This window comes from Talpa occidentalis, unplaced genomic scaffold, assembly GCF_014898055.3.
Source record: "Talpa occidentalis isolate TD23 unplaced genomic scaffold, MPIMG_talOcc4v2.1 talOcc4.9, whole genome shotgun sequence".
Classification (NCBI taxonomy): Eukaryota; Metazoa; Chordata; class Mammalia; order Eulipotyphla; family Talpidae; genus Talpa; species Talpa occidentalis.
The window spans coordinates 113,114,710-113,237,718 of record NW_023605305.1 but is presented as its reverse complement, the minus strand read 5'-3'; the positions used below and the strand labels follow the sequence as shown (position 1 = coordinate 113,237,718).

The following is a 123,009-nucleotide window of genomic DNA, read 5'->3' as shown; positions in this document are numbered from 1 at the left end:
AGTGGGAAAAATCTAATCCACCCACCCGCTTCCTCCCTCTGCTTTTTTCCTAGGTATGATTACTTTCTGTGTAAATGAATCTGCACAGTTGCGAGTGTATTTGTGCACACGTGTATCTGCACGGAAGCGTGCTATTGAAGCGTGCTCCTAAGGAAATTGCCCTAAGTCAGCCTTTTCTGGCATATGCATGGAAAAGAAATTCTTTGGTTGCAGGGTTTGTGATTCCCCAACTCCTTAGAAGGCTGCTAGAAGGGGAACCGGCTTTAGCGTGGAAAGCGTTATTTAAAAGGGATTTAGCACACTGCTTCTTAGCATTTCCCTCAAAGGTGGTAGGACTGGAAGTTGGAGCTCAAGGCTGTCCCTCCCCCTCTTCCACAACTGCACAGGAGGAAAAGTGTGAACTCCTAGGGTGCCCCTGGACTCATAACCACCTCTGGCACTGACCCAAAGTGCGTGTATATTGAGGTCTGAGTCCCATCACTGACGGCCCAGGGCTGCAAGCCTTACAGACCTGCTATGAAGTCATATCAGTTTGCTGGATGAATTCACACACACACGCACACGCACACTCACACACACACACACTTTTTTTTTTTTTACAAAGGAGAGCTTAGTAAAATGCCCTGCACGTGTTAGACATTCCATGATTATTTGTTGAGTGAATGAAAGAACTCCTGTGTATATTTATTCTGTCTCAGGCACTTTTTTAAAAACTAAATAAGCTTGCATAGGAAGATGTACATGTGACAAAGACCTGCAGGCCCAGAATCTAGGGGGAACTTTTTGTATCTGCTTCCCTTAAAGTCCAGTTTTCCTGAACCACCTCCTCCTGCAAGTCCCGCCTGAGGGCAGGACTCTGCAACTAGTTGGTAAACTTACCCGACCCCCACCAGAGCCTGTCAGTCAGCCAGCGAAAGCAAATGCATTAGTTTGGTCATGTCCTTGCTTCCTGTGCCGATCACACTCATGTTCCTGTAAAGGCTCTTCGCCTGACTTCATCCCGCACCCCCACATTCCTTTATGTTCTCTCTAGGTGGTTCCCTGCTTGAGTTTCACAGGCTGCAAGCAGACTAGCAAGTCGCTCCTGGTAACCGACCCCAGCTCAGTCAGCATTTTCACAGAGTGGCTGAAGTTCCCGGGAAAGCTTAGGGTCTTAAACTGGAGTGGACTTCCTACCCCCCACAACTGGAGAGAGTTTCCAGAAAGGATAGAAGCCACTGTGCTCTGTCCTGTTGAGGCTAAGTTCACACTCTAGTTTGTATGTAATCAAACAGGTTGTCACTGTAGAAATCACAAAGCTCAGAAGAGAGATCTGCTGGGTGCCAGGGACAGACCTTCCAGTTCAGTGGGTCCGGCTCTTACCAATCAGTCAGCCCCAAGTCCTCGTCCCAGTGAGGAAGTTCTTCTGGGCCCAAATTTGCTGGCTGCCCCCCAGGAAATGCTGATACGCTATTCCTCCTGCCTCTCCCAGACCCTTCCTGATGGGTAGTAGGCTGGAGGAGCAGCCAGCCAGGGCATTGGGCACCATCGGGAAGGAAACAAAGTCGTTTCTGCTCCAGCCTGAAAGACCCAAGAAAACTAGGACAAAGACTCTTTCCTTTCCTTTTCTTTCTGCTTCCCCTTCCTCATTTCCCAGACCTCCTCTCTCTCCACTCCGCTTGGGAGCGGGAGGTCCTTAAACTGTGCCTGTCTCTAAAGGAGGCCAAGCCCGTGGCTTCATCAGGACGGATGGGGTCAGGAGCAAGAAAGGAATATTTTTAAAGCTGAAAACTGCCAAAGAAACAGCGGTAGCTGTTTGGACCAACCTGGAATGTTTCAAACCCCACTCCCAGCCCCTCTGCACAGGCTTTCAATGAGGTGAACAGCGACCTGGACTCACTGGGGAGACAGGGACAGCAAGCTCGAGTGGCTGCCGGGGGGTGGAGGACAATCGAACTTGTTTCTAATCGAAAGGGCTAGAAAAGTATCAAACTGTGGCTGCCCCTGGAGCAGCTCAGTGGTGAGTAAGTTCTGGGGCCAGTCCTGTCCCAGAGCACAGTTCTCCAGGTGAGGTCTTGTATTGGGGGGGCAGGACACCTGTGATCCTCTGTTTCCTCACCTGTCGGCCCCATCCACATCAGTGGCTAAGGCCCAGAGGGGCTTTGCAATTTCCTCGCACTTTACAGTTTGTAAAGAATAAGAGTGGTGACAACCCAAAGGCGAGGCCAGTACGGGGACCTCGGCAGCCTGCTGCCTTCTTGAAGCTCTCCGGGGACTCCTTTCTGAATCACCTTTAAAAAACAAAACCAACCCCCAACTCAACAGTGTTGAATCAGCTGCTCAGGCTACCTGACCCGCCCCCATGTGATCTACAAGCCGCGATTGCTAATGGTCACCTGGGGACAAATTAAGGAATTGAAAATGCTGAGCTGGAGAAGCTGAATTCCTTGCACTACCTGGGGTCGTTAATCACCCGGCAGAAACTAGCCCAGCAGGCAGGGAAAGTTGCTACAGGGACAGAAAGTCGAGATCTGTGCACTGGCCTTCTCCAGGCGAGGCCGCGGGATTCAAGTGTGCACAGGGGTGGGATGTGCTCAGAAAGGGCGCCCGGGCTCACGTCGACCGGTCCCAGGAACCATCCATCTCTTGTAGGCTGCTCCAATCCTCCTAATTTTACAAATAAGCAACGTGGGCTTGATAATCACGAGGCTTGTGCAAGGCTAGCTCACGACTCCAGGGCCCAGTGAGTCAGTTCCACGCCCACTCCGGTTCCCCTAAAGAGGACTGATGTATTTTTACCCAATGAGGTGAGAAAAATAGAAGACTCGTGTCCAGAGTCCCTGGGCCTCTGGGGAATCCACCTCCAAGCATGAGGTGGGCTTAAAAGCAAGCTGCTGGAAGGCGCCGGCCAGGGCCAGGAAAACATGGCTGCTGGGGATTTGCAGAGATAAGAAAGCATTGTCTGGGGGGCTGGGGGGTAGTGAGGGGGGTGCCCCCTCAGTGCACAGACGAAGGGAAGCTTCATCACCCACCGCCCTGTGGGGTGGGGATCTGTAGACATTTATTATTCTGGAAACCGGCGGGGCGCTTGGGGGTCAGCAGCCTGGCACCTTCTCAGCAGAAGCCCATCGCGCCTAACGCTGGGAACCCACAGGTCCGGAACCCCCAGGTCCCGGCCTGGACACCCCTCGACGCCGGGTGCAAAGCTCCTTGACAGCTGCGCGCGGCAGCACCGGGGCGCAGGGTTCTTCCCTTCCCACCTGCGCGCACAGCTTGGAGAGCCTCGGGCCAAACTTCCCCGCGAGCCTGGCCTGGGCACCAGGCTCCTCCAAAACCTGCCCCTTTCTCCTTAATCCCCCCTACCCGCTCCTGGACGCGGTCCCCTAGTTACGGGACCGTTTGGAGAGTGAAACTCCTCAGACAATGGAAAGTTCTGAGGTTTCCTGGACGTTGTGTTAGGGAGGCGGGGCCGGGCCGGCTGACGGCGCTTTCCCGAGCCTCGTTCCACCCCCTACCCCTACTCTGCCCCCTCAGCCACCAGGCTCGGAAAGAGGCGGCCAGCTTTCTCCTGCCCTCGGCCGGACGAGCCGCGCTGCCGCGCCCACCGCCTCTGCACCTGCCCGGCTGAGGTGAGACGCCCGGCGCGCGCGGTGAGGGCGGCGCGCACAGGCCGAGCTGCTCCAGCCGCCGGGGCGGTGACCCCGAGGGAGGCGCGGAGCAGGGCGTGCGCGGCGGGTGGACTCGGCCCGGCGGGCGTGGGCAGGCCGAGAAGTGCTCGCTGGCCCGGGAGCGGGTCTCCCGCGGCCGCCCAGGAACCCAGCACCAGTCAACGAAGTTTTGGGAACCTCGGTGTCCTCGTTAGAAAGGAGACTCCGAGCACCGTGTCCCCGGGGCGCGCGCCGTCCCGGCCGAGAGGCGCCCCGCGGGCGGCGGGGGACGCGGGACCCGGGGGGAGAGCAGGCGCGCTCGGCGTCGGCGCGGCCCGGCCGCCCCGGCAAGAAACTCGGAAATGAACAACATCAGAAGTGGCCACGTAGGGACGGCTCGGTCAAGCGCCGGGGAGGTGACCTGGAGCAGGGGTTTCTCCAGGGGAGGCCGCCGCGGGCCGGGGGAAGCCGGGGATTCCGGCCCTCCCTGCGCTCAGCCCCAGAGCGCGCGCGGAGCGCAGGGGGCGCAGGCGGCTCCCCTGCGCCCCAGCCTGGGCAGGGTAGTGCCCCAAACGCGGGAGAAAAAGCCTCTTCTTTGCGGCTGTTCTCCACGGCAATCCCCCGCCCCCCGCCCCAAAGCAGAGGGGCCTCTGCCCTGGACTCAGCCCCACCCTGTGCTCAGCTTCCCCTTCCCCAGCCTCCAAGGCGTCCAAGCCCCGCGAACTCGGGGCGCACGCCTGGGCTGCCGGCGCCGGGGCCACACTTCCCAGCCGTCGGCGCTAGCCGGGCCCTGCGCCTCTGGACCGCGCTGGGCGCCCGGAGGGAGCCCCGGCCTTACCCACTAGGCCTACACAGTCGCCCAGCTAGCGGCCACCTAGAAACAAATCCATGACCACAACCCTCTCCACCGTCCGCCTGGAAAACCTGGGGCTGCCCTGGGTCCCCAGAATAAGCGCAGCCGTAACCTAGCGCTCCCCAGTCCTCGCGCGCAGCAGACGTGCCCGGCCCGCGTGGGCGCAGAGGCCGGCCGCGCGCCTCCAGCAGCGACTAGAATGGGCACAGGGCGGGGTGGTGGCATCTCCGCGGTTTGTTGGGGGATTTGGTGACTCGGCGACCTGTGGGGAGCCGCCCCCGCCCTCCAGCTCACCACGCCCCCGGCGGGCCCGGGGTGGGGGTGGCGGCGGGACCCTCCCGGCGGTGCGCCTAGTGCAGGCGCCAAATACCGCGGGGCTCGTCCGCGCGCGAGTCCCACTGTCCAGCCCCGACGCGCTGCCCTGCTGCGCAGGTGGAAGGTGGACGCGGGACGGCGCGTTGGCCAAACTCCTGTGCAGAGCGCTTTGAAGTTGGGCAGCGGGGACTGCGCGCCGCTCACCCCCAGCCCCCGCCCGCAGCCAGATGGACCCGAGAGCGGCACTTTGATCTTGCAAAGCAGCCATTTATATTTCTTTAATTTTTTTTTCTGTAAAAAGACGATTGGATCGGGGAGGAAACACTGTAATTTCGCGGGCCAGGGCCGAGGCGCGGCGTTCTGGGTCGGGCCAGGGCTGGGCCCGGGGCGCAGGCACATGTGTTCGCCCGGGTTTGCAGCGCATTCCTCTTCGCCAGGGTTGGGTTTTCTTTTTCTTTTTCTTTTTTCTTTTTTTTCCCTTCCCCTGCCCTGGCAGTCTGCGGGATTCTCCCCCCGCAGGAAGCGGGGCTTTATTTGTCTTTGACCTGGAAACGCTAGGAAGGGAAGGTGTGGGGAGGTGGGGTGTGTAGGGAAAGCCTGGAAGCGACTCCGGGTTCCAGGAAGTGAAGCTGCAGAAAGGGGAGCGAAGGGCAGAGAGAAAACACCCTCCTCCGAGGAAGAAGTCAGTGTCCTCCACCCTCTTCCAGGCCTGGAGGGGAGCAGGGGCGGCTGCAGGCTGAGCGCTGGGAGGCCCCCCGGCTGCTAATCCCCACCACGCATTTACTGAAACAAAACCCAAGTGCTGCCTTCCCAGCGTTTTGCTTAATCACCTCAAATTGGATTGAGCTTCAGAAGAATCTTGAACTTCCTAAAGCACCAAATATCACAGGCTTCTCCCTCCCGCCAGCGTCTCCCACCTTCCCACCCAGGTGGAGGTGATCCCTCTCTTAGGCCGAGCAGGCCAAATTCCCACACTGCAGCACCTACTGGAATCTCTGGTCCCCTGGGGTTCTCAGGCCCTTAGCCCTGGCGCCCCACACAGTGCTCGCTGCATGCGCTGCTCACTTGATCCCCTTCCCTCTCTGCACGAAGAGGAACTCTGTGCCCAGCAAAGCCAGAGCTTGAGGAAGCTGTGCAAGACACTCGCCCACCCCAGACCTTCTGCCTGCTGGCTGGTCTTGCTAAGCCACGGGGGTGTCTGTGGGAGGGTGGCCTGTGCAAACCCCTTCACTGGGGGCTTCAAGCCCAGGGCACTGGGCCGGCGGGCTCTGCTCTGCGGGAGAAGCTTGCTGTGAAGACCCATTCCAGGCCACCAACCTAGCCCTCTGTCCTGCCCCATCCCAAATCCTGCTTTGGGAGGACAGCCCCACACGGGGGAGACCCAATTTCTCGCTCAGCGGGGAGCAGGAGCGGGGCTGGCACTTCAGGAGGGGAGGGAGGGAGTGTTGGTCTCGTTCCTCTCATGTTTCTTTGCCTTTCCTTTTTCCTTTCCTTTTGTGATTTCTCCTTTTCTTTCTCTCTCTCCATCCTTCTTGCTCGTGTGCACCTGGTTTTTACTTTTTCTGGCCCCTCTCCATCCTGCAAAGCCACAGTGCAGGTATTTCAGCCTCCAGGAGGCCGCTGACTGCCTTTGCCACCCACATGGGGTCGAGATGGGGGCTGTGGCGTGGCTGGGAGGAAACCAGAGCTGATGTCTCGTGCTCAGGGGCCTCCAGGACAGGGTTCCCGGCCCTACCCATGCCTACCTTTCTCTCTCTTGTAACCCCCTGCTCCCCTCCCTGCTCACAACCTGGCTGGGGAGGTCCAAGGGATAAGGTGAAAATGGAAAGAGATGCATGCGAGGAGAGCAGGCAGGAGGCGCATCGCATGGCAGGTTGCTCGCGGGGGCCGAGGGCGCGAGGGGCAGCAACGGGGCCGCGCTCCCCCCCTGGACCGAGTCTCAGCACCCGGCTGCTGGGGCGAGGCTGCCAGGAGGCCGGGTTTGCCATCAGGGGGAGGGAGGACACTGCCCTGGAGAGGCTGCCAGCATTCCTGCGAGAACCCATATCGGGAAGAGGGGAAGGAGGAGGGGGGTCCCCCGCGTTCCACCGTCTTTCCTCTCCCCCTGGATTCCGCAGACGGGCCGCCCCGGGACTGGCTCGCTCTCCCCGGGCTGCCTGGCTGGGCAGCTCAGCCTCGGGCGCCGGGAGGAGGCTGCGGCCAGCCCGGGAACGGAAAGTGGAGAAAACTCAGCTCGAGCCACCTGGGACTCAGCGGGTCCCCAGGGAGGTGGGGGCGCTCCGGAGCGCGCCCAGGGGCCCCCTTGGAGAGGTGGAGGCCGCTGCTCGCTCGCCTTTGTCCCGCCCAGACCGCTGCCCCACGTTGCTGTGTGATTTCAGGGAACCCTCTTTGGGCGCAGGGGACCCCTGCTGTACACCCCTTTCCCACAAAACTGAGCCAAAATCCGTCTCTCCCGAGCTGAGGCTTTCCCCACCTCATCTTGGGTTTACACGTTTTGGCTGGACCCAGGACCTGCGGCTCCCCCCTCTCTCTTGCTCACCCGGCATTTCGGATGCCCAGTCCCCAATATTTTGAGGACTAAGGTGAGCTGGGCTCAGAGCTGCTGGACCTGTTTCTCACTCACGTTCCAATCAGATCTGAGCTAACGGAGGCGTCGCTCCAATGTTGGGGGACCTCGCAGTTGAGCCCCACGACTGTGCCCACCTGTGTATAAGAGAGGGGGGAGATTTGAAAACATTTGCGGGCCCACCAGAGCCGGCACCTCTGCTAGGGGCCTGAGCTGTGAAGATGGCTTCCGACCCGGGTAGTCACACCTCACCCCCAGAAAGCTCCCGTCCCGGGGCAGGGGTGGTGTTCCGGGCCTGGCTCCAGCCTCGACAGCCCCAGTTTCCACCAAGACGTCAGGTGCTGCCCACGGGTCTCGGGGTGGCCCCAAGACTGCTTCCTAACCACGCAGCTCCCAGCACTAAATGTGGCGTGGGGGTTCCTGAGTGGCGAAACCTTTTGGGGAATAGGTGGTTTGGGGGTTGACCTAATAAAAGCTTGGCACCTTGGAAAGCCAAGGCTTCTAAAGCAAAGCAGACGGGCTGGGTGAGGGGCCAGGAATCTCCTGGGAGAAGCTGGCTCCAGGCAGGTACCGGGAGATGTGGGAGCTGAAATCAGCCTGGCAGCTTGATTTTAGTACTGAGACCTGGTAGAGATGAGAGCTCCTGGGGTGTCACCCAGAAGGGACCCCTGAGGCTTGAGCTTGGAGCCCTGTTTTGCTGGGCACCTACCCTCCTTGACAAAACAGCACCTAGGAGCTTCTGCCTCTTTCTCTCTCTCCATGGGACGCTCTGCCCACTCTGGGCCTCCCCTGTGTGTTTTAGAAGGGGGTAGACTTTTGGGGGCATGCATAAGAACTCCACCAGTGCCCTCCTCCCGGCCTCACCCCCTTTCACCAGTCGCTTGCAGGTAGAGAGAACCTATGTGTGCAAACTGCAGGGATGTGCTTCTGGCCCCAGGGAGCCCGGGGGCCTAGGATTCAGAATTCTGGCCCTCTAGCTAGATTCCCTGCACTGTGGGACTCTCCCAAATTACTTAACCCCTCTGTACCTCAGTTTTCTTATGTGTAAAACCAGGCTGGAGACACTAATTTTGGGGTCACAGAACTTGAAGTCGGTAGAATGAGTCAGCGCATGCCAGGTGATGCGCACAGGACTTGGCACCAAATGAAAGGGTGAAGATGAACTCTTCCCCAGTGGTGCAGAACAGAGGGCGGGGAGACACACGGGAGAGTGGAGGGCAAGGGAGGAAGACTGTGGGCATAAACACGTACCTTTTCTCTGTTTGTCCTGGAAGCAGGGGCCTCGGCCTCGGGACAGCATTACTCCGGAAGGTTTTTTGAGCTGGGCCAAAGCTTCATGGCAGGCGAGGCAGCCATCAGAGCAGTATTAGGGCAGGTCATCGTGGTTCAGTTCCTGCCCAGCCCGGTGGTGCCACCCCCTCCCTTTCCCCTTCACTGTCCTCAGACCCCCTGGGGTGTGGGTGCTGCAGACACTACTGAGAATTCAGAGCGTGTGGATTTGTGTGGATTGTTCTGCCCTGGATCTGCCTTCATTGGCCGAGTTAGTTGACCGTCCTGTTAGGTCCTTGAAAAGCGTGTGAATGTCTTTCCCCGATTAGGGATAGACAGTTTTCTTGGCCCCTGTTTTTCTGGGGTATTTGGTTGTGGGCCAGTTTGCAGTGTCTCCTGGAGTGGCTTGAGTGTGACCAGCAATAGAACTGCGCCGTACCCCAACTCTTCTCTAGCAAAAGCCCTTCCACAGATACCCACCCAGGTGCATCTTCGTTCTGAAAGATCATCGAAGTTATAAAGCAATTATGTATACACACACACATATGCACACACACACATATACACACATAAGTGTATATGTACACAGTTGGTTTCTGTTATATGGTGTTATATATATTATATGTGGTTTTATATTTTCTGGCATTATTATGTAGAATACTGCTTTTCAAAATGTGTATGAAGGCTCATTGATCAGAACTGTGGGCTCTAGGTGCTGATAATCACCCTGGCTCATCCAGGTTCTGCACCATCAGATACATGATGGTTGTCACCCAAGACTTCAAGATTTATTCCCGCCCCCCGTGCATTTGGTTTCTTCCAAAAGTGTCATGGCCTGTGAATTATGAACTAATGAAAAGTCTCTCCTGAACCCCTGTGTTCTTGCCTTCTCCCCAGACCCTCAGCCCCAGTGAGGGCTTAGCAGGAGCACATTTGGACTCGGGAGCTACCTGGGCTTCTCCCAATACCTGAGGGTCTAATTCTACCACCCTCCTCAGGCTGTGCTGTGGAGGTGGCTTCCCTAGGCTTGTTTAATGCGCAGCCTGTTCTTGCTGAGGGAGAGGGAGCGATCTGCCTGTCAGGGCCTGGGAAACGACTTGGTGCCCTTGCAGGTGATGGGCTGCTCAAGGCCTAGCAGGTACTTGTAGTTCCATGGAGGGCACTTTGCTCCTGGGTGGCCAATTTTTATTAGTGACAAGTGAAATCCAAACTGCGGCTGGCAGAAATAGCCATCACGGCAAGGCCCTCATGCCTCAGATTGTTTGTCTTTGGCTGCAGGACCTACCTGGGCCTGCTGTCAGAGCTCCAGGTGTCCCTCTCCCTGCTTTATTTCTGCCGGCTGCAGCAACACCCCCCCCCCCCCTGCCAGGAACCCTGGGTGCCCTCTCTAGGTTTCAGGGTCCATCCGTTTTAGGCTGTGGGGACCGGTGGTCCCTCCACCCCCACAAGCTTTAGATAATCCTTCCTTTCAGTGCAAACACCAAAGGGAACTCTTAACCTTACTTAGCAAACACCTGCAAACCCAGCGGGAAGGGGGAAGTGGAGTCACATTTATGGCAACCCTGGAAGAGCCAGGAGTCCACCAGTCAGAAAGAACGGGAAGGAAGGCTCTGCCAAGGTAATGTCTGGCTCTTGGAGTCCAGTTTTCCGGCCAGAGGCAGGGGAGCTGGAGGGCGAAGTGCTGCAAGACATTCAGAACAAAAGCAAACCAAACCCTGCTGCCCTTGCTCGTTCCTGCCGTGCTTCAGGGCCGGGTCCTGCTGGGGCCTTGGAGAAGCCCTGGTCTTGCCCACCAAGGGGTCAGCTTTCCAGGCTGAGTGCTGCTCATTTTCCTCTTCTTTCTTTGCCTAAGGGAACTGGACCATCCAGGTAGCTTGTGCAAATGACAAAGAGGGGCCAGCGGGCAGGGGACAGCCCCAGGAGTAAGTTTCAGGGCGCAGGGAGAGCAAGAGGGCACTATGGCGTGGGGAGACGTGGGCCCCAGACTGCGCGCCGAGTCCTGCAGACTTGGGGGCCAGCAGAGTGTGTGACCAGGACGTCCCTTCATTGCCTGTGTGTGACCCTGTGCACCCAGCACGTGGTGTTTGCACTTGCATGTTTAACTCTGGCGGGGCCTGTCAGTGCAGGTGTGCAGCTGGGCTGCACGAGCACGCACTGCGGGCTGTAGGAGACAGACACCACCATGCAGCCGGGCAAAAGACATGCATGAACCCCGTCTGGAACCAGCTGCCTACACAAGCCTGTAGCTGTAGCTGAGGTACCCATATTTATTTCAAGGTGCAGGCTGGTGCCCTGGAAACCGCTGGTGTGAAGTCGGGTTCCCTAGGGTGACCAAGCCACCCTGAGGCCCCGAGGATCTATCTATCAATAGACTGTTGCCTCCAGCCCAGGCCTGGCCAGGCTGAGGGGTGGGGCGGGTGGGCCTTCCAAGAAATCCCAGGCCCAATTCTCCGCAGCACCTTGGCACCCAGAAGCCGGCTGCTCCCTCCCTCCCTGGTGCAGTGTTCTGCGCACAAGATCGAGTCTCGTTTCCAGCGAAGCCTGGAGAGGCCCGAGCAGGCGCGCTGCAGGGCGGGTGCAAACTGCAGGGGAGGGTTGGGCAGCCGGTTGCGCTGCACCCAAGGGAATGAGGACCTGGGGGAACAGGATTTCCTCACCTCCAGGGCCCGGCCGCGCGGGTGCGCCACACAAGGCCCCCTTTGTGGAGGGGGTCCAGCGCCTCCGCAGACAGCAGCCGGCGAACAATAGCGCAATGTTGCCGCCCGCCGGGCCAGCTCTGGCTGCACCGAGGCCGGCCGCCGAAGGCGAGGAAGCCGGGTGGCGCTTTTTTATAGTCACAAATATAAAATCGGGGCTTTCTCCCCTTTCGTTCGCCCCCTACCCCAACGCCTATAGAAAGCAGATAAATTTATGAAGGGCGAGCTAAGAGAATAATTACAGGGTGAAGGCCGTTAAATTTTATTTCCAGTCCCAAAGGCAAAACCTGCGATTTTATTGCAAACATCTGGAAGGACCAAGAGGTGGGCACGCTGCTGGTTTAAAATAAAAACAAAAGATTTTATTTCGCGAAAACAAAAAAACATCATTAAAGACCCTTTCGCCCCCGCGAACTTTTATTTTTTAAAAGCGTGAGAGGGAGGTTGGATTCAACGAGGCAGGACGGCCCCAGCTCCCGGCAACCCTGCGAAGCTGAGCTGGGGGGAAGCCGGCTTGCAGGAGCTGCCTGGCCCCGCTGGCATAGGGCACGCTTCTCCAGAAATCAACCTCCTCCCGCCACCCACCTGGGGCCTCTGGGGCAATGGTGCCACCCCTTCGATGGGTGCCACTGGGGGCAGCAGTTTGGGAAAGAAAGTGGACGGTGGGCGCACATTCCTGGAAGATTCAGTCATGTCAATAGTCCGGCCCCCTGTGGATTATCCTGCCTGCTCTGCTCCCGTGTGAAGTATTTAAAGACCCCTTGACTCTGTGAACAGGGAAACTGAGGCACAGGCCATTCACTGGCTGGCCTAAGGTCTCACCATTTGGAGCTGAAGGGGACCTGGCCGCCAGGCTCCACCTGTCCTGGAGTCCCAATAGGAAACCACCTCCCCTGTCGCCTCTTAATGTTTTTGCTAGACAGGCGAAATTCACTGAAATTTCTCCCCCCAAAATGTGTTCTGCCCCCTAGCCCCAGCCCTGTTTAAAGGCAGCCTGACTAGTAAGGGGGGGGCAACGATTTGAAACTTTGTTTTCAATTACTCTAACTGCAAAATCAGCACTTGCAGGGTCCCTTGGTATTGGGGCACTAGCCGGGGTGGTGTTTAGGGCGGAGAAACGGAAGGGAAAGACAGGAGTGTGGAGGATGTAGGGGCGCCAGCTGTGCAGATTCTGACCGCTCTGCTGCAGAGCTATCTTTACTTGAAAAGTCAAAGCATCTGGACACAGCTTAGGGGCGCAGTCACTATGGTGTCCCTTCTAGACCTTTCTGACGTCCAGGCTAGGCCTGGGCATCCATCACCTCCTGTGAGTCCCTATAGGTAGTTGGGGAGTTCCTTTTCACCCCACCGTGCCCCCTCCTACTTCTCTGGTGCTTACTAAGCTTTCCTTCCTCTGGTTGGGGGTGGGAGTGGGGTCTCCAGCTTGGTCATTTTCAATCAGCTTCAGGCCTGAAATCGATCTGAACTGGGCTCTCTATCTGTAAACCCTGCCCAGGGCCCAGGGTTGGAGTCTGTCACTGGGAAAACTGGAGACTGCCCGGTGAATTAGCCTCATATGTTGGGGATCCCACTCTTATCCCTAAAGGCGAAAGGTGAGAGAAACTGGGGTAATGAGAGATTCTGAAAGCCCTTTGATGTCGTAAGTGGAAGGAAACTGCACACCATGCTCCCAGATTTGTAACCCTCCCCAACCCTCTTCCTTAACCCTCCTGTCTTCCCCCCAAGCACATAAAAGTATTCACCTAAGTCACAAACATTAAACCACCCTGCTTAATCTTTCTCCACACTTTCTTCCCCGGTAGCACAGGGTCACACGCCAAGGAGAGCATGCCCCTGGGGTGAGGGGCGGGGGAGAACTTAGGTTAACCCCTACATGCCACAAAAACAGAAAATCTCTATCACAAAAAAGAAAATGTCCCTGCCAGTCCGTTTACCTAGAGGAAAACCCTTAGTGTTGACTTCCAAACCTGCCTGGCTTCATTGCAGTCTGATTTATTTTTGGTGGGCTACCCTACAATTCTAGGATAAGTGAGTGCGTAGGGTAGGAGTGGGGGCAACCTCTGTGACCTGACAGAAGGGTTAGGAGCTCTTGGGAGAACTCTGCGGAGCATTGCCTTGGGGTGGTGTGCAGCGCCTGCCTCTGAAGACGCTGATCTACTCTGCACGGTCCCCAGACGCACACATATGGACACCCACCGTGGGGGCCTGCATCTAGGTGCATGGGTCACCGAAAAATCCTTTTTTGGACATTGTCTTGGGTTAGGGAGAGCATGTGGCCTATGGCCCTGCTACTTCTCAATCCACACAAGGTCTGTGGGAGAAGACTAAGAGGAAAATCTGCCAGAGGGAGAGCCCAGATACAGGCGATGGGGACGAGGGGAAATCTGGGAAAGAATCAGGACCCACCCCACTGCTACCCCCATCCATCCTGGTCCTGGCGGACCCCAGCAGAGGAAGGTGCCACCACGTCTGAGCCTAAAGCCAGGTCTGAGCTGCGGGGGAAGGAGCTGAGCTCCTGGCCTGCTTTGTCTCCAGCTCTGCTGCAGCAGCCCAGCAGCCGTGAAGGCGCGCTCAGCTCACTTTCTCCAGGGCTCCTGGAAATAAGGCCGAGTGGTGAGTGAGGTGGGAGATCGCGCGCCTCGCCAAGGGCCGCTGGTGACAAAGCAATTCGGGGCTCCCGGAGACTTAATGTACGGGTTCTCGATCCCAGGGTTCTTGAAGTGCGACTCCGCAGGCCCCAGGCTTGCAGGCCGGCTCCTGGAAGGCCCTGCAGGTCAAGGCTGGCGAATCTCACGCAGCGGGTGGCCTTTTCATTTTCCTTCCTGCACTGGCTGCGCAGCTCCCTACCTGCACCCCTTCCGAGCTGGGCCCCGATTTGAGAGGCCTCCAAAAGTGCTCGCTCTTGCTCTGCTCGCAAAGGCCAAGGTACACGCACCACACTTTGTCTCTGCGCGCAGCACCCCAGCATTTCCAAGTCTAACAGCAAGCACTAGATTTCCCGAGTCGCTAGGCAGGCCGGTCCCGAGGCATTTCAGAGGTGGACCCCGCGGCGCCTTCTCGCCCAAGGTGGGAGGACCCTCGGGCGCTGGTTCTCGGAGTCTCCACGCGCGCGCAGCGGCTGCTCCCCGGCCTGGGCTTGCGAGTTCCGACCCCTTTCAAGGCCTGGCCGTGGGCTAGCCCTGCCCGCTGGGCCTCTTTCCCTCCTTCGGCGGGGACAGAAGCTCCCCAAGCTGGTGTGGCTGGGCTGTCCTCCGAGAAATTCGAGCCGCCTCTTAGGCTCTGCAGGACCGACTTCTCGGCCGAACTGAACTCTGCGCCCGGGCGCGCGGGGCGCGGGGTCTCCTGCGGCCCGGGACAGGGGGAGGATGTGGGGACCAGAAACGTTGGGTTTTAAGTGCCTTGGAAATCGCTGATGACCGAACTGGCCTGAAAGATTTTTTTTTTGAAGGGTGGAGGGCCGATCACGGGACGGGCAGAGCCGGCCTGTCGAGGCGATCCAATTCGAAGGGACTCTTGAAAAAGCTCCTTCTCGGCTGTCGAAGTTCCTGGCTGCCTTTGCCCACCCCCTCCCGTGGGCTCTCCGGACCCAGCTCCCCAAGCAGGCGAAGCCCGGCGCGGCGTCGGCGCGGAGGGGCAGGCGAGCATCCGCGCGCCCCGGCCCGGACCCGACCCGACCCGCCCGCAGAGCGCGCGGTAAGCCGGGCGCCGGCCGTCGGCCTCGCGCCTGGAGGGCGCCGGCCGCCCGGGCTCCGCCAGGTAGAGCTGTCAGGAGGAGGCGACGTCTAGCTCCTCAGGGACCACGACCCTGGATGGTAACGGGGCTTTTTGGTTTTGTTTCGTTTTGCCTTAACCAGAGCTGCCCAGACCTCGCTCTACAGGGAAATAAGAGCTCGCGCGCCCCAAGCCGGGCAGATCCATCAGCTCTGAGAGCGTGGAGGGGCCCAGCGCGAGCTTCTCAGAGCTGTTTTCTGGCGTTTTGAGACAGGTTGACATTTTGTCAGGGCCCCCAAATTCCAGTTCTGTCATGCAAAGGGCTGGGCTCGCAGCGTGTCGGAGACCTGGCGGCTTTGGGCGCAAAAGGCCCGATTTGGGGCTCGCAGGAGTTTGCCAGCGCGCAGAGCAGACCGTGCCTCTCCGCTTCCCCCCCTCCCCCGACGTGGAACCGACGGGGCACCGGAAAGCCAGGGGTTAAAGTTGACCCAAGAGCATCCCGGGGCCGGCCCGGCGCGCGGCCCTGGCCGGAGCCTCAGTCTCTCCCCGCCTCCCATTGGCCGGCGCGCGCCGGGTTTCTCCTGTTCCCTCGTCGCCATTGGTCGGGGGCCGGCTCTCCCCCCTCAGCCTTTCTCTAACTCCCCCTCCCTCTCCCTCGCCCCTCGGACAGGAGCGCACCGCCAGCCCCCCAGCTCCTCGGCGAGGGAGGAATTTAGAAAAAAAGTTTCCCAGAAGTTTGGATCAGAGGGCCGGGCAGGCCGAGCAGAGAGGAAGAGGCAGAGGGTGGAGAGGTGGGGCGAGGACCAAGAGAGCGAGGATAAAAAAAAGATGAAGTCCGCGGGGCGCAGCTCGTGAGCGCCGGCCCGGGCGGGTGGGGAGCGGGCTCCGGGGCTCATGCAGCCGGCGGGCAGCGCCGCGGCCGCGCGCACCTAGCTCGGGGCCGGCGGGGGCGCCGCTCCTCGGCGGCCGCGGAGGGAGGCGCAGCGCGCGGGGAGGGCGCAGGGCCCCGCGGAGCCGCCGCCGGAGACTCGGCCGCCCGCGCGCACCGCCTCTCCCGGGCTCGGCCGCGGCGCTGCCGGCGCGAGGGCGCGAGCGGCTCGCTCGGCGCGGGGCGGGCAGGGCCGGGGCGCGGGCGGCTAAGATGAGTGAACGGAGAAGATCTGCAGTCGCCCTGAGCTCGCGAGCACATGCCTTCTCCGTTGAAGCCCTGATCGGCTCAAATAAAAAGCGGAAACTCAGAGACTGGGAGGAGAAGGGGCTGGACCTGTCCATGGAGGCGCTGAGCCCCGCCGGCCCCCTCGGAGACGCGGAGGACGCGGCCGCGCACGGCCTGGAGCCCCACCCGGGTGAGTGCGCGCGGGCAGACCCCCCGGGCGGGCGGGCAGGCGCGCGCGGGGCTGCGGGAGGCCCTGGCCGCGGGCGCCCGACTTTTCTCCAAGGCGGGTTTCTTTTTCTTGGTTCCAATGCTACGAACGTCCCCCCGCCACCCACAGTTCGCCGGAATCAGTGTGGGGAGACTGGGCTGGCCTTGCGCTTTCCTCGCCAGCGCTCAACAAGTGGCCTCCTGTTGGCACCCCGTCTCTGGGAGCCGAGCGCTGGGCGCGCTCGCGGCTGGGGGGCTGCAGGCCCCTGGGCGGTCGGGAGCCGCGCGCGTGGAAGGCAACCGCGGGGGCGCACAGGACCCGGGACTCGCTCCCGAGAGCGCCCGAAGACGGGGCGGAGCGACACCCCAGTCTCGGGAATGCCCGGTTTGTCCCACTTCGCTTCCAGTCTTGGTCCCCACCCTTCCCCCACCGATTTTTCGGGGTCTCAAGCTGCGGTTACCCTACTCCCGTCGACGCGGGAGCGCGCGCGTACTCCGACTTCGTTGGCGTTTACGGAAGGGGGGGTGTGTGTTCGGCCCCTTACACGCTCTGCCACTTTTCAGGGCTCCCATCTCTGTTATTTGGGGGGCAGCGGTGCTATTAATTTGCTTCTGGGGTCTATGCACGTCATAGGCGCACAACAACACGTAAAACCCAGGGCGGATGTCAATGACTGTATTTTATCAGAACCCTCGGAGGGGGTAAAACGTTTTGCATTAAGTGCCAAGATTTCAACTGTGCAAAACAGCCCCGGGGAACAGCTGTTGTCAGAAGAATCATGCGCGCGCATACACACACACACACACACACACACACACACACACACACACACCCACACACACACCCCACTCGCAGCCTGGTTTAGCAGCTTCAGAAACTTTCCAACCTGGATTTCTAAAACCATTCCGGAGGTGCCCCTGCTGACCAACCAGCCTGCCTGGGGAGTGGACCTGGGTCAGCCCGCCGGCTGCTGAAATGGGGTGCGCATGAGGTGGGGTGGCTGCTCGGGGTGGGAGCAACAGCGGGCCGGGAGCTTGGGGAGGGAGCTTGAGGCCCTGGAGCTTGGGGGCTGGAGAGCTGGCCGAGCCAAGGAGGGACAGCTGTCGCTTACATTTTCTCTTTCGGCAGTGACAGTTCAATTTCCATGCTCCTGAGGCTAATAATAACGCGATTAGCGGGTGACCTGCAGAGACAGAGTTTTATGAATTCTCCGTGTTCTTGTGGCCCGTTACGGTATTTGGGTTTAGTGCTGGGGAATTATTTTTATTAGTCGATGAAAAGAAAATTAAAAGGAGATTTATTTCGGTCGCTCAAGTCTTTGCCTGCATGTGGATGCAGGTGTCTGTCCACGCAGGCCCCTGTGTGGGCAACCCAGAGAGGAACGCGTGGCTAATGTGCGTTTCCCATCTCTGGCCAGACCCTAGCTGGCAACGTATTTACTTGTCAAAATCTCGCTTGGCCTTCATACAGTTTAGTGAATTATTATTTTTTTAGCCTCGTGATAACTCACTATTTGAGAGCTTTATTATGTTATTCCCCACCCCACCCCCGTGGAAAAAGCAGATTTAAAAAAAAAAAAAGAAACAGTGCGTGGCAGATGCCTGTCCCTGGTTATTTTCTCTAGGGAGGGGCAGGTGGCCTGCAGCGGGTCTAGGTCTGCTCGCTCAAAAGGACCAACGTGCGGGGTCCTCATCAAAGCCTCAGCCTGCAATTTTCTCTTTCTGCAGTTTGTCCCACTCATGTGTGAGGAGAAGCAATTGAGGCGCTGGGACAAGGCAGCACCGGTGTAGGGGCCAGTCGCCAGGACCTGGTGTCCAGAAGCCATTTGCTTCCATCCCAGGATAGGGGTACAGGGTGAGACCCTAAAGTAGAATTTAATGTAACTGAGTGTTCAGGCCACCCAGTCACAGTCCCTTGTCACTGTTTCTAAAAAGAAAAAGATGGACGTTTGGATTCGAGAAACGAAAAACATCTTGGGAGCAAAAGTCCAGGAAGAGGAAGCAGCCTGAAGCCGAGAACACTCTGGAACCTTCTGGAAGCCAGGCTATCAGACAGGCGGGGTGGTGGACCAGGGGGATCTTCAAGTTGGACCCCGCAGTGGCCAAGCTTTTCCTTAGGAATCCGACAGGACTAGGAAAGAGCTAAAAAAAAAAAAAGTCACAGTGGCTCAGGGACTGGGCAGTGCAGGAGGCTGAGGGGGCTGAGCTGCAGCCTCTGGACTGGGATGGTAGTGAAAAGCGGAGGCCAGGAATTGGGGGGTCCCCTTTTGGCCTTTCTTTTTCCTTCTAATACAGCGCCCTTACAAACGCACACAGGATCGCATTTAAAAGTGTGTGCATGGTGGTGAGGGGTGTGTGTGTGTAGGGGGGGGTCCAGCATACTCCCCGGTGCCCAGATCTTGTCTCTGCCTGTTGGGGCCTCAAAATCCCTTTTCGGGGATCCGAATAAGAAGGGCCTGGATCTGCGACTTGCTTCATTCTCAGTAGGCCCCAAAGATCAGGAACAGGGTTTGTGTGTGCGCGAAAGCTGGACAGCAACAAACACCAAAGGCCACGGGCTGGGACGGGCTAAACAAACACCAACTCGTCCAGGGGACTCTCAGCCGAGCGACTGTGTTATTGTTTTACCAAACCCCCCTCCGACGGCCTCGCCGCGGCCCTCAGCCCTCTCTGTCCAAACCTCAAAACTCCCGAGCGCTCGGCTGGACCCACGGCCAGCATTTCATGTTGACGTTGTCTTCAAAGACGTGGCCTTTTGCTTTGCCACAGCCCGCTTTTCTTTCCGCGCCCCAACAGAGCTGGCTTTAGTTGGCACCGAGTGCCCGAGCCCGGGGCGCCAGCCTGCAGCGGCGGGGGGCCGCCTCAGCCCGCGCGCCCCGGCACTCACACACTGGGGGACCCCAAACCTGGCGGTCCCGAAAACTCCGAGGCCCGTAGGGCCTGGGAGGCGCCCTCTTTATCACCCCGGCCGGCGCTCCGCGTCCTTAGGAGAAGCTGCCAGGACTGGGCCGCCGCGTCTGGAGAGGGTCTCCAAGCCCGCCTGCGAGTCTCCAGCTCCCGGGCCTGCTCGCGCCCGCCTCCTGCAAAGCGCGAGCGCAGGAGCCGCCGAGCCGGGGCGCAGCTGCTGGGCCGGCGGCCTCGGGAGTGAATTTCAGGCACGCGGCGGCGCCATCTGCACTCGGACCCCAGCCCCGGCTCCATCCGGCTCCCCCGGCTCGGGTCGGGGCCTCCGGGCCCAGATCCACCTCGGCGAGCGCGGGCGACCCGGCCTCCCGCGGAGCCAAGTAACACAAACCGTGTGCGCCGGCGCCTGTGGCCGGAGAGCCGCGGGCCCGGGCGGCGCAGCCTGGGAGCCGAGGAGGGCCGCGGGGCGCGCGGGGCGCACGGGCCGGAGCGGGCACCCCCAGCGCGCGCGGGCACCCCCAGCGCGGCGCCCCGCGCCAAGTGCACCGGAGTCAGGCTCTCGCGCTGAGCCAGGGCACCCGCTTGCGCGAACCCTCGTAAAACCCGAGCAGAAAAGCCCCCGCGGCGCTCCAGGCGCCTGGCCTCGGTGGAGGGACCGCGCCGAGCTGGCCTGGCGAACGAGCCTTGCAGTTGATGGCGTTTTCCCCTCAAAGTTAAACGCCAAGATTGGAATCCTGACATCACCCCGCTCCGCACCCCTAGCCCCCAATAGGGAAACACAGGGTGAAGACAGAGGAAGTGACTCTTCACTGACGTTTAAGTAACAGAGAAAAAGCTGCGAGGTGCAAGTCAGGGGGGCAGAAAGCGCGCGCGCGGAGCCCCAGCGGGCAGCCGGCAGGCGGGACTCGGGCCCCGGGCGAGGTAGCGCGGCGCGAAGGCCCAGACGCTCTGGGGTCTTTCTGGGGTAACGTCCCTGGAGGGGAACCCTGTTTCTCGGTGGTGCCTGCGCCCCTGCAGCAGTGCAGGCCTCCCGGGTGCCCGGCTTGAAAGACGTGGCGGCTGAACCGAGGGCGCGGCCTGCAGGAGCAGCTCGAGTCTCCCCACACCAGGTCAGACGGCCGTGCGCAGTGGCTGTCCCTTGGGTAAGTGACCTTGCGAGATGGGGATATGGGGGGGGGGGGCAGACAGGACTGGAATTTGTTGTAGGCCACTGAGGACGGCTGTGCCCTCCACTGACTCCAAGGCCTTTTTCCAGTGCTGGTCTGAGGAAGGTTAAACCAGACGCTCTCTGGCTGCGCCACGCTGGCCCCGCGCGCCTCTGGGGCGCAGGGGCTCCGGTGCGCCGCTCAGGGGAGACGCTCCATGTCAAACACCCGGCCTGTACCCCGCCCAGGAACACACTAGGCAGAAATACTGCCCCACTGCACCCCACAGATGGAGCGATCGGCGGTGGGGAGGTAGGGGTTGGGGGAAACGCTGGCTCGCGCCTCCGCGGGTCATTGCGCCCACCCTGGCCGCGCTGCCGCTCTGATGGTGAAGGTGGGGGGCTCACGGGTAGTTCCCGATCGGTCCTGCGGGTGAATGTTCTCTCCCGTCGGGGCTGCCCGGAGAGGGGCCAGCCTCACCCCCTCCACCGCCGGCCTCGGAGAACCGAGTCGGATTAGCCTGCACAAAGCCCGAGGGGGGCAGAGGCCCTCCGAGACAGCAGCTCAGCACCCAGGGGTGCAGCGATTCTCAGCTCGCGTCTTCTGCATCCTACTCAACGCCTACTCTTTCTAACTCAAAGCTCTTGGGTCTGAGCTGACGGCTTTGGGGGGTTCTCTGCTTTCATAGGTAAAAACCCCAGAAAGGAAAGTGCACGCACGGGGTAGGTTCATGCAGGGAAAGGTGAATTAAATGTCTTGCAGTGGAGTTCGGATTGAAATTATGTTGACATAGACCTTTTTTTCCTTCTCCTGACCTTCCCCACCATGCCAGTAACTTCAAATGGTGTAAACATTTTTTAATTGTTAAAGCAAATGAGTTTAACTTGAGTTCATACAGCCTGCACTGGAGGAGTGAGTGAAGAAGGGTATGAAATGCTCAACCTGGGAGCCCAAACTAAAATTGGGGATTGGTGTGTGTTCTCCCATTTATTTGTATAGATTTCTTTGTGTGTGTGGACACGAGTCTAATGGCAGCAAAAGTCCCTCATCATTAACCCTTCGTATTTGGCCACAGGGGGAGCAGGACAAATATGTTTTGGCTCAGAAGACTGAGATATTTTGTTCAGTCAAGCCTCTCGGAGGGCATTGCTAGAATTAAAGAGTAAAATATTCCAGGTCTGTCACAATCAGCCTTTCTATTGCCAAAAAATCTAATATTAATAAATGAGAGCATTTTGGGGAGGCACTGATTATGGACTCTGGTAGAAGCTTATTTTTCACACTCGGGAGAAAAATGATTACTTCTTAAAACTGCAAGTTCCTTTTTCCAGGTTACTGTAAAGTAAAAAAAATAAATAAATAAAAAGGCAAGGCTGAACTTTGCAAATTCCACAGGGGTAAAGATCAGGCTGGCATTTCACTTTTCTTTCTGGAAATGCAGAAATCTATCCAGTGATTATTCTGGGGGTGTAGCTGGTTATTGCTTTCTTACGACAAAGTAGTTCAGCAGGAAAGAATATTTTAATGGCCTTCTTCTCGTTTTACGTTTTGGGATACTTTTCCATCGGGGGAAAAATAGGGAACTGGAGAAACGTGGAATATTTTTTCCTAATTTCTCTGATCTATGTAGTTTATTTTTTCTTTGCTTTTTTTTTTTTCTGGATTGTAGTGAACTTTGAATTTTATATGTGGGTGACTGAGATACTCAGGGGTCAGCATTTACCAAATTCATAAATTGGAGTCTGTTTACCCTTTTGGGGGCAAAGATAATCATTAGTTAATTTATGTGAGGCCGTTGGTCTAAGTGTCAGGGGTGGAAAATGACACTCAGTAGGGAGGATCAGAGGTGAAATGGGAAGAGGTGGGTAATTCAAGCAACTGGTGATGACAAATCAACATATATTCAGTGCTGTTAATAACTTAACTTGGAGGCCAGGCATTTTGCTGACTACAATCCGATGATGAGCTTTTGAGACCCTAAGTGACAATAGGCTTTGTAATCACTACTTTTAATTCTGTGCTTAAAAAAAAAATCAGTAAGTGTCTAACTTTGCTCTTTATAAGTGTATAAAAGCTTTGAAAATATATACACAAGGATATACAAATTTATATGTGAACACCACAGTTCTGACTAGTACATAGGCGATATTTCAGAGAAACTGCTTGTGTGTGTGTAGAGTCAGTTAATAAATTTCAGGACACCTAAAATTTGGGAGGCCGGAAATTTGGTTACTTCTAGGTATCATTTGACAATTCAAGAGAATTCCAGATTTGAAACTTCCAGCGATTGCTGTTTTCAGTTAATTCTCAAAACATGCATGGCTTTGACCAAAGTCCAAGAGAAAACAAAGAAAAGGAGACTGTACAGATGCGATTGAATAACAGGGAGAGTGGAAATTTTTCAATCTAGATCTGGCATTTAATTTAGTGAATAATGCCATCTGCATTTTAGATGGGCAGAATGCTGCCTTGTACTCTGGAGAGCAAATGCCCGTCCTCCCATGCAGAGAATTAATGGACTCGCTAAGAAAAATCTGTATACTAATGATGATTAATAGGAATAATAAGCAGAACATTGTGATTTGGGAAAAGTAATTTAAGAACATGGGAGATACAGGCACATTTGTCCCTTTATATTTTCTGCAAAGGAATTGTCGGCACTGCACTGAATTTACTCTTTCCAAATTGCCACACATTTTAGAGGATTAAAAAAAAAAACACTTTAAATCTGGATCACACCAATAATGTCCTACAACAGCCTTCCTTTACACACCCAGACACTGCAGGTAACTGCAGAGGTTCCCTGCAGGGGTCCTTGGAGTGCATCAGTGTGTACCTGGCACAACCCTGGGACTTTAGCGCCTGTTCCCAACTGGGTGCACCAGAACCCTCTCTCCCAGCACCCGCTGCCTCTCCTCAGCACCCCACCGCCCAAAGGTCTCGCCAGAGCCCCAAGGGGCCCCCCAAACAGTCTACTCCCTTACTTTCTTCTTCCTCCCCTCACATCCCTTCACCTCAGATCCTGTTCCTCTCCCCCCAGCCCCCCAACCTCCTGCGCTTGTTGAAAACGCCCAGTTCCCCCTGTTTTCAGAATATCTCGGGGAGCCTGGGGCCGCCGGGGTGACCTTCACAAGGCAGCGCCCGGGCGGCGGCGGGGCAGCTCGGGGTTCGGCCTCCGCGGCGGCGCTGCAGGCGGGTCTGGCCGGGGACTCCGCCTTGGGGCGCTCGGGCGTCCGCCTGCTCTGCGCCGGGGCGCCGGGCCGGGTCGCGCTGGGGTGCCCCGGGCCTCCGAAGCCAGCGCGCGGGGCGCCCCGAGCACGGCGGACGCGGTTCTCCGCGGTCTGGACACCCCGGGGCCTCGGGAGTCGGGGAGCTGGGGGGGTCATCGGGAAGGCCTTAGGAAGCCTTTCTTTTTTCCTCCCCCCCAAATCAGGAAAATAACCCCCCAAACCACCCAAACACGAAGGGAACCCAAGTCCCTTGCGCCTCGAGCCCTGGGGAGGTTGAGCTTTTGCTTTCATCAGCCTGAACAGAGTCCCGAGGAGTCCAACCGACTTCAAACATTAGCAATTAGAAACCAAGAATCCCCCTGTCTGAAGAACTTTTAATCCCTAACCATTTCCAAATGGGCACTGGGAGGGTCAGTCGGTGTGATCGCCGGCGCGTTAGGGGCAAGTCCGGCTTTCGCTGGACGCGCAGAAGCTCCCCGGGGCCTGGAGCATCCACGTGGGGCAGCGGCCCAGCCCACAGGCCGCCGGGCGATTGTCCTTCACGCTGCTCTTGGAGATGCAAATCAATGAAGTAGTTGGTTTTTTTTAAAAATAAATAAATAAAAAAAAGCGAAACCACCCAGTTTTACTAAGTGGATTGAGCCAGCGAGCAGCTCCCAAGCAGCCGGCGGGAGTGGCTTCCCTGCTGGAGCGCCTGAGCTGAGCTGCATCTGCTCCCCCGAACCCCACGCGTGGACCCCGGGGTCCAGAACTGCAGCCCAGCGGTTCGGTGACTTGGGTGGTTCAGGGCTTCTCCTTTAGCTCCTGAAAAGAAATTACTGATTTTCGCGGTGGGGTCGGGAAGCTTTTGTTCCAATAAATGATCACGGCAATGCTTTGCCTGGGTTTGAGGAAGCTCCCTCCATTCAGAAATGTAATGATACGATGTCTTTATTTTTTACAACAAAGTTGGGGAGAGTGAGTGATATTTTATATATATATTTATTTATATATATAATGCACACACATATGCGTTATTTAGAAAAAGGGTAGGTGGAAAATTATAAGCAAATTTGCTGAGGGGTGCTGAGCTGCGAAAACATTTCAGAAACCTTAAATACTATATGGCAAAGCTTTTTACACAGACTCTCATATTCTAGATTATGTCTGTGTTTCATGGGTAGAAAAAGCTAGACTAGATTAAATTAGAACTAGAGTCTCCAAAGAGCTTTGTTATTTATGTCACAACCAGGAATGTTTGTTTTAAAGGCAGACACATAAATGGTGAAGAAAATGTTTTAAAGTTGTTTCATAGCCACAGATGAGGCCTCAGTTCCTGGTTTGTAAAATGAGGGAAATAGTCAAGTGACCCCTGAGGCCCCTTTCAGTAGAGTCTGTAATCCTGTTACCTTTTTAAAAAAAAAAATTTAATATTTTCTCCTAATGCATCTTGGCCAACACTTGACTCATCCCTTACTTTGTTGAGATGAAGGAAATTTTACTGTCCAAGTTGTAGAAAGTAAGAGTAACAGCAACACAAGGCAAAAAAAAAAAAAAAAAGGATTTTTACAGCTAGAATTAAGAGCTTCCATAAAGCTCTTGAAAAGTTTTCAGATTAATATCACATGTTCAGAAACCCTGCATCAGTGATTTCTAGCCCTTAGCGTTTGATGTGACCTAGTGTTGCTCTTATGAATGCCCACGTCCCTCCTGACAAAAGAATTCCATGGCATTAGTGAACTTAAAGGAAATGTAAGCTATTTATATTTTGAATATGTTTTTGTGCCCTTCTCAGAAATAACTGTAAAAACTACACGGATTTGAAAAGGGAACACAGAGGAAAGCAACTTCATTACTGGTAAATTACAGCGGTGACCCTGCTCCCTGCCCTCCCCAAAGGAACAGTCCCCGCTCTTACTATTTGAGCTGATGGAAAGCACTAGTAACTATTTTCCATGTCTAGTCTGCTAAGCCGAGATCTTGATCTGGCAGAGATGTGAGAATGCTAAAAGGATGACTTTAGTAACAGGCAAAACGCTTGTCAACAAGATAGATCAGAAGACAGCTTAGCATTCAAGACCTCTATTCATAGCTGCTGAACTTCAGGACAGGGTCAGACCGAAAACTGGGCCCAGCACACACCTATGTGGGGGTTTGTCAGGTTTCTGTTTTGTGGGACTTCAAGCCCTGGGGACATCTCTCCCCTCTTAGAGGATATCCCTCATCTCTGCAGCCCCCAGCGCCCCGTGTAGACTTCTGTCGTTATGAAATTAATAGACTTACTGATTGATCATCCTTTCTCGCTATTACCCATAAACCACTATCGGCAGGGACTTTGTCTTCATCGCTTTTGTATCTCCCGGGGCAAACACAAGTGGCTAGCACGGGGCAAACACTTAGTAAATAGTAAATGTAATGATAACAAAAACAATGATAACTAACTGCAATGTTCGTTGAATACTGTGCCAGCCACTGTTCAAATTATATATATATATATAATATATATATATATGTGCATACTGTAATCGAATAGTCACTCACTGTAGCGTCTTGTCATTTCTGTTCCGTCTAAGAAACGAGTGAATGTTGTCATATGGTGGCTAAAAACTCAGGTTCTCGAGGTTAGATTTCCCCTGTTTGTGTCTGAGTCCTTGTTCCAACACTTGCCAGTTGTATGGTTTGGGGAAAGTGACTTAATCTCCCCCAAGCCCAGTTTCTGTATCTGTGAAATTGTAATAATAAACTTACTCATCCAAAGGTGGTTGTAAGTGTTCGTTGAGATGGTGCATAGAAAGGAACAAAGGATTCAGCCCGTGCCTCTTACTCCTACCAAGTGACTGGAGTGGGACTTCTCACCCTCAGTGACCTGCTTGTTGCAAATGGTGATCTATTGCAGCTCCCTCCCCTCTTCTCTCGCCTTTTGCTTTAACTAGGATGTTTAGGACGCAAAGTGGGCGCCACACTTGGTGTGTAGCCCATGGTGAGAAACAGAACACAGAATCTGAGCATGCGTGGCTAGTCAAGAGCTGTTTCTATTCAGGGTTCACTGAGGCAAAAAGCCAGCACCTGGGCGAGGGAGGGAGAAAGGACTTCCACAGTGAGGATCAGCATTTGCATTTGGTAGGAAGAGGGGTTGGGCGAGAAGGTGGGGGCTAAGGAGCTTCAGCTTTACCAGCTCCCCAGGAACTCCCCAGAAACTCAGCTCTGGCCGAGGACAGAGGGACCTTTCTGGATGCAGGGAAGTGGAATAACAAGCATGTTTCTCTTTGGCTACTTTCTGATGCTTTGACCCGGAGCCCAGAAATCCCCCCAAAGTCAGGTTTTTATGCTATAGGAATTCAGAAAAATTCATTTTCATAAGGCCTTTGTTTGTTAAGCCTGTACAGATGGTCCCCAGTGAGGATTTTCCAACTTTATGACAGTGCCAGAGTGATATGCATTCAGCAGAAAATGTATTTTGAATTTGAATCTTTTCCCAAGCTGGCGACGTGCAGGACAGTATTTTCTTGTGATGCTGGGCAGTGCAGGGAGCCGCCGCCCCTCCCGGCCAGCCATGCAGTCACAGGGTGACAAGCCAGCACTCTGCCCAGCCTCCCACCAGCCATTCTGGAATCTCATCAGAAGAGAGAAATTGATGTCCCTGGCACGGAGGCATTCCTGTCACCTAGCAATTAACTTTTGTTCAGTGCTTCAAATATTCCTCAGACCAGTGTGCTTTCTGCCGTGTACGTTATGGTGAAAGCTCACCCAGCCATTTTGTTTTCCACTTTCAGCACAGTCGTGAATAAACTGCTTGAGATAGTCAACATTTCATTACAAAATAGGCTTTGTGTTCGATGATGTTGTCCAACTGTTGGCTAATGCAAGTGTTCTGAGCACGTTTAAGACAGGGCAGGCTAAGCTATGGGGTCCTGGAGCTTAGGTGTATGAAATGCCTGTTTGACTTCTATTTTCAGTTTACAATGGATATATTAGGATGTCACCCCACTGGGAGGTGAGGAGGAGCTGTATTCTGGTAAACTGTTAGGATCTGGGCAAAATGAGCCACTTGCACCATCGCGTTGAGGCTGCTGAAAAGGTTTGTAGATATTGCTTGGTTGAATTTAAAAAGAAGTAAATGGACTAAAGGGTAACCTGTATCTCAGCTGACTGTCAGGGAAGACGAGGCTGGGAAGTTTCTCTGTGTTTCTGGGGAGTGGACTGAGCAGAAACGCTAGTAGCCATTGTGTTAGTTTTCGCATCTGGGTACATAGCTTTGCAGAATTTTTTCTTCCAGAAAACAGAAGCTTGGATTTGATCATTTACTTAAAAAAAATTACAGACTGGCGATGTGTGGTGACTTTGTTTATGTTGGTTCCTGGTGGAAGAGGGAGAAGGCGCATTCCCAGTTGAAGGGGAGCAGAGAACAGCCCCGCACACCCCCACCTTCGCTGGCCCTTCATCAGGAGCTCCCAAGCCCCGTGTGACCATCTAGAGGAGGCTGCTCTGTCTTGGCTGGAATTAAGGTCACAGTGTTCAAAACAGAGTCTTTGCCCCACATTTTATCTCTAAGACAGATGCTGCTGTACTTCTCGATCTCCCAAGGGCCCTCTTATCTCAGAGACCCCACACTCTAATCAGTAAGAGTGTTCATGGGCTGAGGGCACACCCTGTGCCAGGAACTGTGTCAAGGGCATATCTCTCATTGCTTCCACCCAATAGTCTTCAAGGAAGGTCATGTCACTGCCCTCCTATCCTACAGATCAGTAAACTGAGGCTCAGACTGATTGAATAATTTGTCTTTGGTCGGCCACACATCTCCAGTCCATATTAAAGTACCCAGGCAGAATTTTCTTAAATTTTTAAAAAAAGATTTATTTTTATTTATGCATACAAGAACTGGGGTGTAGGCCAGAGTTGTGGGGGGTGAGAGGATTCACCAGAGACAGAGTGGGGGGCAGAACAGGCAGGTCTACCGAAATACACTGCTGAGGGGAGCATTTAAACCCAGCTCCATGTGGCTCCAGAGTGAATGTCCTTAACCTCCAGGCCATGCCTCCCCATTGGTGTCCTAGGGGGGACTTTTGAGCTTTTGGAGATGGACATTCATGCTGTCCTCCCCCACAGAAACTGGTAAGAAACCGAGAGAGCTTGCTTACAGTTTCTGGGTCTCTGTCTTCCTCTTCTTGCTGTTAGTGCCTAAGGCACCTTCTCCATACCTGCTGGGAGAAGCCTCCTTGACAGCTATCCAGAGTCAAGCTTCTAAGCGTGGTCTTTAGGATGAGCCCAGCAGCCTGGTCTTTGCAGCACAACTTGCTTTCCTTTGACTTTAATGCACAGAAATCTCAGTGTCTGATATGCGGTGGCCACATAATGAATTCGATCTAAAACCTCTGCATCCTAAATCCCCTCGTGCAGTAAAATTCAAGGGAAACCTAACTGCTCTGTTTTACTCATCCCCTTCTCCATTCACAATGGGAGGGATGGAATCTTATTGGTAATTGATTCAAAATGGAACAGCTTAGAGACGTATCAGTTGCAGTGACGAACAATTCGTGCATTTCTAATACTGCTCATTTTTTCAAACTCAGCAATCACAGCTGAAATCCCTTTGCCATGGATTGAATTTACAAAGGAAGAGATTCTGATTTCCACAGTGGCTTCTTTTTAATGCCTGAGGATTAGGAAACCGCCTTGAGGACCCACAGCAAGTACACCCGCGCTCAGGCGTTAACCTCTGAGTGGCTGCTCTGATTCATTTATTTTGGAACAGCTCTATTTGCAGCAGCCTTGTTTGGTATGGAATCCATTATTTGCAGAGCTCCCTCATCCTGATGAACACTTGCACTGTGCTTTCACTCGCTGCAAGTGGGTGTGATTCCGGGAGCCAATGTCAGGGGACTTAACAATGGCTTTTAGGGCCCTTGGGTCCACCTGTTCTCCGTCTTTCCATCAGTTTCTTTGCACTTGAGGGACCCTTCCCCTCTTAGGAAGTCTGGTGTCTCCAGCAGGGATTTGGAGAAAAACGACACTCCCCCCAATTTCAGTGTCAAGTTTAGCCTCTCCCTGTTCCTCAGCTGTGTAACTGTAAGGTCAGCCATATTCCTGTCTGTTGTACCCAGTGATAGAAAAGTGTTCTGGAAGCTCAGGAGAGAAATAGGTGAGGTGTATCTCTGCTTTTTTTTTTTTTTTTTTTAAGATTTATTTATTTATTTATACAAGCACTGGGTACAGTCAGAAGCGCGGGAGGGTGAGAGGATTCACCAGAGCCAGAGCAGGGAACAGGCCAGGCAGACTGACGAAATACACTGCTGAGGGGAGCAGCAGGTAAGACAGGAGAGGTCTGTGCGCCATGTGGGACCCTCCCTGGCCACCTGGGATCGAACCTGCACTGAAGAGGCTGTGGACAGCTTCGCAGCCCAGCGCTCAACCGCTGCGCCACCAGGGGAGGCCCGTATCTCTGCCTGAAAACTTTCTTTTCTCCTATTGCCCGCCCTACCCTGCACAGCGACAATTTGTGGGATTTGAAATACTCCTGCGGCAGTAGAAGCATAGGGATCTCTGTCTCCTTTTCCTTTCCCAAGGAACGCAGGTGGAGTCAAATTCTTGAAATACAAAGGTGGCAGAGAATGGGATGAAGGCTGCCGTCTCTGGTGATTTGCTGGCTCTCCCCCGCGAGGTCTGTCCAGTCAGAAATGTAGATTCTGCAAGCTAGAGAACCAGTAAGCCTCGTCCTGTGCTCAGAGTCCGAGCTGTCTGACCAGCTTCCATCCTGGGGACATGAAAGCCCATCTGGAGCAATTGTGCGTTACCCAGCTGAGGCTGTGATGTCACAGAGATTTAAGGTGTCTCTGTGATGCTCTGACTGGGTGGTAGCTACCATAGGAGACACTCCCTAAAGACATAGGGCAATTTGACTTCTTATAGGGGTGAGCAACTAGTAAGCCAAGCCCTGATGTGTGTGTGTGTGTGTGTGTGTGTGTGTGTGTGTGTGTGTGTGTGTAGGGGAGGCCAGGGGCTGAGGGGTGTTATAGAGAGCTGGGTGTAACGGTTCCCCAGCCTGTGTGGGTGAATTGGTTCCGGATGTTAACATTTTTTCCTTGGGGCTTGACTACATTCTTCTTTTTCTTTGCCTGTCTGTTTTTCTGCCCAAATTGTTAGACCTCCGCAGCTGTGTGGCTCGTTGCTGGCGAGCGCTGAGAATGGCAGGTCTGGCTTTATTGCAAGGGCAATTTTTGGGCATGTGTGTAGGTAGACTTTTGAGACATTTTCACCTTGTATGGTTTCTGCATTTTGAGGAATTTTTTGTCTATCAGCTTGTCAGCCGAGTACCAACCCTATATTACTTTGGATGGCCTCTGATGGAGTGTGAGCATAAAATATTATAGAAAGCAGATGGCCTTTCAGATCCTAGAAGCAGAAGAAACTGGCTGGTGTGGGAAACTAAGACAATAGATAGAAGGCCAGGAAGATGCCGTACATGGAGAGTCCCGGATGCAAGCACATTATTTGGCTGTGTGACATTCGGCGAGTGACTTAACTCTGTGCCTCAGTTGCATATGTATAAAATGAGGCACTTCTGATGCTGAGATGTTGTGAGGATTAAGTATCTGACAAGGCAAAATGCTTGGCCTAGTGCCAGGCACCTAGAACGTGCTCAACATCATCATTCGTCTACCTTGCTCAGAATTAGACTTTGAGAAAACTCAGAAACTCTTCAGTGCTCTGTGAGAAACCTTTGGGTAAGTCTCAGACACCGGATTGTCCCAAACTACCCTTCTTAGCTCATCTCCACATCCCTCCACACAGGCCAACTTTAAACAATTGGCACGTGATTAACACTCAGCTGAAGTTTAAGGTCTATCACACATTGATCTGATACTTTTATATAGTGCAATGCCATTACCACTCTTTGTGGTGAGAACATTCGTGATGTAGTTTCTTAGTAACTGTAAGGTATGTAACGGTGTTACTGGGTGCAGCCACAGTGCTTTGCATTAGATTCCAGAACTTACTCAGCCTCGAAGTATGAGTTTGCTCCTTGACAACACACCCTTAGGCCCCCTAACACCATACTCTGTCTCTATGAGTTAAACTTTTTAAGAATCTGCATATAAGTGAGATATAAAGTATTTGTCTTTCTTTTTAAAAACATTTATTTATTTATGGATACAAGAACTGGGGTACAGGCCAGAGGTGTGGGGGGTGGTGAAAGGATTCACCAGAGACAGAGTGGGGAACAGAACTGGCAGATTGACCGAAACACACTGCTGAGGGGAGCAGCGGGCGAGTCAGGAGAGGTCTGCTGCACCATGTGGGTAGCTCCCTGGCTGGGGATCGAACTTGTGCTGCAGAGGCTGCAGATAACTTCATAGGTTGTGTCTTAACCCCTTGCACCACCAGGGAGGCCCTAAAGTATTTGTCTTTCTTGTCTAACTTATTTCATTAGGTACAAGGTACATCCATGTTGTTGGGGAAAAATCAGGATTTCCTTCTTATGTCAGAACAATATTCCCTCATATGTATCTTCTTTATTCATCTGCTGACCAACGTTGAGGTTGTCTAATATCTTGGCTATTTTTAATAATGTAACAGGCATGAGGGTGTAGATGGCTTTCTGAGATCGAGTTTTTCCTTTCCTCTAGACACAGGTTGACTTTTTATCCTGTTTTTCTGTTATTCCCTCTGTCTGAAGCACTTTTCTCCCTCTCCTTCCCTAAATTTCCATCTACGAAAAGTTTATCTTACTTTCAAGAGCTTTATGAAGTACCTGATGTGACAGAAATATTCCCAGATGGAAAAAGGCAATTTGACATGAGTGTTCCTTAACATGATGTGCAGGCTCAAACACGTGATGACCTCAGAAGAAAATGACATATATCTATCAGCTCACACATGTCTTGGGCATAGCCATAATGGAAGAAAGTTCCAGATACCATGACTTTATCTTCACTTCAAGTCCACTCTCATCAGCAATTCTTTTAGGGTCCCTACTATGGTTTCCTCTCAAAATGGTGCCAGTGTGCTTCTGTGATTTTATGGCCACAATAGTTTCAGCTGGGTGTCCTGCCAAGGTGAGAAAGATCAGGGGTCCCCACTGGCTAGCATCACGAGAGGAGTGTCCACTGGGTCCTCTGACTGGGCCATTTCTGAGCAAGCTTCTAAAAAGTCTTTGGCTTTTTAGAATCCCTGTGAGCTTTACACCACCAGCAGGACAGAAATTGGACTTTAGTCCTTTCTCTCCATGACAGGATGTTTTCCTGTTCTCTTCTAGAGTGACAGTAACCTTTCGACTCTTGGGCTATTAATGCCTATAGCCAAGGAGACAGTGACTTTAGCTTTCTCTTTGTTCTGTGGCCATCCTTGGGACAAGTACCCACCCGTACACACTCACACAGCGGTTTGGGTTGATCTTTTCTACATTTTGTAAGTGATCACAGAAGAAGGGATAAAATAAGAGCCTAGGAATTGAATGCTTTGTACTTTTTTTGTCATGTCCAAAACAGTTTGACTTGAAGGATGACTTTCTGTAGGGCATGTTTTGTGAGCCAGCTGAACTGGAAAACCCTGGAGAGCACTGTGTCTTACTCTGCCTGAATCCCTGTCAGCAATTTGTGAACATTTGTTAAATGGGATTGGTAGTTTTCAAACTTTAGTGATGGTTTCTGTAACCACTGCAGCCACTTTACAGATGAGTTGGCTTCAACACGGTCCTGAAGGCCCAGCATGAGGTGTCTGCCAGTTGCCTCTAGGTGTGATCTTGGACTTGTGAACTGATATCTTTATCCTCACAAGTCTCCAGCTCTAATGGAGATAGGATGCCTGGATTTTAGTAATAAGGAAAGGATATCGAATTGTATTATTAGCAAGAAATTTTTTGTAGCTAGAAATTGCTGACTACTCTCTGTATGCAGGCTGTTCCAGAACTCTCTCCATAAGACATTAGCATTCAGAGGCACGATTTGTTTGTGGGGGTAGCTCTGTCCCATCTTTCCTTATTTGTTTCAGGTCTTATGTCCATGGCAGCTGCTGCTTTCTGCCCAGCAAGGGAGAGAAATAAATAGAATGAAGGGCAATCTGAAAATCCCCAGTGTTAAACAGAAGTGCAAAAATATCTCTAAATGAAAGACAGATTGCATGAGTTTGCCTGAGAAAGTAGAGTTGGGTTAAGCAGAAGCAGAATGATAGAAATTCTTCTGACTGTTCTTTCCCATGAGTAGTAGGAATATGTGTGTGAACTGACAGGAGGTCCCAGCTCAGAGCTCAATCCCAGGACGGGGAGAAGGCAAGTTGTCAGGAGGAAAAAGGAGAGAATCCACTGTAACATAAGGTAATCTTTGAGCAAGATGGAGGGCCGAGGGATGCGAGATGGATCCATGAGAAAATGTCTCAGAGGGTCGTTCAGAATAAAGTCAGGGATAGAGACACATAAAGTGCCAGGCATGCTTACATATAAAATGCATAAAGCACTGCATATAAAATCCTTAGTTGTGTTCTGGGTCTGGCTCAGATTGGCAGGGAGCAAAAACAGACTCATTTTCAATTTCCATTCATCTTTTATGTCTTGAGACCTGCCTGATAGCTGTGCACCACCACGACTTGCTCTCGAGGAAAAGATTCTCCAAACTGGTCTTTGCTTGGGCTCTCGACCTTGTCCACGATGGCAGCTGCCTGCTGGGACCCACCACCCAGTGTCATTGTGGATTCCGCAGATGTGGTGGCTTCCAAGCCATCAGTATATCCTAAACACAACATAGTGGAGACATAATTCCTTGGAGGCTGATGGACTTGGGGTGAGTTGATGACTTGACCTCCAAGTTGTGGGAAAAAGGGCTTCTCTGCCTTTACATGTGAACCAGCAGGATGCAGCTGACTCTGTTTTTGTCTAGTTGCAGATCTTTGATGATGAATCATGATCTTCAAAGTTGAATTTGTGGGCCCCTAAATGTTAATAACCAACCGACTTAGGAATTGTTCAGCATACTAGTGTCTTTTGGGGAGTCCTCCATTCGGCATAGAGCTTATTCTGGATCCTTTTTAGAAAGATAATGTGACCTTGGAATTCAGACCTAGGTGGGGGCACAGCCTCACTCACCAGGATCTAGTGGCAGGTCATGAAGTGTCCCATCGGCATCTGTGAAGGAAAATGGGCTCTTCCAATAATGACGCCCACCCCGATGCATGTCTATTGTCTGTAAGGGACCTGAAAGTTCATCTTTCACTCATCAACATCCTGATCCTTACCTAATTAAACAAGGCTTCCTTGTAGGTCTCAAAGGGTCCAGAAGGTCAGGGTTGATAGTCATGGATAGTCACCCCAGAAGGGCACAACCTTGTGACCCCCATAATTTTCTTTTCTGTTTCACAAAGATGTGTCTTATTGAGCCGAAGGAAAGAAGGGATGATCTTGAATTACAGGGTACATCCTAGTCCTGTCCTTTTTGTTGCCCCTGGTACAAAGAGTAGGTTTCTCTGTCCAGGAGGGTGACTTGGTGCAGGTGCTCTGGGGAAAGACAGGCTCCGCCCTGTGCCTGAGCCTGTGTGTCCCATGGCTGACAAGATGGCTGCCCTTTAATCCAGACCCGCCTGCTGGTATTAATGCAGTTGTGACATCGGGACCACTCTGTCCTAGGGAAATTCCTGCCCGGTTTGAGTTTGAGAACTGGTATCTTTACCTATTTCTGCATAAACAGAAAAGCTCCCTGGGCCTGACTCAGGGACAAAGCTTATGTCAGACAGGACCCAGCATCCACAGCAAGGGCTTCTCTCTAGATGGGAAATGTGGTCCCAATATCCTTTTCCAGGAACCCAACCCAGAATTACTAGTGTATTTAACTAGTTCCCATGCTTAGAGTTTTTGGAAGAAAAAGAAAATAATTTTCATTTGGCAGCATCAACAAAAATGCCTCATATGTACAGTGTAAAATAGAGAAATACCAACTCTTCTGATGGCTGTTTGGTCTCTAGAAGTAAAATTTATACTTAATTTTAAACAGTGAAATGTGTAATTAGGTGCTACTATACCTTACTTATTGAAGTATGTGAATTTTCATCAATTTGTACACAGAATTTTTGGATGATAAACTTGCATTTCTTTTTTAAAAAAATTTATTTAGTTACTTGTGCATAGAAGAACTGGGGTGTAGGCCAGAGGCGTGGGGGGTGAGGGGATTCCCCAGAGACAGAGGGAAGCAGAACAGGAGGATCCACTGAAATTCACTGCTGAGGGGAGCAGCAGTTGAGACAGGAGAGGTCTGCTGCGCCATGTGGGTCACCTCCCTGGCCTGGGATCGAACTCAGGCTGCAGTTCTTAACCTCTAGTTTAAGAGACTTAACCTCTAGGCCACCAGGGAGGCCCACCACTGTCTTTTTTCAAAGGAATGTCCAGGAGAAAAGGGACAGGTTAATGGTGGTTTGGTATATGACCAGTGCTTTGGAATCTGCATTTTAGGAACTGTTGTAACAGTTCTACCATCACCCAAATAAATGTCATTAGCAGAACATTTGTTACTGTAGCAGGTCAGAAAATTACTTTTGTTTTAGTAGGAATGACTTGTGGCTATTGAAATAATGTGGGGTAGTAAGTAATATCTGATTACAGACTCCCTAGGCAAATGAGGATGTTTTTCTGGTTGTGGCAAATACAACTTGTTATTTTATAGAGGTCATGGAAAATGAAACTCCTTGAGGGTTTTAACATTGGCAACAGAATACCATCCTGGAAGTGAATTAAATTAGAATTAAATTTAATTTTATGCAGGTTAACTCAGGGAGCTCTGCCCAACATTTGCAACTCTTAGAACAATATTTAGACCTGAATGAAACACCAAATTGAATAAAATGCAAGTTCAGGGCCTCTCTGGTGGCTCAGCGGGTTGTGCACGGTGCTGTGAAGCTGTCCGCAGCCTCAGCAGTGCGGGTTCGATCCCGGCCAGCCGGCGAGGATCCCACATGGCATGGCTGACCTCGCCTGTCGTGCCCATTGCTCCTCTCATCGGTGTATTTTGTCAGTCTGCCTGTTCTGTTCCCCGCTTTGTCTCTGGTAGATCCTCTCAACCACGCCTCTGGCCTGTACCCCATCTCTTGTATGAAAAAAATTAATCTTAAAAAAAAAATGCAAGTTCAAAAGTGAAACATTTGGTTAAGCTGTCCTTCTGGCTACATGGCTTTAAACAACTGTTTTGTCTATTTTATTTTCCACTTGCCCTTCCTTGCCTTTCTTTAACCGATGGACCAAATCGGCAGAGGAGCTGCAGTTTTGATGAAAGACGGCTGATTGTCAGGCACCAGGAGGACATAAAACCTGGTGGTGAACATCATGCTTTCAATCACCTTGGTCGAAATATTGCCCAATAATACAGTGCTACTTACAGGTTATTTTATAAATTTTACCCAGTGTCCAGCCTAGCGTACAATCTGAAATGACCACCAATTATGAAGTTATTTGGTCCTTTAGTTTTGAAATTATTCAATGAGATGCTTGACTAATTCAAGACAATACTAAACAAATATGTTGATTAATATCCTGCTCCAAAAAAATTACAGCTAATCATTTGCAGATTCCTTAATAAATAAATGTGCAGCTTAATGAGCCGTTGTTACTAGTCTATGTGCCTTGGCAGTTGGTGGGCCAAACCTTTAGTTTTTCTCCCGTGGCATTTTGGTGTATCTCTAATAGAACACTGTGGTGATGGGACAGAAATTTATGTCAGAGTTCACATCATCCCTGGACGAGACCTGGCATTTCCTGTAGGTCAAAAGTCTGTCTTCTCTATCTCTCCGGCCCTTACACCACCCATCTTGCAATAAGTGCTCCCTAAGTATGTGTGGCAATTAACAAATTAGACCAATTAACAAATTAGCGTTGGGTTTTGTTTGTGGGTTATCAGATTGGCTGTGTCCTCTGAACCAACTGACTGGCCAATTTAGTCAAATTGCTGCCTATTCACCAAAAAGATCACTTGTGTAATACTGCTAACATTTTATATTTTGTTTTCTGAAAGCATTGTTTGTCTAGGATGGAAAGCTACCTTGATCACCTCGTTTCGTTTTCTCAAAGCCTCACCAAATGGAGCCATGAATCATCTTATTTTATTATTTATTTTAAGATTGATTTATTTATGCATATAAGAGCTGGGGTGTAGGCCAGAGGTGTTGGGGGTGAAAGGATCACCAGAGACAGGTGGGGAGCAGAACAGGCAGATCTCCTGAAATACACTGCTGAGGGGAGCAGTGGGGAGGCAGGAGAGGTCTGCTCCCTGACTGGGGATGGAACTTGTGCTGCAGTGGCTATGGAAAGCTTCATAGTGCTGAGACTTAACCCCTTGCACTACCAGGGAGGCCCCAAATAATCTTGTTTTAGAAGTGGGAAATAGATGGAGACAAATTTTGCAAGATCATGACTACATATGAGCAGAGTCCTAGGACAGATGGGTGGCTTCACCCCTCATACCTTCCTTCACCCCACTCAGTACACCCCACTCCCTTTCCTGAGCAATGGGTGCAAGGCTAGAGGGTGTGCTGGAGGCAGACAGCTCACCATGTAGACCCTGAAGGCCTCTGAATGTTCAGTGGGCTTCACTCTGGTTCCACATGGTCTGGCACATGCTGGTGATGTGGGGACTTTCTTTCATTCTTTTGAGGTATTTCTGTACCCAGAATGCCTACCTGTAGGTCTCCTCAGCTGCTGTCCAGTGGGCCCAGGAACACCTGCCCTGCACTATCTGTTTAAATCTCTGCTCAATGATGGTCCCCCCGGGTGTCTCCTGGGGAAGGACTTCTGGCTGCCTCCTTACCTGTTAAATCACTGTCTGCTTCGCAAAGTATGTTCTTAAGTTCTGCAGAAGGACTGGATCAGAGCCTCCAGCTCACCAGCAAGACCCTATTCTTCATTTCCTCTTAAAGTAACAGGCACATCTCTGTGTCTTAGAAGATCAGGTGGATGTCTCAGATTACAGTCTCTAGTAGGCTGTGGCAGTTATTACTTATTCTTCTCTGTTACTTTCGCGTTTAAAAAAATTCAGAGTTTGTACACATATGGAACATTTCACACAGCACAGAAAGTAATCACTTAAAAAGCATCAAGTGAAAAGTAATCTCCCAGTCCTAGTCTAGTAGTTTATCATTCCAAGATCACTACAGTTATCTTTCTTTTGCATCATTTCAGATACATGTGATATACATAATTATATTCACATCCATACATATGTGTGTATATCTGAACTTCTAAAATGAAAATAGGAGTTGTGACACAGTGTACCTAATTCTTGGGACTTCAAGGTTTAATTTTTTTTTGAAGATTTATTTATGCGTAGAGCTGGGGTACAGGCCAGAGATGTGGGGGGGGGGGTGAGAGGATTCACCAGAGACAGAGTGGGGAACAGAACAGGCGGATTGACCGAAGTACACTGCCGAGGGGAGCAGCAGGTGAGACAGGAGAGGTCTGCTGTGCCATGTGGGTTGCTCCCTGGCAGGCTGGGGATTGAACTCGTGCTGCAGAGGCTGCGGATTTCTTCATAGTGCGGTGCTCAATCCCTTGCACCATCAGGGTGGCCTTAAGGTTTAATTTTGGACTGTTACACTGGAGATAGTTAAAAGGTGCCCTCACAGGTTTTTTCTCTCCCTCTTTAAAAAGTCACAGACAATGTATTCCATTGTGCAGATCTGTCACAATTTTTGTGAAGCTTGCTCTAGTGGAAGTAGTTTAGGTTGTTTTCTGTCATTTGCTTCTATAAATAAAGCTCCATGATTGTTTCTGGAATTCTCATGATAACATCTATAGAATAAATTCTAGAAGGAGAGTTGCATAGTTGCAGTTGTATCATTTAATTTTTTGATGGATGTTCCAAATTCCCTCCTGCCCCCCCAAAAGGAAGAAGTCTGTCAGCCTGTTTTCCCACCCTCTTGCCAACAATATGCTAGAAAATGTTTTTGTCTTTGCTAACTAATATCGTTGTCTTTGGAAAATGGTTTCAAATGGATCTTGTCATAAATACTCTTCAGCTTCCATCCACTTTCCTGCTGCTGCTTGGTAAAGAACTTAAGTTTATAGGTCTGCTGGGCAACTCCTTCTTCCCTTTAAACAGGCATAGGGTTTTGTTTAATCTTTCAGACTTCCCTGCTCCTCCATTTATTACCAATCATTACTTTAACTTATTCTTTTAGGATCCTGGGGTGCAAGTCATCAGCGCCGGAGGCTTTCAAGGTGTCGAGTAAATAAGAAATGGCAGCAAACATTTCTTGTTAGTGAGAGAGAGAATAAAAGGAATGTCACTCAGGGTTTCTGAGTGCAACTTTGGTTCAATTATCTTCAGATGTTTAAAATCAAGGCTGTTTCCAGACCATTTCAAAGAACAGCAGGGCAACCTGCTGAGAACTGTGTGAAATGAACACCCTGTTACAACTAATTAGTGTTACTGTTTTCCTTGCAGTTGGGAGTGAGAGGAAATATATGAAGGGTGTTTATCCCTTCCTGTAGTAGGAAAGGATTGGAACCACTGGAAAAACCTGGAGGGGGACCCGTCGTATGATTCTTATAGGGTTATTCCCACCTCCCTCTAGTGAATGGCTGGAGCACTTAGGGACCATGTTCTTTTTTCAAGCTCAGTGCTTACTCCTTCTTGGACCCACACGTAGACACTTCAGTGGCTGGTTTTTTTTTTTTTTTAAAGATTTATTTATTTATGCATACAAGAGCTGCAGTACAGGCCAGAAATGTGGGGGCTGAGAGGATTCACCAGAGACAGAGTGGGGAGCAGAACAGGCAGATCGACTGAAATAACTGCTGAGGGGAGCAGCAGGCAAGACAGGAGAGGTCTGCAGCGACATGTGGGTTGCTCCCTGGCTGGCCGGGGATCGAACTCGTGCTGCAGAGGCTTCAGATTGCTTCATAGAATGGTGCTCAACCCCTTGCATCACCAGGGAGGCCCCTCTTCAGTGACTTTTACAGGAGACCTAAGTAAAAAGTCTATTCAATGAAGTCAACAACTATTTATTGAACACTTGCAGTATGTAGATGAGTAAGAAACTGTCCTGGGGACTTTGACTCTTGGCACAGCACTGAGGATAAACAAGTCAGTATTTGGAGCCCCGTGATATTTGAACGAGGAGAGTGGTCATGAAGTTAGATTGGGTTTAAAGAGTGATTTTATTCCTGGCAGGCTTTGAAAATGTGAGCAGGCTGTTTAACTTCTCTTGACCTCCATTTCCTTATCTATTGATGTTTGTTCAAAGAATCACCCAAAAGCATTCACAGCTAGTGGTCAATTCACGGTAGTACATGGGTGTTTCGTAATCAGGGCTGTGCCTAAAGAAGATTCATATGACAGTAGTAAAAAAGATGCTGACGTGAGGGGTGTAGGGAGATAATCAAGATGAGACTGAGATAGGTCAGGCTGCACCGCAGTGACCAGGACTCCCAGCACTGCTGCCTGGCCTGTCCAGCAGCCCAGCAGCATCCTCTGGGCGTCGGGGAAGGAACGACTTGGTCTTTTGTCGTAGCGCTAGTTTCTGCTTCTCACACAGCAAGCATTGACCTAATCAGACAGGAAACTAGATTCTGGGAGGCAGAAAGGTGAGCAGATACAAGCTGACCCTCAAGAAGACAGACGCATAAATAGATAAATGCGCTAGAGTGCTGGGCGCTCTGCCAGGGAGGCACAGAGTGTGGGGACGGAGGAGGGACAGCTGAGCTTGCCTGGGGTAGGAAGGGGCAGCCCGGAAGTCATTTTATTCTCTGGATTCCCACCAGTTTCCTGGCAGCAGGACGCCCTTGCCTGCAATTCCTAGTCCTCTTCCGCTGGCCCCAGAGCCTAGCACACGACCATCCCCTCTCCTGCTCCCTGGCCTCTCCCACCACTGATGCCCGCAGGTCTCAGTCGGGCTGCTTGGTGTCCAGCATGAGCAGCAGCAGAGGCTCCTCCCTCACACCAAGAGGACAGTGAGGACACACCCGGGGATGCTTGATTGCGCCAGCCCGGGCGCCTGCCTCCTCCTCCCTTCAGAGCAGCGAGGAGTGGACATTTGGTGTGGCTGAGTCAGAGCGGCCACTTGTCTGTTTCCTCACACCCACTCAGCCTCGGAACATGAAGGCCTGGTCCCAAGGGCGGTGCTGGGCGCACTTGCCTGCCCGGAGGCTGTGTCACACCCTGTCAGTGGCAGCCCCGGGCTTCTACCCTGCAGCATTCCTGCGGCCATGCCCTCATTTCCCCAGTTTGGCCTCCTGGCCACTCTAACCTGACTTGATGCACAGGCATCAGTGTTTTGGGGGGCTGGCTTCGTCCTCTGGGGCTCGGGGAAGCTGGCAGTGGTGATACCAAGGCCTGGGAACGCTCAGGTTGGTGTCTGGTCCTCCAGGTCAGCCACCTCGAAGGTTCTAGGGGCTGCGCACGGAGGAAGGTGCCGTGAAGCCCAGCTCGCATTCTCTAGATCTGATTCGCCTCCATGTTTCCATCCAGTTGCAAAAACGGCTCGAGCTCCCGAAACTAGAGCTTCCCAGTGTGAATTAGATGAAACCCGAACTGTGTGGAAGGCGACAAGTTTTCCAGCGAGCCTCGCCAGGGTAGCTGGGTGGAAATTCACGTCAAGGCCATAAACACGGCACCAGGGAGAGGCTGCCAAAGCAGAGGCTGAAAAACCTCAGGGGTCCCCGTCCTGCCTCCCCCAAGCCCACTAGTTCCTGCCAGACCCTCCTCTCCATTGCTCTGCCGTCCCTCCGTCTCGGGCTTGTTTTTCTTTCTTCAAGTTTTGTCTGCTCTGGGGACTCTTCAGCTAGTGTGGGGTTGCTGTGGTCTTGCCAGTGGGCTGCTGAGCCTTTTCTCGAGGGATGTAGAGCCGCTGGACACTCCCCAGCCCCCAAGGGCTTCTCTCTGGAAGCCACAGGAAACACACCTTCTGCTGCACCCCGAGACAGTATATCCCAGGTATCTGAACAAGGAGAAGTTGCCCCCTAATTCAATTTTTAGTCAGAGTGTTTGGAACATGTTGAATTTATTGCAGAAATTTGTGCTTGTTCTGGTTTTAAAGTCAGCTCATACCTCTTTCTCTTTTGGTCTCCTTGAACAACACAAGTTCGTTCTGGATTCCGTGGTGATGAACTAGGAGACTGGAATGGGACTGACACTGTTCCGGAGAACAAAGCTCTATTTTGTGCTCGGTGTTAAGGCCGGTTTAGGAGCCGGGTCACTCCTAGCAAAACCACAGTGTCCTACAGCAGTAGCCCCAGGAAGGGCTCAGCTCAGCTTGGCGGGCACAGCTATGGGAAATACCAAGGACTGTCACCTCTCAGGCACCTGAGACATCTTGCCCATTTCATATTCCGATAAAGAAGATTTGCACACCTTCCGAGAGAGAGAGCTGATGTGTGCGCTCTCTCACAGATGTCTGTAAATACATACTCGAATTCTCCTCAAAAGCTCCCTGGACACAGCGGCAGGGGGCATCCTCCATAGCCCAGCAGTCAGAATCGGAAGATTCAGTGAGGTCATGCGATGGCACCTTGCACTTCTTGGGGAGAGCACTTAATGTTGACCTTTCTTTCTTGATTTCACTTCCTTTTTCTTTCTTATTCTTACCTTCTCCCTCAAGGAAAGTCACCAGAGCATGTGTTTAATTTCCCATCTCATATGTGTATATATGCACAGGTATAAAATGGAAGATGTTACATCCTTTGGTGACTGATAAGGCATCTTTTCTCTGAGTTAGAGACTCCCTATTAAATAGTATTTACAAGCTGGGGCACTAGGCCATTGGAAATCAGAAGAAACAGGACTGGCCAGCTGCAGTTGGTGGGTGTTGGTGAGCACCCCAGCACGGCCTAAGTAGGCAAGACATTGGTGAAATGCAGGGTAGACACTGTAGGGATTTGGGCTACTTAGCTGTGAGGAGTGGAGGTGTGTTAGGCTGGTGGCTGCATGTGAGGAGATAGTGGTGTGAAAAGTCCGTGGTGCACTAGATATCAAAATAGCACAATGATATTGGAGCCTGCGACAAAAGGAAAAGTTACTAGTATTGCTGATTTGTCTGGATTAGTGACCTTCACTGGCATAACCAAATTTCATAGAATGGGCAACTTACGCGACAGAAATTTATTTCTCATAGTTCTGGATGCTGGGGAATCCAAGATCAAGGTCATTCAGAGTTGGCTTCTGGTGAGGATGCTTTCCTGGCTTGCAGGTGGCTGCCGTCTGCCTGCATCTTCACACTGGGGGTGGGGAGAGATGGAGATAGAGACAGGTAGACAGACAGAAGGGCAGTAGACAGACAGACAGATTGTTTTCTGTTTTCTGGTGACTCTTCTTGAAAGGGCACTAATCCCATTATGAGGGCCCCACCCTGATGATCTCATCCAACCTAATTACCTCCCAGAGGCCCCATTTCTAAATATCACTTTTGGGGGTAGAACTTCAACATACAGTTTCTTTTTTTGGAGGTAGTCACAGTCTATTTAATATTTATTTAATATTATTTAATATTTATTTAATATTTTGTTCATTGCAGATTTTGAATTAAAAATATTCTGTTAAGATACTATTTTGATGACAGAATTTTTTTATACCTCCTTAAATTTTGAGTTCCAAGCCAATGCCTTACTCACCTCATCTTAGTCCTGAATCTGCTTTAGGAAACCCCCAAGTCCTAGATCTGGGGTGAGGGCAGTGGGCCATGGCATCACCCTGAGATAAATGGTCAAAGTCTGACCATTCATTGAATTGATTCAATACTGATTCTACATTTCCTTTTCTTCTTTTGATTATTGTTAAGAGCATGCTTGCATTTTCAACACTTAATTATTTTTATTGTTCTTTAGTACTTTGCATTTCATCCAACTCTGCAATAACTAGCTAAAGGTAATATTCAATAATCAAATCTAATTGCCCAATTTTCTCATATGAATAGAAATAGACAAGAACCAGAGAACCCATTCTGAATCTTCAGCTTTGTTAGGCAAACTTTTGTGTTGTGTTTCACTAATTTATACTTTGCTTCAATTGCTTTCTTGGTATATGTGTATACACACGCACATACAGCACACATGTACGTAAACATACAATCACACATAGATACATATGTTATTGTTTTCAGAACCATTTGTTGGTAAATTGGAGACCTCATGCATGATGCAATCTGTTATATTCAATAGTCCAAATTCGTATTTCTTGATATGTTCTAATTTTTATTACAGAAAATCCTTTTTTTAATCTAAGAGCTAATCCATGATCATGCATTGAATTTGGTTGTCAGATTCCATCAATCTCCTTAAATCTGGAGCAGTTTCTCCTTTCTTTGTCTTGTAATTTTTTGAAGTGCATTGACCAGTTATTTTATAGACTGCCCTTAAATTTGAATTTGTCTGATGTTTCCTCATGTTCAATTCAGATTATCTCTTTTTGGCAAGAATATCACAGAAAGGATGTGCCTTTCTCAGTGCACTTTATCTGGAGCATGTTATATTGGGTTATCCCATTTTGGTGCTATTAACTTAAAATAGTTTTTTGAGAAGACGTCATACAGGTGCTTTTAAAATACATAGAATATAAATTATTCTCTCCAATCTTTTTGTTCCCAGTTTTATTGAGATATAATCAACATGTAACATTGTATGGGTTTAAGGTGTACAACGATGATGGTTTATTATATATAGATATTGTGAAATGACTACCACCATAAGGTCAGTTAGCACATCCATGTCAATGATGTTTACTCTATTCACTTATCCATAGGTATTAACCAATTTGCTTTAATATAAAGTTAGTTTTCTCCTAGTTCATGCCATTTGCAGCAACATGGATGGAGCTGGAAGGGATTATGCTAGCAGAAATGAGTCAGAAGGAAAAAGATAAATACTGGATTGTCTCACTTATATGTGGAATATAGAGAAACCAAACAAAATGGCAATAATTGGGGCCTCCCTGGTCGAACAGGCAGTGAGCGCAGTGCTGTGAAGCTGTCCACAGCCTCTGCAGCGTGGGTTTGATCCTGGCCGGCTGACGAAAAACCTACATGGCACAGCAGACCTTTCCTGTCTGGCCCGCTGCTCCCCTCAGCAGTGTATTTTGGTCAGTCTGCCTGTTTTGCTCCCCACTCTGTCTTTCTCACCCTCCCGCATGTCTGACCTGTGTCCCAGTTCTTGTATGTATGAATGGATAACTCTTAAAAAAAAATGTCGATAAAAAATCAAAATTAGCAAGTTGACCATAGAACTGATCCAAACAGCACAGGAGGGGGTGTGGGGGGCAGACAGTGGAGAGATGAACACAAAGGAATATGGTGATGGTTCGTGGGTGATATGGTGGAAGGAGAAACTATGGGGACTACAACAATGTCAGAAAAAAATTTAATTAATAAAAAAATAAAGTTGTGAAGTTAAATAATTTATGGAGATGCAGTTTGAAACTATAAATGTCTCTTGTTCCTGGTTGTATTTTCACTCAATTGTTTTTGCATCCATTGATAATTTTTATTCCATTTTTATTTAGTTCTAACCATTGAAAAATTTCACTTGAGATTTCTTTGCTGACCTGCGTTGTTGAGAAGTGTGTTGTTTAATCTCCAAGTATTTTGGAATTTTCCAGCTGTCTTTCTGTTGTTGATTTCTAGTTTAATTCCATTGTAATATGGGAGGAGGCATTCTATGATTTTTATCCTTTTGTGTTTGTTCAGGTGTGTTTTGTGGCCCACAAGTTGGTCTATCTTAGTGGCCATTCCTTGTGCACTGGAGAAGGATGTGTTGGATGGAATAGTCTATGCATATCAATTACATCCAGTTGATTAATGGTGGTGTTGAGTTCAGAGATGTCCTTATGGGTTTTTTGCTTGCTTATCTGGCTGCTTCTGCTAGATAGGTGTTGAGATTTCCAATTATTATAGCAGATTCATTTATTTCTCTTTATTCTACCAGTTTTGATCCTCTGTTGTTAGGTAATACACACTACCTAACATTAGATCTGCTTGAGATATTGAATCCCCTCTTACTATGTATTTATCCACTTCATCCATGATAACTTTCCTTGCTCTAGACTTTGCTGCATTGGAAATGAAAACAGCTCTTTCTGTCTTGTTTTGACTTGGGTTAGCATGATGTAGCTCTTCCTCCACCCTTTTACTTTAATCCATATGCATCATTATTTATTTAAAGGGGGTTACTTTTGGATAATATGTAGTTGAGTCCTATCTTTTGATCCACTCTGACAATTTCTATTTTTTTTCTTATTGAGGTAACATTGGCTTACAACACTGTATACGATTTAGGATTTAGGGGAATAGGATCACACCTGTTCACATGTATGTTCCTACCCCACACCCACCACCAAAGCATCCAGAGTCCCCCATCATAGTCCATCCTGGTCTCCCTGCCCCTTTCATCACCCACCTCTCCTGGATGCCTCAGATCTAGACCGTGGTGTTTATAGTGATTATTGACATATATGGATTATTACCTATCCATTATTGCTCATATCTCTTTCTTACCCTGTTCTTCCTATTTTTGGTTTTCCATGCTTTTGCTGCTATTTGTATTTAGTTGAGCATTTTATGTGATTCCATTGTTTCTTCTTTAAAAATACCAATTACAGTTGCTTGTTGATTTTGATTTTTTCTTTATAATCATTAGTCTTTTTCCTGGTTCCTTATTTAGGTTTTCTAAATTCCTGCTATGAGTGAGACCATTCGATAATTTTCTTTTTCTTTCTGGCTTATTTTGCTGAGCATGATCCCTTCCAGCTCCATCCATGTTGCTGCAAATCGCATGAGTTTATCTTCTTTGATTGCAACTATAAACCAGAGACACACTAATGGGGGATGGGAGGGGAGGCGGGGAGGAGAGGAGGGATTAGGGCCAAAATAAGGGTGGGTGGGAATTGTACGGGGAATATAACCAAAATGAAAATGCATACATTGTGCAAAAATGAAAAATGATGTAAGAATGATATAAAATAAAATAAAATATATAAAAAAGAATATTTTAAAAATACTAAAAAAAATCAGTTACACTGAAAAAGTTTTTAATGCTTGCAATATACATTTACAACTAATCCAAATATACTTTCAAATAATATTATACTGCTTTAAAGGTAGTATTAGAATCTTGTTACAACATAATATTCCTAATTCTTCCCTCTTTTCTTTCCCTTGTCTTATTCCTGGCATTCATTTCACTTATACATAAGCAAAATGTATCTATGGACACATGTATAAAAGCATACATAATCAAATATATGTCACCATTATTTTGAACAGATTATTATTGATTAATAAGAAAAATAAAATATAAAATGTTATCTTCACCTATTTATTCTCTAGTGTTCTTCCTTCCTTTATGTCAAGCTGAGCTTCTGACCCACATAATTTTCTTTTTCTCTGAAGAACTTCTTTGGCTATTTCTTACAAGGCAGCTCTATTGGCAACAAATTACCTCAATTTTTGTTTATTTGAGAAAATCTGTTTTTCCTTCACTTTTAAAGGATAAATTTGCAAGATTAGAATTCTATATTGTTCCCCACCCCCTGCCCCAACACTTTAAATATTTCAATCTACTCTTTTCTAGCTTGCATGGTTTCTGAGGAAAAGTCACAAATAATTCTTATTTTTTTAAGATTTATTTATTTATACATACAAGAACTGGGGTGTAAGCCAGAGGTGTGGGGGGTGAGAGGATTCACCAGAGAGAGCAGGGAGCAGAACAGGCGGATCGACTGAAATATACTGCTGAGGGGAGCAGCGGGGAGACAGGAGAGGTCTGCTGTGCCATGTGGACTGCTCCCTGGCCGTGGGGCTTCGAACTCGTGCTGCAGTATCTGGCCATACTTGATAGCACTGTCTTTAACCCCTGCACCACCAGGTAGGCCCAATAATTCTTATTTTTCTTTTTCTATCGGTAAGGCTTTTTTCCCTTCTGACTCCTTTCAAGATTAAAAATGATCTTTGATTTTCTGAAATTTAAAGACAATATAGCCAAGTGTTTGGCATAGATCATCCTTGGAGTTCTCTCGGCTTCCCAGATACATGGCTTGGTATCTGACATTATCTGGCATTAATTTGGGGAAATTCTCAGTCATTATTGCTTCAAATATTGCTTCTACTCGTTTCCCTCTTTTCCTTCAGTTATTCCCATTATGCACATGTTACACCTTTTATAGATGTTCTACAATTGTTGGATATTCTGTTCTGATATTTTCTGCCCTTTTGCTCTTTAAATTCTAGCTTTGGAATAGGCACCACCTTATCCTCAAATTTAGAGAATCTTTCCTCACTTGTATCCAGCCTACTGATATGCCCATCAAAGACATTCTTCATTTATGTAATTTTTTTAAATCTCTAACATTTATTTTTGATTCATTCTTTGAATTTCCGCCTCTCTGTGCACATTTTCTTGCATGCTGTCTACTTCTTCTTTAGAACCCTTAGTGTGTTAGTTGTAGTTGTTTTAAATTTCTGCTCTGATCATTTCAATATTCTTGCCATGTCTGATTTTGGTTTTAATGTTTGTTCAGTCTCTTCACACAGCGTTTCTGTTATTTATTTATTTTTTGTCATGGTATACCTTGTAATGCTTTGTTGACAGCTGGACATGATGTACTAAGTGAAAGGAATTGCAGTAAACAGACTTTTAGTGGTGAGGTGATAAAGTGTGAGGGGAGGAGAAAAATTAACTCCACCAGGGCTTCTTCCATCCTCTTAGGAGAGACAGGATTGCTGGAGGGCACTAGAGTTGGGTGTTTCCCACCTCCAAGATAGGTTAGGCTCTGATAAGACCTCAGGATGTTGGGATCTGGTCAGTAGCTTCTTCTGAGGACAGATCTCACTGAGAGGAGAACGTTCTGGCACATTTCAGAATGGTTCATTCTGCTTCTTCTTCCTGGAAGCGTGGGGGTAGTTCTCTGATCTTCACTAGGAATACATTTGGTGGAGCTCCTGGAGGTAAAGCTCATGAAAGTGTGGCAGTGCCCGTGACTGGGTCCTTTTCAATTTTTAAATCTCAGATTTGTCCCCACTCAGCCTCCAGTAAGTCATCAAGTATAGTTCAGGGTGACTATCTTGGCTCTGGTGCTTGTTTGTTTGTGCATATTGAATTTTCTCTCTGGTACATTGAAAGTCTCATTTTTCTCCTGCCTTTCTCTCCAATTTTGGAGTGAAATTTCAAGTGGTTTGCTCGGTCACATCTAAGAAGAGTTGTTGATTGTTTTCACTTTAATAAGGTTTGAATATGGAGTGATCTCTAGTTCTTTACCTGATAGACGAGAAATCAGGAGTCCATTGATGTTGATATTTGATTTTCATTGTTCTTTCTATATTTTCTAGTTGACCTTTTACTATAAGGAAGAGCTCTTCTTTTTAATTAATAAAATGTATTAATTTGCATCTATCTCTACTTTAATGGACTCATAAACTTATGAGCTTCTCTTTTATTTAATGGATTATAATCTGTTCCTATTGCTATTTATTTTGATAGGCAAATCATTCCTGACTTGATTAGTGGATATTCCTTCAAATTAGCACCTATGAGCTTTCATATGTTTTTATTTTTCTTACTTTCTGATGTAGCAAGATGTTCTAGGCTTGTCTAGTGCTTTTCCTGATCCATTCTTAGAGCAGTATGGATTTTCTTTTCAAGGGAGGTTTTTCTAGCTGAGTATGGAATTTGGTTTCCACGTGGAAAGCCAGCTGCCTGCATGTTATTTGTTATGTCCACCTTACACAGCATATTCTCTGTATGATGTCATCTGTATTTCCTATGAAAAAGTATCATCAGTAGAATCCTTTTCCTTTGTTCTACTTTGGTTTGGCAATCAAGCCTAGGTGTGATTCATCCAAATGCACTGATGTAGCATTTTGATTTAAGTCATTGATTCACTTGGGTATGACTGCATCAAACGTGGTCCCTCCTCCCAAGAACTTTATAGTCTAGTAGGGAAGACAAGAAGAATGTACATGAAGCATAGCAAATAGCAAATGAAATTATATAAATCTTCATCACATTATATGGTTACCAATAGTAGGTTTGTAACAGTTCTGAGGAGGAAATAATGGGTGAGGCTGGACAGGGCAGGTGTGAGTCCACACCTCATAACCATCAGGACAGGAAGCCTTTGCAGGCCCATTATGAACTCTATGCATATTTACTTTGTTTGGAATGATGAACTGTTTTTACATCTGGGTTATAAATCTCAATGGGACACACTTAAGGATAAGCAGGCTATTGTAATTAGCCTTGGTCTCACTAAATCTCCATACAATATTTCTTGGGAGCCTAGAACAGGTTCATGGATTTGAAGAGAAGAACATGACCTTATGTGCTCCTTTTGTGACTTTTTTTTTTCAACTTCTTGATTGTTCTAGAAAAGGGAGCTCTTACTCTTTGTAAAATTGCTCTGTGAGTTTCTCTAAATTTTAGCAGCACAAGTATCACCTCGCAGAGAGCATGCCTGCATTTTTCAGACCCAATGATTTTATATTTCTGCACATTCTAAATGCCTGTGGTCAAGGAACTGCATTATACTTACTGGCATCTCCCACTGTGTGCAGTAATTATTGGTTTTTCTGAAACAACCCCCATTGCTTTTAGATGTGTGAGATGGGAAATATAGTGGTGGAATTTGTTGGCTTGTGTAAATATAAATCTTCTGCTATATTATCTTAATCTCATGGCTCTGGAGTGGGTTAGACTTTCTGTTGTAGAAGCAAAATCACTGTAGCAGTTCTAGATCTCACTGTCCCCAAACAGCTTTTTAAAATGACACTGCCCCCTTTTAGAAAAGAAGATGGCCTTTTATAGAAAGGGGCACCTATATATTGAAAAGTCTCTTTTACATAAAAATAAAGTCATGGCTTAGATGATCTCCAATGTGTTGAGCTATAGACGAACTCAGGACAAAGGGGGACTTTGTGGTCACCCTAAAGTGATAAAATGTAGATAACATCTATGCTGCCTATGAAGACGGTTTCTGGCAAGATGGATTGTATTCTTCACAGTCTGTTCTTGGGGCTCACTCTTGGACCCACTGAATCCTGCAGCTTGGTGTCTTGTAATTCTTCCAACCAAGGCTATGCTTGGGATCCTAGGGGTGTGTTCCTATCCCCAAATAAATACTTGTCAAATCATGCAGCACTTCCAGATAGAATGCTGTGTGCTCCGTTGCAGAAACCAACAGTTGGATTAAGGAAATTCCCCAACCTGAAATGAATATCAGCTTGAGTTATTAAGCCCAGAAATATTTCCTGTCTTTGAGATTTACTGGTAGGCCATGCTTGCCTTAAGTTAAGGGGTCAGTTTTCCTGTAAGCACTTGAGCTCCCTTGCTATTTTGGGTAATCACCTCCTCACACACATATGCTTAGGAAGAAACCAGAGTGTAGTGAGTTGTGTTACTTTGTCCTGTGCTGCATGAGATCTCTCCCTTGGCCAAGTGATACTCTTGATGACCCTTCTGCAATCATGTTGTAGAGCTTTTGATTAGACCTTATTTTATGTAATCCACCCCCATGTTAACAGGAATTCCTCCAAGCGAGGACAAGATCTGACCCGTGGTGGCCGATGACTCTCTCTTGGGATCTCCTGGGGACAGGCTGCTGCTTTTGGAACAGCCGTGTGCCTTGATCTTAATTTATCTGTTGTATTCAATATCATTGGAAGCCAGGAAAAGGTTAAATAACTGACCTCTGTTCCAGGGCTGTGATATCACACCCACTCCAAGCTCCCTTTGATCCTTGCTCTGGCAGGCCAAGTAGGGGAACTCCTTGGTCTTCCTGGGTTCCCAAACATTCATCTGACTGTTGATTTGTGAATTTAGTCTTCAGATTACAGTGTGATTTGATTGCAGGGTAAAACAAAAGGTTTTGACGGTCTACTAGGAAGTAGCTGATCAGACTGATGCTTTCCAAGTGTCTATGTGAAGATTAGTGTTCCTTTCAGTCACCCCATGGCTGTCGTGTGACAATTCCTGAGGGACAGGACATTGGGCTTATACAGTCTTCCTGTTTATGAGAACTTAGAAGGGTAGGCAAGGGCCGCTACAGAGAGCTCACAGTATTCGTGTTCAACTCAATCCCAATCCCAAAAAGATAACTCCTTGGGCCTTTTAATTTTAGCCTGCTTAGGACAAATTCAGATCTGCTGAAATAATGTCTACCTTCATGGGAAGCTAGAAAATATTCCCCAATATTCATTAAAAATTTTCATGTAGGAAAGAGAATTGTTGACTTTCTTGAGGGTGAAAGCCAATAAACCTTGAAAAAAGGAAAAACATTTGCAACAACCCTATATGTAAATGATTAGTGCTGGCTTAGGAAGACATGGGTTCTAGATAATTCCCATGTGCACAACATCATGCATATTATACGTACACAACCTTTCCTGTGAATCTTCCATTCCCGTCTGAAATCTTATTGTGTGAACTCTAAAATAATGAAACTGCATTTAAAAACATGTTTTATAACTAGAATCAATGGCCATGGTGAGTTTTATCACAAAACCAAGTCTTAAAGACAGCATACTCAGCTGGTCACAGGCCAGAAACCAGTCCCTGGCAGTGAAAATAATACCAGTATTGGTTCTCTAGAGTAAGAAAAACGAAATGCTTTCCCTTCCTCCAGCTTCCTTCTGGGGCTGCCTCTGCTATTTCTTTTTTCTTTTTTTTTTTTTAATAGAGGCATGTTTTTATTTATTTATTTGTTTGTTTTGTTTATACAAGCACTGGGTACAGTCAGAAGTGTGGGAGGGTGAGAGAATTCACCAGAGCCAGAGCGGGGAGCAGAGCAGGCAGAAAGACCGAAGTACACTGCTGAGGGGAGCAGCGGGCGGCAGGAGAGGTCTACGTGCCATGTGGGACCCTCCTCTGGTGGCCGGGGAGCAGCCAGGGATCGAACCGGTGCCGCAGAGGCCGTGGGCATCTTCGCAACCCAGCGTTCAACCGCTGCACCACCTGGGACGCCCTGCCTCTGCTATTTCTATCCTGCTCTAAGAAGTCCAGGCTGAGGGTGGATCTAAAGATGGAGCGCGCCATCTTGCAAGTGTTAAAGGTCTTTGGCTGATAGCAGCCTTCCCTGGCAGTTCCTGCTCTTGGTTTTCTGAGAGAGCAGAATCTCAATGCAAAGGAGCTCTTGGTTTTTGTCTTTTGTAGGCTCCAGAGAAGGTTCTTGGTCAAGAAAAAAATTTCATTCAAACTTTTCAGAGGCAGGAGTACCCAAGATTCTATTTGCTGAGCCTCCTCTGGCCCACCCAATTTGAGAGTTCAGCCATTCTTTGCATAGGTGCCCAGTCTGGGCATCTGTGGCGTTTAAGGCTCTGCAGGGCAGGCTGCCTGGGAGAAAGAGAAGGACTAAACACCTGGGACTCATGGCTGCCTCCAGGATTGTAAAAAGTCTTATAAAAAGCGCACCTAAGACTGTGCTTCAGTGAAGGCTCTGGTGAGACGAGCACTCACATTTTAAATAATTAAGAGTTGAGAGTCTTGGTTTCAGTCGGAAGGCGTCGTTCATTTTGAACATTTTTAAAATGTTTTTTTAAAGAGTCACACACCTTGCTGGACACTTGCGTCATCCTCCGCCCCAGCCTCACCTTCCCGGAGTGGAAGGTTCTGCTGGAGTCCCAGGCAGATTGCCGTCGCCGGTGGGGACCGAGCCACCCCACTTGCAGCAGGGGTCACCCGGGGGCTGCAGGCATGGAGAAGCAGCCGGGCACCTCCTGGGACAAGGGACCCCGCATCACGCTGCAACCTTTGGAGAGTCGGCAGCAGCTCGGCAGGTGTGGGCGCAGGAAACCATGTGGGCCCAGCTCGGTGTGAGCTTGAAGTCTCACCCAGGACCGTCAACAATGGGTGTGCAAGGGAGGCCGTGAGGCGAAGCAGAAAATGGCACGCGGGGCCAGCAGGGGCACTGGGCTGACTGGAGGCAAGCTTGGGGCCCTGTGGAGACCCTGCCAGCCAGAGCGAGAGGACCAGGGCCTGGGGTTCCACCAATCTCCTGCCCTGGGCTCAGAGCCAGTGGCTGTTGTTATTGTTACTCAAACCCCCTCCGGGGGCCTTTCTCAGCTGGGGAGGCAGGAGCAGGCCGCCGCTGTTCCCTGGAAGGGCGACGACCCTGATGCTCTTCCCAGGAAAACAAGGTCCTCAGGGCTCTACGGTCGTCTCTGTGAGGACTTAGAGTTCCAGGCTGACGGGGATGGTGTCCCCGGCTACTGTCGGGAGATAAACTCCTTCCCACTCCTCTGCTATCCTTCTGACAGCTGGAATTTGGAGACTTCTGGTATCTTCTAGTATCCAGTGTTGAGGAAATTTATTCCAAACTAGATGTTCTGTGATGCTTCTGATGTTTTTTATTTCTCCCGGCCATTTGTCTTCCGGGGTGGTCTGCTCGTCTGGGCTCACAGCTCGATGGCTTCTGAAGTTTGTAATGATTCTTTCTGTTCGTCAACTTTAAGTTTGTTGGAGAATGAAAATTGCTCGTGGGCACCATGTCGGGAGGGGACAGCATCAATGCCAGTGTCTGTGCACAGTCACCGGGTGGACACGCTGCATTTTCCTGTCCTCTGCACCTCATTTGGCAAAGAAGGCGGCCGTGTGCTGCCATGGAGACTGGCCCGCCTGCTCCTCCCGCGAGGTGCGCTGTGCCTTGTGAAGAGCAAGCTCTATACCTGTGGCGGCTCCTACCCTGTCTCTCGTGGCTCTGCTGCGGGAGCCTGTCTGGTGGAAACTTGCCTGTTGGTGGATGGGGAGGGGCAGGCCCAGACTTAGCATAGTTACCCAGGTGTGAGTATTAGATATTCATTAAAAAATAACAAAAAGTAACAACAAAACTACACCAGATGTGGTGCGGCCCCAGGGCCTGCTAAAGAGCTTTCCAGGAAGGCCTCAGCTGGGCCTCTCTGGAGCTCGCTCAGAGGGAAGGTCCTTATGCTCTCTTCTGCTGCATGGGCAGGTACTGCAGCAGCCCGCTGCCTCTGGTCCTCATTTCAATGTTCAACATCACTTGTCATCAGGGAAATGCAAATCAAAACTACCATGAGATACCATCTCACACCAGTGAGAATGGCACATATTAAAAAAACTAGCAACAACAAATGTTGGCGAGGGTGTGGAGAAAAAGGAACTCCCCTGCACTGTTGGTGGGAGTGCAAACGGGTCCAACCGCTATGGAGAGCTGTGTGGAGATTTCTGGACCTACTAAACCTAGAGCTTCCATAGGATCCAGCAATTCCACTCCTAGGTATTTACCCAAAGGACACAGAAACATCCATTCCAAAGAGCACCTGCACCCCTATGTTTATAGCAGCACTGTTTACAATAGCTAAGCTTTGGAAACAACCCAAATGCCCAAAGATAGATGACTGGATCAACTATGTTTAAGACCAAAACGTGAGGCTATGTTATGTGGGCTCCCGCCCCCGGGCTGTGCGACTGTCACCTCTGAGGGTCTCTAGTCTCCAAGCGCAGCGGGTGATGTTTTTGGAAGTCACGATACTTCCTGCCTCACCTCTTCACTGCTCCTACTAGTGCCAAGAGGTCACAGTATTCCAAATTAAGAGCAAGGTGTTTTATTTTGCTCTTATGCTAAGGGATGGTTTTCCAAGCAAGATATGAGGGTACCATCTCCCAGGTGTACATCTAAAATGCAAATGTACTTCAAGGACCACAGAACGGAATAGTTGAAATTGGGACTGTCTTAGAGAATCTGGATTTGGTGATTGCTGTAAAAGAGAAGCTTAAGGGCATGAAAGAGAAGCTTAAGGCCTTTCTTGCCATGAGGTCGTTTGGAGATCTTGTGAAAGTCATTGAGAGACTTGGCAACAACCTGAATTGGGCGTCACGATTTCAAGGCATCTGTGTTTTCCTCCCATCTGCTCCCCGTTCTCAGGGTAGTGGTGATCTGGACAACCTCAAGCCCCTACACTCAGGACAGTCGAGGGGCAGAAAAGCAGCAGCTGTTACTGTTCTGTTCTCTCAGACTCGAAGGCTTCAGTTAAGGGCCTCAGGCCTCTGGCTTTCGTGAAGGACTTGCCCCCACATTGATGTTTCAAGTCTGGGTGCTCCCCAGCTGGAACCCTGAAATGCTTGTGTGGCATCCCTCAAGAAGGAAACTAACTTGAAAGAAACTCCCACAAAGTAAATCACCAGGACCGGATGGTTTTCATCCAAGAGTTGGGGAAGGAAATGAAGTGCGAAATAGCACAGATACTGATGAAGACATTAGTTCTCCATTAAAACCGCAACTGTGTCAGAGAGAGCGAGTTTGCTAACGGGATGACCTTATTGCTAAAGGGGTGAGATTAATGGCTTATCTGCTACTTTTGAAAAACCTGGTCCACTTGCAAAGAATGACGCGAACAGGAACAACAGCGCAGCTGCCTTTACCCGGAGTAGGTAGGTGGGGCAGCAACGTGGTTCGTGTATAATATCTTGGTAAAACCTTGCAAAGAATATGCGAGTGAATATGTGACATTAGGCTGCTGTCTCCTGCCCCTGGGTCCCTGGCACACACACTGATTGTCTTGGCACTCTTCCCTGTAAGCCTGGGTTGGCCTACGGACTCCCCAGTTTTGTGCTCTTGACTGCCAGCGTCAAGTGACCAGAGTTGACATCCATATCAAGACTCATGTGCCCTCCTTGCTACAAAGATGTGTTTTATTATGGCCCACATTGGCTGCTAAAGCAGTCGTGAATAATGACAAGAAGGAAGTCTTTCACAGGTAGTTTAGTTTAGGAGCATGACAAGAAATATTTCATGATCTTTCTTCTTAGGATAGAGTTCACAGAACATCGATCTCTAGGGATAAATCGTTTCGTGAGAACTGAATCCAGATGTGTAATCCCAATCCAAACCCTGGTAAGGTCTTTGTGGGGGCCAGGGGAGTCACTGCCTCCGAGGCAGCCTGTTTCAGAAGGTTCTTTTGAGAAATGAGGATCAGCAGCAATAGCCTCCATTAAGCATTTCCCTGCAGAATTGAAAGAAAGTTGGAAAGGCTGAATCCTGCAACAGCGGTGACTCTGGGAGCTACAGCAGTGAGGAAAGTTCCAAGGAAAGATCTACACTGAGGCCCAGAGAGAACAGAGACAAGAATGTTGGACCCTGGAGAAGCTCAGTTACTTTTCAGAATTTATGGAAAACCTGAGGTTTCTTGAGACTGGCCTTCATGTCACACTAAGACAGCAAGGGACCTGCTTGCAGGTCTGGGAACCCCATGATCTGTGCCTCAAACATTTTGCCGCTGGATTGAACCAAGCAGCCTGTTGCAGGTAACGATCAAAGCAGTTTGGCTGTAACACCTACCTCACTGCTAGTGGCCTCCTCATAAAGGGGGTGTGATAGGGCATACCCCCCAGAGTGGACTGTAATCTGTTTTGCTTAATCTGTAAAAAGATGCTACAGCCTTTGATTAACAGAGAATCAGGACACAATAAAATGCAACTCAGCAGGGGAGAGACCCTGATTATTCTGTGGTTTCTCATTAGTAACTCGGGGCCTTGCCCTACCACAGCTCATTGACTGGGGGCAGCAGGTGCTGGGCTTCAGAGGCCATGGCAGCCATGAGACAGAGAGGCCACGGATGCTCAGAGCTGAGCGCAGCTCCAACCATGCTGGGTCATCGCTGGCCATGGTTGCATCCGGCGGAAGGAGTTGTAGGTCATGGCATGGGGCCATTTTGTCCAGATCCTTTAGCGCGGGGTTATCACGTTCCTGCGAAGACCAGGTGGTGGCTGCTCAGTGGGCAGGTGCAGAGAAGGAGAGGCGGGCGTCCGGTCGGCTCACTCTGCTGCTCTGCTTCTGAGTTTCAGTTTCTTGTTTAATGGCTGCCGGCAAGTAAATTGGGGCTTAACATGGTCCTAGAGCACAGGGAGCGATCTCTGTGCATTTCACCCCGGCTGAGGATCGCTGAATCCAGCAAACAAAAGGATTCCTTATTCACGTTCCACAGATCAGTCAGCTGAAACTTAGCAGGGTTAAGTGGCTCCCTGAAGGTCAAACCAAGGTCAGAACCAGGCCTCAAACTTCTGCCTGCTGACTCCGAATCCAGGGTTCCTAGCGTTGGAGATGGTAGATAATGGACAGTTCACTTTATTTATCATTCACTTTAATGACAACAGTTTTCAGGGTCACTGGGCAGTGAAAATAGACCGCCAGGGCAAGGAGGTTCTCAGCAGCACGCCAGCTGAGCTCACCGCCATGTTCTCTCTTGGTAGGGTTCTGGTGCCCGGCCTTTGGGGAAGCCTGGGCAGGGAGCTGGCAGCGCCATGTCTGTGCTGGGTCCAGCTTTCCCTGGGCAGTTGGCTTCCCGTGAGGACACTGGACGGGGGTGGAGGGTGCAAGAGGATCTCTTCTGAGGTGTGAGGACCCCTGGCAACATGTATCCAGGGGAGCGACCTGGACATTTGTCCTGTAATAACAAACTTGCTGTGGTTTTGGCACCCAGAGGAGAAAAACAGCCTGAGGTTTTCAGGAGAGGCAGAGGGGAGGAGAGAGAGGATGAAAGAGTAAAAGAGGCAAGACCAAAAGAAAAGCCCCATTTTTCGTTCAACTTAAGATAATATATAATTGCCCTACATTTCATAGTGATTTGATATGGATTATAATACAGAAATTCCACTTATGCCATAGATATGCAGGTGAAATAAAGATAAATGGGAAATAAGGACTCACACCAAGGATGCTGGGGTGATCCCACAGGAGCAAGTTTCGGCAGCCCAGAAAAACAGAACAATTGTGTCTTTGTAAGGGAGACAGCGAAAGTATTTTTATTAAGATGCACCATTAATATCCTGTCGTATTCTTTGGAATATTTGGCCCATTGGAAATATCTGAGTAAGGGGAAATGTTTTACATGACAGCAGAAGTGAGTCTGGAAAATAGACATTTTTCCCACTTGAAGAAAACCTATCGAGCAAATAGTTTTTGTCCCTTTAAAATCGTAGACTCCCTTGAGAATTCCCAAAATACTACACATCCTCTTCCCAGAAAAATGCAAGTTCTTACAAAATCTCACTTATAATTTTAGGTTTCCTAAAAACACCCAAATCCTTACTTTAAGTTAATAACCTCTTCATTTAAACAATTAGAAATTAGATTTTGTGGAATAATTTTTCCTTTACAAGAAGATTCACTGCACGCAACTAAGATGATTGTAACGAAATCAAGGTATATAGCCGGTGTCACACAGAATATTCTGATTTCTGTGAAAGTCCCTGTGGTTAATTGCACATTTATTTTCTCTCAGTCTTTATTGGTTCTTTTAAAGATACTATACAGTGTATACGCTATTGTAGTTTGTAACCGATAGCACATGTAATATTTGATAAAATAAGGTAAATTTGCCCATAATGATAGATTGATTTGGATTAAATCTATATATAGAGAGAATAAATATGGTATATAAAGTAATACTTCCATTTATACAATAGCCCACACGCCATCAATAAACTCTCATCCTCTGGACTTGTGAATTCTTGGAAAAAAATTATTTCCACATGTTCTTAAAACTACTTAAGAGTTTTGACTGGTTGGTGGTCTGTTGATTCTAAATATCTGACCTGTCAAAATGCCGTCTTTAAACTCCGGTGATGCAGAGAGGCTTGGAATTAGCCGGGGCTGAATTTATTATAGAACAAAGGGAGGTGCTGATTAGCACAGCCGTCTGAGCACAGGGGCAGAATAATCCTTGAATGAATTAGATGCCATGAGTCTAAAACCACATTCTCTGAGTCTTGGGTCTTTGCCCAGAAGCGGAGAGAGGCCAAGCACTGATGCCATTTAAATGATGGGGCATCTCCACGGGGCCGTGGGCAGGGACACAGGGTCAGGGAGTTGAGGGTCAACCGGGAGGAAGTATTTTTCCCTGTGGTCCAGGAGAACTGAGGACTTAGACCCGCTCTGCGTGCGGTGAACGCCCAGACCGACAGCTCATCTGATCAGTTAAAGTTAGAGCTTGATCGGCCTGGCGCGGTGGAGAGCGCATTGAAGTGCCAACAAGTAAGATTGTAATTTTTTATCACTAACTAGGAGTAACACTATTTCTTTGCATTTTGGTGGGCTGCATTCAAGGCTAGCATAGAGGCTGCCAAGAAGACGAAGTGAATTAGGAAGCCCTGTCCCTCTAGCAGGCAGGAGTCATGGGCGGGCTCTGTTATTTCTTGGCAATATCCGGTAGAGCCTGATTATTCCCGGGATAGAATTCCAGGGAAATTGACCTTTGTGAGTCATCTATGGACAGGACACTAAACCCACTTTCTGATTGATTTCCCATTATGCTGTCTTTCCTCTCCGCTGGCTGGTAAGCTGTAGAAAAAGCGTGGATTTAAAAAACAGCATTATGTAATAGTGTTGATGGCGTCCCCCAGAAGAGCACCTTCCGGGAAGGAAAGCAACAGAAACACATCATTGTCACCCCCTATCCCTGGGAGCAGCAGCGCTTGAACCACAAGCCCAGGTGCTCAGGAAATCTCCCGTCACTCTGAGATGGGCCGGGACGTGGTGCCATGCCTGCAGCTTCTAAATACAGTTCAGGCTGGGTCATCACGACAGATGCTGTGCTGGCATGGCTTTGGGGTTCAAGTGGGAACTCTGACAGTGCTTAAATGCCACAGCCCCAGGCTCCGAGTCTTCCTGGGCCTGGAAGGGAGAGGCAGCGTAGAGTCTTGTGGGGACGAGGAGAGGAGCAAGCCTGGCAAGGAAATCTTGCTGCCTCGGCGACACCACCGCTCCTTCAGAGGCGACGCACACCCAGCAGCACCCCAGCTATTTTAGAAGCTGTCAGTTTCTGAGTTGCTGACACACTTGGAGGACACTGTCTCTTCAGGGGTCATTCTGACCTTTCAAGGTAAGCAGGCGTGGGACAAACAGAGCAGGCTGCGGCCAAGGTGTTGGCCGAGGAGCGAGCGGAGTTAAGTAACGTGGGCAGGATGACTCAAGGGTCAGGCACCGGGTCAGGGATGGCGTGTTGACTTTGGGATTCCCCAAAGTCTCCCCCCCAGGAGACAGTGTCCAGCAACGCCCTACCTCTCCACCTCTTCTTGTTCATCACCAAAAGTCTGCCCTGGGGTTCACATCTTCTGACAACTCATTCTCTTCCTGGGGAGAGTTTTAGAGGAAGGACAGAAGGCAAGAGAGGTTGGCCCTTTCCTGGAGGGGTCTGGGAACTTGGATTCTCAGTCTTGCAAGTGTCTCCAGCTGGGGTCATGAGTTGTGCATGGAAGGACACTGCCAGTAGGACGGTGTTTTATTTCCCTGCCACTGCTTGATGCCCTGTGCCCCCAAAGTGCATTCCCCTCTGCAACCATAGTGTTAGATTTGAGGTTTTTTGAAGGTGTGTGGGATGGCGGATGAGTCCAGACTTTGGTGAAAAAAGAGCTGGGTCCGTTTCTTCTCTCTGATACTTCTGGGTGAGGGGTGCAGGGCACCTCACTTCAGTCTCAGTGACCTCATTTGTCAGGCCGGGTTTTCATACCCAACTCTGGGCCTCTCCCTCATGTCCTTGGGAGATGCCTTTAGGCACTAAATCTTTTCTGCTCCAGAGTAAGTGCTCTGACAAGGTTGTCAATTTTGAGGCAGGCACCTGTAGCCTCCCAACTCATTTCTGCCTTCCCCACCTCTCCTGGGCCGTGCCCTTGGGATGCTTCTCCAGCCAGGACTGGTCTCTCTGCTTCTCTGTTCAAGGCAAGAGTCTGCTTACCTCATATCCTTACTCAAGAACCAGCCTAGGTTGTTTCTTAGTGGCCTGTCTTGTTCTCGCTTCTTTCAGATCCTGGTCATTTTCCCTCTCCAGTAACGTGGCAGTCATCACGTAGAGAAGAGCGCCCAAAATCAAGCTCTCTAATTTGGAACTTTTACCATGTCTCTGCTTTGCTTCTGCCTGTCTGTCATTTCTCCTGACAACATTCGCTTTTGACCTTTTAACTCCTCGATCTGAATGATACTCATTTTTATTATTTTCTGAACCGTGTTCTCTCCTATTCTACATTGAAATTTTCCTTTACGAGTGTGTACTCCAACTGAAAGAGTACACACCTCCGCGGTCTCAGGGATGGATGGGGAAGTGACTGGGAAAAGGTCTTACCCTTTAGGTCACTTCCCTTTTCAAATGATGGAAAGAGCTAGCATTTCAGATGCCCCCTGTGTGCCAGGAGTTTTACTGAGTGCCGCTGACATTTCTATTATTTTAGATGAAGAAATTGACTTTTAAAAGTTAAGTTGTTTGTCCAAAATCACATCTGGGTCCCTTTGATTCTAAATAAGAACTGCACCTTCTCTTTATCCTGCTGGCAGCATCTTTGGAAATCCTATGTCACTGCATGCAACAGGGGTGCTAGCTTTGTGGGGTGTGGAGGAGGGTCAGCCTCCATCTGTACAGAAGTCACCCTGGTCTGGAAGGAGAGCACATCCCTGCTGAATCCCACCTCTCCCCGGCATTGCCGGTGCCAGCACTTATTGAAAGCCTATTCCTTTCCCCATATTAGCCTCATGCCCAAGGGCACACTATTTTCCGAGTGTCATGTAGAGGAAAGTTAGTATCTGAGACGTTTCTAGATGCTGAACTCTGACTGCTTCTTATAGAAGTGACTGAACACATGCACTGCCAGAAGATAGCAGGCCAGGCCCTGCCAATTAGTTTTAACACAAACTGGGGACAAGCTAGTGGAATTTCAGTGGTTCAGATTATGTGTGGAAGTGACCCTGTTGGGCTTTCATTGGGAACATGGAATTCGATTATGATACCTCATGACTAGGGATTTGTTGGTCTCCTGAAGATCAGAGGATAGCATCCACAGTTCTTCATCTGGCTCCAGCCTGCCCTCCCAGAGCTTCTGTGGTCTCTTGTCTTCTCTTGCTTTGCTAACATATAACATTCATTCTTATTCATTCATTCATTCATTCATTCATTCATTCATTCATTCATTCAATAAAATGGCTTCTTATTGGGTGTATAATTGGTGCCAGACACTGTCCCAGGTGCTGAGGATACCAGAGGAGCAACGTAGATGTGGCCCGAACTACCTGATGTCTGTTGACCCAGTAAGGTCGGCTGACCCAGTAGGGTTGGCTTTGTCACCTTGCCTCTGCCTAGAGCTCCTACTCCTGGAAGATGTTTCCTTCTTCAGTCCCCTTCTCTGTCTTTTCATCTTGCAGACATCTCTTAATAAGGCAGGAAAGAATTACAGCCCAGAAAAACCCTTGGGCTGGAAGGGGGTCTTCTTACTTCTGAACTCATGTAGCATTTGGTTGGTATTTCCTTAGAGACTGAGGCATGAAAGTTAGCATCCATATACATGTCTTTTATTTTTTTAAAGATTTATTTATTTATACATAAAAGAACTGGGGTACAGGCCAGAGGTGGGGGGGGGTGAGAGGATTCACCAGAGACAGAGTGGGGAGCAGAACAGGCAGACTGACTGAAATCCACTGCTGAGGGGAGCAGCGGGTGAGTTAGGAGAGGCCTGCTGTGCCATGTGGGTTGCTCCCTGGCCGGCTGGGGATGCTGCAGAGGCTGCGGATTGCTTCATAGTGCGGTGCTTAACCCCTTGTGCCACCAGGAAGGCCCCATATATGTCTTTTAATAGTGACAAGGTGTTTATGTAAACACACAGCTATATTAGTAAATCATAAGATTTTAACAAAGCAGGTACTAATAATATCCTCATTTTACAAATGATTAAACTAAGGCTGAAGGAGGTTAAGGGAGTTGCTCAAGATCAGACAGCTAAAAAATAAGAAAAGAGCTTTGGAACTTGGTCTTTTGAATTGTCAGCCCCAGCGTGCCATGTGCCATGCTGGAGTTTGACTTTTCTACTTTCAGTTGGCACCCATTCTTCTGCCTCCTGAATGATTTTATAAGTTCCTGAGGACCCAGGTCATATCTTACCTAGCTTTGTACCCCTCAAAGTATCTAGGACATTGCCAGGCCTGGGCAAGATCATCAACAATTATTTGCTGAATAATTCTAAACAGATGAATTTAGAAGATGACCTGTCCAGTACTGTGCGTCAGCCTTGGAACGCTTACCCTCTTCCAACAGGATGGCTCTCTGTGTTTTGGCTTGATATGTTGGGTGCATTTTAAACCTAGTGTAGCTGGCTTGTGGTCTCCTGAGTGTAATTTGAAGGGCACTGCACAGCCCTGGCTACACTGAAACATCAGGCCTACTTATGTGTTTGAAATTGCCACCATCGAGGTACCGACACCCGAAGAAGTTATAATTGTTGCTTGGAAACTAGCTGTTTAGTCCTTTTCTCTGAGCACATGCTTGCGAATTTATTTAGTGGTCTTCAGTGGGAATATTTGAACAAGGTCTAAGACAAGTTCTAGGGCCTTGGGGGAAAGCCTCCTTTTCACCTTTTTCACTTCCTCAGAATTAAAAGACCGTGGTAGAGTCCAGGGTGGAGGGGTATGGTGGCAGAAGGTGGAAAGTAGTTGTGGTTGCAAAGAGCAAACAAACGCTGACTTGGGGATGATGTGTCACTTCATCCAGAAAAAATTCCAAGGCCTCAGGGAGGGGCCTGTGTTGACAGCTGCTGGCCTAAAATTGACTGCTAAATCTCGAAGACCACCCAGTCCATCAGGATCAACTTTTAGAGAAGCTCTGGTGCAAGAGGTATTTCAGGCTGAGTGTTGTCTTGTGGCTTGCAACCAAATTTTGCTTTTGCCATTTGTTCATTTTCATTTTCATCAGGGATATTTTCTGAACCAAAAGTGAAACTCACAAACTTTACTTGTATGGGGAGAATGAAATAAAATATCTGAAATTAGAAAATCCAGGACCCATAGAAAATCCAGGTCCTTTATTTTTTTCTTGGGTTTCCTGATTAACTTGATTATGGGCATATAAGCTGATTGTTAGTTTGATATTTTGCTATTTGAATAGTGCTTTCACATTCCTACTGATCAGATGAATTCTCCGTGGGCATAAATATCCATTTAGGGCTGCAGAGAGCTTTTGGACTTGGACCTCTGAGCAGAGCCAAATTCTGCACAAGTAGGAACTATTTCATCCGCCTCTCCCTGCCTTTTACTGCTGTCCTTGCACATTTCTCAATGTCCAAACATCTTCCAAGTACCTTCTAATGTTATTTTGCTTCTTCGTCAAAGCAAGAGTGCAACATGACAGTGATAGTGATGTTTAGTGATCTGTCTGTCACATTTGATGTTTCGTTCCTAGGGGACTGGAGACAGAATTAAATTACAACACAAAGGAAGCCCTTTTGTGATCCTGCTTATTTACTAAAGAATGGTACGTTGGTGAGGAGACCTAGAATATTCCGGAACATTCCCGATGTGCTGGTGACTAGGGAACACTTTCACCTCACCCTGCTTTGAAGGCTCCCCCTCTCCCAAAAGAACTTCAGACAAGGGTCTGTTTCCAACCGCTGTCTTCGACAGCACCCAGGGCGTTAGCTCTGCACTTCCGGAGGGATATGCACATTGCTCTGTGGTCTGATTCTGAAAACTGGGCCGCAGTCAAGAGTGGAAGGAATATTGACTCCAGAGCCAGACTAACTCAGATTCTACTCTGCTGCCTCCTGCTTATACATATGAGAAAGATCTCTTAATCTTGCCAAGTCTCAGTTTCCTCGTTTGTTATATTTCTTCCTTTTTTTTTTTTTCGCTTCTGCCCTCGAACCATACTGCCACTTGAGAGGCTGAAACTTGAATGACATTGAACCTTTGTCTGATCAACAAGGCATAAAAATGAGCCTCCTGCTTCTTTGCAAAGCCTCTCGAGCAGGGTGAGGTCTGGGGAATGGCTTTGGGACCATGCCCAGGGGGCTGCGGGGCACTGACAGAGGTGCTGCTTGTCAGGTGGAGACTGCTTGAGGCAGCTGAGAGAGATGAGCTCTTAGCCTCCTTAATTGGCTTATTGGCAGGAGAATTGCAGGCTTCAGGTTACCTCCCCCTTTCCCAAATAGAACTTGGAGGGCATGAGGAGCTCAGAGCCCTCATTCCACCACTGAAGTCATCTAACGGGCCCCTTGAGTGTTTGCTTCCATCGTAATTTTAGTTTAATCCAGCCCGGGTTATAGTGCATTCCCTTGAAGCTCTGGACTGGGTATCAAATGTGGGCTCAGCCCGTACTCAGGTTAGTGCCAACTACTGCTCCTGCCATATTTAGAATTACTCTATGAGAAGTTTCATCACCAGCTTTCACTAAGCTACCTGATAAAATCTGACATCCCAGAACCAGTTTCCACTGTAGAGGTCCTCTCGAAATAGGTATTTGCTTAAGCCTGGTACAGAAAGTGCTGCCTGGCTAGAAAAGCTGTGGTAGCTGCCCCAGTGTCTGAGGGAGGTTGAGGTGGCTGTGGGAGCCTTGATTTTACCGACTTAGGCAGTAGGCCCAGAAGTGGCATTGCCTGCCCAATGCCGGGTAGGAGGTACCTCTCAAGATGGTGCCATCCCTGTTGGCAGAGGAGACATGATAGATTGCTGATCATCTATCCAGGTTGGACTTTGCTCTTTTAATTTAGTTTCAATCTAATTTAATTTAATTTCAGACTATTTTCTCTCTTGGGGTGAAACGTGACACCTGTGGTCGGGTCTTAAGGAACTGGCATTTGCACCATCTCATCTCAGAAATGGCTCATCTCTTACCATACTTGACAGGAGTCTGCTCTCGCCTGTCCTCTGCACTGAAACCAGACAGTCTGAGCTCGCTTGCACAGGAGATGTGACAAAAGCACTCAACTCAGTTTTTCGATTTCATAGTCTGGAAATGCAAACAGAACTATTGTCATTTAAAAGAAAACTTTAGTATAAAGTTTCAACTACAAATTTGACATCAAAGTTCCACCTATAATATAAGCCCCTTGTGGTCAGGGATATTTGTGTTTTTGCTGATGTACCAATAATGTTAAAGAGGGGCCCTTACTAAATTTTAAAGAAATCGTCTTTCAAATGCGTTGGATCTGAGCCTCCACCTTCCCCTCCATTTCTTATGTAGCTTCTTCTGCCCACATATGTACTGAGCCCCAGCTATATCCATGTGCTGTTGATGCTCTAAACCCAGCAAATTCACTGCCTTAAATTCTGTCCTTTTAATTTCTGTGCTTTTTCATAGTCATATTTCAACTCCATTCTTAAATGTCACCTTGTGAAGTCTTCTTGACCCTCAAGTCTTGTTGAGTTTAGCTTACAGTTTGATTCATGCAATAATAAAATAGCTTCTTGATTTATATTTTACACATTGCCCAATATATCCTCCCTTCCTCCCTTTTGATGAGGTAGGTAGCATATATTCTCGTGCACATTTTGTGAACGAGAGATGGAGACAAAGAAAAATTGAGAATATCATGAAGTCTTCTTGACCCCCACACACTGGTCCACTTCCTCTTGTCATTGGCTTGCTTGCTCTTCAAAGATCCTTCATGCTTTGCTCCTGTAGTGCTGGAGAACCTATCACAGCGAGTCTCCTTTTGACAGTTGTGAGTCCGTCCTACCAGACTCTGAGCTGCTTTACAGCGAGTGCCTGTTCTAGCTTTACACACACACACACACACACACACACACATACACATCTTTATATTTACAATGTATATGTCATATATGTTAACGTATAACAGTCTATACAAAGTTAATGTCATATATGTTAATGTATAACCTGGTCTGTACAAAGTTAAATACATTCACAAATACGTGAAATTCATTGGAGACAGAACTGATGTAATCTGCATTTTGGTGTCAATAGTATATAAAATAGAGATAATGGTAATAGCACTTGTGTTTGTTCTATTAAATGATGTTATACATTTCAAGTCTTGGATAGTTGCTAACACACAGTGAGTGCTCAGGAGATATTGACCATCATCAACTCTTTGGTTGGGATGGTTTTTGTAAAGTGACCATCACCTCACTGTCCAAAGTCAGTAATGCTAAACAGAATCACAAGATTTTGTTTTATCATAAAGATATAAGCATACTTTTTTGAGCAATAAGTTATTTTCTCTGAGTCCCAAGGAAAGAGTAATAGATAATGATAAGCAAATAGTAAAGGTAGGAATCTAACACTGCTTGTTCATCTCCTCACTCATGAGTGTCAGGCTCCAGGAGTAAATGTTCTTTGTTTCGCTGTAGGAATGATTGACTCCTTAAATCATTAGTTAGGTGGAGGTGAAAATCAGCTGGCAGGCTCTGAAATATGCTTGAATAATGTCTAATTTTGTTACTAACTCAAGCATTTTCTATACATATCAGTCAAATCAACTTCTGGCTGGTTTGGTGTGTCACACTTGGTTGTCTTAAAGCTACGCTGCTAATCCATCCACTAAATAATAAACTTAAAAGGGGCTTGCTAGCACTGCTAATCAGATGTGCGTGTGCCTCGTTATAAAGATTAAGGAAAATGGTTATGTGATTTGACAAAGATCAACGACAGTTAACTTAACCCATTCCATTGTGAGGATGGTCTGCATAGTTGAGAATTGCTGCACTGCACAGCTGGACTTAGCGTGGTCGTGGGGATACCATCCTTGGATCAGTAGGTCATGATATTCTCGATTTTTCTTTGTCTCCATCTCCTCGTACACAAAATGTGCACGAGATTATATGCTACCTACCTCATCAACAGGGAGGATATATTGGGCAATGTGTAAAATATAAATCAAGAAGCTATTTTATTATTGTATGAATCGAACTGTAAGCTAAACTCAATTTCTTTCTGTGGGCACTTAGTGTTATAGATGAACTGAAATAGCTCAGAGTTAGAGAAAGAGTGACACTGTGAACCGATAGTCAGAACCTCTTTTCCTTAGGTTTTTTCCCTTTGGGGGCCGGAGAGGGAAGAGTTATGTTGATTTGACCCTGTGACTCACATGATGTTCTTCAGCGCCTTGTAACCGGCTCAGTGCGGGTTCCTTGTGTTTTCTCCTTTAATTTGCTTAGTTAAGTGTAATGTTATCACTTATGTTCCTGATTTACTGAAATTCCCCTGTTAAAATACTCTTCACAAGGGCTATTTGATAGTCAAGAAGTCTTTCCAGGTCATTCAAATGAGCTCCTAATGGTTACTTTTTGAAGGCAGGAAGTCACAAATTACCAAGAATAAAAGAACTTGAAAACACAGAGGTGTTTTCTGAGCTTCAAGGGGCTGGTTTTGTTTCTGAATGGATGACCTGATTTGGTTGAAATAATTTGCTATGTATTTATTACATTCATGACGTAGGGAACTAAACTCTATATCCTGGTCAGTAGCTGAAATGTTTCATTTGGTTAGCCTAAATATTATATATATAACCATGATTGAGAAATATGTTTTACAAAGGATGAAATTTCATTTTTACCTAGACTGTTGATCTTAACTGAGATTATTATTTTAAGTGTATCAAAGGTATTTTGCTTCATAGGTAGCCCTAGCTACTCTAGGAGTTTTTTTAAAACTGATTTTATAAAATATAATATTAATATTATTTCCAAATTATCATATCTAAGAAACAACGAAGAACAGAAAATGACGTAGTATATTCACGTTATTTGAAATGTGAGCTGGTACTTGGATTTCGTGCATCAAAGCCACTGGACTCTATTTTACCAGGGAGTGAGACTCTAGAAACAAACACAGAGTGTTTCCAGGGAAACAATAAAATCCTCTTCATGAACTAGAATGCCAAGACCCCCACACACTGGTCCACCTCCTTTGTAGTAACTCAGAACTCTGCCCCTCACAGCTGCCTCTCTTGTGGACTGCTGTGGGACACACAAGGCAATCTGCAATTGTATGCAAAACTGTGCAATGTATTTGCCTTGGTCTGTGACTATTTGTGACTGTAAATACCTCCAAAAAGAATCCTATTGTGTAGCTTGGCAGTTCCTAGATTCTGGCACAGTACTGGGCACATAGTAAGTACTCAATAAACACATAATTTATCAATGCTAACTGAGAGAAACTTCTCAAGGATTGGGATTCTGTTTCAAATTATCTCCATGGTACCTCATATGGCACCACATGCTGATAGGTGCTTATTGATTGATTTGATTGAAGCTATAAACAGAAAACCCACTCGATTCTTTAACTTCTATGATCATGTGAATCTGGATTCCCAGGTTTTTTCCTCATTTAACTTGTCTCACGGACTTTAGCTTTCTTCGTTGTCTTCCGCAAACAGTTTAAAGTTGATGCTTCCAATTGGTGTTTCCTGGCTTGTCGCTGAGAGTTGGGCTAGAAGGATTCTGACTGTCTTCAGGACATTAGGTCCTTTTAGTTGCAAGATGAGGAAATAGGTTCATTCTGTCGAGTAACTTGTCCAAGGCAATTACTCCATCCATTTCATGTTCTGTCTGAGTACCCATTTTATTCCAGATGGTAGCAAAATAAAAGTAGAGCCTCTTATTTCCTAGTTCTCCAGCCAGAGTCCCCATTCCAATTCCAACCCCAATTTGGTTATCATTAAACATTTATCACTTAGAGTCACAATACTCCCTCCCCTCCTTCCCTGAGCACACATTGAAGAAAGCACATGTTCAAAATATCTCCAGGGATTTGCTTAGCTTGTGTGTTTCCAGCTTTTTCAGAATGGCAGTTTTCTCTGGTCAGAATTTCGTAACACTTTGCTCCTGAAGGAAGAACAAGATTTTTTTTTTGGAAATCTTGCTTTGAGAAGTTTTTGGAAAACTCATGATATTTGTGCTACAGAGGAGGTCTTGTCATATCACATAAACAAAAGGGGATTTGTGAATCTGTGTCTTGGGGGCAGAAGTATTGTGTTTGGCCAAGTGTGTGATGATGTAATGGCTCTGCTACCACTAAGATGGGGATTTGTCACCCAACAGCAGCTCTCATGCTGGATAAGTAGCCACTTTTCTGTGCTTGAAGAAGACCACAATTAGCCCCTGTTTAACCTAAGGTATAAAATGATAGGCTTAGTCGTGTAAAGCTTAGTTATTCTGGTAAAGGTGGTGAGTGGGCCAGTGGTTGTGAATAAACCAAGGCTTTGGTCAATTACTTCCCTGTTATTTAGGAGTTTGGCTCAGTTCTGCAGTATCCTGAATGTTCTAGCATGAAGGGTGAAGGGTGAAGAATTGGGGAGGGTTGGGGAATGGCACTTTGTTCCCTATGGGTTTTGGAAAGTTATGGGAGATGCTTCCAGAAATGCTATTGGATTTGAGAGAGGAACACATTGGATAGAAGGAATGAAAATAAAAGCTTCTGTGGAAGGGGTTGCTCACAGGCCTCCGTGGAAGGGAGGATGGTCGTGAGAGTGGTAGCATATGGTTGGCCCTTCTGTTGCATCACTTTTTCATTGTGCTTGTGTCAAAGACTGATGCCCAAGAGTTCCTGACCCTTGACAGCACTGAAAAGTCAGTTGTCAGAGTCAAACATGCTGTTTTCCATTTTCATATGTGTCTGTATTTATTTATGGGGAAGCAATCGGATTTCGAGATGTGAAGGGTGGGTGAGCAAACTGGTTTCTTAGGCTTCTAGTAACATTTGGCCTAAGAAAATTGTACTAGTGATCTGAGTTTGGAAAATCTTAGGAGGTTCCGTTTTTGGCGTCCGGCCACTAAAAGTATAAAATGTGAAAACATTACAAAAAAGTCTTTTCTGGTAAATCTGACTCTGGTTTCTCTATCTACATGCCTTTCCCTCCCCCTTCATGAATACAGAAGACGCAGGAACGAAGGACCATCTGGCCCAGCATGCCAACTTTTTATTTGGTTGCTCTCAATCCTACCTTCCTGTTGGATCACCCCTCCCCTCTGCCCATACTTAAGAAACCAATCAAGGTGTCTCCTGAACTCATTTATTCCCTTTGTTTTAACCGCCTTCTTGGGTAACTTTTTCCATATGCTTACATCCTTGCTTCACAACATTTTTTTTTTTTTCATTCAAAATGGCCTGGTTGGGCTCTTAGGAAAAGCTATTTATTCAAATATATGACCAAGTGCTTCTAAAGGTCCCAAACAACTTTTTGTTACTTTTGATGGCCAGGATATATAAATGGAGAAAAAATTGCTTTCTAAAAATAGCTGGCTGGTGGGTAGGGGGTGGTGTGCAATTAGAGAACACACTGCTGTTAGCACTGGATCTTACCCCAAGTGCCATGTCTACTCTAGATTTGGAGCTATCGTCTCTAATTGCTCTTCTTATTATTTTAATTTGGCATTTATTTATTCTGTTGCCCCACTTTGGCTTCATTCCCTTCAACATGGTGACATTAGTGCTTTTTATGTTGCCTGTTGTGGACCAATTTTCTTCAGCTGTTACTAAAACTTACTAAAATGCCAGATGTCACGTTGGAAACATGAAACCTGAAAGAAGGTCATAAATCACAAAAACAAACCATAAAAAATATAATAAAATAGCCCGAGTGCTGTGCTCTGGAGCGTCCCAACTTTAAGTCTCCCCTGTTCACCTCCCCCAGCCGGCCCCATCTTCTGGGCCCAGAGGGGAGCTCCCCAGTGTCTCACCTGAGGTCTTATGTTTGTTTTGCAGATTCTGAGCAGAGCACTGGCTCTGACTCTGAGGTGCTCACTGAGCGGACCTCCTGCTCGTTTGACACCCACACTGACCTGGGTCCGGGTGCTGCGGGCCCCGTGCCTGCCACCATGTCATCCATGGAGGAGATCCAGGTGGAGCTGCAGTGCGCTGACCTCTGGAAGAGGTTCCATGACATTGGAACTGAAATGATCATCACCAAAGCAGGCAGGTAAGGTCAAGTGCCTTCAGATGCTCAGAGTCAAAGAACAGAGGATGAAAGTAGGAACTGTTACCTTTTTTTTTTTTTTTTGATGTATATGTGGTAGATAGCGTTGGTGAGCCAAAGCAACAATACTCACTTTTCTGCATCCGAAGATCTTGGCAAAGTGATCTTGTGTTCACTGTGATTTTTGTTTTTTTCTTCTTCCAAGAGCCACTCAATCCTCAATCATCTTTGCCTTCATACACATTTTCCATTTACAAATGTGTTTCAGCTAATACTGGGGACCCATGGTACACAGGTACCAAGTGGTAGGTTCCAACACCAAGTGTTACTTCATTAGATAATGCTTTCAAGAGAAAATGCTTGCTCCCCAAACAATAGCTTGTATCTTCTCAGGATACTAAAGCAGCTGGATGTTTTTGAATGAATTTTGTTTATGGTAAGAATGTGATTTGGCACGTCTTTTGACTCCTGCTTGTTGATCCATTGCATTTTATTGTTGACCTGAAATTATTGCAAAACTTTAATGGTGATTGGGTGTATACTCTTGCAAAGCTGTGTGGGATGATAAAAGTTTTAAAAGCACAGTTTCTCTTGAAATAAGCACGTTTAATCTTTATTGGTATCTTTCATTTCCATAGCCAGGTATCTGTTTTGGATTCATACTCAACATGAGGAGAGTTCTATGAGGTTAGGATATAATATTATATATAGGGATGAGAATGTAAGTTTCATGGGAACCCTATGAGGGAAAATATGATAATCCTAAATATGGGGCCTCCCCTGGTGGTGCATGCAGTTGAGCGCAGTGCTGCGAAGCTGTCCACAGACTCTGCAGTTCCAGTTCCATCCCGGCTGGCCGGCAAGGGTCCCACATGGTGAGGCAGACCTCTCCTGTCTCGCCCGCTGCTCTCTTTCAGCAGTGTATTTCATCAGTCTACCTGTTCTGCTCCCCACTCTGTCTCTGGTGAATCCTCTCACCCTCCCGCACGTCTGGCCTATACCACGGTTCTTGTATAATAAAAAAAGATAATCCTAAATATGGATGGATGGGGATGTAAACTAACTTGACTAAGACCACATGGGTAGTGAAGGCAGCTCCAGATTTCTACCCAAATCTATCTGACTCTAATGCAATGATCTTAACTATTTATAACACTGCACTGTTAAGAACTGGTTGTTTTGGCCTCTTGGATTCAAAATCAAAGTAACTCAGTAATGATAAATTGGAGTAAGCTTTTGAGTAAATATAAATAGCTCATGAAAATTACAACAATTATGTTACTTTCATATTTTCAAAGCACGTTACATAGCCTAATGTCACGCCTACCAGAAAGACCCACCTCATTGATCATCAGCTATTTTTGTGGACAAGGATTGTGAGTAAAAGAATATGTAGGTCAGTCCAGGTTATTTGAATGCAAATAGAAATGCTCTCTCCCCCAATAGAATAAAACACCGCAAAAGCAAGAGGCTAAAATGCATAGGAAATCTTGTTCATTTTCTTTCTTTTCTGGTGCTCTCTTCCTTCTATGAGATTTAGTAGGTGTCTGTGGGGAGCAACTTTGAAGGAGAATTGCTTTAGTTTTTGGCATTGGGATGGGTTTGGAGAAGAGGAATTTTTTTTAATAAGGTTTTCCCATTTTATTTTGGGCTTTTACTTACCATTATTGGTTCTCTATATCCCCATCATTTTTGTTCCTTATGTAATCCCCAGAATTCCTGCACTTCAAAGTGAATTCAGTTCACTTGCATAGCTCCTTGGCAATGCTTCCCTGACCTCATTTGTTTATCTCTTGCTGTGTTCTCTTTTTGTATTCTTACCTCTGAACTTTCATGCTGATACTTAAGTATATCCAGCTATTCCCACCGCAGATATACAGTTTGTTCTTTATTCATATCCTTTTATCTAGATTTAGAAACTACATCTATCACTTCTGTATTTGATAGCTTCAGTTGTAGCTATTGCTACAAGTAATTCTGCCCAAGTCATTCTGGGACAACTCGGAACCAGACAGAGAAGACTGTCTCTTCTGTGAATGTTTTTCATGTTCCTCCTCTTTTCCCCAGTTGACTTCTTCCTTTCACCTCATTTTCCTTCTTACTCAGTGTCCCTTTCAATTTTAATTCCAATTTCCATTTTCTTAGTCACACTATTTATGTGTGACTCTCTGATATTTTACCATTTTAGAAGCTCTCAGTCACTCTCTACTTCTTCTCACACCCAGATCATGATCCTGTTGGTTCAGAACCACTGTAGTCTACACAGCCCTCAATCTTTGAATGTACTGATGGAATCTGTGCAATCAGCACCATGGACAGAGTTGCTTCTAGGGATTAATGAACTGGAAGACAAAATAATTGACTTAAATTCAGTCATAAAATTAAAACCAAATGCATCTCATTTTGTGAATATAAAAGATTGATTTTCCTCTTGGATGTTATGACTTTAGTTGATATTCTGTACTAAACTACTGGCAAAAAGTAAGAAAAAAATTTTTTATAGCACATTCTTAAGAAGAGGTTCAAATAAAGTAAGAATTTTAAAGCATGAGGAAACCTTAGAGATTATCTAGTCCCTTTCCTTTGTTCTATATTTGGTGGGGCTAAAGTGACTTATTCCAGGTCATACAACTCATTCATTTTAGAATTTGGGTATTGGAAAGAGATGGGTATCTTCTTTACTCAAGATCATATAAGTATTAATTTTTATCTTTACTCAAGTAAAGTACTTATCTTTACTCAAGATCAATAAGCAGGTATTGAATTTACAAACATCTAATTTCTTTTCTGGAAGCCATCTCTTTCAATGTAGCACAGACCATATAGATGGTTGAGAGGAATTACATTTTCTTATCTCAGATAACAATGAGAGGACTTTCTCTTCATCCATGGCAAGAGGCTATCCTACCACTTATAAGGCAGTTATAAACCTTTGTTGTGAAGAATGTAATTATTGTCCTACATTTAAACATGTAGGCAAAGATTCACAAATTTTTGGAAATAATTAATGTGAATCAAAGTTTCTAATCTATGCTAAATTAGGAGTAGCCTACCACCAAATTTCTTTAGCTTACCATAAGACTAAAATATAAGATTTTCTAGTTAAACTTGGGTGGGAGGGAGAAAATATAAAATCATAACTGGTAGAAGCTTCTGGAAAGTTACAAAGTAGAAAAGAAGGAATGGTTATTATTTTTGAAAACATTTAAGAATTAACAATCAGAGGACGTTTGCTTTTTGAGTCACTTTTGACGAGTAGTGGGGTGTGAGATCAGCACAGAAAGCTCTTTATGTAAACAACCAGTGCACATTTGCAAGATGGCTGTCTGGGGTCAGAGTATGGTCTATGGCCATGAAATGAAGCAAAGCCAATTAGGCCATATGTGAATCAAGCCTGTGACCTTGACCTCATTAGCACTGTGCTCTGCCCTGCTCGACTAACTGGCCCCAGATGGTTAAGTTTAATGCAGCATTTTGTGTACAAGAACCCTAGAGCACATTTGGGGTAATCCAAAATTTTGAACTGAACACTTTTTATGTCTGGCTCCTAAATGAATGACATACAAAAGAGCTTGATGTTTTTTCTTCTTTCTTATGGTTAAAGAATAGTGAACTTTATTCTAGACTCCCTGAAATTCAATACCTCTTTTGGGCTGCTCTGTCTCCTCCTCTTCAATTATGAGACTAGTTGTGAAGTGCCACATCCTGACCTCACTTGCTTTGGCAAGTTTAACAAGCCATTGTGGTAGAAACAAGGTATTGCCCAGAGGCCACTAGAATTCATTTGGTATTTGCTCCCTGTTCTGCTGGGTCCTTCCTTTGACACACACGTTGACAGCCTGAGAACTTGCAGGAATTTTACTACAGTTTAATGCATTAAAAAAAAAAAAAACTTTGGTGGCCCTTTGTGTGCTAGTGGTACCTTTTTAAAATTCTTTTCTTGAGAAATTATTTTCAGAGTGGCCATTTTCAAAAACAATCAATAAGAACATTCTGATTACTGAGAATTAACTATGATGCATTCCTTAGATTAAAAGAGATGAGTATAAGGTAGTCAAGTACATTAAGTGTAAGAGTATAAATATAATCTTGAATGTTATAGTCTAATAGTGAATGTGTGTGTGGTTATACAAATTGTCTATCTATCTATCTATCTATCTATCTATCTATCTATCTATCTATCTATTGAATACTAGTAATACTAGGGATTAACAATTTTATAAAGCAGGGTCTGGTATGAGTCATTTAAGTGAATAAGTCACCAAACAGATCAATTTAAGTTAATATGAGCTGCTGTTTCAGCTGTATGTCTTTAATGTATTTTCTAGTGGTAACTTCCAAAGTGAAAAAAAAATAAATCAGTCAACTTTGAGAATTAGAGGCTGTTGGGCTTTGGCATCTCAGAGGTCCTAATAAGAACATCTCTAAGCTTTTGCTCCTGCTTCCTCTGACTACTGTGCTTACTCCACATTCCCCTTCCCAGGAGGATGTTTCCTGCCATGAGAGTGAAAATCACTGGCTTGGACCCTCACCAGCAGTACTACATAGCAATGGACATTGTGCCTGTGGACAATAAAAGATACAGGTAATGGTGACTCAGGATGTTGAATTGTGGGCCTCGGAAGCAATTTAGGGCAGTTCTTAAATTCATTAGATGATGCATTTTCAAAGCGTGCACAGTGCAGAGAAACGAGGGATGGAGCATAAACCAGTGGGCTATGAGAGAGCACTGGGCTGTGAGTAGTCATCAGAGGAGCAATCAAGGCTCAGTACTGGTTTGGTCTGGAACCCCTCCACCCCACCCTCCTGCAAAAATCCAAGTAAAATTTTAAGTCGATTAACATTGAAAGTGATTAACAAATTGTTGGATGATCTGGCGTATGACATGAGAAGTGAGTTGAGGGGGTTTATTTTGGAGAGGGGACAGAGAAGCGGGCCAGTGCAGCACATACGTGCTTATATGGGATGGATTACTCTGTGGATATGGAGATGAAGAAATGGAGAATTGGGTAAGTCTTCAAGAAAAACATCTAGTTAGAGAGAATTATTGCTCATTAATATGGGTTATGGGCAAGTTAAGTAACTTTCCTTCAAAATCATTAAAAGCCAACAGAGTCTCTGTGTCTCTTGGATGACTTTATACATTAGACAGAAAAGAGTTGTGACCTCACTGATTTCCGGAGATCTCAATCAAATCAGTGACTCATGGCTCATTTTCGAAGGGTTTAAAATCTGAGAACTTGGTCCTCAGCCCATGAATTTGGAAGTGAGAGCTGAATGGGCAAGACCAAGACTTGCCTGGTGGGGGGAAGGGAGCTGGGCAAGAGAAAAGTGGTCTGGACGTAGGACTTACAAGACCAGATAGTCTAGGGTCTGTCTTAGAGGATCTAGGAGTTGTGATTTGTGTTGTCTCTGTTTAGCTGGGGTCCAGGCCCCATGTAGTTGTTAGGCTTGAGAAGCAGGAATGTGTCAGATCCATGGAGAAAACTACAAGGCAATTGACATAGTGTGGAAATCTGGCCTCATTTGTGATCACAGCATATCACTGACAGTGGCCCTGTGGGAAAAGAATGTGGAAGATGATCATATTCAAAAGTAGGCTCATCTAGGACCACTGGAAAAAAAAGAGAAACTCAGCTTCAAGAATTGGTTTTTATTAATTTCTGATAACACAGTTGATTATGTAGTCCTTTAAAGTCTCTTTGGATCTAATTCATAACAGGACTTAGTAAATAAGTAAGCATGGTTTTATGGAGGCTAATGACTCCCAAGTTTCCAGGTTAGAGATTTATCTGTTTAAATTTTTATATAAATATACCTTGTTTTTACTAAAAATGTTCTTCTTCTTGAAAGAGAATAAAATAATATCCCTTAAAAAAAAAAAAGTAGGCTTATCAAAGACAACACTAGCTGGGAAGAACTGGTGATTATGCTTGCGCTAAGGCAGTAAGATCGAAATGCCTCACCATTCAGAGTCTCAGCAAGGAAATGGTTAACAAGTGAGAGGCGCGGAAGGTCTCCGCACATGGCTGTGTTTTATACGACGATATGGAAGATGTTTTTAATAAAGAACCGAATCCTGAACAAGTGGTCAGTGGATTATATGGTTCGCATTTGAAAGGTGAAAGGTTGCCGTAAAATACCTTTTCCACAGCTCGACACGTGGGTTCAGGATGCCTGCGTGCACGCAGGGGTGCAAGGCAAGGCGAGGGAGAAGAAAGAAAAAGTGTTGTGAGAATGTTTTCCTTGCGAGAGCTGCAGCTTTGATCATTAACCACAGCATTTTTCTGCCCTCCCCCACTCCATCATGCTCCACCTCCACTTCATTTTCCTTGGGTTTCTACCTTTCTTTTTCTCCTTTGCATTCTGCTCAACTTCTGCTCAACCCGAATACTCCGTTTCTGTCATCTGTTCATCTCTCCTGCCTCCCGCCTCTGTGTGTGTCCTGGATTCTGCTCCTTCCTGCATCTGTCTCTGAATTGCCCTCTCTTCCTGTCTCAGATATGTGTATCACAGCTCCAAGTGGATGGTGGCTGGCAATGCCGACTCCCCGGTGCCCCCGAGAGTCTATATACACCCCGATTCTCTAGCTTCTGGAGACACTTGGATGAGACAGGTGGTCAGTTTCGACAAACTCAAGCTGACCAACAACGAATTGGATGATCAAGGGCATGTGAGTCAAAGAATCCCTTTTCTCTTTTCTTCTTTCTTTTTGCTCCAAAGCTGGGTAGCCTCAACTTTTCCAGTGGGTAAAATAAGCATCTCTTACGTAAAGATTCTTTAAAGTAAGCATCGATGTCTAATTTTTCGCCTGTGAACTTCCATTTATTACCAATCTAGCATTTAGCAACTATCTGCTGCACATCAGGTTGTTATCAGGGTATGCTTCAGGGACTTACCGTCAAGGAGTAAAGAGAAATACAGAAAATTCAACAGAAGTGGAAAAAACCTCAGCATTCAGCAGAATAACACAGAGGGAAAAAACTCAGGGAAACAACTAAAGTGACAATTCTGACTAATTTGTCAAAACACAAAAAACCACACTCATTTATAGGAGAGGCCTATAGGACTTTCCAGGTATAACTGGAACCTGATGTTATCACTTCATCTTTGGTAGTAAATCCTACGCTGAGTTCTCGACAAAATCCAGGGAAAACTGAGGTAGCTAAAGCCATGGTTCCTATTTCGAAGGAAGCTGCAGGTTTTGAGGGCAGGAGAATGCACATTTACAGTCCCTTGCTCCTGGCCTAAGACAATGCCTGTGAGTTCAGCAACGGAGCCCTAGCCTGCAGGACTTAAAAACACCATGAGCTCATGCTGCAAACTTGAAGCAGGAGGCAACTGACACCTGTCTGAGATTGAGACATTGTAGTGGAGCGTTGTCTACTGGAGCCCAGACAGTCGTTCTGTCCTGACCCAGTGAGAGCAAACAGCCCACCCACCACTTGTGACCGGGACGCTCTGCTGCCTGGTTCACGTAACACGATCCGATCACGTAGCCCTTCCTGCCTTGAGCAAGGATGCTCATTTCCAGTTCCCTGCACATCCCGCCAACAATCCCTGCTCTCCTGATGCTTCTTTCCTGTGATTGATAGTGCACGAGAGCTTAAAAAGCTGCGTGGACCTTCGAGCCAGGCCTGGCATGGTGTCCCCTTGTCATTGCAGATCATCCTGCACTCAATGCACAAATACCAGCCTCGCGTTCACGTGATTCGCAAGGATTTCAGCAGTGACCTTTCACCCACCAAGCCTGTCCCTGTGGGGGATGGGGTGAAGACGTTCAACTTTCCTGAGACGGTGTTCACCACAGTCACAGCCTATCAGAACCAGCAGGTAAGGGGCTGCCCTTGAGTTTCCTGCTGCATTTTTTTTTTAGATTTATTTATTTATTTATACAAGCACCGGGTACAGTCAGAAGTGAGGGTTGGGAGGGTGAGAGAATTCACCAGAGCCAGAGGGGAGAGCAGAGCAGGCAGAGTGATGAACTGCACTGCTGAGGGGAGCAGCGGGCGGCAGGAGAGGTCTGCGCGCCATGTGGGACCCTCACCCGGCAGCCGGAGATCGAACCGGCGCTGCAGAGCTTCACAGCCCAGCGCTCAACCACTGCGCCACCGGGGAGACCCTGCATCTGCTTTTAAAGGAGCTTGTTTATGCTTTTGGTGAGAAATGCTTAGTCCTTGTACATGGCATTGAGGAGATGGAATAAGAGACACCTGTCTTGCAGTGCACACATGACTTTGGTGATGACAACATGGTAATGCCTAGAAGCTGCTGGCATCATCCAGATTTAGATCAGAGACAAGGTCTTTGACCAAGATGACAGAGCCTCCTAAGTCGATTTCATGTCCTTTTGTACTTGGGCTTTCGTGTATGGTCTCTGCTGCGTCCTAGTATGTGCTCATACCTGCAATTCATCTGTAAGTTCCGAGACTTGGAAGATCTTTTCCTCCTACCTACCATATTCTGCGTGGCCCCCACCAGGCCCCCTCAAAGTCATCCAGCTCCTCAAACTTTTTTTTTTTTTTAATCTTAAATTTTATTTTTATATTCCCCCATACAATTGCAAACGCCCCATTCTGACCCCAATTCTTCCCCTCCCGCCCCCCACCCCCCAAAAAGTGTCTCTGGTTCATAGTTTTTTGTTGATTTTGATTTTCACTTTCTTATATTCATTTTCCTGGTCCCTTATTTAAGTTTTCTAGATTCCTGCTATGAGTGAGACCATCCGGTATTTTTCTTTTTCTTTTTGGCTTATTTCGCTGAGCATGATCCCTTCCAGCGCCATCCATGTTGCTGCAAATTGCATGTGTTTATCTTTTTTGAATGCTGAGTAATATTCCATGGTGTATATGTACCACATCTTCTTGATCCAGTCATCTACTTTTGGGCATTTGGGTTGTTTCCAAAGCTTCAGCTCCTCAAACTTTAAGAGCCACGAATTTCAGACTAAATTGAACTTCATGTGATCACCAGCTACAGCCTAAGATCTGTATGTTTTTACGTCTATTATAAGTTCAGTCATGCCATCAGTATTGATTGGGAACTTAAAATGTTCCAAACCTAGTAGAGAAATAGAGCTGATTCACATATTTCTACTTTAAGAAAAAGTTTCAGTTGCGCAAAGACACATACTGATAATTCAGTAAAATAATTAAATGACAGAGGTATGGACAGTGTGTTTCAGAAAACTAGTCCTTTTCTGAAATAGAGATTTTGTTTATTTTTTTGAAAGTCTGCATCATTGTATTTGGGGTCTCCTTGGAACAAAATCAACTTTTATGACAATATTCAATACTTTTTGCATGGCATACTGTCTTTAGTACTCTGACCATGAAAGCATTAAAGGAAAAACATTGATTTAGCAAATAACTTATGAAGTACTGACAATGTTCCGGGCATAGAGAGGTATGGTACATAATCTTTGGTTCACAAGGAAAGGCTATTTCTATCTTTCATAGCAATTCTGGATAAAATTCCTTTCTTTTTATCTTCAGAAAGAAGATAGAACTTAAATGTTAAGTACTATATGGCTGTTGAGATTTCTCAACAACGGTAAAGAGTTCCCAACTTTAGATTTTCCTTGTGGCTGTTACATTTGCTTCAAAATAGAAAAGCTTTAGTTTCTTTTGGGTGCTAATTAAAAATAATTCAATCCTCCTAAACTCCCTAGATGGTAAAATTGCAGAGGCCTTGGAAGATTCCTACAGCAACTTTTAATAATTAAGATTTTTTTACTCTGATACAGGATAAAGCAGCAATATAGACATAGCCTTTGGGGCACCTGGAAATTTGGAATTAATTTTGGATCAGAAGAAGAAAATAAGAATCTAAGCTCTTTGGGTCACTGGCTGGCCTTCCCAAGACCACCCTAGCCTTTACTTTAATCATCAGTTTCTCATAAAGGCAGAATGTGGCATTAAATATTCCCACCTTGAAATTTAGTTAGTAGAGCAAACTAGAACACTGAAGAATACTCTATTTCCTCAGTGAGATAAGTTCTGGAGCCAGGAGAGCTGACGTGTTAACCCAAATTGAACCTAGAAATTTGTAAATCACAGTGAGAAGGAAATGTGGCTACTTGTAGTCCCTTCTCTGCTCCTATTTTATCTCATCCTTTGACATCATTTGAGTACATTCTACTCATCTAAATATTTCATACATCTGGACTGGGGTGGGGGACTGTGGTGGTTTGGTGGGAGTTGGAGACCATGATTTAAGGTCTTGGGATTTGACAGTGGACAAACCTGGTTTGCTTTCTCACATTCCCACACGTGAATTGTGTGCCTATACTTAAGTTTCTTAGCCCCTTCAACTCGTGTCTCCTGGCCTGAGGATGTCCTGGCCTTAGACCACACTTGGTTGCCATTGCTGTACCGCTGGGTCTCACGGGCACGAAGGAGAGTGGGACATCGTGGAAATTTTAAAGAGTAAATTCTTCTTTAAAGAGAAAGTGGATTATTGGGAATTGTGGGGATGCCTGGCTCACGGAGGAATTATACTCGAAAGGGAACACCTTTGATCTTTGTCTTCCTGTCCTGTTGGTGAGTTCATGTTATGCTGAAATTCAAAGTTGGTGAGGGCCTCCCCGGTGGCTCAATGGGTTGAGCGCAGTGTGGGGACCTGTCGGCAGCCTCAGCAGTGCCGGTTTGATTCCCAGCTGGCCAGAGAGAAACCCACATGGTGAGACAGACCTCCCCTGTCTCGCCTGCTGCTCCCCTCAGCAGTGTTTTCCTCAGTCTGCCTGTTCTGTTCCCCACTCTGTCTCTGGTGGGTTCTCTCACCCTCCTGCGACTCTGGCCTGTACTCCAGTTCTTGTATAAATAAATAAATCTTAAAAAAAAAAAGTAGCTGAGTCATCCTCAATTCTGTGCATTTTGAAATCAAGATAGCAGCTTTGCCTGTTTAACAAGTCCCTGGATAAATTAGCAGGCATGATTGCTTAACATTCCCTGTGGCTATGTAGATAAGGTTTAGTATAATACAGTGCTTTAGAATCATGTGTACTAACCCCAGGTCTTCCCCCGGGGATCCTGAAGTCTGTCCTGAGAGTGAGAGGTGTTACCTAACAATGGTTTTCATTCTTGGCATCATGAAGATGCCAAGTACCATAAACTGTTCTCTTTTGACAGCTCTATCCACCTATTCCTGTTCTCATTTCCCTCAACCTCCTAGAATGAAAATAATCAACACTTATGGCAAAATATTTTGCTTCATATATTTCTTTTCAAGGGAATGGTTCGGAGGCCTACGAAGGCATCTAAAGGAAAAAAGTCAGTGGTAAGTTCTCAGGAACTTGTTGGGAGAAATGCAGTGAAGGAAAGAATATGGAAGGAGTGAAGTTGAAACAAAATGTGCTGAGTCTTCCCAAGGAAAGGCAGTGTCTCGCTTCACCGAGAGCCAGGCGAGGTGTTCGGAGACTTGGGCTTTGGTCGTAATTTTTTCTGTGGTTATGTATGTCGCTGTAAGCAACTTATTTTGTTTTTCTGGGCTTCTGTTTCTTCTTCAAGGAAATGGGCCCCTGACCTATGCTTTCTAAGGTCTGTTAGCTCTGAAATTATGATTTCTCCCTCCTTTACTTCCTGCATGCTATTTAATGAGGGTTGGGAGCAGTTATTTTTAGCAAACAGAGGCAACTGACACATGATTTTCAAGGATTGAAACTGATTGGCTTGTTCATGTCTGTGAAAGATGTTTTAATGCCCACAACATTCAGATCAACACAGCGTTAGCAAGTCCACCCTTGAGAAGTGGGTATTTTGCGGCTGGTACACAAAGTACCCCAAACTTTGCTGTTTGTTTGTGACTCTTCCCAGACCTCTCCGTTGTTCAAATGTGTTTCCCGTTGACCTCAGTCTTGTCACCTAGGACAGACACCAGAATCTCTCCCCATCCAATCTGTCACTAAATTCCGTTGCTTCTACTGAAGGGATATTGTCTTCCTGATCCCCTTGCTTCTGCCTTGTTCTGGGCCTGCCTCCCCCATTCTGACCCATGAGCACTTAACACAGTCACGTGGACAGTAAGCCCTGTGTCTCGGGAGTCATTACATATGCTTATTTCTGGATGAATGTTCCCAAAGCATCATTTCTCTGTCCAAAATCATCATGAATCCTTGGTGCCCGGGGAATAAAAAAATCCAGGCTCCCAAGTCTTTGCATTGGGATTGTCTGTGGCTAATGACCAGCTGCATTTCTAGGCACATTTTCTGTTCATCTTCATTGCACAGCCACAAGAGCTGAGCAATCTAGTTCAGTTTTCACTATTGTTAGTACTTTAGCTTTTGCATGTTCTGTAGATGTTCTAGAAACCCTTTGTCTTTATCTGTCTGAATTCCTTCTATGCTTCAGGTTTAGTGCAAATTCCGACCCTGACAAGCTTCCTTGCAATTTTCAGCTGCCAATGAACATTCCCTTATTCTGTATATGTCTGTGTCTTATTGTCCTTTCCATATTTTGAGCTTTTTGAGGAGAATGTTTCATCTTCTATAACAATCAAATCAGTGAGCCATGGTAGAACACACCAGAGCACAAGTTAAGAGACTTGGGTTCTAGACCCACCTCCGTGTCCCTGCAGACCTGCCTCCACTACCTTTCACCACTCACTCACCTCATCTGCAAAATGGTGGCTTGGTGTGAATTGGTGCTTCTCAGTTCCCCATCTACAGAGAAGTTATTTTTCTGGTTCCCTGAGAGATGAGACAAATAGAGACAGTGGAGGAAGTTTTCATATATTAAGCATTTTCATAGACTGTACATTACTGTATTTTGAACTTTTAAACATTTTTTGATACTAAAATGTCATTTATTTATGAAATAATGATGATAGGACATAGTTGTTATCTCTCTTCACTTGGTAGAATAACACATTGGAGTACCAATTCTGATCTCTCCAATATTTGAGGGGGAGTTAAAGATAATCGATAAAATTCTGAAACTCAGAAACTAAGATGAAGGACACTTCATCTCCACAATTCTAAGATATCTGTGTCTGCCTCATAGTACATAACATTGAATCTATGGCTGGAACAGAGCTGAATAAATGGTTAGCCACCATACCTCTGCTAGCAAGCACCCCATCTGTCTGTGGTTTGCTTCTTTGGATAGAAGTAGTAGGAAAGTGTGAACAAAGAGTTTCTATTTTCATGAACTATTTTATTCTTTTATTTCTTCTTTTCCTATTCCTTCCTCCCACCCATGCTAACTGACCCCACGTTCCGTGCCTGCTAGCACACCGAAGCTATTGTTGCTATTATTTGCTCTCACAGTGCCAGCTTGGCAGGGTCCTGGCTCAGAAGGTATGTTGTGCCCAGAATCCCATCATGGAGAATAAGGTGGTAGAGGTGGGAATAAAGGTGACTCTACATTTCATGGTTTTTCTTGGAAAAACAGGTCCTTGTGAAATGCACAGGGAATTTTCATTGCAGTCTTTTCTTCTCTAAGGGAAAAGGCTGCTAAAATTAGTGTTTTTTCCAAACAGAAAGCTAATTAATTTCAAAAAGTCATAATCCTGTTACGCTCAGGTAATGCAGTCTTACTTCTTTTTTTTTTAAGATTTATTTATTTATACAAGAACTGGGGTACAGGTCAGAGGTGCGGGAGGGTGAGAGGATTCACCAGAGACAGAGGAGGGAGCAGAATAGGCAGACGGCTGAGGAAGACACTGCTGAGGACGATAATTGGCTACATGAACTAGATAGAAAGCCTGAAACCACAGCCAGTTCTGCGTCAGCAAATCCTATAGGATTTCTGACTCACTCATTATATCCTAAGCTACTGAGTCAGTTTTGCTCTAACTTTCCAATCAAATCAGTGCAGAATTTTTAAAAAAATATGGACTTTTAAAAATCCTGATGGAATACATTGCCAACAGTATGATAAAAAATAAAAACAAAATAATGAGGAGTGTTCCTAAGGGAAGGGCTCTTGGCCTAGGTGCTGTAAAACCATGGGTAGGATAGTTGAGTTTCATTGTCTTTGTAGGTCATGCTATTTCTATCTGCTATATCTATCTATGTGCATTGTGAAGTGTACCTCGTTTATTAACTGCTTTGTGTTACTAGGCAAAAAGCAGTGAAAATGATTAAGATGTTTATAGCAGCACTATTTACAATAGCTAAGCTTTGGAAACAACCCAAATGCCCAAAAATAGATGACTGGATCAAGAAGATGTGGTCCATATACACCATGGAATATTACTCAGCAATCAAAAAAGATAAACACATGCCATTTGCAGCAACATGGATGGCGCTGGAAGGGATCATGCTCAGCAAAATAAGCCAGAAAGAAAAAGAAAAATACCGGATGGTCTCACTCATAGCAGGAATCTAGAAAACTTAAATAAGGGATCAGGAAAATGAATAACTATAAGAAAGTGAAAATCAAAATCAACAAAAAACTATGAACCAGAGACACTTTTTGGGGGGTGGGGGGCGGGAGGGGAGGGATTGGGGTCAGAATGGGGGGGTTGCAATTGTATGGGGAATATAAAAATAAAATTTATTATTAAAAAAAAGATTAATAGTGGCAAGCCAACAGCCACCCCCTCGTGTGCTGTAGCCGTTAATAACTCTGATTACACTAATCACTACAATGTCATGGAAATAAAATCAGCGAGAATTGTGCTCATGATCTTGCATTTTCCATGTGTCCTCACTATCATTGGCCCCTGTTTGAACATGGCTGTTGTGGAACAGCTTTAGCTGCACAGGATAGTACAGATCTTGCTCTACCCGGACAGACAAAATTTAAGACTTTGTCTGTAGTGGCTTCAGGGAAACAAATAGGATCGAGGGAGTTGTTTGGTTTATATTCTTCAAGCCTTGTTATGGCTCTGGGATTCATCATCCTTGTTTCCCACATCATCATTCACTCATTCACTCACTCATTCATTGAACAGATATTGAGCAGGGACTGTGCGTGATAGCTTGCTCTGCTGAGTGAATGGCGTGTCAGGCAGACCTACGTCCTATCTAGGTCTTCCAGGGAGAGAGACAAAGAGTAAATTTGTAAACAATGAAATAAATATATAAGTATTAACTGAGTTAGGAGCAAAGAGAATTAAGGAGACTGCAGCTAAAGGGAGTAGCAGAATTATACTTGGGAGGGATGGTTAGACCTCTTTCAGGAGATAATATTTAAAGTGAGGAGATGAGGAATCAGCAAGATGATGATGTGAAGGGCAGAGGAGAGGACTATTGTCTGGGGGGACAGTGACTGTGGGGGGCCTGAGCCGGGAGAGTTTGGCCCCTTCCAGGCAAGGAGCAGCTCAGCTTGGCTGAGCCTGTGGACCGAGTGAGGAGCGTTGGCTGGCATGGAGAGGCAGGAACCAAGACTTGCTGGCCCCGCAGGGCCAAGCAGGAGTTTGGGTTCAATTCTGAGCCTGTTGGTCGTCACTGTAGAGGACAACGTGATCCAAGTATGTGTTAACAAAGACCATGTTGGTTGCTGTGTAGACACGATACTGGACAGGGCCAGGCGTGGACAAAGGAAGATCTGTTTGAAAGTTATTTAGAGTTGTTTGGTCAAGAGACATTGGTGATTGGACTACAATGGAGAAGTTATGCAGTTATATCAGGTCTAATTCATCGTCATGAATGTGGCGCAGGGTTGAAAATTGACTTCTCAAATGTGCCTGACATACGTAAATGTGGGCATGTGGCCTATGTGAATGTGTCTAACATCTACGTGATCTATAATGTAGAGCATGTAGAGAGCAGATATGCCATTATAGAATGTCGTCACGTTATCGTGACATTAACACATGTGACACAAATTAGATAATATGTAATTTTCTGTAGTTAATTTTTCAAAAATGTTTTTTATTGATGTAACCTTGGTTCACATCACTGTTGATGTTTCAGAAGAAGAGGATCCCCTCTCGGGCGCTGTGTTCCCACGGTGCTCCCACACCAGAGTCCACCACCAGAGTCCCGTGCTCCCTCCTCCCTTGTGTCTCCCTCCCCCTTCCTCTCTAGGTGCCTCCATTCAGTGGCTGATTTTCCTAAGAAGCTTTGACCTCTAGGTTGAGGTAGAGGGAATGTAAACTTTGCAGGTCTGTTTGGGTGAGATCTCATGTCATGCAACTTGACTTATTTGGGGTAAATGATCAGTTTTTGTTTTTTGTCCCCAGATTTCTTCCTCTCATCCACTAATCTCGATGGCTTCTGGATGTATGTGTGGGTGCAGGGGGGAGGTGTGGGCTTCTGTGTCCACCTTATGGCTGCTGCTGGTCTCTGCGCTGTTCTCCAGGCCTCTCTGGCCTCTGCAGTGGAGGTCTCGGCCGGGCAGGTCCTTGTGTCCGTATGTTCTACTACGAGCAGATCTGAGTGTGTGCTTTTAACTGTGTCTCCATCTTGAGCAACTGGCCCCCCTGGCTGGCTCAGTCTTGCCTTGGGTCTCGTTCAGGTGCCCTGCTTGACTCCTGCCCAGGCTACTCCTCCAGCATGTCAGGGTCACCCTGCCATCCCTGTGAAGGAAGGGGTGTGCCTCCGAGTCCCTGACACACCACAGAAGGGAAGTCTGGAGACATGAACTCACACCTCTTACTGCCTCGTATATAGATGCTATTTTCACTTTGATGCAGCCACCCCCAAGGATGCAGAGAAGCCCCCCCTGTCAGTCTCCCCACTCCCACCCTTGGATTTGGCTTGAATGGGGGTTGCTAAGGCACGTGCCAGTCTTACTGCTTCACTTCTTTTTTGTCTGTCTCCTCTTTTCTCATATTCCACTGGGACGAAAGGCGAGGACTTTTACTTTTTCCCCACCTGATGAGCCCTCACCTCATGTCACATCCTTATCTTGCACAGGAGTGAGTTTCATGGCTCTGCTATTATCATGGCTCAACTTTCTGTGCTCTAGAAGACTCTGGTAGGATCTGAGTTTACCAGGCTGGCTGTTGCTAAGGGAACCATGGGACTATTATAAAAAGGGATATATCGAGGTGGAACATACGTTGGTTTTCTCCTCCAAAATACCATTCTCATTCCCCTCCGTATTTGCAGACATAGTTACCAGACAGTCATTTGCTGGGATTGTAAGGTGGCTCGTGGCTGGAATGGCCTGCGCTGCCTCCAGGCATCTGAACACCTAAGCAGGGCAATACAGTGTCAGGAATGCACCCTCGGCCAGCAGCCCCACTAGCCTTCTCGCTCACTGGTCCTCTCCCCATGTCCTGTGCTCTGGCCAAGCAGGTCTCCTCCGGGTGTCTTGAGAACGCTTCAGCCCTGCCTGCCTGAAGCTCTGCTTACATAGGCCCTTTCTTACGAAGTGCTTCCCTGGTTCTTTTCTCCCAACCTTTTTTAAATTTTGATTTTAAATTTATTATAATTACCTTTTTTCCCTGGTCCCTTATTTGGTTGCTCTATATTCCTCTTATAAGTGAGAGCATCCAATATTTTTCTTTTTCTTTCTGACTTATTTCACTGAGCATGATCCCTTCCAGCTCCATCCATGTTGCTGTGAATGGCATGAGTTTATCTTTTTGATTGCTGAGTAATATTCCATGGTGTATATGTACCACAACTTCTTGATCCAGGCATCTATTTTGGGGGCATTTGGTTTGTTTCCAAAGCTTAGCTATTGTAAACAGTGCTGCTATAAACATAGGGGTGCAGGTGTCCTTTTGGATTAATGTTTTTGTGTTCTTTCTCCCCTTCCTGTATTTTCCACTAAACTCCTACCCATCATCCCAAGCCTGGCTCACGTGTCACCTTGAACATGAAACCTCAGAGTTCTTTGGCGTGGGTGACCCCTGCTTCCTGGAGGTGCTCACATGCTTTGTTCTTAGTGTAAACCTCATCTTTTTCTGGTTTACATTGTAATATTAGTGCATATGGATTCTTTTCCTTCTAGATTATAACTTTTTTTGGGGGGGTGACAATATACAGATAAATACTGGCTATCTGGGACGCTGTCACCAGCACCACCTGCTACATGCTTTGCACACAAAAGGCCCTTGATAATCAGTCACAACTAACCTAAGCATACTCCAGTAAGTTCTCCCAGTCTCACTTTTGAATCTCTGAAACATGTATGGAGGTGTTGTTTTTCCTAACATTTGGTGGCATTTGTCTATTAAATCTCCATGCTGGCTCGTCGGTTGAGATACAGTTCATGCAGTTTCCCTTAAACAGTGGGAAAGAGATTTTTGGCTATTTCTCCCAGATGCATGAAATAGAATGTCATTATATTTACAGGGGTCTGTGGAGGGCCCCAAAACATGGAAGCACAATCATATATCAGAAACCTCTATCATAAACGAGTTGGTCAGGATAAGCCAACTTGAAAGAGAAAATAAAATATTATAACCCCAACTTGAAAAGAAAATATGGTGTGTGGTTTATTGCTGTGGATTACGGAGCAAGAAAGAACTGATTTTAAGTCAAAAGCAGAAAAGCAGTGACAGTCTTTTAACTCAACACAGTATTTGCACAGCAGACACTGGAATTTCGAAAGCCAAACCTTCAGGCCTCTGCTCTGGTCTATAAAGTAGATGTAAAATTGCCTGGGCTACATTATTAGGGCTACGTTATTAGTGTGCCATTCTAGAAGCAAGGAATGTTTAGGGGGAAAAATAACTTTGTACTTTCAAGTCAGAGTCTGTTTGTCAGAATCTCACATTGCATTTTAAAGACCTTTAAAGACTGTGGCTTTGGGAAATTCCACTCGGACAAAGTGAGAGGGAAGAGAGACTTGGAAAGATTTGCAGCTTAGGAAACAGCTATAGCAGACCTTGTGCTAAGCTCTACAATGATCAGAAATGGAAAGATGATCTTAAATAATGAGATTCCCTTCTTTCTAGAATTTCTCCCCATTGTGAGTACCTGTCCTTTTCTGGGCTCCCTAGTCCCCACCCATCTCTATTGCTCAGATGTAGTAAGTCATCAATATCTGCTTCATTCACAAAGTTATATAAAACACTCCCCTGACCGAGGTTGAAAGCAGAAATGCTAAGCTATACATGGAATTTGTGGGTGTGAGGCTTGTCCTAGTCTCAACACATGAGGGTGTATGTGTTCAACCATTGGAGAGAATGGATTAGAGAAGGACTTATGTGCTGAGTGGATGTGGGATCACCTGCCTGTCTGGGCACAGTTCCTTGTGCCAGGCTCGCCCAGCCTTATGAAGCTGCCTCTGTTTCTTCTGATTTGCTTGTGAGCCTTGGGGACTGAGAAGATGCTTTGCTTCCTGCTCCATCCATCACCTGTTTTTAGATTTTCCTCTGTGTGCAACCTTGACAAAGCCTAGCTACTTTTATGTTTTTGTAAGACCACTTGAGGTCATTCAACAATCCCTAGTGGCAGCAGAGGCACAATGCAGTTGCAATGGGAAAGAAAGCCCCAGAAAGCCCAGACAACTGGTGGAGGTGGGCTGTCTGGTGTCCTGATTCCTTGCCATTGGATTGATGGGATCTACTCATTGGCTCGTTCATCCATCTGCTCCTTCATCAGCTAGCACTATCATGGTGCCACCCGTGTGTAGCGTGGACCTGGCTATTGCTCAGTTGTCCATTCTGATGGCTTTCTCTGGGCAAGTCATTTATCACCGTTTTTTGGGCAAGAAGGGCGAGTAGAGAGAGTTTACAGAGTCACGTACTGGGAAAATCTTGGCTTTTAGGGAGAAGTGGATCAGGTGTGTCAGACATCTGTGTGCCAGGCCCAAGAACTATGTCAACTTCAATTTAAGTTGCACACAAAAAGGAAATGAAATAAAAACAACAGCTCTATTAACAGAGTCTTTTCGTTAATTTTCTAGGCAACCAAAAAAAAAAAAAAACCAACTCAGTTAATATAAATATAATTCATCCTTTTTCGTTTATTTCCAGATCACCAGATTAAAAATAGACCGGAACCCTTTTGCTAAAGGATTCAGAGATTCTGGAAGAAACAGGTAAGAATAGTTGGGAAAAAACCCTCACTGATATTTCTATGATATTATCCGCCTTACTCCCGCCCTCCAAAAACCACTCGTGGCTTTTGACTTCTGGTTTTCCCATGTTATGTCACTGTGCTGACTCAGGAGGAGAGAGACAGAAAGAAGATCCAAGAATTAAGCAGTTGACCCCCAAAAGCTTAAATCATAAGGTCCTTGGTTGATGCATTGTGAATAACCAGATCAAATCCTGCATGGTATTTTTCTCCCTATATCATACTTGGTAATTCAGTCACTTAAAGCCAACTTGATGGTGATTTTTATCATCAAAAAATTGTGGTTTTCTTCTGATAGGCGTCCGTAGGTGGCTACAGCATCTGAGTCATCTTATTTTCTCTGGCAAGGAGATAAGAAATCATGAACAGAAACCTATGATCTTATAGAACTAAAATTTTGCTTAAAAGTTAATCATTTTTCTCTGAAAGTATTTCCAAAATCTATTAGGCATTTTCTGCTTTAGTAAAATGACCTTTCTTCGTGACCCAACATCATCAAGATTGCTTACGATAGAATGAAATGCTTAGGAATTGCCAAAATTTCTAAGACTATTTGCTCCTATTATAAATGGTCTTAGAGACTATGGTATTTTTTTGGTTAATTCTCTTTTCTAAATCCTCTTATCTCACCCTTCCTATATGAAATTAAAATCTGTTATTCAGGGAGAGTTAGGAGAGAACTAAAATTGCCAAGGAAAGCAGATATATCTCAGGTTATTTAATCAGAAAATTTCATTTTATATAAACCATACTGAGACAGCAAATGTAACACATATGTCTTGTAAAATACGTAAGCTTTGTGATAACTATTTAGTGTTCAGTACTTTTTCTAATTTGGGGCAGTTCTTTACCTCTGAAGGAGGTAGGCTGTTAAGAGTCATCGTTGCTATTTTCTCTGCAAGTGTTTACAGATAAAGTATCTAGTATTGGGCCTCCCCGGTGGTGCAGTGGTTGAGCGCTGGGTTGCGAAGCTGCCCGTGGCCTCTGCGGCGCCGGTTCGATCCCCGGCTGCTCCCGGCCACCGGAGGAGGGTCCCACATGGCGCGCAGACCTCTCCTGCCGCCCGCTGCTCCCCTCAGCAGTGTACTTGGGTCTTTCTGCCTGCTCTGCTCCCCACTCTGGCTCTGGTGAATTCTCTTACCCTCCCGTGCTTCTGACTGTACCCAGTGCTTGTATAAATAAATAAATAAATCTTAAAAAAAAAATCTTGCAAAAAAAAAATAAAATAAAGTATCTAGTATTGCATTTAGAATTACCTCTTGAACTACAAAGTTCATTATATTAGAACCCAGATTTATGCTAAGAATCAGTCATGGTCATCATTTCCTCCAAAATAATTTATAAGAACCCTTTTTATGAAACCCCATTGTATATTTAAAATACACACATTTATAGAACATTTTATTTTCCTCAGAAGTTTTCAAGGCCACGTTTATTGAGTAAAGTTCTCTTAAACTTCCAGTTTTCAGATAACAAAGTTGAATAATTTATTCTAAGTCAAGCAACTAGTGGGAGAAACACAGACAACTGCACTCCGGTCTAAAGGCTTTGCTGTTTGGTGATTCCTTGTTTAAAATAAGGCCAAGGCCTTTGTTGTCAGCATTTAGTCAGTGAAGAATGAACACCTGTCCCTTCCATTTACCTGAACATCCTCTTCTCTGAACCAGTTTCCCTTTCTGTCCAGGTCGTAGAGCATAGCTGGGGGCTGCTTCCTGTTCCCTCTCTTTTAGGGATCAGTGTGCTGGGCTTATTAATGACCTTGCCAAGGATAGAGTTCAAAATAGAAGCGTCTTTCCATAAAGAAGTCTCTGGGGCATTTAAGATCTCCAGCTTGCTGTCCCTGGATAGATTTCAGGTTTCTGTGAGTTCCCAGATGTTTAAGTAAACTGTGTGTGTGGATGAGCGAGTGTGCATTTTTCTGGGGCAAGAACTTTAGCTTTATTCAAATTTGCAAAAGTTGCATGACCCAAAGTTAAGGATTTCTGCTCTACACAAAATTCTCCATCTCCAGGAACCAACTCCACTCACCTGAGTTACCTACTCTCATTTTTCCTTTCTTCCAAAACTCCAGTAGCATTTAGCATTTGTTTCTTTTCTTTATATTACTCCAGAGATTATTTTCTTGCCTTCTATTTTTTCTTCCACTTTTCCCACCCCTTATATCCTTGTTTTCCAGATAGGACTTAGAAGAGAAAATTGCAATAGATAGGCTGTGTTGACCAACATTAGCGCTATCCTCTGGGGATTAGAGTTATTCTTGAACCTTGCCAGTAACACCACTGTGTCTTGAAGGATTTGCTGCTGGTCAGAAGTTATGATGACATCTTAGTTCAAGTGCTAAGGTCCCCCTGTCTCCTCACTGCCTCACTTGACACATCATTTGGCCCTGGTCTGCGTCTGCCTGACGGCTGTGAATGTCTTACTACTCTGGACAGTGAAGAGGCCATAGGACAGAGCTCACAGGCACGTTCTGTCCTGCCAGCTGGGTTGTTCCCTACAAGGTCTCCAGGAAAGAACTATGAAGTCTTGTTAGTCCACTCTAATGCTTCATTATTTTTCTGATAGCCTGGACATTTTTCGTTATGTCCTATCAAAATCTACAGGGCAATAATTAGAAATTATACAAGTTACCTGTGATTGAACCAGGCTTTTGTCTTATGGTCTTTCTAATCTTCAAAACAACCTGTATTTTACAGGTGAGGAAATGGAGGCTCAGAGAGGTTAAGCAACTTTCCTAGTGCCACACAGTAAAGGTGGAGCAGAGATTAAAACCCAGATCTGCCTGACTTTGAAGCCTGTGCACTCTGTACTAACAGTTAACTTGACTTCTCTTCAATGGATGTGGATAACAGAATCCTTCTTTTAAAATCTTTCCATCTACTTTAAGAATCCCAGTCAAGTCACCCAGAACCTTCTCTTTCCGAAAGAAAACAATGTGTGTATATGTTCAGCCTGTCTTCTGGACTTTTCCCCATGACTTTGCCATCTACTTTCTATGCCCCTGTAAGTGGGAGATTTTCTAGTAAAGACCAGGAAGACAGGTTGAACTTGACCTTTCAGCTAGCAGGTGAAGCTGTGGTGTAATGACACTGAAGCTCCTTGTTCCACTATGGGGTAAGGATGAATTATTAAAGATAGAAGCCATTTTTGTCCTCCAGTGCTCTGGAAACCTAGATTAAAATAAACTTGTGTGGACAAGTTTGGAGGCCCTTGTATTTTATCTTTAACATGCTCAAAATGACCTGAAGAATCACACTTTAATTCTCACTAGCTGCCTGCAGGAATTGATAAGGGCAAGAATTGTCAGTGTCATTTCGCAGATGGAAAAGATTGATGTTTGGGGAAATAGAGACTTAGTTATAAATCTCCTGGGAACTGGCGGTTCTGTGCCAGTGTCAGAACCAGGTTCATCTTCCAGCCACTGAACATATTTGTTGTCCTTCTTGTGCTAACGGAGTTCTATAAACCTAGGATCTTCCCCATGCATATGAGACATCAGATGACTCATACAGAAGAGCATGACTTGATGAGTTGCATATAAATGTACCCAAAACATACGGATTACATTTCCTTTAAAAACACATGGGCTTAAAAATTAGGGGAGAAAGTGCTTGGCCAATGTTTTTTGGTTTTGCAGAACACAAAACATTTGTGAAATACTCTGGAGTTACAGAATTTGCCAAACCTCAAACCAAAACATGTTCAGGTTTGTCGATCTCAATCCACCCCAGTGCAGTCCAGAGATTCAGGGAGGGACGTGTGTGAGCGGAGACATGGGGAGGACACAGCTGCCCACCATGCCTGCTTTCATTGCCCCAGGTGTGTCTCTCTCGGTCCCCTCAGCCTCTGACTGCAGCAGCATCGGGGTGAGCTCGGGGCCACAGTATTGTCCACCCAGTGCAAGAAAAACTTGAGGGAACAGTGCTGAGGACACTTACTTCCCATTGCTCGTATTTTAATATAAAGAGATATCCCTGGAGCAGTCCCCCTGGCTTCTAGTCCCACCCCTGCCTCCTTCGCCTTCTGGATCTGATCATTGAGACCGGGAGAGGAGAGCAGAGCCTGAGCAACTGCAGAAAGAGCACCTTGTGGGCCCTTTTCATTGTGTGCTACATCCAGCAGAGGCAGCTCAAGTTTTGGAAGCCAATTTATATCAGGGCAGTCCAGACCACTCATTGGGCCTTTTCACCTATGACAGTCTCCAGACAATGTTACAAGCTGTAAAACTGGTCCTGTGGTCTCCATTATGTCGGGCTCCTGTGTCTTTCTCAGAATCCCTTCTGAGTTCAAGAAAACAAGAGGGAATTTCACTGGGCCTCCCACAGGAGACCTGGTGCATCCACAGCCTGCCCTGTGGTGTCGCCATCGACGGAGCAGGTCCTGGTTGTCCTGCTTCTCCAGGGGAATGTCATTCACGGGCTTCAGGGTGAGGTCACCACACTCCAAACTGCACTTGTGGAATTGCTGCTTTCATTGTCACTGTCAGGTGTGTGTGTGTGTGTGTGTGTGTGTGTGTGTGTGTGTGTGTGTGTGAGGTGTGAGATGGGGGAGAGTAATAGACGGTTGGTTCTTCCATAGTGGAGATACTGACATATTTGGCTTCCAGGTATGGTCTCCACAATGTAGGGAATTATTTGTACCTCGACACAGTTCCCCTTTCTAGATTTCTCAGAAGTTATGTGTCCTAAATCTGGCTTTGAGGGGCCTTGGATCAAGCATTGCCCCTGGGCACAATACCAGAGTTGCCTCTGGGTGATTTCTCCCGCCCACGGGGACTATAAATCCTTACTTTTTTGGGGGGGCGGGGTGGGAAGGGGGAGATAGTTTCCCCAAACTTGACATTTATTGTCCCGTGGCCAGCATTGTGGACTGGGCCTCCTCCAGAGTGTAAGCTGCTTGAAGACCGGGACTCTACCCTTGTTCGGTCTCTTTGCTTAGAGTCTTCCCAGAGTGCCAGTGTGCAGGGTAAAGCAGTAGTTGTCTGCTTAGTTCCAAAATAGTAAGCAGAGTTGATGAATGGCAGAGAAATGAAAAACCAGGTAGTCTGGAATGAGAAAGACTCGTGCCAACCCAGGGTGAATCGGGGACAGCAATAGTGGGGAGCTAGTTGGGACACCCTCTAAGGAGGGGAGGAAAAATGAGTCTATAAATAGACTTTGCTTGAAGACGTAGGGCGACGGTGATTCACACTGGAGATGAATTGTTGTTGTAAGACAGTGATCTAGCCTGACTGTAGATGGCACACACACAAAGCCCTTTTGGACATTGGGAGTGGCCTGTGCCCCAGGCCCCCTGGAGAAGGACACCCAGCAGGTGTCAGACCTGTGAGCCCCAGAAGAGGAGGGTCCCAGAGGCTGAGCTCGAGCAGGAGGTTTGATTGAGGAAACTCACTGAGAATGAACCGAGAGGCAAAATGGCATCTTTATGGGTGGCCACCCCAATGGAAAGCCCATTCCAAAGAGAAGACAAAGCCGAAGAGAAACAAGAGTCTCCTGCTGGAAAGTCGCCTTGGGGGCATATCTGTGCCCTGGCCTGGAGAGCCCACTGTGCTAGCCAGAGGGAGGCAGCGCCTGAGCAGATCTTACACTTCAACAGGGACAGGAAGGAGCCGATGGAGAGAGATCTCAGCCCGCAGCTAATGTGAAAGCCTTGTCCCTATTAGCAGTGGCTGCCAAGACTTTACAGAGGGCCCACGTCAGCTTGGGAAATTTTATATAATTCCCAGGGATTGCCTCCAACTCAAACACATACATAAAAAAAGGAGAGGATTAAAATTATGGTGTGTCTAAAAATTGAGAGGTTCTCACAGCTTGTTTTAAAAGTGCCACTGAGTACCTGATACTGGTCGTCCCGCCTCCTCCATCCTGTCCTTGACCTTGGGTTTTGCCCTTAATCGCAGCCTCTGCTGCATCTAAGACCTACCGAGGGGGCTGTTCCCTGGGATGGGGGTACCCTCCAGATGCACCCCGCTGGCAGGGTCCCAGGAGTCACCACTCGTCCTATGATGGGCCCCAGTGGGGAGGCCCTTCTGTGCTGCTGGGGCTGGTGCAGCTTTGAAGGAAGGGTTTGCTTCTTTCTGCAGCCTACCCTTGGAGATTTGAGCCAGGACACTCGAATTCCACAACTTAGGAATTGCCAAAGGGAACCAGTTGTGGCTCCTCTTTTATGGGGAGGCAGGTTGGTCTATATGGATAAGTCATTTGAATAAACAATGGGGCCCGCAGGAGGCAGTGGCAGAGACAGTCTGAGTGGAGCCGTGGGCTGGGAGAGTGGCTGGCGGCCAGTGTCCTTGCTGCGTGGTGTCCCTCTGCATAATGCTACAGTGGCTCATGATCTGAGCATGGAGGCCTTCACTGCGCTGTGGGAATGGACGTACCTGCTCCTGGATGAGAATGGTCACTGAGACTAGTGCTTAACCCAAAGGAAGGACTCAGTCCCTATTGCTGAAGGGGAAGGAGTTGGGAGACGCCCTCTTAGGGAGCCACGCCGTGCCCAGGCCGTGTTCTTGAGTGAAGAGCCACTCCCTTGGGCACAGACTGTAACCCCTGCCAAGGCCCAGCCTCTCCCGACAGCCCCCTAAAGAGTGTGCAGCCAGGAAGAGGAACCTGGGATGAGGACTGAGAAGCCCTCATGAAAAAAGGGAAAATAAGGAGGAAAGTTCAGCTGAAACTCAGCCCCAGGGCCAGGGCATCTACCTGCGATCTGAAAGAAACAGCTTTCCTCTGGGAGTCTGGGAGGAAGGGTGCAGTTGGATCTCAGTTAAAATCTGCTAGTGAGCTCTCTCTTGTAACCAAGAAACTCAAATCTTGTCTAGACCCTTATGCATGCATCTATGCAGCTGAATGTAGGAAAGTCCTGTCTTTGCAGGTCAACAATATAAAATACCCGAAGCTTCATACAATTCCACTTCATATATATATTTCTAGGCATTCAAATCACAAAGATACAAATATTAGTAATCATTTCATACAGCCTCTCCTGGCCCAAGTTTTCCATTCCTATCTCTGAGTTGATGGGTCTCATCTAGCATTTCCCATTCTATGATGACAAGTCTGAGCACGCCGAGGTGCCAGCTTCCAGCGCTTCCAGGCCCAGCACAGCCTGCCGGTCGGCAGCCACCCTCTGCCTTGTCATCTCCATCTCCCTGAACTCCCGCGGCCTCGTGTGTGCGCTCTGGGCCAGCGAGCTGACCACGCGCCTTCTTGCACCCGCGTGGCTTTCCAAGTGACTCCCTCACTTTCAGCCTCTATGAGAAGAAATTTTCATTTCTTTTCCCTTGAGTCATTGACTGTATTTTTCTAGCCAATCTCAATGTGCTCTTTCCTGGCACTCTCCTAGCCCCTGTAGACTTTGCACACTCTTTTGTTATCCCTGGCATGGGCACCATTTCGCACATCTATGGAAGCAATCAGTGCTGGAATGGGCTCCCCTTGGCTGCTGTGGTTCAAGGCTGTGGGCCTTATGCCGGCTTCTGGCTGCAGCAGCCTGCTGGACCCTCGTCTAAGTCTGGAGCAGTTGACCTTGTCCCTTGCCTTATGGTCTTCAAGGCAGTATTTAACATTTGTCTCCACGTTGTTATTTGTTCTCCCTCCTCTGTTATGAACCTTTCTGCCATTGTCCTCTGGACCATGTGGGTTTGCCAGGGAAAGTTGGCGGTGGTTTTATTATCTATGGCTCCTGCCCAGGGATGGTGTCATCTAACAGAGTGACGTCTGTTTAATGGCTAACATATTGGAGGCTGAAATATCTGCAAGATAATAAGCCCACAGAAGCTTGATAGACATGCTTTTGGTTCTGTGAGGAGAGAGAAAAGAAACAGAGTGAGGTAACATGTAGGTCCCCCCACATTCAATCCCAAGCCAGGAGACTGACAAAGCTTTGAATTCCAGGGACGTGAGAATGTTTTCTCTGGTTAGAGGTGCCAAACTGAGCAGACAGTGGGATTTCTCTTGCTTAGGTTAGACTACCTTTCATTGTTTTCTCTTATTTTGCTATTGTTGTGTTTAATAAATCTGCATTTATTAAGTCACAATTGGGAGGGAGCATCATCATGATTTTCACCTTAAAAATAGGGAGATTCAGGTAGGAAGAGTTATCTACCTTGGCCAGGGCCGCACTGATCAGCGCTGGGTTGTAGTCTGAGCCCAGGCTGTCTGCTTCAGACCTTGTGCTTTCAAACCCCATGTTCATCTGGCCTCTGTGTGACTCAGTATTTCCAAGTTAAAGTTAGACCATTCTAGTCAAATATAAAGAAACAAAATATTTTAGTGAGACAACTTGTGTTGTCATGGATTTTTATTGTACTTTTTAAGGCATTGAAAACTCCTTATGGACTGATATTGCTACCTGCTCAGACTTCAGGCAGGGACAGGGCCCCCAAGTTGAGAATCACTAGGTTTGGAAAGATTTTAGCTCAACGCTAAGCATCTCCAGTGGACACCCATTATTGCAAACCATTGTAAGTTACATCAGCAGCAACCAGTTCACAGAGATAGATTTATCGTGTCACCTGGAGTCACGTTTTGAATGGTTTTTTTTTGACAATTTGCAAATCTCTCCATTGAGAGTTCTTTCAGAATTTCCCTGGGCAATAAATATCCCAAGGAATCTAGATGTAGGATCATCCCAAAACCAGTGAAAGAGAAAGGAGGTGGAGAAGGCTTGACTTCACCTCAGTGGACTATGGACAGTAAGGATTGGAAAGTTGAGAGATGGTAATTGTATCTGAAAGAATAGCATATTCTGGCTTTTCAAATAATGGGACAGGAAGAGACAGCAAAGGGGATCAGAGACTCAGGACATCCGGGACTATTTTCAGTTCCCAGAACGTGCCTTCTCTTTCATATTCTGAGTCTTTGTGTATACTGTGAACTCAACTGACAACCCTTTCTGCAGAACATTGCCTAGAACCCTTTACTAATGATCTTAAATAACCAGTATTTTGTGTAACCTTGTGTGAGTTTTCTGGGTGTAGTGAGTTTTCTGTTGCTGGGTGTTCTGTGCCCTCTTCCTCATATCTCCATGATAGAATCTATCACAGTTCAGAAATGAACCATTTACATATTATTCTCTTTTTGTTGAATAGGATATTTCTACAGGGCAAGTGCCCTGTGTCCTTTACGCATCTCTATCCCCTGAATCAAGCAGGTAATTGTTTTCCTGGCTGGATGATTCTTTATGACTTAGTGATTGCATCTGTGTAGACATCCCCCAGCCTTTGACTGTCTTCTATTGAGAGATGACCAACGGTCTTACCTATCGGTGACATACATTCCCTCTGTTACCTGTATCGCCAGCAAATAGTATGGGGAAGAGTCAAAGCTGAGTTAGAAAGTCAGAACTATAAGAGGAGACCAACAGAAAGGAAGAGGAAGAACAACTCTTTATCTGAAGTGAAATTAAAAGCAGAAATCTGCATTGGTGTACCACCTCGTAAGGTCATGGTGCTGAGATTGTTACAATGATCAAATATTTGCTGAGCTTCAAAGGGATGGTTCCACCAGTTTTTCATTATTATTGTTTTGGAATGAGGTTGGAAGGATATTTCTTTGCAGGTTGGCTAATTTTCCAAACCAGTTGATCTCCAGACATCATCAATTTGCAAGAGAGCGCTTTGTCTTTTTTTCCTTTCCCTTCTTTGCTCCCTCCTCTTCAACACATTCCACTGATTGGACCAGTAAGCACACAGAAAAGTCTAAATAGAAGAGCCTGGAAGTCAGAGAGTTGACTACAGCCAAAGACCTGTACAAAGGGGGTTTGGATATGGCCCCTGTTGTCACTGGAGCAAACGGGGAAAAGTGAGCAAGAGGAAGACGCTTGCCAGGTGGGTTGTCTCTGATCACAGACATCAGAGATGACACCAGGTCTCTGTACATTGGACTCAGAAAGAGCCACATGTGGAACATGTTAATGACATGCAGTTACCTGAGTCCACTTTCTTTTTCATCTTTTAGACAATGGATTCATTTTAAAGATAAAATTACGGTAAAATTTTTACACAACTAGGGTGTGATGATGACATGTAAGTAAACTATGAGTAGCTTAGGATACACTTTGATAGCCATCCAAGTGCTGAAGACATTAATGGATAGTTGGCAAGGATTCTTGCAAGACAAGATGTGGACAGCAACTTCTGGTCTCTGCTCGGGGACTCTGACTCCGCTGAAGGTCAGAAACTCTATGACCAGAAAAGAAGAAATCAAAGGAAAACTGAAACCTTCCTGCAAACAGAGAGAAGAAAGGTATAAACAGCTACAGAAGCAATTTCCAAGTGTCCAATACTAGAGAATTCATTCTGTCTTCAGAGTCTTGATTCTGCATCAAGTTGTTTTTCTGAGTTTTAGGCTTAGAAAAATTTAGGGTGCTTAAAATTCATGCAACAATGACTCAGTGGTAAAAGAGAGGATAAGCACTCATTCAACACCTGTGGATAGAGCGCTTGCCCTGTAACAGGCCTTGTGCTAAGCACCGACACATTGAAAAACATGGGATCCCAGGTCGGCAAGCTGCGTGGAGAGCTGAGCTGTCTCGTTATCTTGCTATGTCACGTCACCAAGTCCTGCTAGGCACCACCAGCCCCTGTCAACAGTTTCATCTAGCCCTTGATTCTTCATGGAGTTTGAGGACAGATGGGATGTGGTATATAGTAAACCAATTTAGGATTAGGATTAATTTTTCTAAAAGGAGATATGTTTTGAACTCATGAATAGATTAAAAGTGTAGGATAAATTTATGAGAGATGGCTCCACAGTGGGTAGGAATATGTGATCGTAGGTTCACAACTGCCTCACAACTCCTTCACCAAAATGGCCCTAATTGTGACAGACCCCCGGACTGGATGGACTGTGGGTGTGTCCATATGTGGTGAGTTGTGGGTTATGTTTTTTATGGCCAATGGAGGTCTTCCTGATGAGTATGTGGGGATGTCTGGCCTGGTGATGGAATCAGAGGGTAGATGCTATAGCAGAGATTTCAGCCCAAGGTCAGAAGTAACTTTCTAGTAGATCTGTCAGAAACCTGAATATCTTCCCAAGAAATATTCTATTTTTTAAATTGTACTATTTTTTGAGGAAACATTGGTTTATTACACTGTCTATGGTATAAGGGTATAGGGTGTGGTTACCCACCACACCCAACAGCAAAGCTCCCATAATCCTCCACCACAGTCCATTGGGCTGTTCCCCTCTCTGCTTCTCACCACATCCCTTCCCATTCCGGTAGCCTCAATTCTACAGTAATATCCGGAGGGTTTGTTTTAGTTTAGTTCTGCCTCTTCCTTTATTTTGTTTCTTTATGTTCCACATATGAGTGAAATCATAAAGTATTTGTCTTTCTCCTGATTTATTTGGTTAAGCATAATCCCCTCCAGTTCCACATGTGTTGTCATAAATGTCAAGAGTCCATCTTTTTTATAGCTGAGTAGTTTTCCATTGTAAGAACACATGCATATATACATGCCACATCTGCTGAGTGGACCACTCAACGTATGTTGTTTCCACGAAAATATTGTAAGAGAGATTGATAAATATTTAAGATGTTTTCATATGATACAGAGATACATGACACCCAAGATCCTTCCAAATTTAAAAATCTTTGATTCTATAGTCTTTTAGCTGGATTTTAGATTTAAATATAGTGACTAAATGGTCACGATCCTATATATTAGAGTCGATTGCTTAAATAAAATCTGAATGTCTTTGCCATAGTTTTTTTTTTTTTTTTTTTGCCTGTGATGAAAATTAAGCCAGACTTCATTTTCCATTTCTTCAAATAAAGATAACTTTGGCAGTCTATTGGTGGATTATTGCTTCTATCACTTCAGTATGAAATGAGAAGAGTCTGTACTTTGTCTTTGAGGCAATATTTTTGTCACCATCTTTGGTTCTGGTTCCTGGGAAGAATGGACTGACAGGTGGAACAATAAAGACCCTGCTGTTTGCAGTGAGATTCTTGCACCATGAAAGTGAACCCTAAGAGGTTCTGACGAGCTGCCAACATTCCAAATGAGCAATAAGGTCTAAGCCTGGCCTATCTGTTTCTTATATTCTCGAAGGCTCAGCCTGTTCTATCTGCCCATCCCTTAGGACTCTGAACTCCCTCACTGCCTGGGCACTTTCTCTCCACAAATAGTTTCGTGTACTGTATTCAGCATTAATGTAGGGTGACTATGTGGAGATGTCTTCTATTCCTACTTTTAACAGATTAACAGCTAATAAACACCATGCAACACCCTCTCCTCTCAACCTCTTCTTAAAATACAGAGTTTGGTTTGCCAACGTCGGTGTATTTAAAGCCTCCAAGATTCCAGGGAAGACTTTAGAAAGTTAACTGTGCAAGTAAGGCCTTTCAGAGGGGAAATTTTCCGACACAAAGAGCCAATGGTGGAGAAGTCACTCGCTGAGAAGAAACCTAGGGGATCTTCTAAGGAAAGGATGTTTGTTCTCACTTAAATGAAAGCTTCTCACTTTGTTCTTGGCATGGAGGACAAGAGAACTCTGAAAGTGTTATCACCTGGGGCCAAGAACAGGCCGCAGAAGTTTTATCTCGAAATAGAAGTTTGTCTTTTCTAGGAGGGACACCAGGACCCTTCCAGCCTTTGCAGTGAAAGGACTTAGGCCACTCCACCTTTCTCGTCCACCCTGCCCTCCGTCCCCGAACCTCCTCCTGCACTTAGAAGTGAAGCAGTTAATCACAAACTATTAAAAGCAGCTCCAACTGCTTTGAGAATATGGGCAAACATGTGTCTGAGATATCCCGCATAATTATGTTAAGACAATACACACCAGGACCTGGTCATGTCAGAGAAGGGCGGAGAGCAGGCAGTCTGCACACAGTTCAGGGAACGCAACTTCCAGCATCCGCAAGTGAGAAGCCCGAAGCACTGTCCTTATAAAGTGCCATGTTACGTTGACTCGAGTCTGACCGTCTCTGACATGTGACCCTCCAGGACCAGCTTGACCATTAGATCCCAACAGCACAGAGAAATATTTGCAGAAATGTTTTGGTCTTCTAATTGGGGGATAATTTCTGTAACCAAACTCGTTTTTTGCCTTCAGGTATTTCTTGTTGAAACAGAAACTCAAGTGTACGTGATTCCTTCCCTCTCCTTTTATCTGCTTTGCGTGTCTCTGTTGGGTTAAATTTTTTAAAGATTTATTTCTGTGTAGAAGAAGTGGGGTGCAGGCCAGAGGTGTGGGGATGAGAGGATTCACCAGAGACAGAGTGGGGAGCAGAACAGGTGGATCCACTGAAATCCACTGCTGAGGGGAGCAGCGGGTGAGGCAGGAGAGGTCTGCTGTGCCATGTGGGTCAGCTCCCTGGCTGGGGATTGAACTCATGCTGCAGTGGTGATAGTGCTGAGACTTAACCCCTAGGCCACCAGGAAGGCCCCAGTTAAGAAACTTTTAAGGGTAACAGTGTGACACTAACACGGGCTGTGTCACTGCACAGCGCTAGGGAAACAGTCCACGCTGCACTCTCCTCTACCCCTGATGTTATGACTTTGACCTTTAACACTTAACGTTGCTTTTCATGTAGAGCGAACCTTCTTTGAAGATGATCGACTTGAAACTCTGTTATAGTTAGGACTTGCCTGCTGGCCATCGGGGCAGGGTTCGTGGACCGCCCCCCCCCCCCCGCAGTGCTGTATCTCCTGCAGCTGGTGTCCTCCACACTCACTGCCCCACCCTGACAGACTTGCCATGTCCACGTGTCAGGAAAATCGCCTCAGGGTTTTTAACTTACTGGGGTTACTTACAGTTGCATTCACTTGCTTTTCCTTCTCCCCAGGACTGGCCTGGAAGCAATCATGGAGACATACGCCTTCTGGAGACCCCCTGTGCGCACCCTCACCTTTGAGGACTTCACCACCATGCAGAAACAGCAAGGTAAGGCCTCTGCTTTGTGACACAGCCACGAAGGGAGTGGGACCGGAACTGAATACAGCATGTCCCATCCCAGGCCCAGCAGTGGGGTACATGGAATCTTCTAGAATGAAGAGAACTCGGTAGCTACAGATTTAATGAAAGCATCTCCACTTGTGCAGACAAGCTGGTCCCAGTAGCAGCATTTCACCTGGCGCTTAAAACTATCCCCCTGTCCGAAAATCAAGGTGATAGGTTCCTAATTACGAGCGTGATGAAATAAATGTTTTGATCACGAAGCATTCACATAACTCTTGGTATTTGAAGAGATCTTCGTAATACTTCACATATTCCTCTAGGCAGCCTTTGTGTTTTCTTATTCTAGTTCTGTAGAGGTGAGAAGCTTAATTGCAAACAACAGGAATTAAGGTCCCACTGTGAGCAGGGGCCGCGCAAGCCTGTCTGAATTTTTCCACCCTGGGCTCCCTCCTGTTTTGCTTATGTGGAAATGGACCAGGTGGACATTCCAGTGTCCCCCACCCACCACCCCCAACACACACATGCATTGTTTTGTGATTATCTTCCAATTTCTAATCTCCCTTCCCTTGTAGCTCAGGTTGGAAAAACCTGAGACCAGACGTGCACATGGCCAGTGGGCTGGTGTGAGTCCCTTTCCTCAGCCAGCGGCTGTCCCGGGGTAGGGCCCACTGACCTGGTCCCCGAAGGAAAACTCCCAAGCAGGTGCTTTGTGAGTCTCCCTCTGCAGCCTTCTCAGTCCCCAAAGTGACAGTGGTCAAGATGACAGATCGGCTTATTCGGTTCCATCAAATGACCATCATTAATAGAATCTGAATTTTAGAATTTATGACTGTGATGGGGGCCATTCTAGGACTTGATCATATATAACATTTTCCTTTTAGGGAAGCTTCTAGCAGTTTTCACACTGACTTAGGTTTGTAGCCTAAGTGAATGAAATCGTTCAGGACTTAAAATGAATGCAGTGGTTAAAAGCATAGACTGGAGTCACACAAGTTGGGTTAGTCTCTTATCAACCTCCTTCCTAGCTTTGTGACCTTGGTCAAGTCCTTCATCCTTTCTGACACTCACTTTTTCATCTGCAAAATGGTAAAGGATTAAATGAACTAGGGCATTAAAAAACACGGTGGCACCCAGTACGTGCGCACTGTCACCATCAGCATCCTCTCCTGCATCCCTCTTTTGTCATCTCTTGGATACCCAAGGGGAAGATGCATCAGGGACAGGAGATATTGTTTTTCTGATGATTAGTTATTGAAAACTTGATAGACCATTCATCTTCACAGGGATCAGTTCAGGCAAATGATCCAGAATTTCCATCTCTTTCTTGTTCTCTTTTTTTTTGAAGGAAAAATGGAATTTCTTAGGAAGCGACTTGCTCCCCATAATGTCGTGATAGAAGCAAGGCCAGTACATATTCAGGGTGTGACCACTGCTCTGAGTCTTTCATATCCCGTGGGAGGCAAAGGTTTTATGGGAGTCAGGAAATCTGGGTCCTCATCTTTCATGATTGTTAACTCTGTATCACCTGGATCAAATTACTTCTACTCTGAGACCCTGTTTTCTCACCTGGCAAAGAGGCCATTCATGTAAACACGTCTTATAAACGAAGATGTGACATGCAAAGCTACTTGAGTCTATTTATTTCTTAGGTGACGTCTTGTTTATCTGCCCCGTTGACTTTCCAAGCTCTAGCTAAGCATAGCTATGTCTCATGGAGGATGGTGCTGGAAGACTGACAGGGATGTTGTCAGTTTCCAAGTCCAGCATTAATGGCAACATCATGTTCACTGCTGTGTCCCCAAAGTGACCACAGGGTCTGGCGCCCAGGAAGCGCCTGAAGAACAATGAATGAGGCTACTTGATGGCATTGTGGCCTAGGTAGGAAGGGTCACTGGCTGATGACATCTTGGAGTATGACCTCCTAATATGTTTGTGGATATGAGGTGGAATAATCTTTGGGAATGGTAAATCATATTTCACAGGCACAGACGCTGGGATCCTGACACAACTGCTCAAGTTTCATGGAACTTCTACTGAAAGTTTATTGATATGAAGACCTATTGTTGACACTTTGAAAGCAATGCTCTCAGAGAAACTGAGAAACATCACAATTATTCAGTGACTCCCTTTTTTATTGGTGCAGGGATGAGAGTGGAATTATTGGATACATATGGGAGTGGGGAAGCCAAGACTCCACTAGACAGTTTAATTGGAATACATTTTTGAACTATACACTGAACTTGATCCAGATTCTCATTATTGAAAAATATGCAGCTTGGTTTCTTGATGTTAAGGGATGTAGAAGTAACTTTACCCATCCCTCTCCCCTTAAGAGCTAAGAGTTCCAGCGACTCTGGACAGTATCACTCATAACATGAACTCAGGAGACATAGCTATTGGATTGAACTGTCTTGTGTCACCAGTAGAGTGTGGTGGACTTCTAGTGGGGACCTCAGTGGCCAGTGGATTTTTATAATAATTCCCATTTAGTGAGGAGAGTATTGGCAGTGCGGGCACCAAACTTCAGATCCAAACATGACTAATTCACCCAGGTGTTCACATCGCCTCATTGCTTCAGCCACATGACTATCTGGCCTGTCAAGTGTGCAATCATCTGACATTTTTGTGCTGAGATGGAGGCCAGGTCAATCATTCTGCTTGGATGTGGGTGGGATGCTTTTTTTAACCTTCCCTTGCTGTTGTTTGAATTTCTCATTTGTTAAGACCCATATGTTAATAAAACTTCAAGGAAAGCACATAGGAGAATTAACCACATTTTTGCACAAACTTAAATCCTTCTGTTTTTAAAAGCATATTGAGTAGGGTGTTTAGTTGTTTTCTCATCTGGAGAAGAATGTATGGGATTCATTATTGTGCCTTTTACATAAAAAGATACTGAGGCACAGAGAAGCCTAGAAGCATAGTTGAAGTTAACTGGTGGCAGAACTAAATGGAGAACTTCAAAGCATATCTCCCACTTGACAGGGCAGGCTTCTTACCCCAGGCCACATTACCTTTCTTCATTCCTGCTAGGGATTTACTTGAGCATTAGCCCAAATAGGTGCCAATTTAATTTCATGAAGCCCAGGGTCTGGTTTTACCTTCAGAGACTTTCATTTAGGATCAGCAAGGGAGTGCATACATCTGGAGAATCTAGAGATAGAAATTGTGTATTTGAATACTGCCGGTGTCAGGAACAAAATGCACAAGTCAGGGAAGTTGACTGAGACAATACAGACACGTGAGAAAAAAGAAAATATTTTGAAGACGCGAGGTTAATGACAGCCAAGTTCAACCTGTTGTTCAAATGATGCTGTTTCTGATAAAGACACTATTTATATGGTCAAAACTGAGTGTTTTGTGAATGGTGTCTCCAAGTGATGTGATAACTGAAGCTCCCTGCACCAGTGAGACCAGAGCTGGCAATGCCACCTGGAAATGTCATTGACAGATGTCCTTCTTCTTGACAATTAGCAGACGTCACGGGACCACATTTTAATGCCATTGGATGTTTTAATGTTTGTCAGGTAGTTAGAGAGTTAGGATGATGAGGTCTCTGTTGGTCTGGGGTTTTCATCCGTTCAATTCGCTTAGGGAGAGGGATCAGATACTGAACAAGTGGAAGGTTGGGAACAGAGGGCAGAGCAGTGTACCGTATGGTCACTGCAGTGATTCAGACAGCGGGTTACACAGATGTCACTTATCACTTGGCTAAGGGTAATGCCCCTGAGAAGCTCTGGAGAGGGATGGGGGAGTTTGTCAATTCAACCCACTAAGACAGTTATTTTATTTTTTAAAGATTTATTTATGCATACAAGAATGGGATGTAGGCCAGAGGTGTGGGGGTGAGAGGATCCACCAGAGACAGAGTGGGGAGCAGAACAGGCGGATCTGCTGAAATACACTGCTGAGGGGAGCAGCGGGGAGACAGGAGAGGTCTGCTGTACCATGTGGGTAGCTCCCTGGTTGGGGATCAAACTCATGCTACAGTGGCTGGTGACAGCTTGATAGCGCTGAGACTTTACCCCTGCACCACCAGGGAGGCCCTAAAACAGTTATTGATTACATTTTCTATTTTGTTCCCAGAGTCCTTAATGCTCCATGTGACCAAACATGAGTGCCGGCGCCCCCTCCTGGGGGTGGACACCCGGATCCACCTCTCTGCCACATTCCCCCACCTACCCTATCCAGCTGGGAACAGATTTTCAAAACCACCTGCACTTCTCATTCCCCTGGCTTCCTGTGGCTCCAGGCTTTCATCTTCCCACCTGAATTCACCCTGGGGCTCCTCGTGGTGGGAGCACAGCTGCCAGCAGCCCTGGACCTACATCTTTCTAGGTTTAAATGTGATGGAAAGGCCACGTTCCTCTCTCCTAAAGTTTCTAGTAAAACCTCTCTAGGTCTCATCGGCTCTAATTGGGTCTCTCCTGAAGCAATTATCGTGGTGGGGAAAGAACAGGATACTTGGATTTCCCAAGCCCCAATCACATGCTTCCCCTCGAGTGAGAGGTGAGAGTCGGAGAGGCATTGTTCCCAGTGCGAAAATCAGGTACGAGCGCCAGGACAGAGGCCAGTTGCTTGTACATGACCATAACAGCAGATGAGCAGCTGTGCACCCCGCAGAGCAAGTTAACAGAAAGTGATGACATGGCGGCACCACCTCGAGAACATGGTGGGTGCAGACAGAGGCCAACCCCAGAGGACCAGTTAGAAAGTGGGTATGTGGTGACTATATTAAAGACTATTTTAAAGGGAAAAGACTTGGATCTATGCCCATCATTAAACTTGATGAAGAAGGAGGCCCCTGGGCTCATTCTAAGGTCAAAACCATGGGATCCTATTGACACCACCCTGAATGTTTTACATTTGCGTGTTGAGAAGGATGAGCTTGCAATTCAGGGTAACTCCTGCACTGGAGTCCACAGAGCTGTGTTCATTTCTACCCACTTCTCTGAGGGCCGTGTAGAGGAAGCTGACTTTTTTTTTTTGAGATAAAAATATCTTTAACACCCATATTGAAAATATGAACACCCAGCTACTTACCAGCCATATTTAAGCAGTATTGATTTTGCTTTGAGTAATTAATTTTTTTACCTCACTGTTCAGTTTTGGACAGTTTTGGATTTGTCCCCAGAGGTGTCATTCTCCTAGTTCTTCCATCATTTATGGTGGAACCGAACAAGGGTCAAGAAAGAGTGAAAACCATAGGTCTGAGGATGCTGACATTCTACCTTGGCTTGCCTGAAAGCCTCAAAGACTTTTCGAGAACACACGGTGAATCAGCTCTCCTCAGGGGCAGATACCATCAAGTTATGTGAGAGAAGCTTCTGGCGAGTGGAACTGAGTAATTACATGGAAATTTATTCTTTACCGACTCAGATGGGGTTTTGTTTTACTGTTTTTCAATTTCGTGAAGGAAAGAAGCACCACGAAATAAGCCCCATAGGAAACTGGACGTGGAAACCTCTGAATTACAATCTGGAAGTGATCAATTGAAAGATGCAAAAGCCAGCAGGCTTGGTATTCAGGATCTTCACGGTCACATTTAACTGTCTTCATGGTACACAGGAATATTCTAGGCTATTTTCCTCATGTGGGATCACTGCTAAACATGTATTTTGGGGGGTTATTTTGGCTGTTTACCATGAAGATTGGAGCAAGTGTATGTCAGATATGAATTTTACTGAGTGCTTCTTCACGTTGGTCCAGGGGTGAAAATACAGTGCAGGGAGGTGGAGCTGTGGAGGGCGGTATTGCCTGCCCCATGCCCTGGAGGCTCCTCCAGCTGCCACACATGGGCATCTGGCTCTGACTTAACACTCACCAGTGTGTGGTGAGGCCAAGGCTCACCTCTGCAGATGGAGGCTGGCCTGACAATCATCCTGAGTAGAACCCATTGCCCCAAGATTTCTTTCTCTTTCCTTCAGTCCTTCACTCATAGAAAGAAACAAAAAAGAGATATTTAATGTCTGTGTGTGCCTTTGTGATATATATCATTTATTTCTCAAAGCATCCCTCCAAGGTAGATACTCATACCTCCATTGATATGACCAAGGAATGTGAGCCGCTGCCTGGTCAATGTCCCATGGTCAGTAAGATAATTGGGATCAGACCTGGATTTGTCTGACTCTGTAGTCCATGCTCACCCATTAAGTCAAGTTTAAATCAAGTCTGTTAGCACAGATCCGGCAGGTATAGAGCACAGAGGGAAGGAGGAGCTATGCAGGTAAGGGAGGTGGCCCCTGGCCTGACCTCCCTCTCAACTCCAGTTCTCCTGCGATGAGAGATTTCTAGTCAGCCAAGTGTTGGAATGTGAGGGAAGGTAGACCACCTCTTTATGCCTCTTTCGTGCCTGGCTGCCATTCCCAATCTTGCTCAACAGTTGACAAGCTGTTAGATCATAACGGAGTCAAGAATTCTCAGTATCTCCATTTGCTCCGTGGCAAAATGAATACCATCGTCTTCTCTCTACGTGGACTTTGAAAAGCAGCTATGATGTGCATTAAGTGCATACGAGCATGTCTTCAAAGTGCATGGAAGCAAATGTGAACTTCTCTTGGATAGACTTTCTCTCCCCCTTCAAAAACTCGTTCATGTGGGGACTCCCCCCATCCCCCTCCAAAACTCAGCAGGCCACCAAGTCTTGCTTCCAGTGAGTGTCATTTGAAAGCCAGAGCAAGCTGACTACAAACTTTTTAACATGTGCCTCTCATCTGCTTTGCAGAAATCCCTGTTACTTGTTAATAGTTCCCTTCTCCCTTTTTTTGTAGTGAAACCAATTGAGGCCTTAAATCAGTACCAGTCGTTCCGTCCTGAGCCACCCGAGAAAACCCTTTAGCGTTGTAAGAAGTCATCTATCTGCTCCCTCCTGCATTTCCTGCTGCAGGGCTGGGCCAGTGCCCACATGGCATCCCTGCACAGGGCACCGCAGAGTGCTGCCCTGGGGTCTCCGGGGGACACGTAGACGCCAGACCCGGGAGAGCCAGGATAGACTCCCAAAGAGAGGAGACCAGATACATAGCCCACAAACACGACTCTCTCCACAGCTGGAGTCTAGTTTCTCCATTTATGTCATAGCTCTCTTTCGCCGAAGCTTGTTCGTGGCATTGAGGGCAGAAGGCGGGGCGGGGTGGTGGGGGGACATGTATCAGATGCCTTGGAGAGAAGCCAGATGCTTGCTTCCCAGAAGGCGCTCGGCAGACCGCTCAGGGGTTCACACACAAGCAGCAGGATATGATCTTCCTCCTCGTTCTGGCTTCCCCTTCTAGAACTCGTCCATGGTATTAAAATAACTCCTTGGAAAGCACTTGCTACTGGCCATAGCATAAATGTAATATTCAGACAGATCCACTTCTGAGAAGCACAGAAACTGAAGCCCATCGATTTGAGCTCTGATTTCACAGATGCGAATTGAGAGTCGCCGCCTCGCCTGTGGTCACGACCGTGACAGCGGCGTTGGCCTGGAGCTGGGCTGGGTGCTCCTCTTACCCAGGCCAGCCGCTGACCGACTTCTCCCAGGGGTATTTGTACTAGTGGCTTTTCCCAATTTGTGGAATAAACATTTATTTTTCCCCCTCTTAACGGAAACTTAGGCATGAACAGGGATCATATTTCCTGAAATGACTCTAAAATCAGCAGTTATTTGTATCTAAATCCACTTCTACCTTGGAATTTCTTTGGGGAAATTCTTTTCACCAAGGAAGAGATGATGTTCGTTGGACAAATTTAACTCTGACGAAATCTAACCCAGAAGAAATGATGGACAGGAGCTAAATTTGTACTTCTGCTACCAAAATCACTACCCCGCCTGTGGCTGTAGGCTGAGCCTGCACCACCCCCACTTAAAACTTGCCAACGGGTTCCTCTCTGAGGTGTGTGCCTCCCGGCATGCCCTCCTGGGCCTTCACCCTTCACTCCAGGGTGGCTTCTTTGAATCCCGACTGGGCTGGGATGCTGCTGGTTCCCTTCATGTTTTCCTCACTGTGGAAAACCTGCTCCTTTGCACTTAAAATTCCCTTTTGCCCTTCCATAGCAGCTCAGGTTTGAAGAGTCCCAACAGGAGTCATGGGTGGTGCCATGTCTCATGGGGAATAATAATGCTCAACAGTTCTGGGGAAGCCCCAGCCTGAAGGAGGAATTCCATGTGGCAGGTTCCCTAAAGAAGACAAAAGGGCTGGAATTTCTGGAATTCAAATGGAAGGTCCCGCAGCCCCAGCTCTCACTGTCTTTAACTTCTAATGGGCGAGACAGGGCATGGAGGCCGTTGCTGCTTCCTAGCCCTGGGTCTAGCCCTAGGCCTTTCCTGACTTGGGGTGGTCATCTTTGGCCTTCTAGAGCTAGCTGGGAGCAAACCTGAAGTAGGCTGTGTTGAACTGACCCTTTGTTGGTGCATCAGCCACCAAACCTGTTCTAACAGCCACATGCCATCTGGGCGCTCCTTTCTAGTACAGACCCAGGGATTATCACAGAGGGAGGGGAGCTGGAGGCCCTCTGACCCGAAATGTGCTTCCTGTAGCAGCAGCACCAGCCACATCTGGGGACTTACTAGAAATGCAGATTCTGATCCTCTCAGAATTCTATCAGAATCAGAATTGAACGCTGGAGGTGCAGCCATCTGGGGTCTATCAAGTCCTCCAGGTGATTCTCATGGACACTCAGGTTTAAGACTCACCACTCTGGGCACTTTGAAGTAAGGAGTTTGGGATTTGTGTCTTTGATGCTCGACCCTGCCTGCATGTGAGGGTCACTGGGGGAGCTTTAACATACTGTGGATATGGAGGTTCCATGCCCAGAACCAGGCACTGGGGCATTTTTTTATTCCAGCTTGAGAACCACTGATCTAACTCAATCTCTCATCTCTAAAGCAGCTGAGCCATATGCCAGAGTCGCACTGGGGTGTAGTGTGGCAGTGCTGAGCAGAACCCCGACACCCGATATCACAGCCTGTTGGACTCTTTTCTGTATAAACGTCTATAATCCAAAGGCCACATGCACGATTTTTGTCCCCATCGCTGAGACGGGGCTGTTCGGAAGGGAGGGAGCAGAGCTGCTGGGTCACGATGGTTTAGTTCCAGATTAGTCTTGCTATCTTCTAGCCTAGTTCTTATAATTGTGCTCATAATGTCTTTCATATGCCAGAACTTCAGTCCCATAGGCGGAACTTCCTACCTGGGCCTCTCTGTTCGGCCCTCCCAGGCATTAACTTTGACCTGGCATCTTGCCCCAGCCCTGATTTCCTCTGAAATTAAGGTCCTGCTCTGCTCTCCTATGTTTTTGGCTGGAGGACTAAATATGATGACATCGCAGCGGTCCCTGGTTAAAACACACATATAATGCATTGTTCACTGAGAATAGAAAACGTTGAGCTCATGGATTTTAACCTGATTACCAGAGGTCTTAGTGGAAAGTGAATTGGATGGTGAGAAAAGGCCAAGGGAGTATCGGAAGGCTGATTTTTATTTTATGAAAAACAAGACTTACCAGGAATTTTACAAGGAGAAACAGGAGTTGGGTGCTCCTCTGACCCAGGCCGGCCGCTGCCCGACTTCGCCCAGGGGTATTGACAATCGTGGCCTTTCTCTCTCTTGTTGTTATTGTCACCTTCCTGGTCCAGTGTCACCGAGCGTGTGTGTGTGTGTGTGTGTCTGTCTGTCTGCCATGTGTCTCCGTGTCTGTGTGTCCTTTTGCACGGGCACGGGAGTGTCACTCGGCAGGTCTGCTGAGTGAAGACAATGCCATGGTTCTGTAAGACGCAGCCCGCGGGCCGCCCTTGGCCATCCGACGGTCCCCCCTGTGGGACTCGAGCCTGGCTCCGACAGACTCACTGTAACCGGCTGCTGTCTCAATCGTTTTCGTGGTTTATTTTTCAGGGGGCAGCACCGGCACTTCCCCAACCACCTCCAGCACCGGGACACCATCGCCTTCGGCTTCTTCTCACCTTCTCTCTCCGTCCTGTTCTCCCCCAACCTTTCATCTGGCCCCCAACACTTTCAACGTGGGCTGCCGGGAGAGCCAGCTGTGCAACCTGAACCTCTCTGATTATCCACCCTGTGCCCGAAGCAACATGGCCGCGCTGCAGAGCTACCCGGGGCTGAGTGACAGTGGCTACAACAGGCTCCAGAGTGGCGCTGCGACGGCCACTCAGCCCTCCGAAACCTTCATGCCTCAGAGGACTCCATCCCTGATCTCAGGAATACCGACGCCACCCTCCCTGCCCAGCAACAGCAAGATGGAAGCCTATGGTGGCCAGCTGGGGTCCTTCCCCACCTCGCAGTTCCAGTACGTCATGCAGGCGGGCAACGCGGCCTCCAGCTCCTCCTCGCCACACATGTTCGGGGGCGGCCACATGCAGCAGAGCTCCTACAACGCCTTCTCTCTCCACAACCCTTACAACCTGTACGGATACAATTTCCCCGCGTCTCCCCGGCTAGCTGCTAGCCCGGAAAAACTGAGCGCCTCTCAAAGCACTTTACTCTGCTCTTCTCCTTCCAACGGGGCCTTCGGAGAGAGGCAGTACCTGCCCACGGGCATGGAGCACGGCATGCACATGATCAGCCCGTCGCCCAACAACCAGCAGGCCGCCAACGCCTGCGACGGCCGGCAGTACGGCGCCGTGCCAGGCTCCTCGCCCCAGATGTCCGTGCACATGGTGTAGCGGCCCGGCCGCCACGGAGCCCTGCAGCCGAGGGCCGAGGCTCCACGGACAGACCCCCCGAAAGCCCAACACCTTTGAAAAACAGGAACTGTGTCTCGTTCCTTTCATGTCTGGAGGAGAAAACCATGCACCCAACGACAAGAGACTCTGAGCCACTGGAGGATGCTTGGGGCGCATCATCTCCCACTCGTGGCCGTGCGCCCGCCCCCTCGGACCCGAGTTCTCCAGATCAGCATCTGCTCCAGCGTGGCCTTCGAAGAGACTGAATACTCCTTTTATAACCATGTTAAGGGAGATGCTAGCGTGCAGCAGCCAGGAAGAGTTACCCCCACACGAACATACGTGGATACACGTGTGCACACGTTCACACTCACACGCACAGACACACATGCATGCCGGCGGGAGACTGGGCGAGCTCCGTGCGGGGAGGCCCGGAGTGGGCGCTTTCACGGGAGTCTGTGTGCGACACAGGATGGACTAGCCGGCAGCAGCTGCCGGCCTTCTCCCCTGCAGCTTCCCCTGTTTCTGGAATGGACCGTGTCCCGGAGCCCCTCCCCGGCACTAGGACGGGAAGACATCAGCGCTGCGCCTGACTTGCTGTCCTGGAAAAGATTGCGTTGGAATTTTGGGGTTTTTCCCTCAGTAGCATCACCGGTGTTCCCAGTGCACCTGTGCGCAGACAGAGTAAGCAGCCGTAGGAGAGTGAGAGCAAGGGAGAGAGACAGACAGTGGGGCAGAGAGAGAGAGAGAGAGAGAGAGAGAGATAGCAAGACTGAGAAAGTGTGAGCAATGATGAGAGTTGAACGCACCAAGGAAATTTGGTGTGGGTGGCCCACGCCCCCCAACAGGTCCTAGAAAGAATCGTGGTGTCACTGAGAAGTGAGTCTCTCTGGGGCACCGTGCCAGGTCAGGGCACCGCCGGGAAGGCCTGCGATGAGGAATTCCCAGAACCCTCCCTCTGCCCGCGGGATCCAGAAGCGAGCTTCCCTCGCAGGCAGTGTGCAGCCTGGCAGGGCAAAGGGAATACAAGTGTGAGAAGGAGGATTTTGTACCCCAGCAGATGATGCCAAGAGCAGAGGTGGCGCATCAAGGCCTGGCCTCCTGCAGGCTGGGGCCAGACCCTGACTTGAGGGCCTGCTCGTAGCCGCCGGGCAGGAGCCACCGGTCCCGGTCCGGGGAATAGCACATGGGCGTTCTGTCCTCCCGCTGCCTCCGGGCTCCACTGGTATCAAATAGTTCATTGCATTTTGAAGTTTTGGGTTTTTTTTCCCCTTCATCTTTCCCTTCCCTTTCAAATCCTTTAATGATAAGAAAACAAGTGAAGTTTGGTATAAGCTGAACTTTTTAAGTGGTGTGGAAATGCAACCAATACCAAGTAAAATAATACAGATATTATTAAGATTTTTGGTTTTGAGGTGTTGTAGATAAGTATATTTATGTGCCTAGTGGGGAATCCAATATTATGAATATTAAAAAAGGGGGCAATAAAAAGGGTATGTAAAATATGTATGAAGAAAAGGTGTATAAAAGTTTGCCCTTATGCACGGAACTTTGTTTCTAAGTGCCAAGCACAAAAAGCCGCTAAATAAAATCTTTGCAATTGTTTTCTGTGTATTTATTCCTATGAAAAAGCAGACAACAGCCCATGTGTTGTATTACGCTCTTCCGGGAGCACAGCACTCTCCTCTGCCCTGCTTAGTGTGATCTTGATACAAACCCCATGGAGAAAATGTAACCTTCCTCGTTTTATGACTAGTAACCGAGCTCCAGAGAGATTGAATGAATTATCCAGGATCAAACAGCCCAGCAGAGAGGGAGTCAGGGACTGAAATCAGGTCAGATCTGGCAGGGTCGTCCACTTTCAGATCAGCTGCAGAAAACTGTGAGTGGATGCCCAGCCTCCTGGGAACCAGGGCCAGACGCTGCACCGTTTGTTCTGCGTGAGTAGCTTACCTAAGCCTCCCACATTTCTGAGAGATAGACTTTATTTTTATCATTACTTTATAGACCTGGAAACCAGTTTTAAAAAGGTTAAGTCCTTGACCAAGGCCTTCAGGTAGCAGGTGATTAAGCTGGGAATTTCTATCTTCCGTTCCATGCAATCAGCACCAACCCACACCACCGGAACCCCAGCGCGCTGTGAGGCGCTGGGACAACCAGCAAAGATCTCTGTAAGGAGCTGGAGTGGCTTGGTATGTTTAATGGGAAATACACACCTGCCCCCTTGTTGTACTACCGCAGCCTGGAAGGGTGATTTTGAGGCCTGCACCAAATGCCTTATTATATTTTTTAATAATTTATTTATATATATATTTTACAACATAGTTCTTTTTTTTTTAATGTTTGCTTTCTTTTCTCAGGTGTAGTCCCCATAGAATGCCCACCACCAATTCACCTGCGCACCGTGCCATAGTTCCTTGTGCTCTTCCTGCCCTCGGTTTGATTTCTCTCCCTCTTCCTCACCTGCAGGTGTCTCTGATTTATAGTTGTTTATTTTTGTTTTGTTGTGTTTTTTTTTTTGATTTATTTATTTACACATACAAGAGCTGGGGTACAGGCCAGAGATGCAGGGGGTGAGAGGATCCACCAGAGACAGAGCGGGGAGCAGAACAGGCAGACTGACTGAAATACACTGCTGAGGGGAGCAGCAGGCGAGTCAGGAGAGGTCTGCTGCACCATTTGGGTTGTTTCCAGGTGGGCTGGGGATTGGACTTGTGCTGCAGAGGCTGCGGACAGCTCCACAGTGTGGTGCTTAACCCCTTGCGCCACCAGGGAGGCCCCATTTTGTTGTTTTTTTATTGTTAATATTATCTTCCTTGATCTCTTGTATGGCCCCCATATATTCCTCCTAAAGTGAAACCATCCAATATTTTTCTTTTTCCTTCTGACTTATTTCACTGAGCACCATCCCTTCCAGCTGCATCCGTGTTGCTGTGAATGGCATGAGTTTATCTTTTTTGATGCTGAATAGTATTCCATTGTCTATAAAGACCACATCTTCTTGATCCACTCATCTATTTTGAGGCAACCAAGTGCCTTATAATGGACTAATCAAGGGTCTAGGGCTATTCCATATGTAAGAGTTTTCACATATTATCGTATTCAAGCTTCCCAGTAACTGTGAGAGGTACACAGGTCAGGAAACACTGTTCTGCACACGGAAGACGAGAATTGTAAAGCGATGGCCTGTTGCTTATGTGTGGCAGGGAAGCAGCTTTCAGCTCTCAGAGTCTGCTCTTAGCCCTGCCCCACTGTTCCCCAGTGGACATTCCTCTAGGAGTCGCTGGCCCGTTTTAGCCGGGTTAGACGGGGGGTAGCCCAGAGGGCTGTCCACCACACTCGTAGGAAACGGAGCTTGGTTTGGGGGACGCAAAACCTTAATTAACCATTACTCTGGTTTTCTAAATGACTTCCAGGAGTTAACTCCACTCACTAATAGATCATTACCAAAACAGCTGGGACAATGACTGATGAGCACCTCCAAGGAGGGCGGGCTCTCTGGCCAGGATATGTCTCAAGACTTGAAGAAGACACTCCTATTTGGAAATCTGGGAGTCACCCCTTGCTTCACAATGGTAGACTGAGAACACTACCTGCGAAGCTTCTGGCTCTTTCTTTCTGCTCTAGCATCCTAGTAAATACTGTTCACAGATCTAATGTACCTGAACTGTTGGGCCATACATAATCCTAATATGCCCAGCAGCAAACTTGACGTCAGAAATCTCCGTGTTTTCACTTAATAGTAAGAATAATCATTTCAAAAATCATTTAAGAGTAGTAAGGACAGACATTTTCTGTAGTTTGGATTAATTCAAACAATCCAAGTCTGTTATAGCTGAATCATGGCATAAGTTTTTATCTGTAACTAAGAAAGTGAAAACATTTATTTTGATACAAACTAGATAAACAATTGTCATGAATGTACTCTAACAATTCTCTTTAGAGAAATGATCAACATTCATTCATTGGCACATTGATAACAAAAGACTGTTTATCAGAAGAATTTTTCTATAGGCTCTCAGATGGCTCCTCCTGATCTTGTTCCTTGAGGAGAGACTGTCTTTGCATCCTCAGTGCCTAGGATACTTCCTGGCCTATTATGAAATCTCAACACTTACTTATTCTTAAGCTCTTTTTAAAAAAGATAGCGCAAAATGGTTGCATGATAGAATTTTCATTCACCTCAAATGAATGGTACCTAAATTAACAAAGATTTATTATTTTTCACATAGTCTTCTGGGACAGGTGAATATAAATTTAATTTAGATACCTGCTCGCTGGTATCTATTACCCATAATGGAAAGTTAAAAAAGTTGCATATCTTATTTCCTGTCTTGAAAGCATTCATGTTGTAGGTAGCTACCTGCAAAGCAAGTGATATGAAAGATTCTGAAAATTCACCAGGAATGCTCAGGGTAAAAAGATGAGGTCGCAATTGTTTTGATTAGGGGTAGAACTTGACTGAGCTTTGAAGAATACTCAGACTTGTTTTTTAGATTTATTTTTATTTTTATTTATTTATGCATACAAGAACTGGGATGCAGGCCAGAGGTGTGGGGTAGTGGGCGGTGAGAGGGTACCCCAGAGACAGAGTGGGGAGCATAACAGGCAGATCCACTGAAATACACTGCTGAGGGGAGCAGTGGGTTTGTAATTCAATCCCTGTTTTATAGATGGGGAAATTGAAACTTACAGTAATGTGCAAAAATCGCAGTGCTGCAAATAACAAAGAGGGGCTTTCCACGACTATGTTTTTCTGTAAGTGAGATTGACAGGGACCACAATAAAGGGACAGTGTTCATGGAGAAGGTTGAACTCAAATTGTCCTTTGAATAATTTGTGGAAAATGCATAAACTGAACAGAAAGGAGTGTTTCCCAGCTTGAGGGCAGAGCAGCCCAGTGAAGACAAATATTCTCTAAGTGAGACAATGACAGAAGGAGAAAAACAATACCTGGTGATGTCGCTTACAGGTGGGATGTGGAGAAACAAAACAAAGGAACAGACAACACTAAACAAAAACAAACACTAGCAGGCTCACTGCAGGGTGGAGACAACCAGAGCAGGAGAGTAGGGGTGGGGAGTGGGGTGCAAAGCGGGGAGGGGACAGATGGACCATGGTAAGGGACTGTGGGTGCCTTGGTGGTGGGTGTGGTCACATACATCTGAGAGGTGAGACCCTGTACCCCTAGATCATATGCGGTGCTGTAAGCCAATGTTACCGCAGTAAAAATAACACAATAAAAAGCGTGCAGACGGCAATGAGTTATGGGACACTGGTTTCAAGCGGAA

At 47.0% G+C, this 123,009-nt stretch overlaps 1 protein-coding gene across 3 annotated transcripts; it reads left to right on the top strand.

The window, feature by feature from the left end:
* Nucleotides 1-30,532: 30,532 nt before the first annotated feature.
* Nucleotides 30,533-118,801, top strand: TBX15 (T-box transcription factor 15). 3 transcript variants are annotated; one of them, XM_037500526.2, is made up of 10 exons: nt 30,533-30,565; nt 33,857-33,966; nt 34,206-34,429; nt 73,029-73,242; nt 77,723-77,824; nt 79,741-79,912; nt 80,905-81,072; nt 93,061-93,125; nt 106,952-107,049; nt 116,934-118,801. In XM_037500526.2, the coding sequence occupies exons 4-10, from the start codon at nt 73,142-73,144 to the stop codon at nt 117,716-117,718; spliced, it is 1,491 nt and encodes a 496-aa protein (XP_037356423.1). In that variant the 5' UTR covers nt 30,533-30,565; nt 33,857-33,966; nt 34,206-34,429; nt 73,029-73,141; the 3' UTR covers nt 117,719-118,801. The 3 variants fall into 3 exon arrangements, with proteins under 3 accessions (XP_037356423.1, XP_037356422.1, XP_054547370.1); XM_037500525.2 differs by lacking the exon at nt 33,857-33,966 and adding an exon at nt 30,953-31,378 and having other exon boundaries at nt 30,544-30,565; XM_054691395.1 differs by lacking the exons at nt 33,857-33,966; nt 34,206-34,429 and having other exon boundaries at nt 30,560-30,565; nt 116,934-117,728.
* Nucleotides 118,802-123,009: the final 4,208 nt, after the last annotated feature.

Bases quoted from the DNA above. Each gene is read 5' to 3' on its own strand.
- TBX15 (XM_037500526.2), top strand. From the start codon at position 73,142: ATGTCATCCATGGAGGAGATCCAGGTGGAGCTGCAGTGCGCTGACCTC. The intron at 79,913-80,904 runs GTGAGTCAAAGA...TTGTCATTGCAG, and splicing joins AATTGGATGATCAAGGGCAT to ATCATCCTGCACTCAATGCA. The intron at 81,073-93,060 runs GTAAGGGGCTGC...GTTTATTTCCAG, and splicing joins CAGCCTATCAGAACCAGCAG to ATCACCAGATTAAAAATAGA.